Source organism: Mus musculus, chromosome 2 (assembly GCF_000001635.26).
Source record: "Mus musculus strain C57BL/6J chromosome 2, GRCm38.p6 C57BL/6J".
NCBI lineage: Eukaryota > Metazoa > Chordata > Mammalia > Rodentia > Muridae > Mus > Mus musculus.
Genome location: NC_000068.7, coordinates 27,661,820 through 27,805,681, shown reverse-complemented (window position 1 = coordinate 27,805,681; position 143,862 = coordinate 27,661,820). Strand labels below are relative to the sequence as shown.

At 52.9% G+C, this 143,862-nt stretch overlaps 1 protein-coding gene across 5 annotated transcripts; it reads right to left on the bottom strand.

Moving 5' to 3' along the window:
- Positions 1 to 42,362: 42,362 nt before the first annotated feature.
- Positions 42,363 to 129,237, bottom strand: Rxra (retinoid X receptor alpha). 5 transcript variants are annotated; one of them, NM_011305.3, is made up of 10 exons: positions 128,222 to 128,481; positions 68,118 to 68,383; positions 64,479 to 64,629; positions 63,739 to 63,918; positions 56,901 to 57,070; positions 53,241 to 53,370; positions 51,327 to 51,459; positions 49,392 to 49,483; positions 47,816 to 47,921; positions 42,363 to 46,141 (listed from the first exon to the last, which is right to left on the bottom strand). In NM_011305.3, the coding sequence occupies exons 1-10, from the start codon at positions 128,247 to 128,249 to the stop codon at positions 45,994 to 45,996; spliced, it is 1,404 nt and encodes a 467-aa protein (NP_035435.1). In that variant the 5' UTR covers positions 128,250 to 128,481; the 3' UTR covers positions 42,363 to 45,993. The 5 variants fall into 5 exon arrangements, with proteins under 5 accessions (NP_035435.1, NP_001277410.1, NP_001277411.1 ...); NM_001290481.1 differs by lacking the exon at positions 128,222 to 128,481 and adding an exon at positions 96,310 to 96,390; NM_001290482.1 differs by lacking the exon at positions 128,222 to 128,481 and adding an exon at positions 94,982 to 95,099.
- Between the last annotated feature and the right edge of the window lie 14,625 nt (positions 129,238 to 143,862).

The following is a 143,862-nucleotide window of genomic DNA, read 5'->3' as shown; positions in this document are numbered from 1 at the left end:
TTGCACCTAGAGAAGGGCTGCAAAGCAAACCACTGCACAGGAGGGTTCCTATGGAATGAAAGAGGGTTTTGAGCCATGATACAGTTGAAAGACTACAAGTAAAGCCATCATGAGTTAGAAGTCATCTGAGCTTTAAATTTCATATACTTATACAATCTAGCTTAAGTGTGACATGCATTGGAATAAGAATGTGGTGGACACTGTTCAATTTCTTTTCTAATAGATGGTCACTGGGTCTGGGATGATGGCTTGGTGGGTATAATGCTACCTGTACAAGCATGATAGATAACCTGAGTCTGGATCCCCAGAACCACGGGGAAAGCCAGACATGGTGGCACTTATCTGTAACTGAGCTCTGGGGTTGGGGAGAGATGAGCAGGTCCTTAGAGCTACTGGTCTTGTAAAGTAAAGTACCCAGGTTCGGTTCCCACCCCCCTCATCAGGCAGCTTGCAACAGCCTGCAACTTTAATCCCAGGGGATCTTATGGGCCCATAACACACACGTGATACACAGACTCACACAAGGACACATGCATAAATGATCATAAAAAAATCTAAAGAAGCAAAGATGAAGAGCAATAGAGAAACACCCAAGCATCAGCCTGCACCCTCTACATACTGGCTCACACATGGGCAAGCAACTACAGACACAGATGTACACACACATGAACATGTATAACCCATACACACACACACACACACACACACACACACACACACACAGGCCCTCCATGGTACAAAGAGAAAATATCCAAGGTTCCAGATTATTCTATGCTAGACCAGGCATGGTAGCACACACCTTTATTCCAGCACTCGGAAGGCAGAGGCAGAGGCAGGAGGATCTCTGTGAATTTGAGGCCAGTCTGGTCTACACAGCAAGCTCCTGGACAGCCAAGACTACATGGGAAGACCCTCCCACCCCCCCCACCCCCCGCCACACACACACACATTCTACTGTCCTATAAGCCATTCAAGATGGCACAGAATATAGAGTCCATCTCTACATCCCTGGCTCTCAGCTTGCCTGGCCTTCAGGATGGTGGCTCCCCACTGATGCAGGAAATGAGTAAGAAATCAAGTAACATCTAGTCGCCCACAAGCCTAGGAAGGGTAAAAAGTGACTCAGACCTTTGGCTGCTAATTAGCTGCTTGGTAACTTCGGCCATTGAGAATGGGGCAAACACAGAGTTTGGGAGGGACTTGCTCTTGGGGGCCTGTTGGACCCCCACATGGAGAGATCACCCTGAGTTCACAGTCAGGGAGGTTTAAATTTAGACGTAGCTAAGTCAGGGTCTGGCAGGAAAACATATTGTCCCCCAAGGTTCAAATCCCAGACTTTCACTACCAGACTGTGCTTAATGGAGAAGAGTAATACTAGTTAAGGAACTAGAGAAATGAGTTGGAATTCTGGAGACCACAATGGTCGCCACTGTCTCCATCCTACGGTTAGCAAACCCTCCCCTCCGGAAGCTGACCCAAAGCAGATGTGGGGTAGAAACTGGGTCTCCAGGCCCAGAACATGACTTCCCACATAACAGAGGCTACTGAGGACTTCCCAGAGACAGCCCCACAGCGCGTTCTGAGACTCTGTGAGGAGCCTAGTGGGGAATACGTATGTGCCCGTAGGTTACTTCTAGAAAGAAATGTTTGCCCTGAGATCCATTGGCTGGGGAGGTCGGTCATTCTCCTCCCTTTTCTGGTCCTCAGTTTCCTGGCTTGGAAATGCCAAGCCTAATAATTTGCTTCCGCAGGGCTCTCTGAAAGTGATTCAGTAAAGACAAGACATGCCTGGTGTATCACGGGACATTGAATAGAGCAGCAGGGACCACCAACATCCTTGCTATTTGATGTGGAATTGACAGGGCAAGAATTTAGACCTGAGACAGTCTGTTTTTACAGTCCTTGCTCCTGATAGGAGGAACTGAAGAGCAGTCCAAAGGAAAAACAGAGACAGTGTTGGCTGCCTGGGACAGAGGGTGAGGCCTGTCCAGGTTAGACCATGGCTGACTGGGACAGAGGGTAAGGCCTGTCAAGGTTAGACCATGGCTGCCTGGGACAGAGGGTGAGGCCTGTCAAGGTTAGACCATGCCTGCCTGGGACAGAGGGTGAGGCCTGTCAAGGTTAGACCATGGCTGCCTGGGACAGAGGGTGAGGCCTGTCAAGGTTAGACATGGCTGAAAGTCCATGATGGAGTGGGTGTAGGAGGGAACTCACCTACCACCAAGCTCTGAGGCAAGCGGGCAAACATAGTCACAGTATCGGGGTGTCTGCTATCTCTTTACTACTCACAGGGATTCGGAAATCAAGGCAGGGAAGACCATGGAAGGCGCCTTATGAACTGGCCAGATGACTGCCTGTCTGAAGGAGGAGAGCGATCTGGGGGAAGAGACTTGGGTAGGTGGATTGGTCTTAGAAACAGACTTCCAGAATGTGAAGCTGAGGGTGCCCTTCCAATGAAACAGTGGGGTCTTGAACCCCTGAAGTAGAAGTACGCTGTATGCTCTCAACACTGTCAGATCACAACGTCCTCCACTCCCTGCCACATAGAAATGACTGCCAGGACCTGACCAGAGCATTCCAGAAGTTGTCCAATCCTGCTGATGTGAAGAACTTAATGGGTGCCCCCAGTGTTCCTGTGAGCCTCAGTTTCCCCCCTCCAGGCTGCTGCAAGCAGTAAGTTAGTGACTGCCCCCCACTGGGGGACAGCTGTCACAGCTTGCCCAGGACTCTTCTATTTGTATTCAAAAGCCCCTGTCTTGGGAAGCCCCTCAGTCCCCGGCTAGGGAGGTCACCCTAGCACAAACAGTGCAACTGGACAGACACTGCCAGTCTGGGGGCTGCTATGAGCTGTGGCCCTTTCTCCTCCCCACCCCCCACTGCAGTAAAACAGCAGCTCCCTGCAGCTCCGCAGACAGCTGCGCCCTTCTGCTCTGAGCCCTGCTGGTGATGAGTCAGCCGGCTGGGCCTCCCACAGGCGAGGCTGGCCAGTGAGAATACACATGCCACGTCCTCATCTCCAGCCTGAGGCTGCCTGAGGACCACCCCACCATCCACAGATGGCCTCCTCGATGGGGCCCAGATCAATCCAGGGCCTGAGAGCAGGAAAGAGGCAGGCTGAGTCCCAGAGGCGTGCAGCCACGTCTGTCCATGACACTTGGTTCATCCCCTCTAAGGGCTTGGCCACAGACGTGCCCACATGGAACAGTCGACAGTTGCCTACAGAGGCGAGCCAGTCTTACTCTGAGGCAGCCCTGGGCTGCAGCTAGCCTACTCAAATCCACCAGAGAAAAATCTGCCCTAGAGGGAATGGACACATGGTGGGACACACAGCTTGCCCAAAGGGACTCACCAACCCTTTGTCTACCCCAACCCAAGGGTCAGCCCTCCACAGTTTCTGGGTACAGAGAAGGACCATGGTTTCTCCTACCAAGATGAAGGAGCATGCAGAGTACAAACTGGATCATACCAGACAGAAGAAGAGGCCCAGGTGGTGCCCTGTGTAGGGAGGACGGAGCCCACACTGCTAAGGGCCCTTCTGTGTGTACTGGCTCCACGGTGGCTTTTATTCATTTATTTTTAAACCAGAGATAGACTATTTTACATTTTATTTACTTTATTTAGTTGGAGGAAGAGGGTGCATGCCACAGCACACATGTGGAAGCCAGACAGCAACTAGCTAGAGTCTGTTCTCCTTCCACTATGTGCATCCTGGGGATCAAACTCAAGTTGCCAGGCTTGGCAGGGAGAGCCTGTGCCTACTGAATCACCTCATCAGCACCCACAACAACTTAAGAACCTTGCTTAGCCTGAGGCCTTGGCAGAACCATGAGTTCCCAAGGTCTTCCTGGGTAATGCTTCCAGGACAATAGGATGTGTTCTTCTCACTCAGGGTGTGGGACAGTCTTAACCTACACACTGCTCCATCCCAGAGCACCAACCAGAGAGATGAGAAGCAGGTATCCAAGGAACCCTGAGGCTCTTTCTCTGGAGCCCTTCTTGTACACTTGGGGAAAACATGGGCAGAGGTGGGGGTACAGAGACAACCTTCCTTCATCCATCCTAGCACCAAATTCTTGCCCTACCCTGTCAGCCTTTGGTGGGTAAATGAAAATGAGGACACAATCACACAAAGGTTTTTATTGTGGATGTGAGGGAGAGCACAGCCAGAGGCGACTATAAGAGTCCAGACTGAACACAGCCAGCAGAGTAGACTGGGCGGTGGGGCGTGGGGGGCAACAAGGGAAGAGAAAAGAGGGGAAGATAAAATGGCTGAGTTATATGGGAGTGAAAAGCTGGGGGAAAGAAAGGTTTAGTGGTAGGAGTGAGAAGTGCTGAGAGGAGCCAGGACTCTATCTGTGTGGCACCTGAGATGCTGGAAGAGACTGGCAGTGAGTCTGCTTTGATATGTTAATAGGTACTTCAGCTAGCCACTTGCCTTAGCTTTCTCTGGGCCAACCCTAGGGAATGAGGGAACAAGGATGGAAGACAGGAGACAGAGTGTTTGATTTCTATTACATCAGTCCCTTAGATGCCGTCAGCAAGCTTTGTCTAATGCCCCAGAAGAAATCCCAGAATCCACAGGTCAAGTTGCCCCTCCGGAGCAGGTGACAGAGTGGAGCTGGGTACATGAGCTGTCTCCACATACTCATTTGAATAGTGGTCTCAATTCTGTTCCAGTCAGTTGTGTGTGGTGCTTCCACACCACACACAAACATTCACAGAGGAACTGGAGCCATGGCTCAGACAGTGAAGTGCTTGCCACACCAGAGTCAGGGACTGAGTCAAGGTCTCCAGCACCACAATGAAGGAAAGGCACAGCACTGTGCTTCTGTAACCCCAGCACTGGGGAGGGAGACAGCTGGGTCCGGGATTCGATGCCCAGCCAACCTAGCCAGAACAGCAAACTCCACATTAGGTGAGGGACAGCCTGTCTCAAAGGAAATAAGGTGACAGGCTGAAGAGATGGCTCCGCAGTTAAGGGCACATGGGCAGTTAAGGACACATTGAAGAGGAGCAGGGTTCACATCTCAGAAGCCACATGAGGTGGCTCCCAATGGCTGTAACTCCAGATACAGGGGCTATGATGCCCTCTTCTGGCTTTCACGGGCATCAGCACGCATATAACATACAAGCACACAAACATACACATAAATAAAAATAAAATTTGACAAATAAAGCATAGAAGGATAAAGATTTGACTGCTGACTGACCTACACATACACACTTCATGCACAGGTAAACACACCTGTACACATAGAGTGTATACACATGCATACAACTCATACAGAGAAAAATAAGAACTCCATATCGCCATTAAGCATGGCATTTTTTTTTTTTTTTTTTTTTTTTTTTTTGCTGCTTGCTACTGGATGGGCTCATTGCAAAATTAAAGGCATGTTACTGAAGGAAAGTATACTTATGTGTGTAGAGCAGCCAATAAGTGAAAAGCCCACAGTAGAAACTGAGACTGCCCTACATACTCCCCACCTAAAATTCATATGCATTCTATGGCTTCCTGTTACATAAATCCACAGGCCCCACCCACCAGCTTCCCACTGATGACCTGTGCCCCAGAGGCCACAGCACCAACTGCATTTCAGCTGCAGTTCCCAGAGGTGGCCCTGGAACCAGAGAATCCGGAGGGACACTTGCCAACCACGAGCTCTGGGTGGAAGGAGAAGCAGTCATAGATATTGGGAGCTACAAGAACCTGGATACGGACAAGAGGTTGGAAAGAGGGTCGGGAGTCTGGGCAGGAAGACTGAAAGGTGGCCATGGAAGGTTTAGGGAGGGATGCTAATGACCTGAGAAGGTGAGTCCAGGGTGCTGGCCTTCGCCCCGGGATTTGGGTTGGGCATTGCTATTTATGATCACAACCAAGGGACAGGGTGCTCTGCAGGGAAGGGGCAGCTACTCCCTCCCTGAATCTGAACAGTAGGTGCTTCCCACAACAGAGAGGGGCTCCTGGGGCTCCTCCCTCCCAGTGTCTGTGCACTAGAGCCACCTACAGCCTCCTAGGGTGTCCCAGGTCCCCCTGGGTTCCAGGAGTCTCCCCTTTCAGTTGGGTTTTGTTTCATGGGGGGGTCCCACCTGTTTGCTTGTAGTTCACATTTGCCCAGATGGGAGTGAGAGTGGAACCCTAAAGGCCTGGGACACAAATGAAGGCAGAAATAGAATCCTCTGCTGGTCTAGTTATTCCAACAGCTTCCTACCCAAGTATGGTGAGCAACAAACATGGCTCTCTGCTCTGGCTCATGCCTCTGGAACACCACGTCGACACAGGAATTCTGCTCCAGATCCCAGGTGCTTTGCTTATCTGAAGAGACTGTACAGACCCCTGGGAAGTGCCTTCATCCTGACTCAGAGCCCTTGCACCCTAGGGATGCTGGACAGCTGTAGTTAACTCTGCTCCAATAGCAAATGCCTGGCAGGATGTCAGCCAACAGCAAGTTAAATTCTCCAGAGGCAGCTCTGGGCTCTGCTGCTCAGGCTTCAGCTTCTCCTTCAGCCTTCAGCCTTCTCCTCTCACTGAGCCAGGGGTCCCCATGGGGTCCCTCCCTCCTTATCTACCAGTTCTCTCAGCAGGGACAGCAGGAAGTGGCTCCGATGTGAGCCAGAACCTTCTGCGACACCCTTAGCCTTGGCCCTTTCTCCCAACTCAGAACTCACAGAAGTTTATACAAGCTGATCATGAGTTATTCTCAACTGGAACCTTCTACACGCTTCCTGTGCTTATTTTACCACAGTGGGAGAGACTGGAGGGCCAAGTTAGTGGAAGAAGTGACTTTATTGTCACAGAGGAGGTGTTCTGGGGTGTGTGTGTGTGTGTGTGTGTGCATGTGATCAAATGACCAACACACACAGAGACAGAGACAGGGACAGAGACAGAGACAGAGACAGAGACAGAGACAGAGACAGAGAGAGAAATTAAGGGAGGAAGGAAAGATTTATTTTGGCTCCTGGTTTCAAAGAGTTTGGTCCATGATTGCTTGGCCCCACAGACTTGAGCAGAGCATCATGGTGGTAGGATCATGAGGTCAAAGAAGATGTTAACTCCTTGGCAGACAGGAAGCAAGAGCACAGAAGAAGAGAAAAGGGTGAGACACAACCCAAGGTGGGTAAAGCACTTGGGGCACAAACACTTGTATTCAGAGCCCCAGAACCCATGAAAAAGCCACGCAGGAATGGCAGCCCACCTGTAATCTCAGGGCGCAGGAAGCAAAGACAAGGAGTCCCAGGGCAAGTGAGCTAGCTAGACTAGCCTAATTCGTGAGCTCCAAGTTCAATGAGAAAGCCCACCTAGATAAATAAACTAAAGCACAGTCAAGAGAGATACCTGATATCAGTCCAACACAGACAGATAGACAGAAAGACACACAGAGAAGCACAGGTGCATGCACACAGGCACACACACACACACACACACACACGCACACGCACACGCACACGTGCACACACACACACATTTAAGGTATAGCCCCAAGGTACACCCTTCAGTGACCCACAGTTACTATAATTCCTGCCCTAAAGAGATGTAAGCAACATGTACCCAGCCCTGTAATGTCGAAACAAAACAACCAACTGAGGTAGATTCCACTAAAGTTTACTCTGGTAAAGCAGTGAGCTTACTGAGCTCTGCTACAGACCATACTTACTGAGTGTGGGTGCCCCTCCCACAGAAAGCTGTACTGGACAGTCAGCTCCGCCCCAGTGATGAAGACTCCTTCCACTAGTCTCGCCAGCCTATATAACTCTAGCCCCTCCCCCAAGGCAATTAGGGCAGGACTGCATACAATGAATGGTATAGAGTGACCAGGCGCTAAGGTGAGGGTCCTGTGACTCTCCAGAGCAGGGAATATCAAGAGTCAGCAAGCCCAGTTGGGATGATCTTTTTCAGGAGGGCACAGCTGAACACTCAAAGACAGTGGTTGTCTGGCTGGGAGGATCGTCCTATACAGCATCTAAAGATGGGAGGTGAGATGTTCACTAACTTGCAGCATCAAGGCCAAGAAGACAGGTCAGCTCTCCAGAGTTTCCCATACCACTCTCAGCCTGCACTGGGATGAGAGGAAGGAGGTGGGCATCTCAGAATTCAAACCATCTGGCCACAAAGCCAACATAAGTGAGACAGGTAGCTCACACCTCCAAGAGGAAGTGCCCTCAGATTGAGATTCTAAGCGTTGAATTAGTGGTGGTGGTGGTACTTGGTCCATGGTGCAGACACTGTAGGGCACAGCTGCCTAACAGGGAGCCTTTCAAGCCAAAGGATAGAAGACAGAGGAAGTGCTGTAGGGCACTTCCAGGCCAAAGTGCGTCTGGGAGGCATGCGTGCCTTTTACCCTCTCTTCAAAAAAGGACTTGAGGAAGCCCTGGGTTCAGAGTTAGAGATAGAAGGTGAACTGTCTTCGAAGGGCATCTTCCCCGGGGTCTGTGTGGGGCTGGGGTCATTTTAGACGAAGGAACCTCAATTTGGGAAAATACCTCCACTGGGTTGTCATGTAGGCAAGTCTGTGGCATGTTCTTGGTTAATGGTTGTTTGGGAGGGCCCAGACCACTTTGGGTGATACGGTTACTGGGCAAGCAATCCAGGTGTATACAAAATCGAAAGTACCAATCCGTGAGAAACATCTTCCACGGCCTCGGCCTCCATTCCTACCTTGATGATCGACTGTGATGTGAAAGTAGAGGCAAAGAACCTCCTTACTAAGTTGTGGCCATGATATTTATCCCAGCAACAGAAAGCAAACTAATACATGGAAGAATAGATAGATCCACAACCGGTCCGTCTTCTCACCCACCTCACAGAGGAAGAGGTCCCCAGGAGCTTGTGAGGACCCATGTGCCGGGTTCTAGTCTGGCTTGGTTCTGAGGCAGATGAGACAGACCCACATCACCCTGGAGCACTGGGAGATGTTAAACACTATTTAATAGCACCGTTTGAGTCACTGTTTATTTTAATATTGTGTTTTTATATTTTTACTGTAATTCTTTTCCTGTGTATTATTTTTTCTGTAATAAGCAACAGTTTGGGGGTTCGGCCACTAGACTCCACAGTTGCAGTTCTTTGACAGCTTTGTTTCACTGGCTAACTTGAACAGAAATGCCCAGGTGTCTTGAGGAGGCACACGGTTGCAGCTCCCCGTTCCCATTCCTGAAGGTACAGCCTCAGTCAAGGCTTCCTCAAGCAGTTCTTCCAAGAGCTTTTTGCTAACGCAAATCTCAGCAAACCCTACATGACCTATATATCAGTTAATTTCCTGTTTCTATGGTAAAACACCTTGACCAAAGACAATTTAGGGAAGAGAGCATTTGCCGTAGCTCGTGGTTACAGAGGGATGAGGTCACCACGGTGCAAAGGCCTGGTCAAAAGCAGTATGCATGGTGGCAGGAGTTGCAAGCTGAGAACTCAGGTCCTCCACAAGTGCAAAGCTGAGAGAGCAAACTGGAAGCAGGGTGAGGCTGGGACCTCTCAAAGTCCACCCCTAGTGAGCCACACCATACCCTAAACAGCATCGCCAACTGGAACCAACTGTTCTAATAAGCTGAGCCTATAAGGGACATTCTCTTTCAAAGCCCCATGCATGGAATTCGTTTTCACCTTAGTCAGAGGGGGAAACTTACTGATGATGAACCTAGTAACTGCTATGATTGGTCCAAACACAAATTTGCATGCTGCAATTGATCCAAACTCCCCTTCTCTAGCTGTGTAAGCAAGCTGTTTAGACTCAGTTAATGAGTCTGGTATGTGAGAATTTTTTTTCTATCAAAGGTGGCTAACTTAACAAGGACCAAAATCTGTAAACACACATGCACACACACACACACCTTGTGATGTACCTGTTTACCCAACTCCTAGACATTAGACATTCCCAAGATCTAGTATACCCTTCCCTTGAACAATCATTAGCTAATTGTATCAGAGTGTAAGGACAAACTCCCACCAATGGGATGAGGCCCAGTTTCCCACCTGTACTAGGTACAAAAGACGGAGACCACTTTGGCTCTGTGTGCTGTTTGTGAGCCCAGTTTGGGTTCTAGCACACCCTTTCAGAAAAAACATACCTTGCCAGGTTACTCTGTCTGTGTGTGTGTGTGTGTGTGTGTGTGTGTGTGTGTGTGTGTGTGTGTGTTTCTTTGTAGGACGCTGAGCTCATTCTTCCAACAGGCGGAAGACATTGTGGTGCTAGCTCTCCTTTTGTTGCAACACTAGATGCCATAAAAGCTTCTCTCAAGTGGTCTTTTCTTGACCACCTTTGGTAGTTCGGGTTAAGCTGGTAATGTGAAGAAAGTAGCAGTGGCAACGAGGATGAGCAGTCAACAGGCCTAGCCACAAAAGCAGCAAGGCGGTCAGCGAGGTGACAGCCGAAGAAATAGCTGAACAGCTTAAGACATCGGGGCAGGAAGAAAGAAGCAAAAGTTGAGATGTTGGGTATAAGAGAGTGAGAGAAAGGTTGTGGTAACCCATAGGAAAGAAATTTCATACCCTGGTCACTGGAAAAAATGTCCACTCTTCCAAAGATCCTCCAGAGACCTGTCAAGTCTTTAGTGCCAAGTACCTCAAACACCCAGGCCAGGAACTATAGCACTGACTGGTGATGGGGCTGAGGAATCCCTACTTCCTAGACCTACGTTAATGCTTGCAAAGCTAAGATTTGGAAATCCAAGACCTGTATGAAAGCTGCCATACACCAGAAGGGGCGCCATCTGCATCTGCTCTCACCGGCCTCCTGCACCCTTCACTGCTGCCAAACAGAAGATGCAAAATCTCCCAAGGACCAACACTCAAGGAGTCCTCCTCACCTACCCACAGCATCTACGGGGCGGAGCAAGATGGCTAACTAGTGACAGTTCCACCCATCAATGGAAGAAGTAAGAGCATAGCAAAGGGAGCCACCATCTCAGGCTCCCAGCCTTGGAGATGGTCCAGCATCCAGAGGCTCCTGGCCTATGAAGCAGAGCCCTGATTGGCATGCTTGAGCACAAGGCACAGAGAACAGGGAGACAGCCAAGTCCAAAAGGGCCATCAGGTTCAGCTTCCAACTCTCCCTCTATAAAGTAGGAGAGGGCACCAGAGACTTCACTCTCACTCTCCCCCCAATGCCACTCTCTACAACTCCAATCAGTTGGAAAGAGGACCTAAGAATGGGGTGGAGATATCCCTACTGACATGGCCACTGAATTCCATGAACTCATGTACAGAAATAGGTCATGATTTGAGGCCACATTTCATCCTTTCAAAACCTGTTCCAGACATATGCATTGTCTATGATGAGCACACCTGTTTCTGTAGACAAGCTGACAGAGGTGACCATGGAAGGAGTCTTCTTCAAGATGTTAGAGGCAGTGTGGCATAGGTACCAGCAGCCTGGTCTTGCCCCAGAGGGGAACCTCCAAGATGACCTTTACGCTGAACACTCAGCATCTCCCTCCTTGCTCATTCCAGGTCACCCAAGCACTCGGATGCCACCAGCCCTTTCCTATCCATCCTGCCTCTCAGAGGCACCTGGCTGTGGTGAGTGAGTCTGAGTCCCACCTGAAAAGGACTGGAAGATGTGGGTGTCCGGTGTGCCATTCCCTCCCTGTGGCTCTCTCCCTATCTGTCCAATAAGAAGATAGAGAGCTCTCTGAGGTCTTGCCCAGCCCCAGAAACCTTATGATTTCATGAGTGATGGTCACTATCCCTGGATAAACTCTGCGGCTCCCAACACTGTGGACCAAGAAGTGAGTTCCAAAACCAAGAAACCCTGTAGAGACATGATGCACACACCCACAGCGCCAGCTAGCCAGGCCTGGCATGATGCTGTGACTGCCCGACCTTACATGGAAAATCCACGTCTGGAGGCCTCCTCTGATCATCTGGGATGCATTAGGCTCTGGCCCTGGGTCTGGGCAGAATATAATGAAGGCCAAGGCCAGGGAGTTTATTCCTAAAGTGATGATAAGTCTCTCAGCTTTGAGGAGCAAAGCCCTGGCCAGCCATAAAAGATCTCTATCACTGAAAGACCAGACACTCCCCTGACTGCCCCACCCTGGGACCAGCAAGACTTCAGCAAAGCAACAGAGTGGGAGGGCTGAGCACCATGAACCTGCAGCTGAACAGGGCTGGATTCAGTGTTTGTCTCTCCCCTCTGCAGTCCCGGCTCGCTCCCAACAGCCCGGAAGTTCAGTTCAAGACTGTCTTTTCCCTTATCGCTTGCTGTCCCCAAAGCCTAGGGTAGATTTCTTTTTTCTGGACTTGACTCAGGCCCTGCCACAGATCCAGGCCAGAGGAACCAGGCAGCCAGTTCTTTAGAAGCATCCTTGGTCCTTCAAGGGAAACTCATTGGAGGGTAAATAGCTCAGCTTCCTCTGCCCTTGGGTGGGACCCCAGGGAGAATTTGAATCACCATTCCAATGATGCCACCCACCACCCTCCTTCCATATCTCCTCAAACTATACATGCTTGTCTTCACTCCCTCAGAGCCTTCTGGGTGGCAACTTAGCCTAAATTAGTCACACCACTGCTGCCCGCTTCTTCCTACCCAGCCAGAGAAGCAAGGGGAACTGCACGCCCAGAGCTACCGGAGATTCATTCCTTGGAAGCCATGAAAGCCAGCTGTGTCTGGTGGCACAGACCTGTGACCTAGCTACTGGAGAGACTGAGACAGGGTGATCTCAAGTTCGAGACCTTGAATGCCCACTGCGGAGTGAGTTTCAGGCCAGTGACTTATGAGTCATTGTCTCAAGATTAAAAGTAAAAGAGGGGCTAGTGATGTTTCTTACTGGTGATGTGCTTGCCTGGCATGTGCAAGACCCTGGGTTTGGGCTGGAGGGATGGCTCAGCAGTTAAGAGTAATGGCTGCCAGCCGGGCGTGGTGGCGCATGCCTTTAATCCCAGTACTCGGGAGGCAGAGGCAGGTGGATTTCTGAGTTCAAGGTCAGCCTGGTCTACAAAGTGAGTTCCAGGACAGCCAGGGCTATACAGAAAAACCCTGTCTCAAAAAACCAAAAAAAAAAAAAAAAAAAAAAAAAAAAAAAAAAAAAAAAAAGCTGCTCTTCCAGAGGTCCTGAGTTCAATTCCTAGCAACCACATGGTGGCTCACAACCATCTTTAATGGGATCTGATGCCCTCTTCTGGTGTGTCTGAAGACAGCTACAGTACATTCAAATATATAAAAAAAAATAAATAAATCTTAAGTCTTGAAAGAAAAAAAGACCCTGGGTTTTAACAGAGAGACGGGGGAAGGGGTGGCAAAGAGAAAAGGCGAGAGAGAGAGAATATGAAATAGATGAGAATATGAAAGAGATTTGAGTTTACTTCACACAGCACACAGAAACTGACCAGATATGGTCCTCGTACAGTTTGCTGGTTCCTCCTGCCCTATTCAAACCTAAATTCTGGGTGGCTTAGGAAACCCACTTTGGGTCATGACAAAGCCAGGGAACCTGGAGGTGTGGTATGGGAGTCCAGGATAAGCTCAAGGCCTTGCTGTCACTCTAAGCATCCCCATCCATTCAGCATGCAGTTGGGGAGGATGGAGGGGAAGTATGGTAGTAGGCATTTAAGAGTGGGAGCACTGTATCATGCGCACTTCTGCCATGTTCCATGCAGCGGCTGTGTCTCCATTTAGCACAAAGAAGTTTAGGGAAGGTAGTTAGTACTAGTTCCTGGCAATGTCTTGAAGAGCAGGCACTCCTGTGCTCTATAAGTATTTTGCTGAGTTATTCTGGTAGCCGTATAATAAGCCAGACTCAGCCACTTATGCTTAATAAACCAATTAAAGCAATGAAAAGCAGAAAAGGGAGATCTATTCAATGTAGCCACATTGGGAAAGGGGACAAAGTAATTTAGTAAACATACTCTCACACATCAAGACCATCTTTAGAAACCTGGTGTGTAGTTTACATTTCAATAGGACTATGCATAGCCAGACAGTGCCAGTCAAGGTGTGGCCCAGCTCTTCACAGACCCATCACTGTTTCAGCTCCAGCCTCTCCAGCAAGGTAGCCCGACAAGATGCAACACTCTTTCTAGAAGAGTTACTCCTCCGACTGGCTCAAACTGCCACTGAGGACGTGTCAGGTTCTTATTTCCTGGTTGTCAGGTTGACTATATCTGGAATGAACTACAATCTATAAGAACAGGGCACACAGCCGGGCGTGGTGGCACACGCCTTTAATCCCAGGATTTGGGAAGCAGAGGCAGGCGGATTTCTGAGTTCGAGGCCAGCCTGGTCTACAAAGTGAGTTCCAGGACAGCCAGGGCTAAACAGAAAAACCCTGTCTTGAAAAAAACCAAAAAAAAAAAAAAAAAAAAAAAAAAAAAAAGAACAGGGCACACCTGTGATCCAGATCTTGAGGCTGGAAGACACAGGCTTCTGACCGGGATCTTGGCATGGAGATGTTGAGGCATAGTTGCCATGAAAAGCTTAGGCCTAGCAAGGCAGTGCATACCTTTAATCCCAGGAGACTGAAAAAAGTAGATCTCTGAGTTCAAGCCCAGCCTGGGACAAAGCAAGTTCCAGATCCAGGTATGATGGTACACACCTTTAATCTGGGTCACACCTTCTGCTGGAGGCCTACATAAGGACTTTGGAAGAAGGAAGGCTTACTCTTTTTCACCTGCTTGTACTTGCTTGCCAGCACATCTGTTGGAACCTGCTTCTTCAGGATTCCAGCTTACACAGAAGACCAACAGAAACATCCAGCCTCCTGGAACTGAGCAACTACTAGGTTCTTGGACTTCCCATTCACAGCTGCCCATTGTTGGATTACTTGGACTTCAGACTGCAAATCATTACAATAAATCCCCTTAATATATAGAGACACTCCATAAGTTCTGTGACTCTAGAGAACCCCGACTAATAAAACCATATATCAATAGTCTGATAGGCAAAGGGAGAGCCATGTGTCTCTTTGGAACACCCTCATTCTTGCCAGGATGGTTACAAGGGCAGGGCAGATTAGAGGTACTATCTTCTCACCAGAGATCAGACTCTGACCTATCCTATAATCTATCAGTGGTGTCCTATCAGCTTTTGAAAGATCCTGGCAGAATGTAAAAGGACACAGAAGCCCTGAAATTGGCAAGATAGACGTCAGTGTTAGCAGAACTAGCTTCACTGATTTAGAAAAACAGAGGTGCACAATGCTCTGGCCACTCCTTGAACCTGTGTGTCTGCCAATGTTCTGACCAGGTGTGTGCCCATTGCTGCACCTTCATTAGACTCTTTCCTTGTACCCCTCCCATACCCATTTCTTGAGAATAGACATTGTTTAGATCTGGAAATCCCCTACTCTCCTCCTTCTCTTTTCCCCCCTGAGGGCCTATAAAAACTGGGACCTCTTTCCCCTCGAGGTCGACTCCTCTACCCCTGCATGGGATATGAGTCGTCCCCAGAGCTCTGGCTTTCCCCGAATAAAGCCTCATGTGGTTTGCAACAAGCTCGGTCTGTCGTGAGTTCTTGGGTATCCGCTATTGTCCTGAGGCCTGAACGAGGGGCTCCTTTTGGAGTCTTTCATTTTCTCTAGCTTGCCTGGGAGTATTCTTCTCGAGAACCTAGGACTTAGAGTGGTCAACTTGAAGCTCATGTGACTAGCAGTGACCTTTCTGCATTCCTCTATGATTCTGCACATTAGTTAAATTCTCATGTGTCTGTCCATTTGTAAAGATATCTCCTCTTAATGCTGTTTGATCTCTATGAACACATCTGCCTTCCTGTGGGTGCACAGCTGGGTTCTAGGTGTGAGCTATCTAGAATATCATTGTGCAGACACATGCATGCACAGCCCATGGGCGCGAGTGGTTCTCCCTGGGAGAAAGTGCCAGGCAGCAGCAGGCAGCACATTCAGCCCCAACAGCCACCACTGAGTGATGTATCTCGGCTACCCTACATCTCTCAGAGTGAGCAACTTCCAGGGCTCCCCACATCCCCGATTGTAGCATCGTCCCACCTGATGTTCATCACCCCTGGATCCCACTTGCATTAGTTACTTTCCTAGGTGCTGGGATGAAATGCCTGTCCTTATTTGCTTTCTGTTGTAGTGAGCAAAACCAACTTGGGGAGAAAAGCCAAGGTAGAAACTAGAGCAAATGCTGCTTCCTGGCATGCTTAGCCTGCTTTCTTTCACCATCCAGCACCACTTGCCCAGGGATGGCACCAGCACGGGGTGCTGGGCTCTCCCACATTATTGACCCCCAATTATTAATCAAGAAAATGCCTCTTAGGCTTACCTACAGGCCAAACTAGTGGGGGAACTTTTCAAATGAGTTTTCCTCTTCCCAGATGACTCTAGCTTGTGTTGAGGTGGGAGGGGGATGGTGGGGCGGGGGGACAACAAGGCAGCACAATACCTACCAAAAGCAGCGTAAGGAAGGACCGGTTTGCTGGGCTCACTGCTGGAGGGCGCAGTCTATCATGACGTGGAAGACATGACAGTAGGAGCCTGAAGCAGTCAATCCCATCACATCATTGTTGACATAATTATAAATTAGTAAATTCTGATAGCGGGTTCACTATCCACCCAAATGAAACACACACACACACACACACACACACACACACACACACACTAATGGTGATTTTTCAAAAGTGCCTTGAAACCCAGCTACAAATGAACAGAAAACGCTGGCCCACTGCCGATGCCTGCCACACAACTCCAACCCCATCCAAACACTGCTGTCTAACTACCCACACACCCAAACTAAGAGTTCAAATATGAAATTACTACAGACCTACAAACCTGGCAAGCTTTAAAATGAAAAGGATGTAAAATGTAGATGTGGAGAAACCCATGAATGGTCTTAGGATTTGGTTTTTGGTCTGTTTGATGTTTTTATTTTATGTGATTTGCCTGAGTGTATGTCTGTGTGCCACCTGCATGCTCTGGTGTCCAAAAGGCCAGAAGAGAATGTTGGATTCCCTGGAGCTGAAGTTACAGATGCGTGTGAGCTGCCATGTGGGGTGTTGGGAATTGAACCTGGGTCCTCTGAAAGAGCAACCAAAGCTCTTAACTGCTGAGCCATCTCTCCAGCCCCTGCACACAGGTCTTTTTTAAGAAACAGAAAATATGAGCGACAGAGGGAAAGGTGAAGGCCAGGCGATATGTGAGATTGGGCTCTCCTGATTACTCAGCTGTAAGGGAGAGGAGGAAGGACCCCCATCCAGGTCAAAAAAACTGTTGTCTGTGCTTGGTCAGCATCTTCCATTCTGGGGCGACACTAGGCTTTGCAAAGTCAAAAAACAAAACAAAAACAAAAACAAAAACCTGCCTCACTCTCACCATCCAGTCTCCAAGGCCCCCATGGTACAAAGGGAGTCTTTGTTTCTCACAGGTAAGAAGCAGGATGGATACTGATGCTCAGCAAGAAGCAGGCAATGGATGCTGGTGCTCAGCTCACCTTATCCAAGTCCAGGACCCCAGCTCTGAATGGTGCCATCCACAGTTAGGATACGTCTTCCCATCTCCCCTCAGCCAGTCTAGATGATCCCTCACAGACATGCCCGGAGCTCCATCTCCTAGATGAGTCTAGAGCTAGTCAGGTTGACGGTCAATATTAACCCTCACACCACCAGGAAATGAAGAAGTAAGCAGCTCTGTCTGACCTGTTAGCAGTCTGTCCAAAGTGAAGTTGTGCCTGGATCAGACCAAGCTGAGCCAGCACAATCCTGTGCATCACTAGGGAATGTGGCAGGATCCTGTAAGATTTCCCTACACCTCCCAGCACCCAGAGTCTAACTTTCCACTCAACCTCCAACAAGGAACAGCACCCAGGGCAACTAGCAAGTTGTACTGGCTAGTTTTGTGTCAACTTGACACAGCTGGAGTTATCACAGAGAAAGGAGCTTCAGTTGAGGAAATGCCTCCATGAGATCCAACTGTAAGGCATTTTCTCAATTAGTGATCAAGGGGGAAAGGCCCCTTGTGGGTGGGACCATCTCTGGGCTGGTAGTCTTGGGTTCTATAAGAGAGCAGGCTGAGCAAGCCAGGGGAAGCAAGCCAGTAAAGAACATCCCTCCATGGCCTCTGCATCAGCTCCTGCTTCCTGACCTGCTTGAGTTCCAGTCCTGACTTCCTTGGTGATGAACAGCAGTATGGAAGTGTAAGCTGAATAAACTCTTTCCTCCCCAACTTGCTTCTTGGTCATGATGTTTGTGCAGGAATAGAAACCCTGACTACGACACAAGTGGAAGCCCCGGTTCAGACCATGGTCCTTGTCCCTTCCCTTCTGGATCAACCACAGGCTCTTCACACCTCTCTGCCAGTGACATGTACCTTGAGGGTACAAGTGACCTTTGCTGCCCCATCCCTCTCTCTGGGCCTCAGTATTTCCTCTGTGAGAGGGAAAAAAATGGGTCTCTGAAATGTCAAAATGTCTCGTTTGGTCCTTGGTGCATCTTTTTGAGGTGTGGACACCAGAGAACTCGCAGGTAGAACCAATCCCCACCCTTAGAGGTCACATTGGCTAGATCCAGGAACAGTCTAGGATGCAGAGCCAAATCTGGTCTGCAGCCCCTGGACCCTCAGAACAAGGGGGTTGTTCTTCAGGGCTCTCAGTGTGATGTGACTACCCATTCTTAACTCAGATATAGATCACTAGGTTCCAGGGCCCTGTTAAGAGACACTACTGACACCTCTTGCTAAGTCACACCACAGCTGGTCATAAAGAGGTGGCTGAACCCCAAACCAATGGAGTGACCTACACAGCAGGGATAGGGGGCACTCAGAGGCCACCTGGGTTGGTGCTGGGACCAGGGGGCTGGTCCTAACATTATTCAGGCTGAGCATGACTTAGGTCCACTTTCTTAGGCCACAGAATCTGTGCCTGTCCAGAGAAGTAGACCAGTCCCTTCGCAGAACCACCTAAGGGTTCCTGGCCTTGCAGGAATGCTACCTGCAGCAATGGTTGTACCGCTGTGCAAAGCAGCTCTGCAGACGAGGACCTGGCTCAGGGATGCCAGGCACCAGGGTTACCCACCCCTGCCACAAACCCTCATAGTATACAGTGGTACCCATAGCTCCTGCACGGAGATGGGGTGAGCGGGACACAGGACAAGGGAGCTGCATGAGCAGATGTCACCCCATCTGCAGAAAGTGTCAATCAAAAACCCTTAGAGAGGGAGGATCTGGGTTCCCTCTGCTCCCCAGCTTCTTTCAGCGAGGCACAGGGAAGAGCCCAGACCCTGTCTTGGGGCCCTCGCCTTCAACTTTCCTCAAGTTCTGTCTCCAAGGACCGGGTTTCGCCTCCCTGGAAAGGAGCGCCAGAATCGCATTCAAAGCATTTTTGAAATGCACGTAGCAAGCATCATAAAGCCTACACGCAGCTAATTTTGTCTGCCTGGTTTATGTATTTCCTAAATAAATCTTCACAGAGACCTAGAATTTTTTTTCCCATTCCTAAGTGAGCTACAGAGCACATTTACCAGGGCGGGGTGAGTTGAACAGTGCCAGAGGGTGGAGGGGACAAGGAAGACACAGAACAAGAACATGTGTCTGCCTCCAAGAGGAGGGACCAGCCTGAAGTTCAGGCTATTTCATCAGCTGCTCCTGCCCCAGATTCTGGGCTCCGGGACACCCAGAGAACGCCAGGAGAGGGTGCGGTGGTTCCTCAGGCCCCAGCAGAAAAAGCTGCCCAGCCACCTTCCCCCAGCTGAGTCAGAGACATCCAGGCCACAGCTAGCCCCTTGGTGGCCAGGCTGGCAAGCACAGCCTATCTCAGGGTGACACCCGAGAAGGGAACGCGGGTAGCAGTGGAATGTGGGGAGGCATCTCTAACCATCCCTCCCCCTTCCAGAAAGCCATGAGCATAGGTCCTCCGCCTCTGCCTGTGGGATGAGGTCTAGAGCTTTCTAAACAGGGTGAACAGGACAGTAGCCACCACAGTTAAACATGTAACATAAGAGAGTTGATGCATGCAGGGACACTGGGGCATCAAGAAAAGAGAGGCCATTTTCTCCAGGCTGGGAGCCGGGCCCTTATGTGTCATCCACCAAGGTCTGTGCCCTGCTTCACCCCAGTCAGTCATCCCAGGACCATCTTGCTCACCACAGACAGACATTCAGAACTTCAGAGCTTAGTACACCTACGCAGCCCCGCTCTTATACAGAGAATTCTAAGTACTCTGACTACAGACAATCCGCCAAAGTCACCCCAGTTCCAACCCAGAGCAGACCCACACACAGGCTGGTTTGGGGAACAGCAGAGTAGGCGAACTGCCTGTCAAGGTTGGAGTCCAGTGGAGGACCATGGGAAAAAATGTAACAGGTTGGACCCTCTGCCAACCGACTTCCGGCCGGTGTTGGGTATTCATGCAGTCACAGCCTCCCAGGAACTGTCCAGAAAGACGGAAAGCCACCCAGGAGAAGGGGAGAAGGCTCCTTGCAAACCTGTGGCAATTCCAGACAGCCCTTCGCCTCTGCTCGTTGGATGTCCTAAGAGGACGGGCAGGGTCCTCTGTGTCTGACCTACCACTTGGCTTTCCTTCCTGTCACTCTGGACACCTCCCTGTACTCCTGAAATAAAAGGAAGATGTGCATATGTGTCCCTGGTCCACAAAAACCTGTTCTCCTCCAACAGCAGAGTTTTTCTCTCCCTGTTAAAATGACAGATAGGGCTGGTTCTAACCTCCTCACCTGACAAGAAACAAGCCTGCCAGGCACAGGATATGGCCAGGAGGTGTCCTGAAACAAGCTGATCTGCCACAGGATGTGGGACTAGTCTTCGTTCATATCTTGTTTGAACCATGAAGAAAAACTGTCTAAATATAGCCAGACTCTGGTAGCATCTCTTCCACACTCAATAAATGCTTTCTCCTCTCTGTCAGTAGTGGCCTAACTCCCCTGATTCAGTGTCCCCTTTCCCTACCCACCCCACCCCCTTTTCCTAAAATAAAAGGACCTAAGGTTGGGCTTGCAGCTCATTCAAAAGGCTAAGGTAGGAGACTCATGAGCTGGAAGCCAGCCTGGAATACAGAGTTGGTTCCTTGCTTCTGCCCAAGAGATCACATTGGGGTTTTATCTCTACAACCAGGGTGCCATCCCATATAATGTTTCTGAGGGGGAATGTGGGGGCCATGGCATAAGAGTAGAGGGTATTGGTGGGGTACCATCAGAGAAGGGCCCACCCAAAGTGAACCTGAGGGCAAAGGTGGATGTATGGATCCCAGCGGAAGGTCTCCCTGAGGCCAGCTGAAGAGGCCAGGCCCAAGTACTCCAGTCTCCATCCAGGACCCTGACCCCTTGGATCTTCCTCCTGCCTCTTGTCCTGTGAGGACCAAGACAGCAGTCTAGAGCTCGTACATGACTGCCAAGCGTCAGGGTAGAATCTACTTCTGGTTGTGAGTTTTCTTAGTACACCAGTTGGAAGGCCTGATTCTTCAGCAGGCTCAAGGTTTCAGTGTGGACAACTGAACCTTCCAAAGCTAGGAGGATCCTAGAAGAGAGAGAGAGAGAGCAAAGATCCCTAGACTTACTTCAGAAAAACCTCAAGGGCAGACTCAGGGGCCCTCTGCCGTGGGGCCTCATTTCCAGCCTCCTAGCCTGCCAGGAATGTAAAATATCCTAAATGTAAAGTTTAACCTTCACCAACAGCTTCATTTGCTTTAGAGTCACCCTGGAAACGCATCTCCAGGTATGTCAAAGAGCTGTTCCCAGTTTAGCTGAAGAGATGGAGTCACACTGAATGTGGCCAGCATCATCCTTTAATTTTTATTCAAAATCTATGTTTAATAGTGGTTCTTAAATGCTTTAACCTCCCCTGTAGCCCACCACCCACCAGAGGTAGTAGAAAAGAAAGGATACAGGAGGTGGGGGAGAGTGGACCTGTTTAGGAAGGATGTTTGGAGCAACTCCCATCTGCGTTGTCAGGAAATCAGTATGTACTGGCTAGTTTTGTGTCAACTTGACACAGCTGGAGTTATCACAGAAAAAGGAGCTTCATTTGATGAAATGCCTCCATGAAATCCAACTGTAAGGCATTTTCTCAATTAGTGATCGAGGGGGAAAAGCCCCTTGTGGGTGGGACCATCTCTGGGCTGGCAGTCGGTTCTATAAGAGAGCAGGCTGAGCAAGCAAGGGGAAGCAAGCCAGTGAAGAACATCCCTCCATGGCCTCTGCATCAGCTCCTGCTCCCTGACCTGCTTGAGTTTCAGTCCTGACTTCCTTGGTGATGAACAGCAGTATGGAAGTGTAAGCTGAATAAACCCTTTCCTCCCCAACTTGCTTCTTGGTCATGATGTTTGTGCAGGAATAGAAACCCTAACTAAGACACAGTAGTTCAGTTCACAGGTCAGCAGCAGCAGCTCCATCCACTTACAAACACTTCACGGATACACCAGCAGTCCAAGTCAGTAGAGTCGGGATAGCAAACACGAATCAGCAGCGGCAGCACTACCTAGCAAAGACAACCAGGCCTCAGCCTCCGCTCAAGTCAGCAGGAGGGACCAGCAGGAACACCAGGAGAAGTTCTCAGCTGTGTCTCTCTCAAGGAAGCAAAGATCATCAAAGACCTGAGACCTGGGAGCGGTTCACAGCTAGCTCTATAAGCAAGCCAAGATCAGCCTCTGTCAGTGTCCATTGAGTTCCATTTATACCCTCCAAACATCAAGTATCCTCCACGGGTCTTGCCTCAGCATGTGTGTCTGTCTCAGTTGACATCACTCCACCAATCAGCCTGAGTCCGAGGAAGCGGCACATCACTAGAAGTGTTTTGGTGTGTTTCTTTCTATGGAGTCCAGACAAATGCAGCTCAACTACGCAATTTAAGGCAAACTAATGTATGCATGTTGTTAGCAAAGAATCCTCCATCACGTGTCCTTTTACATACTTGCTTTAGCATAACATCCTCTCTCCTGTGTCTGCTTCAGCCAAACATTCCTTCACAAGTCTGCCTTAGTCTTTCACCTGTGTCCACTTCAGGAAAACACTCCTTCACGTGTTTGCCCCAGCAAAACACCATCCAACACAACTGACTTTCCAAAGAACCCTTAAGTTTCTACTTCACCATCCCAGGGACTTAATACAAAGGAGAAAGTGAGCTGAGCACCAGCATCCACCTCCCTCTGCCTCCTCACTGCGGGTGCCATCTGACGAAGCCATTTCCTGCCATAAAGACATCTCTGCCATGACAGATCATGCACCTTCACATTGCTAGTTACAATAAGCCCTTCCTTCCTTGAATTGCTTTTGTTGGGTATCTTTTTTCTCATCAATGAGTTGATGATAAGATAAATAGCGCTGCATATCACAGAATGTGTCTCTGACCTGTTTGGCATCCCTGTGGCATCTGACACTCTTGCACCTTAGAGTAAGGTATGTTCTGGGAAGCCAAGTGACAGAGACCAGAAGACAGCCCTCAAGGGACACTGGAGCATCCTGCAAGACAGGTGGTTAGGTTCAGTTAGAGGCAGGGGGTGCAGAATGCTATAGCTGGAATGTGAATATTCCCTATGGTGTTTGAACACTTGGCCCTCAGCTGTGGGCTCTGTTTGGAAGGCTGTGGAACTTCTAGGAGGTGGAGCCTTCCTAGAGGAAGTAGGTCACTGGAGGTGGGCTTTTGGGATTCCTAAGCTGGTTGCACTTCCTGTTTGCTCTCTGACCTCACGTTCTCGCCACCATGTCTTCCTACCATGATGGGCTATAGCATCTCAAGTCAGGAGCACCCAAAACAGATCCTTCCTCCTGTAAAATGCTTTGGTCATCTATTTTGTTACAGTGGCAAGAAAAGTAACTAAGACATAGGGCCAATGGCAGTCCATGGAGTCAGTAGCTGCAAAGGTGTCCTCTGGAGTCCCAAGAACAGGGAGGACCTCCAGTGGCCTCTCAAAGCAGCAGGTCTTGCTTGGCCTCTGATTGTCCTCCCACAGGATCAATTGTCATCCTGGCCTGCTTGTTCATTGCTCCAAATAAATACAGAGAAAATGTCTGAATTCAAGGGAGTGGCTTAAGCACCCAGCATCCTCTGAGTGTGAACTCATATCTCCAGTATCCTGCCTGCCTCTCCCATCCATGTGCAAGCATGACTGACCCTCACACCTCCATTATGCCCTGCACTAAGAGTGAGCCTCATGGGTTCCTGTAGCTCTGAGAGGAAGACCACAGTGGGCCTATCCTGGTGCTCCACTCCACAGCCACCAGCTCCATATCCCCTAGCTCCACAGGGCAGAATGTACAAGCAGAGGCCAGGACACCAGTGCGGCCACTGTCCCAGTAGGCTTGTTGGAACAGGTGCACATGCATCTCGGGTTGAGAATGGAAAAAGGATATAATAAGGAGGGACATCAAATGCCCTGCGTCTGTGCATGATGCCCAGCCTACTCGGCCTCCCAACTGGCCCTGCCAGCTTACATGTGCTATCCACCCAGTGGTTTCTCTGGCAAGGACAATGGAGAGGGCAGTCTAGAGACCCACAAACCCCACCAAGCAGCACCAAGATGAGACGATTGTGAAACCAGAGCCCTCGGGACTTGGGGCACATAACAGCAGGTAAACATATCATTCAATTCTAGATCAAACTGACATGAAGCCGGACCTCTGAACCAGGGAGACTGATCAGCAGCAGCAGCCATGAGACTGCTTCAGCCAATAGGAGCTCACGTGACTGGGAAGACCAGGGCATGGGGGAAGCCACAACCCCGAGGCCATGAGGGTCCCATCTATGTCCATTTAGAACCTCCATGACCTGTTTCCTGCCTGGCTGGGATGGTTTGCTTGTCCCCCACCCCCACCCCCGATCTCTCAAGAGGAAATGAAAGCCAAAGTCTATACCCAAGTATATGACTCTAGGGGTAGGCCCTGACTTGAGAGAGGTCAGCAGATCTTAGTCAAGGGAAATAAAGAGCACAGGGTAAACATGAGATTCGGGGCCTATGTGTAGACGGTGGTCATCAGTCACTGTTGAAAAATCCCAGCCATGCCCCCAACACAGTACACACACTTAACTAGGGAAGTCCGGTCCTCAGGACACTCGTGTTATGGGAAAGGCCAAAAAAGAAGAAGGACCAGGTCCCCACAACTAAGACTCGGGCTGCAGATGTTGCAGATGTGGGTGTGTTGAGTCCCTGAGCTATGGGTTCATGACATCTGTAGGCTGTAGATGACTGTTTGGTAGCAGTGGTTAGTTAGTGAGTGGAGGGTCCATGGGAACAAGGGAAGCCATGTAGAATAAGCTTGCCCCAGATACCTCACTCCAAACAAGTTCCAGGCTGAACTCCACAGCACTTGAGGGACTCACCATGGCTCAGATGTAGCCTTGCCCACTCCCCAGGAACAGCCAGGCAGTAGAGAACTCAGGATAACACACGCACTCATGCGCACGCACACGCACATGCACACACACACACACTGAGAGCTGGGCATGAGTACAGGCTTGGGCTCACTGCCAGCCCCACAGCATCCGAGGCCATGCACAGGAGAGTGGGCACAGAGCAGCACATAAGTACAGGGGCAGATGAAATGTCACCCTGTGAGCTTCACTGCCCCCAGGTGCTGCTTAGAAAGTCTGTGGCAAGAGACCCAAGCGTAGGAGGCCCTGTCCGGTCCCCATGCTCAGAACTGCCTTCTTGGTGTTCTTGGTGATGTTGCCTTGGATTCGGGTTCTGCATCTTAACATATTGCTGGGTTTCCCAAACTCCTCAGTGGGTCCAGACCCAGCCACTCCCTGCCTCTATCCTTAGCTGCCTATCAGGGGAGTAGAGTAGGGCCCTGTTCCCAGGATGCTGGTGGGGGAGGATCAGGAAGAGACAAAACTAGGGCTCCCAAGTCCTGGGAAGGTGGTAGGACCCCAGTAAAAAGGTTCACAATGGACCTGGGGCCTCTTCATTTTCCTCCCACTCCCCATTCTCCTAAAACTTCACCTCCCCCTCCTCCCCAGTACTGGACCTGAATCCCATGGAAAACAGTCCCACACATATTTTTCTGAGATGTTTTAAACCTTGTTTTGGCAACGCTGCCTCTGTTCCATGGCCCAAGCTGTCCTGACATAAGACAAGTCTGACCCAGAGTCTTGGTCCCAGTCTGAGGGCTGGCCAGTAGCCAGGGCCACACCCCACCTACTAGCCAGCCAGTTCCCTCAACTGTCGCCTACCCATTACCTCCCAGATTCACTCTCGCCCAGATGCAGGACACGGGAGCAGACAGGAGAGACCAGTTGATCCTGGCAGGGGCTTTAGGAGTTTTCAAGGCTGCTTGGCATAGCGGATCATCCTGAATGTAACAAGATGCCCAGGTTGATGACGTCATTCTCCGCTGCTGTCGTGAGTCAGGAGAGGACCCAGTCCAGTTGGTAGAGAGTATTCATGGTGCTGGTGAGAATTAAGTCCAGAGGGAACACTCCAGAGTCAAGAATATCCAGCTGGAGGTGGTCTGACCATGCTTCAGCAGGGAAGTCGGAATTGGTTGGGGCAGCACCAGCCTGACACCCAGTACTCACATCACCTTTGCTCCCATGTCTTTGCGTTAACCCCATGCTGAGAAGGCAATGTCGCCCCATTTCACAGATTAGAAGCTGAGGCTTGGGGAGTGGTCCTAGGTAGAGCTGAGATTCCATGGCCTTGGTGTCAGGGCCAATCAGGCTGGACCTTGCAGACAATCTAATAGATGAGCAGGCAGATTGCAGGTGGCCACAGCCTCAGCCTTCGGGGTTTGGAGCCCATGGTAAGGATGGGCAGCCTGGCCTCAAATCCTGATGGAAACTTGCTTTATTCCCTGGAGCCTTACCTACCCCATCTGAGCAGAAAATGACAGCCAGATGGCAGGCTATGGCCACTCTTGTCTTCAAGAGCTCTAAGCAGTGGCCTGTCCCTGCAGCCTGGCCTGGGGAGGAGAGTATCATGGTCAGAAGGGAAACAGGGGCACTCCCGCCACCAGTGCTACTCACAGCTTCCTAGGGACTTCCAGGAAGATGATCAGACAGACAGGAATAAGAGGTCTCAGGCAGTCCTACACATGCCACCTCCTCGCTAATAGAGGAAGCTCCTGTCAGAGACCACAGGGTTTCTGTCTTGAAATGCAAGCTGAGCCTTCTTGCCTGTCTTTAGGGTTTTTGTGTTTTGTTTTGTTTTGCCCTTCACCTTAATGAAGAGAAGCCTTGAGTGGCAGGGCATGTGAGTCCCCGCTATGGAGAGGTAGGGAGCAGGGGCTTGTAGCCTGCACCGACACAGACCCTTCTGGAGGGTGTGGTCTGCTACCAGGTGTCCCTGGGTGACCAGAGCCTGCCTTATCTCACTGTGCCATCTCTATGACCTCCTGCCAGTGCTCGTCCTGTTGGCTTGCATACTCGTGGTTAAGTTACTATAGAGGTTTATTTTTATCTTGCTCCAACAAAACTGATGGCCCAGCTCTATCAAGCCATCATCTCCCTTCAGGTCTAGAGTCGTCGTGACTGTATGAGGGGGCAGGAGTAATTAGACAGAAGCATCGGTGCGGCCCACCAGCTCCTCACAGCCCATAGGCTCTGTTGGTAGACCACCAGGGAGGAGCCCTGCTCTGCTCCCACCCCCATGGCACTCTCCAGTACAAAGACACAGCTCCCCTAAGGCAAAGGCCAGAGCACAGGTGTGCCACAGCCTAGCTACTGGAATTGTAAGGCTCACACTGTGTGTGTACTTGGCCAGGTGTCCATCTTTCTGGCATCCATGGCAACTTCTGTCACTGCTCAGCTTACACACGAGGAGTCTGAGGACACTCAAGCCACACATCCCTCTTGGTGAGTATCCCCCCCCAAACTTGTCATGCAAAGGCCCTTCAGGCCCTGCCTAGCTACTGCCCTGGATGGAGGGCTTGTGGGGAAGCCTGGGCTTCAAGCCAATTCAAATACACCTGGCTCTTCCTGCCAAAGAGGAGATCTAGGCACTCACAGCATGGGCTGTGGGCGCAAAGGCCACCTTGAAGAATGTCACTACTGGGACCTGGCTAAGCTTAAGACAATCCAAGGGGTCAGGTGACTAGAAGAACCCTTTGGGGTGACATGTGAGGCTGACTCGTCAATGTCAGGCAGATCTGCTTTTGCCAGATGGGGGTCTTGAGCCAGGAAGGATAGTACCATATTGTGGGCACACACAAACTGCTCTCTGCAGCTGTGTGGGGAGGCCCAGTCACATGGCGATCACTTGGAAGTATCCTGATCTACCTTCAGCTGATGCAGGCCTGGTGGCATCCGGCTGCAGCCAACCACACTGCTACTGTATAAAGGACACAGTGAAGCAGCAGGACGCTTTGGCACACTGAATGAGTAGCTATCATGTATCTGATGAATGCTGGAAGATTCTGGAAGGATTGAACACAAAGTTACAGAAAGGCTGCCTTTTAAGGACTCAGCTCCAGAAGGCCTCTACACACACACACACACACACACACACACACACACACACATACACACACACACACAAACATACACACTTACACACACGCGCACACAGTCAACATTCACTCTTAAACACACATACACTCACACATGCACACTCACATATGCACACTCATACACTCACACACACTCACACTCAAATACACACTCACACATATGCACACTCACACACTAACACTCAAACACACACACATACACACTCCAACATGGTTTGTGCTAATTCCACCAGGCTAAGAAGCCAGATGAAAGTCTGTCTGAGTTTGTGTCAAGACACTGCCACTACCATTAGCCAGCTATGCGACCCTCAGTGGGTACCTTTCCTCCATGGGCCTCTCAGCATCTCATCTGTCATTCAGCAGATCTCTCAGATGGGGACCTGGGAAGTTCAGAACTTAAGACCTTCATGAAGGGTCAATAGGATCACCGAAGTCTATGAGCAAATTTCTGACGTCCTTGCTCCTAAGGGCCAAAGTTAGGACCTAGCTCTGGGTTCAGACTTGATTCTGATCCATGCCCTACTTTCTGAAGGATATTCTCAAAAGTGGGGTGAGCGGTGAGCCCCAAATCACTGCAGGAGACCCAAAGTCATTGTCACAACTGTACGCAGAGTGTAGAGCTAACTACACCCAGTGTGTGGTGCCTGTGTTAGCAGGACACCCATCAGTCCCTGTGGTCTACAGGGACTGCTGAATTGGGCAGAATCCTGCAAAGGAGGAAGTTGGGCCTGACAGGGTCAGCCTTGGTGGACTTCTTGGAGCAGGGTTCGCCTTGGTGGTAGCTGCAGAGACCAACTCCCTTTTAAGTTTTCCTCTCCTGTGGTCACGGCTTCCATGGGTACCTGAAGCCTGGAGCAGCCTCTTGTGGGATGGGAGTGAGTCTCAGCCCTCCTGCAGATTCCTGATCTTCGCAAGCCCCTATTACAACCTCAGCATCACCCTACGTACATGTGCAGTTAACCCTGGGAGACACAGAGGTCTTCCAGCACACCAGAGAAATCTTACTGACCACTCAGGAACCCCCGCAGAGACCTAATGGGGACACAAGGCAGATAGGTGCCTCCCACAAAAATGGGCAACCAGGGGAAGGACTTCATTGGGGAATTTTTCAGAGCAGTTGCTCCCCGTGTCCAGCAGTCGCATCAGGCAGCAGACATCACTTCCCAGCCTCAGGAGAACAAACACAACTGCCTAAGGCCTACCAGCCCTTCCCTTTCCTTGAGCAGGTCACAAGAGACAACTTCAGCCAGGTTAATCTTCTTGTATGCCTGTCTAAGATGGCCACCATGTCGCCTGCCCAGGAGGCTCTATCAGACAGGGACCAGAACAGAGGCTCCAAGGAGAAGCCCTCGCTGAGACACGACTAGGCCCAAGTCCAGCTGTCTGCCACAGAGTGATGCTCTGGCTTCAGCTCAGGCCGACTGAAAGTCCCACAAAGGTGGTCAGCCCCACTAGTGGTGAACAACAGTATTGCTCAACCCCAGGGCCCCCAAAGGCAGCGGGAGGGGTCAGTTCAGGAGCCCACAGCTATTTCCACAGGGGGAAAAAAATGTCTTCAGGCCTCCCAGGGGCTCACATCCCAGCTGTGACTCAGGGATCCCTGCTGCCAGATGGCTTCTTGTCAGATTGCTTGGGCCCTGGCTCCTGTCAAAGCGAGGGCTTCTCTAAGCAGGGCCCTAAGGTCAGCTACATAGCCTTTAGGACCTAGGCCTCTCTTCCTGGCAGAGGCCCAGCCAACCTAAGTCCAGTGACAAATGATATGACCTGAGCTCCCCACCTATAAAGTGTACCTTCAAGCTGTGGGATGGCTCACAGGACCCTAAGAAGCCACAGGTTTGTTCAACCCGGTAGAGCTGTAGGGCCTGAGCCCTGCAGGGCTGGGTCCCCAAGCACAGCCTTCCACAGACACTCACACTGTTTCCCTGTGCAGCGGGCAGCAGGCAGCTCCATCAGATTTAATTTTATGCCACATTTTCAAAACCAATATGAGGCTGTTTTGTCAGACCTATGTCTGTACCATGTACAAAGACGGCAACACGTATGTCCCGCACGTCCTCACGAGCGGCAAGCCTTTCCAACCTAGAGGAGCCTGACTGCAATGGCAGAAAGTGCACAGGCCTAGCAGGGAGGCTGTGGACCCCTCCTGGAGGGCTGGACCTATTGCATGTACCAGTGTCCCTGGAGACCCTGAAATCTTTGCAATACCTCCTCGTACAACAAAGACCACAGGGGCAAGGCACCTACCTAGCTCAGGATTGTTCTGGCTCAGGAGGGACAGAAGGATGGTCCGAGCTGCATTCCTCCCCATAGTACACAGCGAGTGGCCAAGATCGAGGACACCATGAGAGGCACTGACAGCCAGCCCTATAAAACCACAGGAAGCATCGAAAAGTTGCCGGAGCTGGAGGACACCGAAAGAAGGACACCCTGATGGCCATGTCCCTTGTCAGGCCCTGGGGGGTGATGGAGGGATGACAGAGCTTGCTGGAGAAAAGGCCAGGGTGCCTCTCTCCATGGAGCTAGCAATGTAAGCATGGGATGAAGCTCTGTGCTCAGCCTCCTGTCACATGGAAGGCCTGGATGGGAGAGCCCGGTTATTCCCTAGAGAGACCCTGGACTATGCACTTCCGGGGAAACCCATCCGCCATCCCACTCCAAGCAGGGCTAGGAGGGAGCTTGGGATGTATCTCATGTTCTGTGTCACCAAACCATGGCGAGCTTCATAGTTTCCCACTGACGTCAGCGGCGTGGTCTGAAGCGGCTGCAAAAGCCTCGGCAGCATAATTGCAGCTGTCTCCGCAAAGCGAAGTCAGATGGTTTTTCCGACCTCCAGCCCCCGCTCCTCCCCAGGCCTCTCTCCTTTTTATTATGTTCCTTGGGCCCCATCCAGATGTTCCCTGCAACAACAACCCTCCAAAAATTTACAAAGAGGGAGCGAGAGTGAGCAGCTTCCTGCCGGCTGGGGTGGAAGTAGCGACGTGGCAGTGTGGGGGCAGCCACGTCTACAGGCCTGGCGGGCGGGGGAGTGGCCATACTCAAAGAATCAGGCACATCAGACACCCTTCAAAGTCCATGTCTTCTTCACCCCATGCCTAGGATCCTGAGGACATGGCTGAGGGGCTGAGGGGTTCACACTGCCTCTGGCTCAGATGGGGAGGCCTCAGCCAGACTGTGGCTGAGTAGAGACCAAGGCACTGTGGTCGAGATCAGGCCCACGTTCAGACTGACCTGGCATCGGGCCAACTACACATGTAGCTAGGGTCTCCATGCTATGAAGGCGGTGGCTAGAGCTTTCATTGAGATCAGTCTTCGTCTGAGCTGGCAGCTGGGTTCACCTCACCTGGATGAGACCACCTGGAGACAGACACAGTCCCTGGTCAGGTAGACACTGGAGCAGAGGAAAGAGGGGATGGACTCTACAGCTTTGCAGGACAATCATCAGAGGCTCCAAAGCAAGCAAGGGCCACACAGGGCCACACAGGAGCACACAGGGACAGGCATCCCTTACTGAAGAGCTATGCCCAAGGCTCAGGGCTGGACCTGGAACTACTAGGCCACAGGCACTATGGGAGAGCTGTCCACAGGGGCACATGCTATGTTCCACCATTCCTGGATGTCAAGGAAGCCTTTCTGGGAGCAGTGGCCAGCTTCTACTGCCCCACAAAACACTAAGCCTCAATGCTATCTTAAGAGATGCTGGCCCTACCCAGTATATTCCTGCCCTGGAGTGCTGACCCAAGTAGTCAGAGAGAGAGGGAGTTGAGGCCATCAAGGGGTCAGCAAGCTAGGAAAGGAATCAATAAACTGTAAGGCAAGACCTATGAGCCCCAGGCTATTACAGAATGACCCACGACACCTCCCTGTCTCCTGCCCTCCCAACCACTCAACTGAAATGCTAGTCCTGAAGCTTTGGGTCTCCAAGGCCACCTCAGATCCAGGGATGTGTTGAGAGCCTTGGAGCTCCCGGCAGCTCTCCTAACGCTTGGGGCTTGCTTAGGGACAGGATGCATGCAGACACCAGCAGAGAGGACAGAGCCCAGGAGAAGCCAGGCCTATACTGTCACAGGTTCCCATCCAGAGAAGGCGTGTTGTCTGCACGGTCTCCTGAATGTGTGTGAGTGAGCCAGGTGAGCCTATGGGGCCTCCACACTGGGGAGGGGGTTGTTACTGGAAGTGGGCTGCCTGAGCACCATGTAAGAAAATTGCGGTCTCAGCTCTGCTGAGATCAAGTGACCTAGCATGGCTCAAGGCCCCACCATAAATCACACTGTCAGCAAGGACCACTGAGGTGACCCGAGACGGTCAGGCAAACACAGACACTGTCAGGCCAGACTCTCCAAGTGGGCTGAGGTCAGAGGTCACCTACCAGGAGTTGGGTCAGAGCCATGCCTTTGGAAACTGTGCAGGGTGTGGCCAAACCAAGCCTGCCAGGTTAACCCTTGACTAGATAGTCTCCCCAGGGCAAGGTGGGCAGGGAGGCCATCACCTTATCTCCTGTGAGCCCTGTGGGGGCAGCAGGAGAGACAGATGGTAAAACCTGGAGAAAATTTGACCTTCTGTAGGAGGAAGGTAGGGTTGTCATGACAGAGGCCATCACATGCCCAGGGCCCAAGACCACCTAGGACAAAACCTAGATCCAACTGGTCTCCCACTGCACACTCCTCCCACCCCCAGGAAGCTTCCAGGATCCAAGGCTGGCATGGCTGCAATAGGTGTGGCCCCTCCTGAGAAGGACCACAATTTCTTTCCTTCCCTTAAGAAGGTCTTAGACTTGTGTTACCATATCTGTGGGGTCTCACTTGTTCCCTCCTGGGACCCCCAGGCAGGTGGGGATGGGCCACCTCAGCCCCGGAAGGAGGCAAGCAGTGCTCCTCCCAACTGAGGGAGCGCTATTATGGAGGAGGGCTCCATTAGGTACCAACACTTGCCTGGTTCCTGCTGGGGAGCCAGCCCCACAAGAAGAGGGCATTGAACCAACAGCAAGAGGGATTTCAGTTAGACTTGAGGAAGATTGTCAGAGCAGAAACCTCCTTACAGACGGGTTCCAGGAATTCCCTCTGTGTCTGAGCCACATGGGAAAAGTTTCTGGAAGCTTCCCAAGCATAACACAGTGGTTGAGCGCAGCCTTGGTGATCTCAGAAACGCTTAGGAAACAGTAGTTGGACCCAGTTAGAAGAGCCACAGCCCCCTCCAAAGTGCAGAAAGGAAGGACTGGACCTTCTCCAATCACAGTGGACAACTGGCTCTGCAGGGTCTCTAGGGCGCCACCTGCAGGAGGAAGAGTGAGTTTCTGCTCTGCCCAGATGGCCCAGGCAGGGCAGAGGCAGCCAAAGGCAGGCCATCGGGTCTCCCAGATGCAGCCAGGAGAGGTGCAGAACAGGGTCTCCTGGCTCCACGTGCACAGTAGGGGCGCGGAGCTTGGCTGTGACAGAAGACTTCACTTCATGGTTTCTTCGCAGCGCCTGGTGTGAGGGCCACTGAACACACCTGATTCCTTCTGGCTGTTGGTGATCTTCTGGAGACATAGCCAGAAATGACATTGAAGGTGTTCTTTGCCCTGTTTTGTCTTTGAAGCTCAATTGCCACATCACCTGGGAAGACTTACCAGTCCCCTTGCCCACTGGTACGGTCACTTCACTATAGTGGCCCACTCAGCCTGTACCTGCCGCCAGGATGCGGCCTGGGAGAACACTCCAGACCCTAATCGGACAATAGAGTGGGTCTAAGCACATGACCTGTGGCAGGGCCCAAGGGAGATGTGCTGGCACGGGAAGGTATACACCAGGTCTTGAGGACCAGGATCAACATTCAAGTAAAAGTCCCTTATTTATGGCTCATATTGAATTCATGTGGAAATGGAAACTTTCACATACTGGGTTAAATAAAATATGAAATTCACTTCACCTGATTTTAATGTGGCTAGCAGGAAGTTTTCAATTTTCAGATGCATATTTGGTTCATGTGAGTTTTCTGTTGAACAAAAACTCTGCGTTTGCCTGGAATCACGCACATGGCCTAACCACACATCTCCAAAGGTATTTTCTGAGTGATAAATGGATGGATGGATGGGCAGATGGGGGATGGACCATTGGACAGGTGGACAGATGGGTAGACGGGTGGAGGATAGGTGGATAGATGGACAGATGGGGAACTGGGATAAATGGAGGGACAGATAAATGGGTGGTAGATGGGTAGATGCATATAGATGATGGATGGATGGATGGATGGATGGATGGATGGATGGATGGATGGACAGACGGGTGGTAGAGCAGATGAGTGGATGGGCAGATGGATGGATGGATGGATGGATGGATGGATGGATGGATAGATGGTTGAGTAGATGAGATGGGCAGATGAGTAGTGAATGCATGAGTGGGTGGGTGGGTAGATGGAGGTATGCATGGCTACATGGCTGGGTAAACAGATGAATATATGGAGAAGCAGTGCCTGGAGACAAACGTCTCCCATTGCCTGAGGCCCTGGCTAACTGCCACACAGTTCTGCTCTGGCCCAGCACAGACAGCTAGTTAAGCCCACAAAACCATAAGCTCCCTTCTCTGGATGTGCACTTAACCTAGTCATCTGATTGTCCCCACTGGGGCTCTGGGGGCCAGAGACAGCAAGGGGCTGTCAATGTTTTCAAGCACACTTCCAACCATGCTGAAGGACTGGTACTCTAGGACACAAGGATAGAAGGTCTGCTGAAGTTATTCTGTTCAGCACCCGCCTCTCCCACTCTTCAGCCCTGCACACCATCAAGGAGCAAGCAGGGGCTCTGCTGTCCTCTAAGGTCATTCCCAGGCAGGACCTTGGCCTCCTGAGTCTGGGGCAGCATAGGTGAACTCATCTGGGCCTTGAGGGTCTAGGAAATGGTTGCTAGGAGACCTGGTAGGTGTGTGTGTGTGTGTGTGTGTGTGTGTGTGTGTGTGTGTGTGTGTGTGTGTGATTGATCTGCACTTAGTGAGGTGATGCTGCCCTCTCGTGGTGGATATGGGTACATGGGAGCCTCGTGTACCCTGCCTGGTTCACAGGTGTATGACAAATACCCAATTCACAAGAGACTCTCTGGGACAGAAACGGAATAAAAAAAAAAATCAAGGTTGTAGCGAGTCTAGGGAGAATTCTACCCCTAGTGACATCAAAGGTGAAAATCTGGTTGCAGGATATAGTTTGTGAATTCCCTCTTCCATTCAAAACTATTTTGATGTAATAATCCACGGAAGTCTCCCTTTTAAAGCAGTCTTTAGTCGAGCTTGAAGTGAAAGACAGCATAGCCTGCTGACAGCTCCAAGATTTGCACCCCAGCTATTAAACTTCTGCAGACAGAAGAGCCTGTCTCTGCCAGGGAAAGGGCAGACAGGGAGTAGAGGAGTTTCCAAAGCTCTCTCTCCAGCAGGGCTGATACCTGATCCCACCAACAGGAAGTGGCCACCAGAGCCAGCGTGGCGGCAGAGTCAGACCTGAAGCCTGGAATGCCTAGGCACTACTGACAGCTACGCTCCTGTCTGCACTCAGCCCTTCCCAGGCAGCTGGTGGTTGTTCTATTGGCTTCTACAGTTGCCCTCCACAGTCCTGATGCTGCCACAGAACGAGTCATCAGGTGTTCATCTCTTGTGCCCAGGCAGGGTCTCTGATCTTCCTTCTCAACATGGTAGCCACGGCTGAAGCAGCCCCTGCCTCACAGTGCATTTTCCCTTTGCTTGCTTATTGCACGACATCGTCCTTTGCTGTTTAGAATGTCATATGAGAGGAATTCAAAACTCACCTGGTTTGCATTTACTGTCAGATTCCTGGACTTTCCCACTGACTTGTCCCCACCCAGGGCCCTGGCAAGTCACAGTCCTCCGTGACAGCTTGACCCTCAAGCCTCCACCTGCTCACCCCAGGACCCTTTAGCTCCAGAGAACCAGCTTACCCTCTACCCCATCCTGTGCTGTTCTGCTCTGAAGTCCAGTGTGTCTCACACTGTGGGCACCTCTAGTCCCTTGCCACAGTGCTTTGATTCTCAACACCCTTAGGCTTGTAATCGCTTCTGTGTGTGCTAATCACGCACACAGAAAGCATTGAGTTGTCTGGTGATGGGATAGTCCCCATGGTCACCTGCAAGCCAGCAGTCACTTTATAAAGCAGCGTTTGTCCCAGCACAACTGAGCAAGGGAGTCGTTTAGAGGTGGGGAGCGGAGAAGCAGTGCATGGGGAGGAGGTATGAGCTAGCCCATGAAACGCTTTCTGGCCTCATCTCACCATGGGTTGCTTGCTCTATTCTCTTCCTCCCTGTCTTCTTCTTGGATAGGGACAAAGCCACAGGTGTTTTTAGAAATGCCATGTCCTTATTTATTATTGCTAGGGTATCTCACAGGCCTTCTGTTGACAGACTGTTCCTAAGGAAACACATTGGCAGCAATTTCTCTAAAATTACCATGTAGACAGGCTGGCTTTAGACCCACAGAGATCTGCCTGCTTCTGCCTCCCGACTACTAGGATTAAAAGTGTGTGCCACCACACTTGGCTGTAACCTAGTATTTATTATGTAGAATTAATATATGCTAGTAAACACTAAACAAAAACCGCCTGGCCTAGTTCCTGGTGGCTCCAACAGGACCTGAAGTAGGTATTGTATAATGACCACACCCCATAATACATTTTTAAACCTAAGAATGGTTTTAGGTTTGCTGAAGACTTGCTGTCAACAGAGATTCTGCACGTTCCTAGTGTCTCCCTCCCTCCAGGCCCCTTCCTTCCTCCCTCTCTCCTCCCTTCATCCTCCCATCCCTCCTCCTCCTGCCTCAGGCTCTCCCCTCTGTCTCATCTTTAACACATCCCTTAACTGAGGTAGTACTGACAGTTTGTGATCATGTCACATTTACTCACCATATCTCTTTGGGTTTCTCAGAACATCTCTTTTAAAGACCTTAAGCTGCCTAGAGGGCCCCATGTGGGGTTCATCTGATGCATTCCTCCTGGTCAGTTTCTGCTCTGCCTCCGTCTGTCAGAAGTATAGTGCTGCCTATCTGGTTCTACTGGGGCCTAGGCAGAGAGAGCCTTGGGCTGATTTGTTGTTGTTGTTGTTGTTATTGTTATTGTTGTTTTGTTTTGTTTTTTTAAAGAAAGGCTCTTGGTATGTATAGCTCAGCCAGGCCTCAAAACTGGGATGTGGTGCTCCTGCCTTGGCCTCCTGAGTGAAGGAATTACAGGAGTCTTCCACCATGCCCAGCTTGTACTGGGACTGCTGCTTCAGACTTCTGGGACTCTTAGTGAGAGCCTCACACGAGCCTCCGGGGAAGTCACCGTGCAGGCCCCACGCTCAGGCACAAACGGAAGCTTCCACTCAATATCTGCTGAGGGCGGCAAAGTTTGTTTGGAATTTCCCTTCCTCTTTCCTTCTCTTTGTTTATTTATTCAATCATTTATTTACATGAGCACAGCCTTGTGGATTTCAAACTTCTAGCTACAATCCAATTACTGCATTATTCTGGCATGACCCTCTTGACCTCCGCTGGTTCACCCTCCCCTCTGCCAAGCCACCAGGCAGCTGTCTTGCCCTTCAGAAGGCTCACTCCTATGACACAGGCTAACCATGTCCTCCCTCCACCTCCACCCTGGAAGACCCTCACCTCCTGTGTGCAGTGGGTTGCCTCATGATGCCAAAAGCCTCTGAGGTGCTGACAAGAGCCCACTGACCCTGGATAGCCCAGAATAACTTTACTGCTCTACAAAAGAACCCTGGCTTTCACCAACTCTGCCTTCCTCTCAGCGGAGCCCCCAAGAACACTCAAAGAAGGGCTCTCCTTGATCTTCCCATCGTGTGAAGCATTTAGGATGTTTCCATGTATGTTTAGGGTGCCCCTAACCCCGCCCATTTATTGCTGAGCAGCATGGCATGGTACGGGGGGGGGGGGGAGTGTCATCAAAGGACATCTTTGTCACTTCTAGCTTAGAGTTATTAGGGAAAGGTGTTATCAGTGTTCCCTGGCAAGGTTTGTGGTAGATATAAGTTTTCAAGCCTGCAGGGTGCATGGCATGGATGGTGACTGCTGGACCATCTTCAGCCCTCAAAACCTGTTTGCCTCAGGCCTACATCATCCAGTGGGACTACTGGAAGCCTCTGGTGGCAACAGCCTCTCTTCTTTCTGAATCCTCAAGTGCATCTTGGGAATTTAGAGTGTGTAACACACACACCTACACACACACACACACACACACACACACACACACACACACACACACACCAAGGCCTGCAGCATCAGGACAGTGGCTACTGCAGCTGTGCGTCTTGCCTATCCTGAAGCCTCCTGCACTCCTTCCGTCCATCTCCATGTTTGACTCTGAACAGACCCAGCCTTGGGCTGTGGGCTCTGAGTGTGTAGCTCCATCCCCAGAGCTGTGAGGTCCACCAAGGCTGGCCTACGCCTGATTTCATCCAGAGCACCGGCCTGGGAGCAGAGGCCTGCCAGCTGCCAGCTGCCAGCTGACCCATAGTGATCCTTTCTCTTGGACAATTTCTAGTCTGAGCTCTTGGATAACTATCCTTGTGATTGTGTCCCATAGGATACAGTAACTGTGCCAGGTCTGACAGCACCCACAGGTGGGAGTCTGAAGCCAGGGAAACAATATTGTCTGCTTTCATGAGCTGGGCTTGAGTCCCAGACCTGGCTTCCTGACTCTCACACCAGGGCATGGGGTACTACTGCCCCCTACACAAGCTGGACCACACACTGACAGCTGCTGACAATAGGAAGACAGATAGAAAGTGATGCTCCAGCCATCTGCTCCAGAGGACAGGGCTCCCTCATCTTTCAGCACCTAGGACATTGGAGCTGGTTTCTTATTGTGGGTCTGACAGCATCAGTCACACCACTTAATGGTGACAAGGCCAGGAGGAAAGCAACCTAGAGTCTTAGGGATTCCGGTCGATGATGCCTTCCTGTCCAGGAGGGACAGATAAAGCCCCCTCAGGATGGGACCCGAGCCTAGGAAATGTCCAGACAGAGAGCCAATAGATGGAAAGATGGATGGACAGATGTATGGATGGTTGAGTGAACATATGGAAGAGTAGAAGAACAGCTGGGTAGACAGTGGGCGAGCATTTGGATAAACAGAAAGATAGATGAGCAGAAGGTGGCAAGAACATTGCATAAATGGATGAAAGAAGGGAGAGAGGAAAAAAGAGGGGGAAGGACAGGGGTGAGAGATAAAAGGAGGGCCAGAAGGGAGGGAGAAAGAAGAAGAGGGGAAGGAGGGGGAAGAGAGGGAGAGAAAAGAGACACAAGGGACAGAGGGAGGGAGATAGAGGGAAGGAAGGAGAGAGGGAGGAAAGCAAAGGGGAGTGAGAGATAAAGGGAAAATAGAAGGGAGGGACAGGGGAAGAGAGGGAAATGGAGGAAAAGAAAGGGAAGAAGGGATGGAGGGAGTGAGAGAGGGAAAGGAGAGGGGGAAAGGGAAGGAAGGGGAAGAGGGGGAGAGGGAGGAAAAGAGGGAAGAAGGGAGTGAGGGAGAGAGAGGGAGAAAAAGGGAGGGAGAGATAACAAGGATATAGAGAGGGAGAGGGGAGGGGGGAAGGGGAGGGAGGGGAAGACAGGAAGAGAAAAGAGAGGGAAGAAGGGATGGATGGAGGCAGGGGGAGAGAAGGAGAGAAGCTATAGTTTCCTCACAGCTCCAAGCTTTCCTCTTACTTGACCTCCTCAGGCAGCTCTGACACTCACTGTTCACCTTTGAGGGTGCATTGGTGCCAGTAGAGTTGCCTTCTTCCAGTAAGCAAGGGATGGTGCCTTTTCCTGGGACCTGGGCCCTCAGCCCCAGTCTTCAAGGTGGGTCTCAAGGCTGGTATCTGAATCCAAACTGCCCTACCTCAGTGCCAGCATTAGAGCCTCTTTACAGCAGTGGTACCTGAAGATCTTCTCCCACGTGACCAGGACTCTTGATATCAGGGCCCTGGGCATGGGGATCCTGTCCTTAGCAGAGATGGGGAAATAGACCCAAGGTTTGCCTCTGCTGCCAATCAAGCACTGGTGATAGGAGCCTAACCTTGCGCATTCCCCAGGTCCTGGTGAATGTTCCAGATGCTACAACCCTGCCGAGCCCTGCTCTTGTCAGCATGGTGAATTGTCTGCCTTGGGACTAGGAGTATTCTAATCATGGGGGGATAGAGTATATTGCAGAGCACAAGGCCTTAGGAGGAACCAGAAGGTCCTGGAAGGAATCAGCCTTGTGCAAATATCTCCAGCAGGGGGCAGTGCTACCCTACATTTGAGAACTGCTGCTGCTGCGGTCAATCTTGGGCCACCCAGGACAGCCTCCACAGCCTCAGACTTTTCATCCATATTAGCACAGCACTCCAGGTAGCTTCTTTGCCCCCAGGGTTCTTCAAGTACTGGCAAGCTGGGCCTTCATCTTCAAGCCCTCAGAGCTTCTCCTGGCATTTCTGAGGGCCTCTGCATCAGCTGACCGTCTGCTTCACTCTCTGGAGTCAGCCAGGATGCACTCCCCTCTGAGCTGCCACCTCTCTTGACTCCCTCAATGCTCTGACCCCCTACCTGCCCGACTTTCCTGACACACATTAGCACTTGCATGGCACTGCTGTCCTCAGGCCCTGAGACAAGGCTAGCCCCATTTGCTCCAAGATGTGCCCACTATACTACCACCACTACACACACTCACGTTAGCACTATTGCTTGCTGATGGGTAGGTCTGTTCTTTCCTTCCCCTTGGCTCCTGGTACTGGGCATAAGACCAGAGAAAGAAAACGGGGGCTTGGTGATATTCCATGCAAACATCATGTGTCCCCAGACCTGAGGCCCTACCCCCACCCTGGCCTCTCAGGTTACACAGGCCTAGAGGCTGGCTCAGCCTGCCGCTGCCTGATTCTACTGCTGATAAACTTATCAAGCCCAGCATCTCTGGTCCAGAGGGACTGCCCTGAGCAGGCATTGCCATGGCAACCAGAGGCAGCAAGGAGGCCTTAGACCAGGTTGCCAAGTGATGCCGGCAAGCAGCCTGGGTCTACTCAGCTGGTGGAGCACTCTGCAGTCCTATGTCCCTGGAGGTGATCAGACCCATGTGCCACCCCAGGGAGACCCCACCCAGACTGGCCTCCCTCAGTGCCTTCTCATCCCGTTAACCGTGGGTCACTAAAACCCAGCACCAAGGGCCCTGAGAACTGTCCTTTCTACAGTTGTTGTCCCCTTGCTCTCTGCCCTAACCTGAAGCCTCTCACAGGGTCCCTTGTCCTTTCTGACTTCTGTAGAAGGGTTAGGACCAACAGAGGACCGACCTAGCTTGTAACGCACGGTGAGTCAGCACCAAGTACAGAAGCCAAGTGGCCACTCCTCAGAGATGACCCTCTTTCCAGACCAAGGAGCGGGCCAGCTTGAGCCTTGGGCACAAAAATTAAATCACAAAAGGGCTGAAGTGGGCTGGCAGAGGGCTGGACTCACGCAGAGGCATCAGGTAGACAGCTCAGCAATTCAGAGACCCTCCAGGTCCCCTACCTTTGGACTGCCAAAAGTCCACATTGAACCTGGGGCTGACACTGGCTCTAGCCAGGGGAAGGCCTGGCTCAGGACAAAGACCCTCTGAGTAAAGAAGAGAAACTGTACCTTGCAAAGTCTCACTAACTGGGGACCTGTGGAAGGAAGGCTATTTCAGGGAACCGAAGTTTTTTGTTTTGGGGTTTTGTTTTTTTCCTCTGTGCCTGAGGAAGTGGGAACAGCAGTATGAAGTCTGGGCTCAGCTTCCCGTTGCCCTCTGCAGCCAAGGGGGAAATACACAGGGTATTTCAGTGAAACGTATGAAGTGTACTGTGACAGAACGCTCCTAGCCTGGGAAATCAGCAGACTGGCTCTGCAGGCTGCTGGCCACAGCTAGAAACAGTTGTCCAACATCACAAGGCCCCTCGGGTCCCATTGCTCCCAGCCTCAGACTAGTACCCAGTTTCTCCCAGGAGTGAACCCATCAGCAGAGAGGGGCGTGAGATGACAGGGCAGTGTCACCAAACTTGGGGTCAGATGAAGCCCGACCTGCAGACAGCACGGAGACAAAGGGCATTTATCACAAGATGGCACAGATGGGGCATTGTTAACCTGTAATTAATCGGGCAGTTAGATGACATCACGTATCTGAGTCCCTCCGTGTGAACCTCCTGCCCACTCTAGCTAGCACAGAAGTAGAAGCTGGGTGCAGGAAAGCCAGGGCTGGGCAGGTAGCAACACAGATTGGGGATGGCTCTGTGCAGGCCTCAAAGGGGCCCCAGGGGAGAGCTTCACAGCACAGCAGACATGGAAGAGAAGACCCTCCCAAGGAAGCTGGGGACTGGAGCTGACCACAGGACCTCCCACTCCCACTGCCCCAGAAGTCTGCAACCCCCCAGATCGGACTCCCCAACACAGGACAGATGAGAACCGAATGGAGATATATTTTGAAACGCTCATATTTGTCTCTCCTCTCATGTTGTTGTTTCTTTTCTATAATCCTGAGACTGCTGTTCATCAACCCCCCGGCGTCTGCACCACAATGTCCCAGTGAGTAGTTCCGTGGGGAGTCAGTTCACAGTCAGAGGCCGGCAGGCAGGCAGGCAGGCAGGCACCGAGGACAGAGCAGGGCTGTTCAAATCACCAAGAAGGGGAAGGAAACCCTGCCCGTGCGGCCCCCCTCCCACCGAAGGAAGTGTCTGTCTGTGCTGTTCTCACGCCTTCAGCCGCCTGGTAAGCGCCTCCTCTGCTGTCTCAGCGTCAGGGTGTCCCAACAGTTTTTGACACTCAAAGCAGAAACAAAATAGGTCCCCCACCATGCCATCCAGTTTACATGAGGGATAAAATTACATTTGTACAAAAATAGATTCATTTACCCTTCCCGGTGCGTTAAACATTCCTCTATCTTTACTCCCTGCGGACGCGGCCTCCTCCCCATGGTGGCCGCACATCCCAGCTAAGGCATGGCTAGAGTTCAGGGCACTCCAGCCCTGAAGCATCTGAAAATAGATGCATCCCCTGCCTCCAGAGAGTCCCCAGAGCCCGACTTCCCCACAGAAGGGGACCTCAGGTCCTTGCTCACGAGAAGCAAATGTACAGGAAAATGGGAAAGTCTTGATTAAAAAGAACACAAAACACCAGTAACTGTGCCGCATCTCCCGTCGTCAGTGGGCAGTCTCTGTATAGCACATGTGTTCACACCATACACGTGTGCATGGAGACCCGGTCACAAGCCCCAGTTCTACAACGGGGACAGCAGATGACTAGCCATTGGTTGCCTGCTTTCGCCAGGTATCCTGGGATGCCAGGGGAGGGGGGCTGGGTGTCTCTTGGCACTGTCACCAAGTTGCCCAGGATCCTGGGGATGCTGTAATTTGGAAAATTGAGGGCGTGGGGGCCAAATTCCCCCAGTGACTGTTTCAGGGTGACACAGGCCAGCAGCTGCCACAGGCCCTGTGGTCATCTTCGTTTCTCGGCCACAGGAGCCCCAGATGAATCTCCAAGCAGGGTGGTGACACACATGAGGAATATGGCCCAGAAGCTGCAATGTGGAAGTCACATGACCATTGGTGGCAACAATCCAATCAGGTTGAGGTGGGGATGGGCGCAGGGTGGCTAATGAGCTGATGTTAGAGCTATCTTTAGAAAATTAAAGATTGTTCCACCAAAATAATAACAATAATAATTACAATCACCTTAATTGAGCCAAATTGGTAACACGACTGAAGGTCTGGTTAAATGAAGCTCCAATTTTCTCCTTAGTGACACCACGCCCACACCACCATTGCAAACAAGCAACACTGCCCCCATGACAGTGACAATGAGGCCAAAGGAGCAGGAAGCTCACCAGGGAATCTATAGTGACAAGCAGTGGCAGGTAAGGCTATGTGGGCCAGTGGGGCTTTCGGCCAAGGCCCCAGTGCCTGACAGCCAGCCAAGCCCAGACATGGCTCAGCCCCAGGACTTCCTCTGCTGGAGCCACTGTGCATTCTCTGTGGCTCAGAGGGACAGGGTACAGTGTGGAATGGGGCTGGCATGAACAATGGAAGAGGGGGGTCTGCAGAAGGCACGGTGCTGGGTATGGACTAGGGAATCCGCTCCTCCGCCTGATGCTACTAGCCCCAAAGGCTGTACGGATTTTCTAGCAAAGCCTAGGAAAGGGGCAGCCAGCGGGTCCTGGGAACCGTGCTGTCTCCACGGTCAGCTCCCATGCCACTACATGGAGAGAAGGGATACAGGGAAGATGTTTCTGGAATCTTTTATGGGTGCCTCTGCCGGTTATGGTTTAGGATTTTGAAAAGATGGAAAAGCAATGTGTCCTTCCCCGCAGAGCCCAGGAAACTGGACCCTCCCACCCACCACCTCTAGGTCCAATCCCCTAGGTGGTCTGTTTTGTGAGGACCTTCTCCCTCCTACCTCATGGGAGACCAGCTACAGGGGAGGCAGTATGGCCACACCCACTAAGGCACCTGCTCCTGACAAGCCTGGGCCCTGGAGTCTGAGACTAGATCATGAAGACTGACACCCAAGGAGGCTCCACAGTGCAAACAAGGCTGGTCAACTGGAGAGGCACACTCAAGAGCCACATGGGACAGGGCTGAAGCCTGAGTCTGCAGCCAGCCACCTGAGCAGGCATGACAGAACCATTGGGTCAGATTCTGAGCAAACACTGTCCACAGACACCACCATTCCAAAAGAAGTCCCAGAAAGTCCCTGTCTGTCAGGATTCTAACAGAAGTGGCCAGTCCGAGAAAGGGCCCATGCTAGAGTCCCACACAGAGCCTGTTGACTCAGTCACACCAGGACAGCCACCTGCCATGCCTTCATGGTTCAGCTCCAAGTCCCTCAGGCCACCTTCCCCAAAACCAGACAACAGCCCTCCTCTCCTCCCTGAGCCTCAGGATGCCCAGTGTCCCACAGGACCACTGAAGTGGAAACCCCACTCTACGTGAGCCAGGGCAGCCCTCCAGGATGATTGGTGGTGCCATCTTGAAGACCAGAAAGGAAGATCTGTGATAGGGAAAAGCCAGGCTACTATAGTTGGCTAACCCTGGATTGGTGAGACATGAAGAGGGACGATGACATAAAAAGGAACTGGTCAACTGGGGGACATGACAGAGGACCTCCAGCCCACGCAGCCTCAAGGTGGTCCCAGAATCCTGCTTGGAGTGATATCTCAGGGCATCTTTGGAAAGAGGCTTTATAGGTTAGCTATGACCCAGGAGGATACGGCCTGCCCCACCTGCTCCTTCTTGATCCCAGGTGGATTCCCACCCTAACTGGGTACCAGGACTCTGAACAGGCCAAGATGGGGCACTCCAAACAGAGGTGCCATGTGGGATGTCGAGAACCAGCGACAGCAACCAGCAACCAGAACAAGCCCTTTTCCCAGCTCTTGCAGCTCCAGGTGCTGAAGGCCCCATGACGAACCCCACGACCCTCGGGGTGACAGCAGCATAGCCTTAGAGCCTGATGTAGGGCAGGAGCTGGCCAGGTGTCACACCAGCTCTGCTATGGCCCTGGGCCAAAGGCAAGCATGAGTAAAGATGGCGAGGATGGTGATGCATCTTTTGGGCCCATAAGGACACTGCACCCCAAAGATCCACACGGGCCATCAGAAAGGGCAGGGGCAGGGCTGGAGCTGAGCAGCTGTGTCCAGGCAGGGCACGGGACCGGCACACGGCGGCGGGGGCCTAGGTGGCTTGATGTGGTGCCTCCAGCATCTCCATGAGGAAGGTGTCGATGGGCGTGTCCCCGATGAGCTTGAAGAAGAACAGGTGCTCCAGGCACTTGAGCCCGATGGAACGCAGTGCAGGCAGGCGGAGCAGCAGCTTGGCAAACCTGCAGGACAGGAGAGAGTAAGGACAGGCCAGGAGGCAGGGAATGCTCCCCTCGGAGTGCTCCCTGCTCTACCTGGTGACTTGTAACTTCCCCGGAGACCAGCCAAGCCCAGTGCCTGGGACCAGAACCTGGTCTGCAGAGGAAACTGCCTAAACTGATGCTCCAGGAAGAAGTGGGGACTAGAGAAAGGAGGCTCCTTGGAGACAAAAGAGCACAAGGGGCAGAGGAGTGGCAGGGGTGGAGTGGGGGTGCGGCAGGGGTGCAGCAGGCTGAGTTGCATCAAGATCCTAAAATGAAAGGAAGAGCCAATGCTTGACTACTGTCGGCCAGGACAGGCCTGGCAGGGGTTGGGAGAGCAGTTACGAGTGTGGGCTTGCTCCACGGGCAACGGGGAGCCTTGATAGAAATTTCGGCAGGTAAGAGCATGAACATGTTTTGTGCATCGGAGAGGCCTCTGCAAGAGCGGCTGTCTCGCTAGAGGCAGTGGGGCATGTCCTAGGAAGAGGCACCAGGAAGCTCTGTGGGCAGCCTGACTGGTAGTCAGTCACACGCATGGTACTCGGGGTGACTGACAGTGGAGCCAGCAGTGAGCTGGGAGATCCCCTGCTTCAGCAGGAGCACCTCCCTGGAGAGGACCGCAGAGGCCTTTGGGTTCCTTTACCCCTGGAATGTTTCCTGGGCAAAAGACCGATAGGCATGGGAAAGGAATCTGAGAACTCATGGAAGGTGGACAGACAAGAGAGGACAGTGTGGTGTGGGGACAGGACCTGGGGTCCCACGTGTGACCTCTGTGTCTGCTCAGGGCCTCCCTATATACTGGAGGGGGCTCTGGGCCTCATTAATTATTAACAATGTCTTTCATTTCCAGGGAGGAAGCCTTGTGGCTGGCTGCCCCGCAGTCCTCAGTTTAAAGGCACAAGCGTAGCTTGGAGGCTGGAGAGGTGCCAGAGAACAGGCTGTTTTCTGCTGAGCTGGCGAGATGGGCTAAGGCAGGAAGCCAGGAAAAACAAGCCGCTGCCACCCTCCTGTCCTCCTCCGGGAAGTTTCACTTTAAACCAAACCAGATGAGGGCTAAACAGCAGTGTGGACAGTTAACCATGTGTGTGCCAGGCAACGAGATTGGTTAGTGTGCCCATCTCCCCGGTCTTCCACTATTCCACTCACACCTAGCCTGCACACTGGGAGACTGCAAGAAGAAGCAGAACTGAATCCTTGGAAAACACCATTTCTCCTGGACACCTACTGTGTGCCTAACACTAGACTGTGCACCCAGCACTGAACATGACTAGATGCCAGTCTTCCTTAGGCCAGCAGAAAGAATGTGTTCTCCAGTCTCAGCCACGTATTATGCACAACTGTACAGCACCTACGCTGTGCTGGCATTTCCAGGTCACGTAACAGGTGAAGAACATAAGGCTTCATACTCGTAAATAGCAAGGACCTACTGTGCACTAAGAAATGGATCAATTATCTCAACTGGGTATAGGGGGAAGTGGGTAGTCCTCAGAGCTCATGAGTCCAAGGGCTGCCTAGCTCCTGCTCAAAGCCTGAAAAGCACCCCAGGCTGGTTTAAGGAGGACACCATTGTTTTGTGGCATACAGAGGGCTTTGGAGATGTGTGGCTGAGCCCAAGGGTAGAGGCAGGGGGCTGTCCAAGATGGAGGCGGGGCTCACCTGCCCGGCTGCTCAGGGTACTTGTGTTTGCAGTACGCTTCTAGTGACGCATACACCTTCTCCCTCAACGCCTCCACCTCAGCAGGGTTTGAGAGCCCCTTAGAGTCTGTAGAGAAAAATAGCCTCAGGTCAGAGCCCCCAGACTATCTCCTATCCACATGCAAGCATAGCAGAGAGTGTGCATGCTACACAACTAGATATGGCTGCCCTGCAGACCCATAGCTCCCAGACCAGGAGGATGGGTGTTCTAGAGTCATATTATGTCTCCATTCGGCCACTTGAAAGTCAAGTGACCTTAAACCAGTACCTTGTCATTCAGGGACTTAGTTTCCCCATCTTTCTCCAGGTGGTCATGAGAGATAACCAATCCTCTCACTGCCCTTGGGCCTGGTCCCAATGACAGGAAGAAAGCTGTAAGCCCTTCCCTGAGGATCTCCCCATACCATGAGCCAGGAGACCCCTCCTCAGCGCCTAAACACTGGCCACAATACAGGCTAGAGAAAAACCACAGCCATAGTCATTAACACCATCAGGGCACAGTGTACCAGTAAGAATGCTGAGGGCACTTTGGGGTCTGGGAGCTCTTTAGAATACACAAGACACCTTCAACTGATCTAGTCCCTGACAGTCCCTCCCTATCCCTCGGAGCCCCAGCTGAGGCCTCCCTGGTTCACCATGCCTCCAGCCAGACCACTCAGACCTAACCTGAGAAACTATCAGGTTGGCTCAGGAATGAGCTATCTGGGGTAGAAGCCTATATCCCTGTCCCCCCATATTTTCTACTCACCATGTGCAGGGCTGGTGAGCCCCGTCAGCCAAGCTTCCAACCCATATTCAACCCCTCCCCTGGCAGACAAGGATGGACTTTCAAATACAGAAGCCCATGCATACCCTGCGGCAGCGAGTGCTCCAGCCTCCGCGGCTTCCTGGAGCCTAGTCAGAGCCACCCACAAGCCCACAGCCATCTCTTGAATCCCTGAATTTCTCCCCAGGAAGAATTCCACGCTCTCAGTTGTGTGCTCCCATCACCATGTGGACTGGCCACCAGTGGCATCTGCCACCAACCCAGTGCTGTGAGCACAGGCCTGGGCCACTCTTCACACCACAGCCTCCCACACAGAAGACAGTCTCGGCCTCTGTGACAGCAACAGCTTGGAGGCCCTGAACACTGCAGCTCCAGAGCTACCAAAAAGATTTGCTGTCCTCAAGAGGCTGCTCTGCCCTGTCCCCAAATATCCTTGAAGCCAAGGCCTGAGACAAGTTAGCTACCCTCAGGACACCTAACAAGATGGACTGACCAACTGACCACCAACCCCATCCTGGGAGCTCACTCTAACACTAGACCACTGTGGACAGCAGAGCCCACGAGGCTCAGCTGGAGAGCACTAATGTCAAGTGCCTACTCTGGCCGCATAGAGTGCCACTTGAGCCTCTCCATTACATCTCCAGACAAGTGGAGGCAGGAGATTGGTGTCTGTTGTAATGTGGACACTGGGCCCTGAAGGTCAAAGCATGGCGCAGAGCAGCTGGGAAGACTCGCATGCTCTTGGCCAGGTGGGAGGCAGGAGGACCGTACCAGGGTTGAACAGGACAATGGCTCGCAGGCAGCCCAGCTCCGTCTTGTCCATCTGCATGTCACGCATCTTAGACACCAGCTCTGTTAGCACCCTGCAGGAAAAGGCAGGTGCCAAAGTCCACATTAGACACATCCTCACCAGAGCCCCACCGAGGAGGATCCACTGGACGCGTGAAGCCCAGGACGGACCGAGAATGACTGAAAGCTCTGGGCCTGGCCAAGTCCACAGGAAGTGAGCATCAATGTGACCTCACAGTCCTGTGGAAGATGGGGTCCTCCACTCCCCCAGTGCATTCTGGGAATCTGAGACCAGAGGAGGAACCCCAAGATTGATAAGCCAAGGAGAGCTGAGACGAGACCTCCCACTTCGTGGCTAGTCAAGGTCGCCCTGCACTCAGAGCTGTTTCTTTTAGCTCCAGGTTAGACTTTTCCCTGGGACAAAGCCTCTTGGTGGGAGTCATTTTTCATCAGCAGATATCACATAGCTTCCTCAGCAAGATAGGGACCCCTCCAAAGGACCTTCAAGTGTCCTTAGCCCATTCAACATGTACGGAGTCTGGAAGAATCCTAGGCTCCACTCTGCCGTCAGCCACCTGAACCAGAGTCTCTCTGACCTCAGCGGCAAGGAGGAGCCCTGCCACCAAGAATCAGACTTCACAGTCCACTCGCTTTGACAGCAAGGATAAGCGAGGGCCTCTCCAACTAGCACTTCGCGTCCCCAGAAGATAAAAGCATCAAGCCCCCAGAACTGTCACTTCACATTTCCCAAAATCAGACCCCATAGGCTAAGCTCCAATACCTTCCCCTGCGGAGTGGCCCTGTAAGTTAGCTTGTCAAGGGCTTGCCGCACAGAGCCTGGTACTGAGCTGAGGTTAGCATTTACCTGCCTGTGTGCTCCAGCTGGCCTTTCCCTGGGAAGAACTCAGCCTGTGTACTGTCCTTGCTATCCCGGAGCACTGGTGGGTGGCTCTGCTCACCTCCAATTTCAGGAGCTCAGGGACTCGCCTGCTTCGCCCCTACCCCACTTCTTCTTATGGGCCTGCTCATTCCCACTCACTGCCTTATGCACCAGCCCCAGCGCCCCCAACTTCAGCTGGCAGAGACTGGCATCCAGGGCCCCAGAACACTGAGGTCTGGCACAGGCCCTTAGCCTATATACGAAGGCTGGGCATCCAGACATAAAACAGGCAGTCACAGTCCCTCACCTGGTAGGCATATAAGACAGGCATTGCAGGAGCGTAACTGGCTGGGGCCAGGTGGCCTCTGCATGTGGCTGCACTCCAGGCAGCCTGCTCCTTTGAGCATGTTTCTAAAAAGCAGCTAAGGCACATGCAGAGGTGCCTTAGACTCAGGTCTGCTGGGGCTGTAAGGAGCAGCAGATCAGAAACACCAGTTATTCAGTGATAGGTCAGGGCACAGTTCACCCCAGGATCACAACAGTGCTCATGGCTGAGATGTGCCAGATGTTGACACTTATAAAACCGTACCAGTGGCATAATCTGTTTTTGTTATACTTGGGGATACTCAGCTCACAAAGGAAGAGGGCTGCCTGTGGCCTCAACTCCCCTGATATTCCACTCCACAGACAGTAGTCTCCATATGTCTGGCCTGCATTTTTTTACATTAATGTCTTTTCTACGCAGAGGCTATGTCCAACAGAGCAGAAAGAGATTAAGGGGCCTGTCCCCACCTGTCAAAGGTAGCCCCCTTCCACTACATACCTATTCAGGATGGCCCACCTATGGAAAAGGACACCCACCCCACCTACCTGTTGAATACAATCCATACTTAGCCTACCAATCAAAGACAGTCCCCAACCCATATACCATCAAAGATGATGCTACACCACTCATGCGTTGAAGATGGCATCTATCCCACCTATCTGAGATGGTACCTACCCTGCCTACTTATCAAAGACAGTGCCACCCAGCCCACCTGTCAAAGATGGCGCCCACCCCAGCACTGTGAGCGCTGTTCCGGTGTACGTGCAGGCCGGTGGCCAGGAGAATCCCATCTTTCACAGCTATGGAGCGGTGGGAGAAGGAGGCGATCAGCAGCTCGTTCCAGCCTGGGGAAGGGGTGAGGCATATGGTCACTCTGCTGTTTCTATGACCCCATCACTGTCCCTTCCCTCACCCACAGCCAGATCACAGAAGCAGCATGCTCCAGACTCATCTCCTGCCATACTCAAGTCAGGGTCCTCAAAGTGGGACCCCAGTAAGTGTACCTGGAGGAAGATTCCTGAGCACCTGAGCATGAGCAGTGCCTCTTCCTTCTAGCAAGCACACATTCTACCAATGTACCAGCCTGGGAAATTCTGCCCGAGGACTCCCTCTAACAAACACAGGGCATGGAACCTTCTTTCTTACATGAAGAGGGCATGCATGTGTCCCAGAGGAGCTGGGAGATCTCCTGAGGACTTTCCCCGTGACAGCTATGAGGTGACTGCTGCCAGTCTGGAGCATGCAGAATGCCAGGAGAGTTGAGTACCGAGAGGACGACCACCTTAGAACCACAGGCCTAGTGCCATGCATCCCAGCACCGACCAACCAGAGCTACTATGAAAGCACTAAAAAGGGGCCTTCAAGAGGGAGAGAAGACAGAACTCTGCACAAACAGCCAGGGGCTCCTTGACAAGGTGGCAGGAGCCTTTCAGCAGGTCCAGAAACTTCCCAAGCCTTGTGGTTCCCATATCCCGGCTCCAAGCCTACCGACCCCTTTTACAATGGGAAATGGAAGCAGTCAGCATTTGAGAAGTGGGGCCTGCTGATAAGCTTCTTGCCACAGGGGAGATCACGCCCAGAAATGTGACCTCAGGGTCCCCATAAGGATATGTGGGGCCAATTCTGCCTCATCTCATTTCTAGGCACCTGAGCCCCACACTGAGCAGGTCACCCGAGGCTCCACCCTAGAGCTGTCCCTTCTACATGGGTTGACATGCCTCAGTGGCAAGTGCTCACTGGGACACCTGTGTTAAGCGAGAAGGCCAGATGGCTCTGCAGTTCCTACAGCCGTGGCAGTTCCCCCTGAACAGTGCTTCCCAGCCTCAGAGAAGTCCTGTGTTCACATGCCCCATCCCACAAGCCCACCTAGGCAGAGGCAAACATGGCAGGATCCATCTTGTTCATCTCAGCAACCCATACCTACCAAGAGGTCTTTTCAAAGGGAAGTTAGGAAGATCAGTGCCCATGCGAGCCTCACCCCAACTAAATAGGTTCCAAAACAACAGGGAACCATCTCTGCTCATGGTATCTACTGGGGTGGGCTGAGGCTGAGAGCCCTTGGTGCAAGCAGAAAACCAAAGCAAGTCAGGGCACTCAGTCCCCTCGAGACAGCATGGTCTCCAGGGCTCTTCACCGGAGTGGGGTAGTGTCAACTGTCACCACAGTTCTGTGGCGAGCAAGAGTTGCAGGTGACATTCTCAATATATCCCCATCTCTCCACAGGTTGGCGATCTAAGTCTCTCGATCCTAACACCCCTACTGGTGACCTGGTGGACTCTGAGCAACAGTCAGCATGCCCCAATGCCCAGTTAATCAATAAGGACCAGGGCAGCCTACAGACCTAGCCTCAGCCCAAGTTCCAAGGCTACACTCCTTCCCGACAGTCCCCTTGGCTATGAGAGACACACACTCTTATGCTCCAGACACTTGCATCAAGACCTCTGCTCAGAAAAAAGCCTGAAGCTTCCAAGGTGACACGGCTGCAGAGGTCACATAGACCTGGCGGGCAGCCGAGGAGACCCTTTACTGACTTTCTAAGCTGGAAGGGGAAGGTAGCGCTATACCGCATGCAGGAGTGGGCAGGAGCCCACTGATCCACTAGCAGCCACTTGCCCAGGCTACTCACCTGCCCGTAGCAGGATGACCTGGTCGTCTAGGGGCAGCTCAGAAAAGTGTGGGATCCTCTTGGCCCACTCCACAAGAGTGAAGAGCTGCTTGTCTGCTGCTTGACAGATGTTGGTAACAGGGTCATTTGGCTAGAACGGAGAAAGGACATTGATCAAACCTCACACCTGATAGCCGACAGAGCCACCTCACCCCACACAAAACACCCATGGAGTGGGGTCCCAGGATCTGCATCCCAAACCATCGGAGGCCTGGCACAGTGAAAGGACTCTGAGAAGAGATCCACCATAGTAACAGGCTGGAGGAAGCCCTGGCTTATTGGAGCGGGACTAGTACCAAGGCAGTGGTCATCAGAAGAAGCAGGAGGCTGTAAGTCAGAAGGGATGTTATCAGGAAAAGCAGATTAGAGGACATGGCTGACCTGAAGCTGGCAGGAGTCCCAAGTCAGGGGGCCTGGGGAACCTCCAAATCAGGAAAGGCAGGAAGATAAGAGTCAGCGCTGCCCAAAACCTGACTGGGGCCCATCAAGACAGACTAGGGTCACACAGCTCAATGGCTGAAGGAAACGTAATCTGTACCATGGAAGCCTATCAGGTCTTCCCCACCCCTGAGAGCAGGTGCTGGGGGAAGAGGAAAAGGAGCCATTTAACAGGAAGGTGAGGGAGCTGAGATAGGGCCAGACCCCATCTCTAAAGGTAGCAGTAGCCACCCAGGTGAGAAGTCCTATCAAACATGCAAGTACAAGCTTGGGGCTGGACTGGTCTTTGCTTGGTCCGGATTCCAAGTTGCAGGTAGAGGTGATATCACCAGAAGCCTTCTAGAAAGTTCTGCCCAGAAGAGGAACACCCAGGCCTTGTTATAGGTGAGGAACTCAGGTGGGCCTTACAGTAGGCTGGGAAGCCTACCCTGTCGGGTGGGCCAGGGTCACAGCCTCTGACCTCAGGGTGTGGTGGGCAAGAGTACCCAAGAACAGGATACAAGACTCCTGATTTTGAAAAAAGAAGTAGCCAAGCATCCGATAAGGAGAGAACTGTCGGCTTTAAAGGGCTTCCTTCAGCTGACAGAAACCATCTGCTCAGCAGTGACGTTCAGTCTAAACACCCAGCCCCGTGTGAAGGGCCCGTGAAGCGCTCAGTGAAAGGCACTGACAAATCAGCTTCCCATCACTGGCCTGGCAGGCCTGGCTGCAGGGAAGCCCAGGGCTGCAAGGACAGGGGACGGCAGCCCATGGTCCCCAGGACAGAGTCCAAAGGAATGGGTGACATCTCCCAGCCACACAACCCTCAGCAAACCTGAGAGGCCAGTGGAGCCCCGGCACCACAGGTACTAGGGACTGTCTGTCTGCAGCCTGGCTCTGCCTCTCAGCCACAAGGGGCTGCTCCGTGGATGTATTCCTTCCCTGCCATCTCCTGGGGAGGCAGCCCCAAGACAGGAGACAGTGAGGGCCCTAAGCCAGCTGGGAGAATGCATAGACCGGACTGTAAGACAACAAGCCTCACACCCAAGCTCTGTGATCTCAGCTTTCTCCCTGGCCGCCACCCTCTTGAATCCAGTGTCACAATACTACTATGATTGGGAAAAAGAGCTCAAAGTTATTCCGGGGCTGACTGTGGCCTCTGCGGCCATGTACACACATGCTGTCTGCCAGGACTGGACACAAGGCTTGAGCAGAGGAGCCGGGAAAGAAGGAGGCAGGGGCCACGTAGGTGTGAGGGCCCACACCCAGCAGGCACCCACAGGAGGGCTGTCTGGAAGGGAGGGCTGAGAGTACTCTGGTCCTGCCCTGTTCCGTTCCACTGTAGCTTCACTCCTCTCAGCAGACTCCACAGCAGACATTTAATGAGCTACCACTTGCCAGCTAGGCGTGGTCACAAGACCACCCAGGCAGGACCCGGAGGAGCCAGCAGCCCATCTGTGAGGCTAGGTGCAGCCTATCCTCCTCAGCTTGCCTGAGAGGTCCATGTATGTAGATCAAGGCCAGTCACAAGACACTGGAGCACACAGGCTTTCCACAGTGTCGCTCTAAAGACCTGAACCCTCATGGAAGAACAGCTAAGGCCACGTCTGAGGCCATTCCCAACAATGGCCTTACTTGATAAAGGAAAACCCTAGTCACCCTTCAGACCCCAGCCAACCACCCTCAGGCCCTAGTCCACAAAGCCGAGTCCTGCTGCTCTCCTCTCCCTTCCAGGACTGGGAAGAGGGCTTAGGGAACAGATGCCAACCAGAGCACTGGGCAGGTTCCAGAGGGCAAGGGTTTCTGTGGTCTCCCTCCATTGGGAGCTATCTTCACACGGCCAGGATTGGGTCCCCCAAGGAAGACCACCTGCAAGGCCCTAGGCATTGTCTGCAGTAAGGCAGCTCTGGGATTAGACAGATGAATGCTGGGTAACAGGGTGGGGGTGGGGGAATAGGAACTGGGTCACGGGTCCTCACAAATATGCAAGGGGGGATCTCCGCTCACAGACTACAGAGAGGAAGAGACATGCCCGAGCCCCTGGGACAGGGCAAGGCTCCTGACAACACAGAGCTCAGTCACCCCACTGACTCCTGGGATAGCTCACTATACCGCTGCCCTGTGCCTGGAGTTGGAGGAAAAGAATGGGTACTCTGTGTCCACCACAGTCACAGGCTGAGACGAGGGTACTAAGATGCAAGAGAAGACTAGCTAAGTCTGCTTCAGAGGGGGAAGCCGAAAGGGACTTCCTTAAGGTCTACCTGGACTGGGTGTCCAGTGGTTAATGGCAGGACTCTGGTCCCAGATCTGAAGCCTACATGAGGGTCCAGATGAGGTCAGGATGTCAATAAAAAGCTCATATGAGGCAGACATAGTTGGGCTATGAGCTTGAGACAACATGAGGCCTGTGGGTTTGTGCAAGGCCCTGTTCCAATCCGGGACATGGCTGTAGCCTCGTCACTGGGGCCTTGGGCAAATGGAGTACCCCACCCAAACACATCCACACCGGCCAATGGCCCCTAAGTGACAGCAGGAGCAGGGCAGGGGACAGTGGGGGAAGAGCTCAGGTGAAAGTCCAGGAACAGGCATGGAAGCCAGAAAGATCTGAAACTAAGATCCTGCGAGCAGCCAGGAGGTGAACCAGCAGTGGGAACTATGGCCCTCCGGTCTTGTCTGGAGGCTACGACAGCTATAGATGGCAGGTGGCACAGGGAAACGAGGGAAGATGATTGTCTAGGCCATTCCTACAGGTGGCCAGCTCGAGGGTGACAGCTGAAGGCCAAGAGACACTTCTGCTTCAACAGTCGTCACAACAGCTGCCACCCACGAGCGATGAGCACCTCCCTGTTGGCCTCTGCACCTTCTTGTAGCAGTGTGTGGGAAAGGGAGCTTAGAGGGCTCTGCCCAAGCTCAGCTCCACATAGCTTCTCTGAAGGACTCCCCTGCACTGAGCTCAAGCCTCACCGTGATGTATGCCGAGATCCCACAGTGACCCTGCTGCGTATTTGGATGGGCCAGACAAGCAAGGCCAGCAGGAAGGCTGGCGTATCCCCACACTCACAGGGCCACCCAGCTGGACAGAGGTCTCACTGCTGGGGACAAAGGCCAGGCAGCCAAAGGGCTGGGGGTTCATTGGTTGTTGAAGCAGGAGGGTAAGAGAGTGAGTACAGGGGAAACCGAGGCAGGTGAGCATCTGACACTCACTGAGCTGGGGTTCAGCCCCATGTTTGCCTCCACGTATGTCTCAGTCTTGGGCTCGACAGCAAGCTCGGCTTCCAGAATCTTCTCTACAGGCATGTCCTCGTTGGCACTGCTGGTGGACTCCACCTCGTTCTCATTCCGGTCCTTGCCCCGCTGCCGCTCCTCCTGCACAGCTGTAAACAGGAGACAGTCACCTGGGCTGGCCGGCCCCACAGTTCCTAGGACATCCCCCACATGCTTAGGGCCAGCCTAATACCTGCCTGGCCCTTGCCAGGATGGCTGTATACCCTGAACACACTCAGCTAATTATATAAATACACCAGACCCCATCTGAGCTAAGGGCAGATGGCCTTTCCTGGAGCTGATGGGTCACAGGAATACTAACAGGGGATTTCAAGACGATGGTGGTCTAAGATGTGGGAAAACCCAAGAAGGCTTCCTGGAAGAAGTAGGAATGGGCCTGAAGGAGGAGTAAAATGAAGAAACCAATTCACTGGAACAACGTATAAAAGTACGCAGGAGAGTACAGGACGTTCTCTTGATCAGGGGCAGGATGGGTGACTGTGACAAACAGGTGACCACTGAGGTGATGACAGTGGTCATCCACAGCAATAGACAGTCACACTCAGAGACACACTGGGCAAAGGTGAAGGCACCCAATGTCCCATGCTCTCCATCCTTGCCTCTGCCAAGAAGCACTCCGACCTCACACAGCCCATAGCTTGGTCCCCTTCCTCCATGATGCCACAGGCCTTGGGACTGCCCACCCTGCTTCACACCCCAGACAAGAGCCCCCATATAGCTGTGAGCAGCCTGGCTCTCATGGAAGGAAAAGAACTAGTGGGGTGGGCAGGCTGACCTCTGGGAAGCAGGTCCAGTGCAGAGCCTCAGGTGGGAGCAACAGAGTGAGCGTGCCTTCTCCTCCCACCCACCTCTAACAGCTCCTGTGAACCTACTCTATTCTGTTCCTGCCTGGACAGCCAACATGCCCCTCTCTCCATTCTGGGTTCCTGCAGCAGGCGAGGTGGAGACCTGGATGACCTCCTCTCCAGACCAGTGCCCCAGGAGGGCGCCTTTCAGAGAGCCCAAGGGTGTGTGTGGCCCAAGGGATCTTCCTGGTGCTGCTATCTCAGGACCTTGGTCAGAGCTCTCCTAACCCTTGAGTTCCCAGATGGTAGAGCACACAGCTCAGCAGCATCAGGAGCTCACGAGCAGGGCAGCACCAGCCTCCTGCTCTACAATCAGACCTACCTCCTGGCCTACAACCTCCTTGAATGGCTTACAGAGTAAATCACAGGGCCAACAGGAGGGCTGAAGTGGGGAGGGCTGAAGGGGGGAGGGCTTCATAGCTCCCAGCAGCCACCTCCCAGGGAGGAGACTTCTCTCCCTGCCCATCTCCCCTCAGTCCTCCCAGGATCCCACTGGGCTCCCTTTCTTGCCACAGCTCTGCATCGATTCTGAGTGACATTTTTAATCCCCTGGCTACCGCTCCTTGCTGGGCCCACCAATACCATTGCGCTGGGGTTCTCCCACGTTGGGGGCCAAGCTCCCCAAACCCAATGACCTGGTTGTAGCAGAGACTTTCTACCTGTGAACAAGCCAAGGATGGGAGGCTGATCTGACGCCTGCAGAACACCAGCTGGGCTGAGGAACTGGGCAGAGGCTGGTGTTTTGCAAGCTTGGCTCTTTTGGAAAATCTGACAGCAGGTTGGGGCTGGTGTAGAGTTGAATGCCATGGGCAGATGGTGCCCAGTCTATGGGGGCTGCAAAAGGCTGCCAGACTCCATCCCTTCCCAGCTGGGCTTCTACAGGCCCTCCATGTGGCTGCCAGTGCATCTGTGTTAGGGTCACTCCACAAGTCACTGAGGGCTCTGGCCACTCAGCCCACCAATATTAAGCAGCCCCACTGAGAGACACCTGAACAGACCAATTGTAGCCAGGGTCAGGCAGCCACCCTATCCCAAAGCCAGATGACAAAACTCTTCTTCCACCTCAGGCTAGGACAATGTCAACTCAACAGCCTCACCTTCCCAGATGGGAAAAACAGACTCTGAGGGCCAAGTGCCACAGCAAACGGCAGGCTCTGGAATGAGCGGTATACCTTGAGCAGATGTGGTACTTTGGGCAATTCCTCTAGCATCTCTGTGTCCCACTTCCTGTAAAATGTCAATGCAGAGTCTGCCCTTCAGGGGACCCTGAAAGAAGTACCTGAGCAGGCTGGGCCCCACCCTGCTGGCCCAGTTTCATTCCCCAGTAAGGGACTTCCTTGCTCACAGAGACAGCCTTGGGATATGGGAAGCCCAGAAGGAGGCAACCCAGAAGGCAGGCCCTCACCGCAGCCAGTTATCCCTGAGAGCTTGGCCATGGGCGGGTGAGGGGCTCCTCACACCTGCCTCCCATGCGGGGGCAGCTGAGAATTAATTAGCAAATGTTTTGTGAAGCACTTTGAAGCCTCCAAAGGCCCCAGCAGCTCAGGGCGGCATCGTTATAAATATTATCGTTTTATTTATAGACAGCGGAGGGGGCAGAGGGAGTAGGGGATTTATGTTTTGCCAGCTCAATCACCTTTTAGACACACTCATGTTTGACTTATGCTCCACTGGCGCCCGGAAGCCTCGGGCGGGAGGCGTCTGTAAATACAGAGCCTCGTTATCCTTCCAAGCCCGCGCAGGCCTTGCGGGGGAGGTGGCTGCCGCAGACTGAGATTCCCTCAGCCTGCTGGTGGTGCCTGAAGCCTGTGGTTCAGCCCTCCCAAGATCCAGATGCAGGCTGAGCAGGAGATGACCCTCCTCCAGCACACCTGGCTCCCACTTAGGACACACAGTCAAAAGTGGAGTGTTTGGGGTACTGCTCAGCCACTGGGCACAAGCAGAACTGAGGGACCTGAACAGGATATAGAGGCAAATGGCTATCCCAGATCCTAATGCTTCCCAAGTTTGGGGCTCTGCCAGAAACTGTGGCCTTCCTCTGTCCCCTTAAAAGCCCAGAGCTGGGCCTTGGAATAGGCAGGACCAGGTTCTATCAACACTGGCCTTATTGCCCCTTCTGAATACCCAGGCAGTGTTGGACGGCTTCTTCCCAAGGTCCCAAGCTCAGGGTATGATATTCCCTCCCTCAAGGACAAGTCTGGGGCAAGTCCCAAGAAGAGTGAAGACACAGACAGGCATGCATCATGCACAAACAACACAAAAATACACAGTGGTCACCATGCTCCAACCTCACTACCAGCTGAGCTTGAGCTGTCTTCTGCTCTGTCCCACAAACTGTTTACTGAAGCCCCATGTTCAGATGGAGACACCAGGCCCAGAGAGGTAAAGACCTAAGCCCAGAGAAACAACTAAGGTAGGGCCATTTCCCTATAGCAGAAATGGTGGGTACACCCCTGTCTCTGTCTGTCTGTCTCTGTCTCTGTCTCTCTCTCTCTCTCTCACACACACACACACACACACACACACACACACACACACACACACACACGAAACTGCCATTTCCGCACCCAAGTGCTCCAGAGCCAGAGAACAGGGTGCAGGAAGCTAAGAGAGTCAGGAAGGAAATGCAAAGAGGCCTCAGGGGAAGGGAGCTGAGGATGGGGTGTGTAGTGTGCAGCCTCTCCAGCCTGCAGATCATCACACTTGCAGGGCCCCCAGCCCTACCACCACCTGCCCCAGCCAACAGGTCCAGGCCCAGCCTGAGAAGGGCACTGCCTACCCCCAGCTGGGGAATGCTGCCAAACAAGTCCCCGTGGCTGCTTGCACACGCAGGCCCCTGCTATTGCCCAACATAGATGCTATCAGCCTGCAGTATCCTTCATCAGCCTGAAGACAGGGTGCCTTTCCCAGGGCAGGGCCACCCCACAGGGAGACACAGCCTTCTTGTGGTCAGTTCCCTCCTCACAGCACCTCTACACCCGTCTCGGTTCCCTGGGTTATGTGTGACCAAGCCTGGAAGACAGAGATCATTAGATTCCAGCTCCAAGGCTTAATGACTGCTGCTCACCGGGGCTGGGTACCTGGGGGCTGAGCTAGCACGGGAGCCGACGGTGCACGTCCTGCGTTCTCTGGGCCAAAGGCCCTGTGTTGGCAACCGGCCTCACAACTTCTCCAAAGGCTGTCAGACTATTCAACTCTTACAGCCAACAGCCCCACCCACTACTCATAGAACTCTCCTAGTGGTTAGCCCAGGAGAACAGAAGGAATCAAATATTAATTCAGTCTGGGACTGGTCCAGATCCCAGGGTGGGGTGGGGGCAGTGTCCAATACCTAAAAGCAAGTAGAAGTAGGGACCAGCTCTTGGGAATCCTCAAAGACCCCTGCACAGTGGGCTCCCAGGATACTCTAGGGCCAACCATCTCAAGAGCAGGGCTGTGGACTACGGCCACAGGCATTGGGAAATAGGATAGGTCTCAGGTAGGCAAGAAAAAGTCCCTTCCCCCAGCCAAGGACCAGACATGGAATGGCAGTGCCCACCGGGCCTAAGGACCTCCAGACATCTTAGAGCTGCCACACAGATATACGTGCAGCCCAAGGGGCCAAGTTGCATGGCTTCTTTGTTTAGGGCAAGACAGAGCTTCACAGGGCTTATACTGAATACTCAAAAATCCAGCTGGAACAAAGAGGCACGGGGGTGCATCTCTCCAGTGGAATGGGTAAAGCATTTCTCAGGTGTCACACAGTGTAGCCCAAGGAACAGAGCGGGCTGCAGTGGAGTTCTCTTTTCTGCACCCCACTTCTACTTCTGTGCAAGACAGGTAGCGTTAGGCAAAGGCATGGGGGGACAAGGACTGGAGAGGGGGTGCTCAGTGCCCCACCCACAGGAAGTACATAGTAAGACCTAGACGACTCCAGACTCCCTACCTCAAGATTTACTGTTCCATTGGGATTAGGGGACATCATGTACAATGCCCACACCTCTGGAAGCTCAGGCAGCTGTAATCTGAATGCCAGCACCCAAGGTTAACCACTGGAGCAATGGTAGAAGGGTCATGTTAGAGCTAGAGAGTCCCTCTCTGGGGTCAGAACTCTAGTGCCCGCCACATGCCAGGTGTGCTAGTAGCCTTGGCTTTCACAGACACTACTCCCTTCTGCTGGCACACAGTACCTAATCTGTCCATGCTCAGGCGTCAGTCTGAACATATCTCTACATGGAGCCATGCTCACCACCCAACACTGGGTCAGGTACCAGCTCCCAAGCTCATGCTGACCAAAGCCAGGGACTACCTGTTTATCTGGTGGTCCATTTCAGGAGATGGGAGCTCATACCCAGAGATCATTAACAGTGCCCATCACCAGGAATAGCACTGAGAAAGAGTGCACTCAGGGCTGAGCTCAGCTCCTGAGAGGCTCATACAGCCTCAGGTCCACCTTCTGGCCGAGGCCCACCCCAGATCTACCACTCAAGGACCTGTCCTCCAGAGGGTATGCTGTATCAGCTACTCCCAGCAAGTGCTCCCTTGAGGGCATGTCCCCAAGGACAGACAATGTACCCCCTCCATTGGCAGAGCACTTCCTCCCTTTGCTTTCTCACTATAGAAAAAAAAGGGAGAGCCAGAAGCTGGGATCTAGCTCAGCTAGACAACTGTGTTATGACTTGGCCCCTAAAGGCCATGGAAACCTCTTATAGAGGTATTGTACCAAAAGAAGGGGTCACTGTGAAGAGAAAAGAAAACTCTAGCACTGACCCTACTCAGGAGTCCCTGAACAAAGGCGACTGAAGAGCTGATGGGAAGGTAGAAGGACACACAGTAGGCATTGGTTCCTATGCACAACCCAGACAGAGGAAGCTGGAGGGGCAGTGCTGGGGACAGCGTGGTATAGAGCCTGCCTCAGAGAGTGCCCAGCCCTGTGAGGCCCAGGCCTAAGACTGATGAAGGAATCTCACCCAGGCACCCATATAGACAGATATACAAACATACAGACAGATACATACACCCAGACAGACAGACAGACAGATACACACACACACACCAAACCAGAGAACTACTGTCCCACATGGAGGACCAGGAGGACACAGAGTAGCTCAGGAGGTCTAGCTATACAGCTTGACATCTGGGACCTCTGGGGAGTCACCTGGACTTGTCACCTAGCCTCCCGACCTCATACATATACATCTTGCTGATAAAACAGGCTCAGAATCCTGCTCCTCAGAGGACCTGTAGGCTAACAGGTAACCCTGCCAGGGATGAAACTGCAAGTGGCCTTGAGAAGAAGGGAAGCCCAAGATGACCCTCACCTGAATTCAGCAGGCTCTGGGAGATACTTGGTGGTCTCTAGGGGCCCCTTCCCCCACTCCAACCCAAATGTACCTTATCTCATGAGCCTCCCTTGCCATCTCCTCCCTAGGCAGGCAGAGATCATGTAGGTACCAAGCCTCTCTTCCCACCTTCCTCGCCCCCACTTCTGCTTCCAGCCTCCTCTGCTGTGCTTCTGGCCCGGTGCTTGCTCTCCAAGCCTCATCTGTCTCCAACACTGCTGGCTCACCCCAGCCATACCTCAAGAGTCTTGTCCTAGGAGCCATGCTGCCAGTGGGACAGACCTGGTCTATCTTGTCTGTTCTAAAATCCTAAAACCTAGCCACACAGCAGAACAGGGAGAGTCTGGTTGGGGAAGGGCTGGCGTGAAGGCAAGCTATCCAGACAGCTGTCTTAACAGCATAGGCCAGGGGCTCTGCTGAGCAGGAGGCACACAGAGAAACCTGCCAGGCTCTACCAGAGTCTGGCAAACTGCAAACTGCAGGCCTGGACTCTGTATGCAAATGCCCCCCACATAAAGAATGCTGAGGAAGGGACAATGGAGGCCCCCTGATGAGAAGAGCATGCCAGGCAGGAGGGTGTTCAAAGCCTACCTTCCCGCTTCATGCCCATGGCCAGGCACTTCTGGTAGCGGCAGTACTGACACCGGTTCCGCTGTCTCTTGTCGATCAGGCAGTCCTTGTTGTCTCGGCAGGTGTAGGTCAGGTCTTTGCGTACTGTCCTCTTGAAGAAGCCCTTGCAGCCCTCACAACTGTATACCCCATAGTGTTTGCCTGCAGGGTGGGGGTAGAGGATGGGTGAACTTAATGACAAGGCCCTCTCTCACCCACGTGTCATGCTGCAGACCAGGGCTCTGTATCCAGGTTTTAGAGTCCTTGTCTGGGCTCAGGCTGGACTCTGATCCTCCCTGTTCATCAGAGAACAGGTCCACCGCTACTACAGATTGGCGCTATGGGTCAGCAGCCCTGAGCACAGCATCCCCAACAATGGTGGTCTTGTGCTCTCTGTGCCTGAGCTATTGTGCCCTGGAAGAGGATGGGCACTATTCTCGGCTCAGGCTTGGCCCAGAGTGGAGGCCAGCAGACACTGCACCTCAGCCATCCATGCCTACATCTTCTCTTGGCATACCTCTAGACCACCCTTCCCATCCTAATGTCCACCTCACTTGAGGACAAAATGAGACCCCTGGAGCTCCCAACCCACCCCTTATTCTATCAGGCACAAGGGGCTACCCTGGGCTCTTGCTTCTCTGTACCCAACCCAATGGAAAAAGCTAGGGAGACTCAGTGAGCTGTGCCCAGGTATTGTGCCCCTGCCCACCAGGCATTCCTACCTGAGGAGCGGTCCCCACAGATAGCACAGATGTGCTTGGTGAAGGAGGCCATATTTCCTGAGGGATGGGCAGGAACCTTGAGGACGCCATTGAGGCCTAGTGGCGGCTTGATATCCTCAGTGCTGCTCACAGGGTTCATGGGTGAATTGAGCTGCAAGAGGAGGAGTGGGGTAGGTTAGCCCTGGCAGGCTGGGGATGGGCACTAATGAGAGCGGGGTCTCCTACAAGGAAAAACTCCCCTCTACAGAGCCTCACTCAGGCCAGAACAGCTACAAGCTAACAGGACCATCCTCAGAGTACCCCCTCATGAGAGCCAGGCCACTGCAGGGTACCAAAGTCCTTACATCTCAGTGATCCCAGCACTCTCGGCACCATACAAGAGGCTCACTTACTCCCCACCACCCACCAAGGAGCTACAGCTGCCATTTAACAATGTGCCATGGGCCCTGGACACATGAGAGCCCGGGCACTCGGCACTCCCCCACCACCCGGGTGAGGACAAGAGGCCCAGGTTCAGGGCTGCAATCAGGCTGGACTCCTCCAGAGTCACACATATCCCCACCACCCTGCATGACAGTGGTATCTGGGGGCAGAACAGGAGAGGAAAGCAAGTGGACACCCCAGACATCAAGCCATAGGGCCCATGTGGCTATCTTGGCCTCAGCACACCCCTCGCCTCTCCCTGCCCGCTGGCCGCCAGGGGCAAGCGTGGGAAACTCACCCTGTCACCCAGGCAACAGCTGCAGCGTCGCAATGACACAGCAGTTTTGGTTCCGCAGCCTCCAGCCTAGCTCTGCAGTAAGCACAGGGCCCAGAGGCGCTTCCCTCAGCCTGCCTATCTGCCAGGGCGTCAGAGCCCGGCTGGGTAGTCCCCCCACTTCTGAAAACCCCTGACAACGGCAGAAAGCCAGCTGTACAGTCCGCACTGGCCTTGTATAGCCCCTGCTGCCCCCCTGCAAGGGGAACCTCCCCGCCTTCCTCAGGGCCTCCTGCCCCATCCCCCACCCCTTTCTCACGGGGCAGGAAAAGAGCAGATTCTGCAGCCCTAGCTGGCCGGCACTGTGACACAGACTGTGAGGTTCAGCAAGGATACCTCATCCCGGTTAGCTTTAGGGGGGCTGCTGGGGAGCCTGGAGATCCACACAGAGAACCAACTCTGAGTGTGTCAGAGGGGGTTGTCAGGACGTGGAAGGTCTTAGCGGCAGGCAGGCCATCTCACTGCAGAAGAGAGCAGCAGTCCCTGTGGTGTTCACTGGCTGAAGGCCCTATGTAGGAATCCTGGGGCGGCAGGGAGACGGGCGGCAGGGAGACAGCCGGCTTTTGCTGGCAAGACTGTACATCCCTCCACTCCACTCACTGTATGGGAAGCCTAACCCTGCAGGTTTCTGGAGGTCTTGGCTCTGGGCAGAATAAACAGCTTGGGGCCCGTGAAACCTGATGTCAGGGCAGAGCAGAGGTTGATCTGTAGCACCGAGCCGGCCCCCACCCCCACCCTGGCCCCGAGAGCTCCACAGTAGGCAACGTGGGAACCCGTGACTTGGAAGACGATTTCTTTGCCCTTCCCAGATTTGAGCTGACGGACCAGGACAGTTTCTATTCTTTCCTTCCTCAGCATCCCCCACGAACCACAGCCCCATCGTCCTGGGTACTTCTGACCCATCTTTCAGGAGACCCAGGACTGGGCAGCCCTCGCTGGAGCCCGAAGACTCCCTGGGTGGGGGCCATCCCATTTCCCCTTTCATATCCTTAGCATTTATTTCAGTTCCACCCCATCACTACTGCACCTGGGTCCCCACCTATCTCTCAGGCACCCTGTCTTCCACTCCTACCTCACCCTGTCCTCCCAAGCCCACTCAGATGAGCTATCCAGAGCAGACCTGCTCTCATGCACTGCACGCTCCCCACAGCCCCGTTCCCCATCTGCCTGGCTATAGCCATCATGAAACACACGCTTACAAAGTCACTGCAGTTCCCACAGTGCGAGATCCTCCCCGTAAATCAGGACAATCAGAGGCCTTGATGCCTTGCTCTCTACATCTGGGCAGTCAGAAATGCTTCCCAGTTGTAAATTACCCAGGGAAGCCAGCATGGACAGACAGACAGTGGGGTCTGGGAAGTAGTGGGGAGCATCCCACTGGGCCCTGTCTTAGTAGAGCCCCCAAAACACATGAGCCACATCAATGGCTTGGGCACCGGGTGGCTGTGGCCTGACATAGCAAGGAACCTCATGGAGCCGAGAGCCAAGAGGGGTCAACACTGAAGCCAGGGAACTATGGAGATCAGCTCTTCATTTACCCTCACTACTCATGGCTTCCAGAGCTAGCAAGGGTACAGAGAAGCTATGATAAAAAAGAGCATGGCCATGCCAGGGGAGGTGGCTGCATGATCAGGCCTGCTTCATGCCTGCACACAGGCAGTCATGCCAGCAGCACCTCAGGCCTTCTGTCTGCTTCTGAAAAGCAAGGTGGGGAGCAGGGGACAGTGTAACAGATTGCTCATAAATAACACCCTAGCCCTTCTATGTGTTCAGATGCTTGGGTTAGCTTGCAAACACACACACACATACACACACACACACACACACTAGGGCAAAGGGGCTTATATGGAATCGACCTAGAAAAAGCAGCCAGATTGTCTGGAGGAGAAGCTTAAGAGGCTCAGACCAGTCTCAAGAGGCTACCTGGTGAGGTGTAAGTGGTCTCTCTACACACCCCCGGCACCAGGAAGGGGGGCACGGATGTCATGGCTCAGGGCACAAGGCTTTGGAAATCAAGGGACACAAAGGTGCTGTTGGCCCTCTGGTTCTAGTGAGGATGGTTCCAGGTATGCCACAGGGAGGTGGCACAGCAAAGCTACTGGGGGTGGAAAACAGAACCCAACCCGAGAAGCTCAGAGCAGAAAGGGGATCCCTGACCTGTTTCAGAAAAGGTAAAAGGAACCCCAAGGAGCTGGTTTTCCAGATGCAGAGTTTCGTGTACGCCAAGGACAAAATCCTGTTAGAAACTCACCAAGACCCTCAAGAAAATAGAAGCAGGGTGAGGCTCTATAAGATATCCATCAAGCATTCAGGGCTTGGGAGGAAGAGGCTGAGCAAGACCCCTAGAGTGCCCACAGCAAGACGAGGGCTCTACCAAGCCCACAGAAAAGGAAGTCACGTCTTGCAGATAGCCACCATCCACAGGGCCACAGAGAGCCAGAGCCCATGCAGAGGCTGCCGCCAGGGGCCTCTGTAGAACCTAAGGGTGGGTTCCCAGGACCAGGATGTGCTTTCCCTGAAGGCCTGGGTATACTGAGGCCAGTGTCCCAGGAAGAGGAACCTATGAGCCCTCAGGGACCACTGGAAGATGGCCCCAAGCCTGGGGAAGCATATACCCCAGAGTTCCACAGTCCTGGGGACAGGCTCCAGGCTGAGCTGAAGACCAGCTGCAAGAAATTTCAACTGACAGAGCTTTCGAAGCCAGTGTGGGTCAGCCAGAGTGAGGCTCAGTCCTACCACTACTCTCGGAGACCAGCTTTTGCTCTGTAGCCCACTCTCATGAAGAAACAGTAGAAATCTCAGTTCTGAACCATTGGTTTACAGCCTACAGGGGAAGCTCCCATTTTCTGTCCCATGTCACTAAACCTCATCCTAGCACTTACCTGGGGGCTACCAGTCCCGAAGCCCAATGTGGGTGTGGTGGGTACCGACATGGAGTGCGGGCCCATGGGGGAGCTGATGACAGAGAAGGGCGGACCCATGCCATTGATGGGGGAGCTCAGGGTGCTGATAGGAGAGTGCAGCTGCCCAGGCGAGCCCAGTGGAGAGCCGATTCCCGGACCCAAGGAGGGGTGCAGCGAGGGGACAGCCATGGAGCCTCGACCCGTTGGAGAGTTGAGGGACGAAGAGTTCACCTGGGTAGAGAAGTCTGCAAGACAAGAATTGGCAGGAAGGAGAGTTAGAGCATCCTCTAGGACCTGGGAATCTCCCGAGGACCCCTTGCCATACTCTAAAAGCCAGACTATCTTTAAGGGCCCCAAGAGATGCCACTGGCATCCATCTTAGACTCTCTGGGTTCAGGACGAGCACAGCAAGCTAAAGGCTCTAATGTCTGTGACCCTTCCCTCTGGACCACATGACCTAGACTTCTGGGTACCACAGCAGGGCAGTTCCGACTACAGGCCCTTGGCCCCTCTCGCTCCACGCCACATGCCAACCTTTCAAGCAGGGTTTCAAACACATGAAAAATCTCAGTCAGGCCTCCCCAACTCCAGAGGCTGGGGAGGTCACCAGGTGTCAAATCTAGTGCCCACAGGCCTGACAGGCCACGGAGAAGACAGTGAGGAGCCTGCACAGGGCAGAGATACACACCATGTTGGGAGCTACAGACCCCTCTGAGGCTGGTGCTCTGAGAATCCCCCTTCCCTCCCCCCGCTTTCTTCCTTCCCTCTCATCTCTCAGTCTTGGCCTTTCCTGCTGCCTGGCATGACACTTGCTCCTGGTAAGTCGAGAACAACTTACAGGCACATGACATGAGTGACTAACCCACCCCAGGTGTGGGTACCCTGCGACTGACCTCACCACTCTGAGCCTAACTTATCCTGGAATGTGAGTAGAACAGGAAGAAGCCCTGAGCAGATGATGGAGGACACCACACAGGCCTTAAGACAACACAGGCACTGTGGCTGTGGCTCAGAGCAGACTTGATGCTGGACAAAGCTCGCAAGCCCATTCTGAACCTGGTGACAAGCACAGTACAGGGTGGTCTCAGTAGCTATACCTGTGCCAGTTCCAAGCCACTGATGGCACAGAGGCCCTGCCACCAGGACCAGCCCTTCAAGAGAAACGTCTAAGACTCCCAGAACTTCTCCCCTCTTCCCCTCAAGAGGAGGACGCAGTAAGGAGGTCCCACTGTGACCAGGTCTGCTATGGTGAGGCCAACCTGGCTACTATGACTGCCCTGACTGACAGAAGGGATCAATTCCATGAGCAAACGAATCTTACTTCACCTGCCAGAAACCCTTACCATTCACAAAACTGGGAACAAATCAGCTTGTTGAACTTAAAAAAAAATAATAAAATTTAAAAAAAAAAAAAAAGCCAATTTAAGAAGTCCAGAACTAGAGGCGGAGGCAGAACTCAACTCTCTGTGAGTTCAAAACCAGCCTTTACAAAGAGCAACCCTGTCTCAAAAAAAAAAAAAAAAAAGGGCAGGAAAGATGGCTCAGTGGTTAAGAGCACTGCCTGCCCTTCCACAGGATCGAGGTTGGGTTACCAGCACCCACATGCTGGCTCACAATTACCTGTAACTCCTGTTCCAGGGGGATCTAATACCTTCTTCTGGCATCCATAGGGACTCTGTGCACAGAGTATACTCACATACATGAAGGGAAAACACCCAATACATAAGAAAAATTTAATATCGGAACCAAGGCAGTGATGAGCACCTACTGGCCACAACATCAACTACAAACCAGCTCTATAGGCTATTTAAACTCCGTATGGATTTGAGAAGATCCACAGGGAACAGAGAGTGTGTCTAAAAGTAACAAATACAAAATCTGATTGCTTATACGAGCCAGGAATGTCTTTGTGCCTTTGACATAAAATGAATTACTGTGACCACGTCAGAAAAGTCTCCACCTCCTACCTATGACAGAGGAAGGATCTGGGAAGGTTCATGGATAAGAACTGCCTAAAGGCAAACTTACTACATCTGCAGCTGCCCCTAGACCAGGCAACCACAACCACTGGGATACCTGGAAGCCACTGGGCCGACCCATCATAGCCACACCTCCCCTGTGCCCTGCCCTTCCCATCCCATGCTGTGTTGCATTTGAGGTGTACCACTGTGATGCCCTACATAGCACCAGTCTAAGCCCTCACTGAAAGACACATTTTGCTGACCTTGAGCACCTTCTGCAGGAGTTCCAGAAGAAGGCAGGGGAATGCTGTGGTACCAGGAAGGAGCTGGGCTGGGCACTCTTCCTGGTCTTTGAGAACAAGATGAGACCAGAAGAGAAATCCCTCTGAGTCCTCAGGCTCTTTGCATCCCCTGTTCATGGGTGGGCTTGGACACTAGGAGTGGCACAGGGTCTAGGGCAGCTTGTCACACTAAGGGTGGCTCTCATTTGCTACTGTCCCCAAACACTAGGGAAAACTGGCCATGTTCACGATATAAGAGTGTTTCCGCCCAAGGAGCCATGGAGGAATCCTTGCAGCCACAGGGGACAGCTGGGGTAGGATGTTCAGGCCACAACTGGGTCTGTGTAAAAAGCCACAAGCCAGAGCTGCTCCTCTGGCTCTGGGCTTTGCTATGGGAGTAGCAGGAAAAAGCTTCAGCAGGAGAGAATGAAGGACTGAGGGAGGGAGGGAGGGAGGGAGAAAAGCAGACTGTAAGGCTGCCAGCTACCTATGGGCTGTACCCCAAAGCTCCTCTGGCCCTTCAAGGCACTGCCCATACATGGCTCAAGATGGAAACTGCTAAGGAGGGGAAAACCCAGTGGAGGAGAAAAGAGGCCAAGGTGGCACAGGCAGAGACTTCAGGAAGAAAGTGAGACAGCAGGAGCAAGAGCCAAGCCTCCAGTCTGGGAATGTGGCTGTCCCTGTGTGAAGGTTCCCCTAGGCACCCCTCCCCCAGCCCTCCCTCATGCCTGCAGCCTGGTGGTAGACAGCCAAGCCTCAGACAGTTGTTTCAAGCCGACTGTAAGTCCCCAGGGCTCCTGAGTGGAAGGGGCTGCCACCAGAGCAATGCCTACCTTGGCAGATCCCCACAGCCCCAGGCCTCCACCCCAGGCTTTCCTGTTTACAAAGAATGTCCACTGTAGACACCTTCCCAGAGCCTGGGTGACAATAGGCTGGGTGTGTTTTCTGGAACCTTCTGGAGGGAGAAACTTTCTAATCAGGAAGTGAATGAGCAAGAAATGCCTTTACATCCTTGCAAGGAAAGCCTCCTGGTTCATCTTGTATGTATGCAAGCCATGTGCACGTATGCCACGTATGCGTGTATATATACATGTGTGCTGTGTGCATGCTCTGCTCTGTCTGGCACTTAGCTGTCACCACTCTGATAAGCCATGGCCTCCATAAGGCACACTTTTGACAGCCTCACCTTGGACTTGCAGGGGTGTTAGCACCAGCTATCTCCACTGCTTAAGGAAAACCTGCACAACCCTCTGGGATCAGGGCTTGTAGGATGGGGCCTAGGGCTGCAAAGTGCCAGCTTCGGACCTAGGAATCACAGAACACACATACTCCCTGTCCAAGAAGTGGCAGGAAGGCCTCAGGAACATGAGTAGGGGGGCAACTGAATTGCATAACTCTAAAACCTCAGATTACGAGTCACAAGGACCACCACACACAACTACAATCCAAAATACCTCTGCAAAACCACCACTAACATAGCCAGGAGGAATTCAGCCAGGGGGCTTGCATGTGCCTCATGGATAGACAAAGGATAGAAAGTCCATCTTCACAAGGAAGCTGCCCATCATCCCACACACAGCATGGGCAGCTGGCACTGCCGTCCAGGAAGGGTGAGCGGAAGAGGGGCAAAACTGACCACACTGTGAATGCTTGGAGGTTTAAGTAACAAGCCAGCACAGAGCAGAGATAGACTGTCCCAGCCCAGCACCCAGGACCATTCCCTAGTCCTCAAAGGGTGGGTGACACTAATAAAACTGAAATACTGAATGCTGAAATATTGGTGACACCTCTGGTGACTTCAAGATGCCAGGCACTAGTGAGGAGCACCACCCCCACCAGTTCCTATGCCATACAGTGTCTGCAGAATGCCTGCCAGCAGCAAGACCCACAGAAGGAGGCCCAGGGAACCCCCACGAACTTCCTTCCAGCCTCTGCTTGACAGGAAGGGTACACAAAATCCCAGCCCACTGCAGCTGGTGGGGTGAGGAAAGCCTCACAACCAAGGTAGCCAGGGAACCCCAGCTCCTGGAAAGGGGAGCTCAGACATGCACAGCAGACTCTAAGCAGGCTGCGTGTCTGTGTGTCTGGGTGAACAGTAGTGAGTGGACCATGTGGCTGTTCTATTTAGAGCCTGGCAGGAAGGACAGATGGGTCCAATGGAGAGCACACAGGAGGTGGGGATAACCTGGGGCCACCCAGGAGGGGCCTGAGGAGGGTATCCAGCATGCAGCCAAAGCCCACATAATGAGCTGGCACCAGGATGCCTGTCATGTTCTAAGCAGTGCCCTGATCCTCGCCTGGGGATACCCCCCGGAACTGAAACTTTGCAGTGGGTCCTCAGAGCTTCCTGGGCTGCCCACCTCCAGCCTCCACCTTCCTTTAGGAAGTACTGCTTCCCCTGAAGCCCTGGGAGGGAGAAGCGGTGGTCCTGGAGAGCAGCAATGGGAATGTGGCAGGGACCATGGCACCAGGGCTTGAGGGAGGCCAAGGGTGGTCAGAGCAGGAGGGAGGAGGAAGGCAGGTCACAGGGACCTCTCAATATTGCTGGGTCTCAGTTTCCTTCTCTGTAAAATGGTCTGGGGCATCTGTGCCAGCCCAGAGAATAGTCTCCAGTAGCCCTGCGTGCCCAACCCTACTATGAGCCTGACTCCCTGAGGAGGGACTTCCCAGTGGCCACCTCCAGCTGTGAGCTGTCTCCTCTCCCAGGGTCAGCTTACTACTCTAGGGGCCTGTTCTGGGATCACCATGCCCTTTGCTCAAAAGCCCCAACCAATATCTCAGCCTCCTATCAGGAAGCCTCAGGCCAACGAGACCCTCCTGGGTGGTCAGAGAAAGTGAGACTGATTCCAACCCAGTTGGAACAGGCAGCCCACCACAGGGGCCCCTCAAGCAGAGAGAACTGAACTGGTCAGAAGTGAGCCAGTAAATAACCTCATAGACTCAGACCCAGAAAGTCTGTCGGCACATGGGGGCCAGAATGCAGCAGAGCCTCTTTCTGAGCCTGTGATGGCCCCATCCCACAGAACCCTAAGAGAAGCAGCAGGGAGAGGAAAAGACAAAGGCACAGTGGACAGAAGTGCGTTCCCTTCACCCCTCATCACCATGGTAACCACAGACAGCAGCAATCCCAGGCACCCATCTGGGCTCTATCCCTGCATGCCCCACAGGAAAGGGTTGACCAGTCCAAAGCTAACTTCCTGGCCCTGCCCCATCCAACCAACCTTTAGCATGGCAGAGATGCCCCAGAGGCCCAGTGGGAGGGTCAGCCATGATCATCCAAGAGGTCAACATTTGTCCCTGTAGCTAAACACCAGGCTACTAGGAAAGAGGTAAGGATGAAGTTGGGGGGGGGGAGCACACAGTAAGCTGAACTCAGAGGGAGATAGACGATTCCCTGACACACTGAAGTATGAAGGCCGTAAGATCTTGAGAGCTGGACCAGTCTGTAGTGTTGGCTATACTGCTCTTACGAGCTCCACTCCAACCCCGGAGTTCATCTGACCCAGGGGGCCTCAAAGACTCTGAATGTCAAACCCACCTTTATGGTTACTAGCCACAAAGGTACCCTGTCTTAGGAGCTGTCACACACTATGCTATATCCCTGGCCTCACCTCCACCACCACCTACCCTCCTAGGCCAGGAGGCCTTGATGGTGGAGACTGCATTCTCCCCAGTGAATCAGCTCAGAGTGGGAGACTGGGAAACACATGGTAATGAGGAGGTCTAAGGTAAAGGTGAGGGGCTCAGGGGTATATTATTCAAGGTCTCTGATCCCTGAGGAAGGATTATAGCAAGTGCAGAGGGCTGGCCGTGTAGCCGATCATCGGGGACAGAGGCAAAGGCAAAAGTCTGCAAGCCAGATCTGCAGGGGACTCAGCAAGAGCTGAAGGAAGGGTTGTACCATCCCTTGACCTTCACTGAGCCTCACTCAGGGGATAGCAACCCAAAGTTCCACTGTCCTGGCCAAACTCTTAACTCCTAGTGTACAGTGTACCTCTGCAATGGTGTCACAGAGATGAGAAGGGTGTAGACATGGGAAACAATATCCACTATAAATCTCAAGACAGGAGGATGGCTGTGAGGGCCTCAAGAAGCACCATTATCAAAATTACCATCCCACCATCCCTACCATTAACACAATCAACAGTATCACCATCAACGTCAATATTGCAATCATCATAATCCATGTTGGCATCATTACCATCATCTTCAACATCATCAATATGGTCACCACCATCATCACCACCATCATCACAATCAGCATCACCACCACTATCCCAATCAACATCCTCACCATCAACATCACAATCACCACCACCATCAACAACAGCAGCATCACCAACATCATAACTATCAATAACACCATCATCACCATCACCACCATCACCTGAAGAACACCCTGTTCTACTCCATTGTGCAGATGGAGGCTGGAGAAGTTCTGCAGGTGGCAAAGAGACTATGCTTTGGGTTCTCTTGACCATACTCAGTGAGTTTGGGGCTGTCCAGGGAGGGGCACCAGGAGGCACGGGAATCAGTGCTTTGTCTAGCAGCTACCTCCCATACAGCCATGAATGGTAGTATGGTTGGGCCTGCTGGTGACAGGTGTGGCTAGAATCAAACCACAGTCAGAGACACAGGAAGCAGAGCCAGGACAAAGGAGGTGAGGAGGAGGCCCCATGCCCAGGCTGCGTCGGTGCCAGGCAGCATTCACGTAAGAGTTGAGAAGTAAAGATACCAGTATATTCAGGGGTGAAGGCCATGGTGCTGACAGGCAGGTAGCCACCATGCCAACTCTTCCTGAAGCTCACAGTCCACAGGTGCTGCACAAGGCTTCACACCCCACCCCTGACACTTGCCAGTCAGTGTCATTACCGTCTGCACCTACGATGGTGGTCACTGTCTGGAATGTCTAATTGCTGCAGGCCATCTCCAATCCCAAACTCTTCATGCTTAGAGATGTGCCTGCATGCTAGCCATTGATATATCCGTATCTATATAGAGGGCACACTCTGTCCAGGAGCCAGGTGATTCCAGCTGGACCCCCTCCAGCTCCTGGCTGTATGGCACTTTTCCTTTGCCTGAATACAACTAGGGGGCAGCAGAGGGAAGTCTCGAAGCTGTTCACGCCTCAGGCTTATCAGGTACCAGCATGCCCGCTGCAGACACCCCCTGCCCGGCTCTAACCTGAGCATACTATACAGACATGTCTAATTTCTGGCTCTTTCGCTGTTACTGCCTCTTGTGTGTTCAAGGTGTCTCTGTCAAGAGCAACGCATTTTCTTTGGCAAAGATAAGGTGGACTCTAGTCCTTTAGGTGGGCTCCTCCTTGGAGGCCTGCAGTAAGGTGCTCTGGGGGAAGAGTATCATTCCAGACTCCTTTGTCTGGCACCAGGCTCCTGACCTGGGTACTGTCCTCTCACCTACCCAGGGGAGAAGGCGGCTTAATGGATGCTTGTGCCCAGTCTATAGGCCACATAGCCATCCCTGCAGTAGAGAAAGATGGGTGCTTTTCAGAATAGTTAGATGCTTCGGAGCTACCTGAGAGAACCCAAGTTCCGGTCTGGAACCCCAGACTGTACTGAAAAGCACCTTCTTTCTCTACTGCAGGGATGACTACAGGGCAACAGTCAGTGGCCTTACTGCCCCAGCTAAAGTCAGGAGAACAGGGGAACAGGTAACACTCAGCTCCAGGACCCGAGAAAGTCCTGTGAATTGGCTTCCAATCCCAAGCAAGAGACCCACTCATGGCCAGCCGTTCTCTGAGCACAACAGGCAGCCTGCTCCAGCCTGCTGCCCGACATTCACGCCAAGCCTCCTGCCCTGAAGCTGGACAGGTACTGCCGGGGGCAGGGGCAGGCAAAGGTGGGAGTCACACCCACTCATCCTCAGGCTGCCTGAATGGGAGAATAGCCACAGAGGGACGTGACCAAAGGGACAGGGCCACTGAGGAGCAGCTGTGTGATGCCCTCCCTGCCCAGTACCAGACAAGACACTGATAACAGCAATCACTTGACATTCACACAGGGCAGGTGACTGTCAACACCTCAAAAACAGACTGCAGAGTGATAGAGACACACTTGGCAACAGTCGCTGCAGCTCAAGTCCCCATCCTGCACCCTCTCTAGGCTGGCATGTACCATGTGGGCTAGCAGACACACCACAGGAAGAACCTGTTGCTGACCTGCAGTGAGCCTTCCTGAGCCCAGAGGAGCTGCCAGCTAGCCCGTGCTCAGTTTCTTGACAACCCTGTCTCTACCACAGCGCAGCCCTACAGAAACTACCCTAAGCCTGGGCCCTGAAAATTCCTGTCATGATGTCCTGGGCTTAGGGACAGGTACGACAGCATTCCCTTCTGGGAACCTGAAAGGATGCTTACCTCTCTAAGGCCAGCCAGGGCTTCTTTCTGGACATTTGAAGCCTCCCTTCCAGGCTGTCCCCTTGAACTGTCTGCCTGTCCCCAACACTCTATGGTGCCTGCCCAGACTCTGGAGGAGAGTAAGTAGGCGGGAGAGGAAGAGGGGGGACTTCAAGAAAAACCCCAATGTTGGTGAGGAGAGGGGGCCCTGAGGCTACAAACTCTCGAAGGCAGTTTCTATTTAACAGGAAGAGAAATGATTGTTTCAATTTGAGCATTGTCGCTCCTGGTGGCTCAGAGGTCCCACCGCCCACCTGCCCGCAGCTCTGTCGCGGAACCCACGGAACCCCGGCTGGGCTTCCTGTCCTCCCTCACAGTCCTCACCTTCATTTGCATTCCTGACTGGCTTCAAATCACACTTGGAGGGGATCTGGGCCATACCCACCCAGGTCTCACCCATCTACCATAAAATGAAGTGGCTTCATGGGACATGAACACTGGGGACTCTGGACAGTCAGGACAAAGGGATACTCCCAGGCAGAGAGTGCCCCTGTGGGGACATCCCCAAATCCTCCCACACCCGCTGATATTTTCCACACATAAGCACGATGTGGTGTAGCAGGTAGCGCCCAGACACACATGATAGACAGAAACAGAGCTTAGCCTGATCTGTTAGGCACCAGGGTCAGAAATCAAGCTCTCCCGACCCACACAGCCTCTGCAGAAACCCCAGACCCAGCATATGCAACCCTCCCTCAGCAGGGGCTCACCCATGCCTTGTGACTTCTCATTATACCACGCCAGCACATTTCTCTTCCCCTCCACAGGGGCTTGCCCAATGCCTTGTGACTGGCCAGAGCATACAATGCATGTACCCAACAAATATAGGGGCCTGGCTGCCAAGCCTCTTTCCAGTGGTACAGGATTTCATCTGTGAGAGTGGGAATGGGAGTTTCCAATCACCATCCACAGCCAGGTACCTCACTGTCCCTAACTCCACATGGACAGAGTCTGTACTGCTGATCATGGAAACCAACAGAGACTCCACTCACCATGTCCATCCATAGGATAACAGGGCTGTCTCCATGGTAGGTATGTGAACGAGTATATCCCACTCACAGTCTGGGGCCACAGGCTAAGCTCCAGAAATCTCCCTAGCCTCTGAGACCCCCATGTCTGGCTTAGCTGGGCCTATAATTCCCATAAGGCTGAACCCCCGTCAAGAATGTCACCCCAGTGGATCTCTGTGCACAGGCTGTATGGTCAAGCTCTCTATACTTCCCCCTCATCTACCAGCAAGTGGAAGTGAGTTCTGCCTAGGTGACAATAGCAAGTATGGATCTCCCACCTGGTCATCATCACTCACAGCCTCCCACTCCAACGCAGGGCTGCAGCAGCACAGGATGGGCAGGAGATAGGCAGCAATGTGCTCTGGGGCCCACACCCCAGAACCTGAGGAGTGCCACCAGCATACAGGGCCTCAGGGACAGGGGACAGAATAAATGACAAGCTGCAGGACAGCCTCTAAGCAGACTCTGGGGACCAAAACCTCCATCCAGATGGGATTTAGATTAGCTTTCTCTCCTTCTATACAGGTGAGAGGCAGCAAACACAGATAGATTCCCGTTTCCTCAAACCTGCATGGTCCGGAGCTCCACTCTTTCTGAGAAGATCACAGCCCACCCACCCTAGGAAGCCCTCAGTATCCCTGGTGATTGTGACAAAAGGCAATAAGGTATTCTCTTACTATGTCAGAGGTGAGAGGCTGGAGCCTCTCTCCTACCCAGAAGCATGGGAACACTGCAGATGAGTCAGAAATGCCAGACTGAGTGACAGCGCACACACTCTGAGTGACTGCGTACACTAGCCCTAATAAGACCCCTGGGCTCAGAGCCTACTGACTTCCCTGCACGCACGATGTTAATGTGCCACATTGGTCTCCTTCCTAGAAAACAAGCAACTGGGAAGAGGTAAGAACAAGCCAGAAAGACACAAGGGCTGAGATAGCTCAGCAGCTAACATGCTCACTGCTCTACAGAGGACCAGGGTTCGGTTCCCAGCATTCATATCAGGTGGCTCACACATGCCTATAACTTTGGCTTCAGGGGATCCCATGCCTTCTCCTGGCCTCTGTGGGTACCTGCATACACATAGTAACTAACTCAGGTTTGGTTCCCAGCACCCACATGGCAACATAACCATCTCCAAATGCAGCTCCAGAGGAACTGGCCTCTCTGCCCCTGCATGTGTACCATGTGTACCATGTGCCGGGCACGCACATGGTAGGTACAACTACATGCTTTCGGGCAAAAACACGCAGACACATAAAATGCAAAGAAGTCTTTAAAAAGGAAAAGCAGCCTGGCATGGTGGCACACACCTTTAATCCCAGCACTCGGGAGGCAGAGGCAAGTGAATTTCCGAGTTCAAGGCCAGCCTGATCTCGAGTGAGTTCCAGGACAGCCAGGGCTACACAAAGAAACCCTGTCTCGAAAAACCCCAAAAAAAAAAAAAAAAAAAAAAAAAGGAAAAGCAGCAGGAAGTGGGAAAAGGACTAAAACTCAAATATCCAGCAGGCCTGGACAGTCGACAGCCCTGGGCTCTGGGCTCATCTCTGCATGTTGCTGAGCTGTCTCAACTACAAACTACAAACCACAAAGGCCCAGAAAGAACACACGGTCCAGTGTGAAAGCTGGGACCCACATCTGAGCCTCCCAGTGGCTTTGGAAAGGTGACTTTCCCCTCGCTGAGCCTCAGTTTTCCCTCAAATATGGGCAGAAGAGTGAGTTCTCAGGCTATCTATAAAGATATGTGAACACAAAGTGTGTGCCAAGGCACACGATACAAAGGATGTCATTGCTGCTAGATAGAGGAAAGGGCCAAAGCCAGTCAACCCGCCACCAAGACAGCAGCTGTAGAGACTTAGGGAAAGGCTCCCATTTCTGCCACCTCAAGTGGCCGCAGGTAGCCAGGCTAGCCATGTCTCACAGCATCAGGCAGGCCAGAGCTCTAGTGCCCAAGGGTATATCAATGCCAGGTCCAGGAAGAGAGGCCCAGTCCTCCACATCCCACCAGCTAGGTTCACCTGTTCTGTTTCTGTACCTGTAAGAATGAGAATAAGCCAGACCCAGGAGAGACAGGTCCTGCCTAGAGCCCCAAGATTAAAGCAATCCCCCTGACTTAGTGACGGCCTAAAGCCTGGACCTTTTTCCTAAAACCTTCTGCCCCTGATACCCAGGTGAAGCCCAGATATGTGGGCTCTTGGGACAGGCCTCAGTGTATTCATTGCAGGCTGAGCTGTGCAGCCTAGATTGGCCCAGCCACGACAGGCTGCAGGTATAGGCCATAAAGAGGTCTATACCCAGACTCCTGAACCCAGACTCTCCTCCCCTGTGGTCCTCAGGCCCTCTCCTTCCCCAGACTCCTACACCCTGCAGGAAGATCCCCTGTACCACACCAAACTCTACCCTCACCTGCCAGCCACCTGTGGTCCCCTGCCCGCCAGGCCAGGCCCCCTCCTGAGAATGAGGCAAGAAGGCGCAGCCTCATGGTGAGGGCAGGTGAGAGGTCCCACCATGGTGGGGGCCCCATCAGTCCCCGGCCTGCCGGCTCAGGGTCCCACAGCCTCAGGCGATGCAGCTTGGTCAGTGAGTTGGAGCCTAGGAGGGAAAGGCAGCAAGCCGGGTGAGCCTCTGGAGGCAGCTAGGCTCTCAGGAACAAGTGTCGTTGGCACTGGCCCTATAGCCCAGTTCCCCTTTTCCAGGACCCGCCCGGCCCTCCACCCTTGGCCAGACACCTGTGACCACAGGCAGCTCCTGATGGCCGAAACCAAGGGCTTCTTGGAAGCAGACTGGGAACCAGCCTCATTTCCTCAAACTAAAACAGACAGTGCTTGGTACAAACAGATCCCCACCTGACCAGGGCTCAAATGCACTGACCGGAGTTCAAATCTCCCGCCACCTCCAGCCAGATACCTGACTAGAAGCAGATCAGGTTACCTGGCTGGGCCTGCTCCCCATCTGCACACTGGTGGGACAACAGAACCCAGTGCCAGCTGGCACTCAAGCATGCTTCATGATCTGACAATGAGCCTATCCTCATGCTGGCCTGGGTCCTAGGGAAACCTGCTCCTTGCCTATACCCTCACACGGCAAGCAGCACACTCAACAGCAAGCCAGGCAGTCAGTCAACTCCTAGGAAAGTCCTACAGAGCAGGTACAAGGCTAGGCCTGGAGGCCTGGTAATGCCAGTGCTGGAACTGGTGTGAGGAGCAGCGTGGCCAAAAGCTGGGAAGACCAGGCCTGAAGAGCAGTGTCTATACAAGTGTTGTGAGGGTGCTTCAAGAACATGGCAGGAAAGAAGCTTCTGTACCCTCAACTACCTTCTAGCTACATGAGGGTTCATTCTTCAGGGTACAGGGCTCCTTCTGTGCCCTTCCAGTCAAGGTCCAAACCCAGGCCCAGCGAAGGGGGCTGAACATGGGGACACAGCACGCAGTCTTCCACCGACCCCTCAAACAAGTCTAAGACTCAATAGGCTCTGTCACGCTGGGCTTGTCCTACTCAAGAGGTGGGGACCCACAGTGCAGTCCACTGACAGGGAAGCTCTAAGTAGCAAGCTCCTGCTGCTGTCACATACGCTGTCCCCACCACAGCAGCACTGGGAACAGGGAGACTACCAAGAGGTCATCAAGGCTGGAGGGGCACACTGAGGTACACATACCCAACTGAAATACTTCTGATGGGATCTGGGGCTGGAGGAGGGGCTGACCAGGGACAGAAGGTGAGAACTGGACAGGCCTGAGCATGTGAGAACCCCACGGGCCATAGCTACCTGGGATAGTGGGATGCAGGAGGGCTCTCTTCTTCCTGGTCTGATGGCCAGGAGCAGTCCTGTCTTCACCCATTCCCCAAAACCCCCAACTAATCACTAAGATATCCCTTTCCTCTGCTCCCAGACTCAGCTACCTATGCACACCAACTCAGGATGAGGTAGGAGACCATAAGAGACATCCCCAGGGTTTTCACTTTGCAGTAGAGGGTTCCTGGGATCCTGGCTCTACATCAAAGAAAACACAGCATATTTTTGTGCTTTTATTTGGCTTGGGTTTTGTGTTATTTTCATAATGACCCAACACCCAGACAGACAGATCCCAGGCTACTGCCCTTTTGTATGCTAGCCAGGACCACTTCTTCTATCTGCTTTGGAGGCTCCGGACCCTGTTCCATTTGGTTCAAACAGGATTATACCCAGATCAGCCTATAGCCAATAGCCAGGCAGTCCTGACTGGAGGGACTACCATAGCCAGTCTGTTTGATTCTTATCCTGCCTTGACCAAGACTTTATCACAAGAGGTGAGCATGCCACCATGGCAGTGCCTGGTGGACAGTTATGAGCCCTGAATCACCTGCCTTAGGTTTGTAAACAAAGCCTGTAGGGTAGGGATGAGGTAGTAGGCCCTTCACAGGATCATCTGGTGGCCATCTGTGCCCACCAAACCTCAGAAAGCTGATTCTTGCCATCTCAGCAGCCATGGATGGCAATGCTTAATGTTACCCTTTCCACCTGTCTAGGGCTCAACCTTGGCCTCATAGGAGGTGGAATCCAGAACTGCAGGGCCACCTCTCAAAGCAAGCAGACTTGCTTCCAACCTCAGTATGGTTTCTTGCTAAGCTCTGAACACATCTCAAGCATATTCCACACAACCCATCCATTGTCTTCTGCGTTGACAGAACTCGTAGAGAATGCAGAGACCATACAGAGCAAGGCCAGATGGCTAGTCACAGGCCGCTGTTCACTCACTGAGTGTCCTCCTGTGAGGCACAGGCCTTACCACAGCCCACCTGAATGTGTCAAGTGCTGGAGAACTCTCTAACAGGAATAGCTGCTAAGATATATGAGGAACACAGCCATATCTATGTAGATCATACATGGCCTAAGACCTAACCAGTGCCTACACCCATGACATAGCCAGGGAAGCCCATCCCTAGCAGGCCGCTCAGTTGGGCTCTTCTCTGTCAGGCACTACCTGGACCAAGCCCAGCCATAGGTCCTCTGACAATGAGCAGCGTAGTACTGGAGCAGACCGGTGAGCACTATGGCCACTCTGAGGAGGCAGAACAAACAGCAGGACCAGTTCTTCTGCAGTCAGTTCTTTAACAGGGTGACATGACATCACATAGGTGGCTTTGGGTCAGCCATGGTGGTGTTCACGCCATGAGAACTAAAAAGGCTGATGTGAACAGCCATGGCCACCATACACTGACTAGCATAACACATCCCTCACGGGTGGCGGAGGGGTAAACATGTGACCTAAAGACCCCACCTCTTACCCCTCAAGCAGACCCACTGTTCCAGGGAAGCATGGGGTCGACTTGCTTTCACCCTTGCCTCTCATCCTCCTCCTTTCAGTCCAACGAATCCAACCCCTCCCTCCCCAGGCTCAGGGCACACCCCCCACCCAGACCTCAACTTCCGTCCTACCACAGGCAGCCAGGCTAAGCACAGTGGACAGACCGAGCTCCTGTAGGCTAGACTTAGCCACAATGTTGCAGTGATTGTCCCTCTTCCTCCACCTGACATACTGATGGAGCCTCAGCACAAGGATCAAAGGCCTAGTCTGGGCCTCAGGGCAGAGGAGAGAGAAGGACCCTGAGAGCACCCACTAAGTACCACACCTGACATCAGACACTTTGCCTGGCTCCCCGGTAGACTTACCTCTCCCTGAACAGTGCCTACCTAAAGTCAATGTCCTTGTGGGCCCCACATACAGAAGGCCACATGACCATCAGCCATCAGGGCCCATCTGGTCCTGCCTGGTTGATCCCACATGGTCAATCTCTCTGGGTTTTCCCATCAAGGGTACCTTCTCCAAGAAGTCCTTCCTGATCCTCTTGGAAGACCCAGCTAGCCTCGAGATTGAAGACCATTTGGCAAACTGGGCCCATTTATCAGTAGCCACTAAGGTCTGGTCTCATGAACACTGCCCCAAAGGAGACTCCTTACTTCCTGTGACCACACAGCCCTGTCCAACCACATCTCAAGCAGGCTCCTACCTGGCTCCATCAAGTAGCTACAGGCAAGCCTTGGCCTGTCAGCCTGAGCCTCTCAGCTGCAGCCAACCCTGCCACCCCCACTTCAGGATCCAAGTGACTCACAGGGCCAGCACACCGCCTCTGGCCCACACCACAGGTATCCATGGAACACTCACCTGCCCGGGCTTGCTGCCGGTAGGCAGCAGCAGTGCCAAAGCCAAGCTTGGTCCACTGAGAGGCAAGACAGGAGATGGGAACCAGGATGCCCTGAACTCCACCCGGCCATCCAGTCACACAGACAGACAGAGGCTTCAGAAAAGGATTCCTGAAGGTCATTTTCAGGTAGGCTGGGGGCAAGGGGGAAAACACAACAGACAACTACGCACAGCACGACACTACATGCCCATGGACAGACCAAGAGAGCCGTAGTCCTGACTCTGAAGCTGAACAGCCTATGAGAACCACAGACCTTCCAGTGCCCAGAGGACATGGCCCTGAGGTGATGGAGTCTGCTCTGCATGCCTGTAGGCCTAGGGAACCTCCAACCTAGATCAAGGGAGATGCCGGCCCTCCCGCTGTGAGAGTCCAGCAAGTTTTGAGACTGAGGAAGCTCATATTGCTTCCCACAGTAGGGCAAGGCTGGCGTGCAGTCTAGCATAGGCCACAGGGAGGGAAGGCCCAGCAAGAGTTCCACTTTTGACCAGCCAGGGCCTGGTGTCCTTCCACTGAGACTGAGAAACCAAGATGTCCTGTATGTCTCCCAGGAATAAGGGAGGCTAGGGACACAGTGAACCCTAGCTGTACAAGTAGCATCTGTAACCCAGAACCAGACACTGGCTCAGACCGGTGGGGGCTGCTCCCATCCCAGGGCCCAGTCATAGACCCCACAGATGGCAGAGTGAAGCACACCCTCTCACAGTACCTCAAAGTACCTCAGCCCTGGCCTGAGAACCCACTGAGCAGCCTGCTTCCTCTCACACTGGTCACTGCTCACAGTCCCATTTATCTTCCAACATCATGCTAAGATGACTAGACTTTTGCCCAGAGTTATAGGTACAATTAAGGTGGGCTCAGGATTCTGCAACCCTGGGAATATCCAGGACATGGAACAGACTCCTGAGGTGTGGGGGCTACTCTCATCCAATCCTATGAAGGAGCATAGGGTGCAATCTGAAGGAGAAATCAAAGGGAAGAAGTGAGATGGGACACAACCAAGCAAAGACAAGCAGGCCCAACAGGGGACAACATGACATCAGTCCTGCTGTGCAGAGGTGTGGCCAAGGTGGAAGGGCCCTCAGGCTGGGCTGAGGGATCTGGATGGAAGTCACAGAACTAAGCCAGCAGGCAGGTGACCTGGCTGAGTTGCATCTGCTAGCCAGTGGACAGATGCAGAAAAGACACATGAGGACAAATGAGAGACTCTGTCCTCACCTGGACATAAAGCAGGGCCTCTCTCTGGCCAGGACGTGGGCAGAGAGCAGGATAATCTGACTTGAGGAAACAACAAAATCACAGCCAGGATCCCTCTAAGCAAAAGGCCACAGCCAGGCTGGGAGGACTCTGGAGGCAGGGTGTAAGATGGCATCTTGGAGCCTGTGGCTTGTGGACTCCTACTTATCAAATGTTGCATAGAGCCAACGCCCCCTCTCTGTGGCCAGGTCCACTGAGCTTGGTGACCTACCATCTGAAGACCAACTTAATGGTAAGGGCTATTGCCGTGGTTCTTGTGACCCACAGGAATTTGGAAATGGGGGCCAAGGCCTGTTTTCTGGGCACACTGGAGTTTAGCTCTTACTAAGGTGGCAAACATTCATGTCCCTAAAACCCACGGGGCCACAGGCCTAGGCCACTTCTCCCTGTTCCACTTCTGAACACAGGAAGTGTAAGTGGAGAATCCAGGAGTAGGGCCCTGCACATAACACACCACAGCTGTCTGGGCTTCCAGATGCTGGGTTCATTGGAAAGCATGCACCACTATCCCTGAGATGACAAGTCCTCAGTACTCCGTTGGATGGCCAGGCGCTCCTGAAAGGGCCTCACCAGCTCTCCTCCCCGGCCTGGCCCTGAACCAGGATTCCTGCTGGGTTTGCTTCTAATCCCATCAAAGTCATTGAAAGCCTGCTCCCCGCCCTCAGCCCCGCCCTGGCCCGTGCAGCCACCTCTCCCGAGGGTAGCAGCTTACATAGGCCTAGCCTGCACCAATGCCAAGCTGCACGCCAGGGCTTCCGCCAGCCTGGGTGGCCAGTGCCACCTCCAACTCAACTCAAATCAGCACCAGACCCTTCTCCCGTACAGGAAGGCTCTTCACTGGAGAATCTGACAAAGTTCAACACATCTGTGAAACACCCTGATACTTTACTGATAGCCTCTGCCTTGCTCCATCTGGGAGGGCAGGACAGTCCAACCAAGGGCAACATAGAGGGCAAAGGTGGAGAGTCAGACGTGGATGGAGTTCTGAAGTCCCCTCACTCTCTAAAATCCAACAGTGTGTTGCCCAGGTCACAAAGACTTGCTGTTCAGTTTCAGCAGCTGAGATCCTGATCCTAGTTCTAGATCTGGTGGCACCCACTGTAGAGGACTTCATCAGTGGACACAGGAATATCCTGCCCAAGGGTGTGACCTGTCACCTCCAGGGAACTCCAGCAAACACACTGCAGCAACCATAACCCAGAATCATGTATTCAGAGAGCAGTCATCATGGCATTGGTTCTGGCAGCCCACTGCCAACCGCGCTGCAAGGACCTATAACTGGACCCATTCATACAAGAAAGAAAACAAGAATGAAGTTACATCTTGAACTTCGGCAGCTTCCCTCCCAGTCTCAACGGGACTAAAAACCCACTGCAAAGAAGAATCCTAACGCCAGTGTGGGGAAGGGGCTGCTGTGAGGGCTGATGGAGGACTTGGAGGAGCCTCTGGCAGCCTTACTGTGAGAATGTCAAGCTGTGTGGGAGAGGTGTGTGCATCTCACAGGCACCAGGGCAGTTCCTCCCACCAGGCTCCTGAGCACCAATCAGCCCCAGGCTTACTCAACACCTAGAAGCCCATCCACACTCACTTCACCCAGGACACCCCTCTGGTTCCACCTCTAGCTACAACCGTGCACCAGACATATGCTACCCTAGTACCACCCACTCTGATAAGTACCACTTATCAGGAGGGATGACAGAACTAGTGTCACCCTCCACCTGGGGGACTGTGTGGTGAGATGTGGAGACAGCATCCAGCTTAGCCGGTTCAACATAGTCGCCCTCGAAACTGGCCAAAGTTCCCTGAAGCAGAAGGTAAGGTCCAATGAAGTCAAGGCTCACCCTGGTTACCTATCTCTGAAGCAAGGAAGCTGGAGTTCTGTCCCCCTAAAAGTCCTAACATCTGAGCCTCCTCCAGAGGCTTAGCAACTATCTAGAGTCTCTGCAGCCCTGTGGCAGCCTTGAGGCCAGCCTAGGTAAGAGTCAGTCATAGCAGCAGAGAGCATGCCTGCACAGAGGGCATGGGGCCAGGACAAAGGAAGGCTGGATGACAGGGCTGCCCAGCCCTCCTCCTGGCCTGCCCACTTGGCCAGCTGCCCAGCCAAGTAAATGATGCTTCCTTCCCAGCCCTGTGGCTCACCTGGGCCACACCACACTAGCTTTTCAGAGCCCAGACTCCTCACTAGACTCAGCTACAAGGAGTCAGGAAGAACCCCAACTCCTGGTATCCACAGGTGGGCATGCCCAACCCCCACCTTCTACCGGTAGATAGTAACCAAAAAAGACTATTGCCCACACTCCCTGATTATCCAGTAAGCACCACACACAGCAGCTGACAACTGGGACCTCCAGCTCTCTCAAACCTTCAGCAAGTCTGACTTCTTTTTGCAGGAAGGATGAAGAGACTCCGAAGTAAATTGCAACCTGCCCAGGTCATTCTGCTGGCTAGTCAGGAGCCCGAGGCCACCAGAGCACAAAAGGCAAGGGGATCAGAGGGGGTGAGAAGGAGGGAGGGAGGGAGGAAGGGGATGAGGGAGGGGTACAGATTTGTAGGAGGAGTGGGAGAGGGAGTAGAGGTATACAGGAAGAGGGAGAGGTACTATTGGGTGTGGAAGAAGGACAAAGGGAGGGACAGGCAGCTGTGGAAGGGGCCCAGGCAGAGGAAGTATAACCACCTCTGGACAGCAGAGACACAACAGGGCTAAGCCAGGGGCATTGGCAGGCCCTGCTCCCAGAGGATGAATGAAGGGGATACAAAACACATTAGCCTCCTAGAAGCCCACACAAGGCAGGGTCATTGGATGGGTAGCTATGTAGGTACAGGATCCCCCAAATCAGAGGGCACCCATTTGGGGCCTGGGACCCCTTCTTACTCTGCACTCAATACTGGTAAGGGCTACCTCCCATTGAAGCTCCCACCACGGACAGAAACCACACTGAGTTCCTCTAGTGTTCTACCCTGAACATACCAGGCAAGCCACTGTCCACAGGCAGAGCCAAAGTCACCAAGTAGCTCTGCCCTGGGGCTGGGGGACGAGGGCACATGGCAGGTCTGTTTTCCTCTGGCTTCTATGACAGTCTCAGGGTAGCTGGAGCTTGTTTTATTTTGCTGAACACAGACATCTGACACATACTCTTATACCACGGGGACCCTGACTGCCCTTAACCACTCTGAAGCTTGCTGGCCTCACAGACCCAGGATGGTGTCCCACCCCCAGGGCCCACCCTGGGCATCCAAGCATCACCTGCCCCCAGTCTGGCTCAACCCTAGTTCTAAGCTGGGCCCATCACTGAGATGACCCTGGGATGTACTAATAGTCCTCTGGGCCAAGATCTGCCCAGACCCAGCCTTTTTAGTCCACTGTGTGTGTGAGTGTGTATATGTGTGCGCACACGTGTACATGCACGTGTTGGGGGTGCCAACCAAGCTCCAAGAAAGAGCTCAGCACATAGTGCCCTCTCCAAGGTTCATGATTTCCCACTGTGGGTCTGGCACAAGGTTTCCCCAGGAGCCACTAAACAGTGACCACCACACAGGAGGACAAATTCACCTCTTTCTACACACACACACACACCCATAGCTCTGGTCATGTCATCAGGTCTGGCCCAGAGAAGCTGTCAAATAGACATTTGCTAAAGGATGGGATAACGGAGCCAGGCACCTTGGTCAATGCCAGCTGCAGACACATCAGAAGCTTAGGAACCAGGCAAGCATGCTCTAAAGCTCCAACTAAGGCCCAGACTGTAAGGCTGTGTGACCTGACAAAGGCTGACCAAACAAACCCTCTGGGACTTATTTCCTCTTCTGCAAAAAGCTGCAGGCTAAGGAAGTGGCCAGACTGTAATGTCTCTCTCCTATGCCCCCATTTGCAGAGCTTCAGAGGCAGCTGCTCCTCCGGCGCCATCCCCTCTGGGCCTGCTCTCAGGCTAAATGTGTGAGGCCAAAGGAAGCGAGGCATACTCCCTCACTGGACCACAAGACCTTCCTCAGGCTCAGGCCTGGGAGGAGAGAACCCCAGGGCCTGACCACCCACAAGAGGGTAGCCTGCCAGTCACTTGTTCTTTGGCCAGTTGGGGGCCAGAGTCACTCTCTTGCAGACAGCCTGGAGCCGCACGGGGGAAGTGGACTTATGGCCACCACAGAACCAGATCACACAAGCGCTGAGAACCAACTGGTAGGCCCCTACCATCAGCAAGTCTGGGCTCATGTTCTGACTGCAACACATACAGCTAGCTAGAGCTGTGTACATCTGAGTCAACTCATCCTCATGGACATTACCACCAGGACGCTGCGCCCCACACACAGATGGACACCAGTGAGGACTTGGGAATAGGACATCTTCATCCCCAACTGCTAATGCCAGGAAGAACTGAATGGGAGACTGGCCCTGTCAGTGACTCCCATCCAGCTAGAGACAACCTTGTCTAGAGCCCCAACCCATCTAGCAAGGTGGTGGCCGGTAGCAGACATCAGAGAGGGTTTCCTGAGAGAAGCATGGCTCATGTCCCTCCAGCTACAGTACAACAGGCTCCCTCCCACATTCCCAAGCACATCTGGCAGGGTGGGCAGGACAAACCTGCATGAATGTCACTATGAAAAACCACCCCCAGCACAGTCCTAGGGCCAGCAGACAGATGATGTTAGGGGTCCCAACAACAGGACACAGAAGGCGTCAGTCCAAGGCCAGAAAGTGATGTCACCTCTCTGGACTGTCATATTCTCACTGGAAGGGTGGCCAGAAGGGCCTGATATTTACGGCTACAGGACATGAGGGGGTGTGCAGAGCTGACATACCATAGCACCAGGCTCAGATCCCAATCAGTATATAATACATACAATAGATTGTAACTCTGTAACTGAGGAGGCCTCTGTGGTCATAGCTCTGCCCTGTCATGTCTGCCAACTGAATCACACGTATCCTCCTTCCCAGTCTGGAGCATTAAAAATTTCACTTTCCAGGAAGCAAGCTTCAGACTTCCCTCCTTATAGTCCTGGTGATACAGCTGCCACGCCCAGACCCTCTGCCCTCTCAGAGCGTCTGCTTCCTTATGGGCAGGGCTCTACTGATGAGCAAAGAGCAGGCACTACACCACAGCTTGGGAAGGTTCAACCATGAGATTCCTAGAACCAAAGTTACACACATACACAACCTGATGGCGTCACTGGGTCACTCTGCCAGCTAGGAGGATAGTCTCAAGCTTTCCTGTACCCCACTCCTTAGCTCACAGAGCCAGAGGACAGTCCTCAACACTGGCCAGATCAACAAAAGCCATAAGCCTGGGGCCATTGAGACCACCAGGGCAGAGCCAGCATCTGCCCCAAGGGTGTGTGAGCCATTCCCAAATTAATGACTAAATCTTCATGCCCCAGCCCCTAGCCATCTGGTCACAGGGCTCTATGTACACTAGGATGGCCATAGGGCCTCCCTGAGCTATTTTCTCTCTAAACATAGCACAGGAACCTCCTGCGAGGTGGGAAGACTTTCCAGGTCAAGGGCCTGCAATGAGTGGTGATCAATGAGTTTTTCAGCCTGCCTGGCCTTGGCCACAGGGACAGAGGGACAACACTGGGTACTGACACAGTTTCCTACATCCCACAACCTCCAGCATCCATTAACGCAGGTGACCCCCATGGCCAGTCCAGGCTTCCTTCCTTTGGGAGTGCACACACTGTGCTGAGTCTCCTGTCCTCTTGCCCTCTCCTCTCCAGCCAACACATACGAGCACCATGCTACCATGGCGCCCTGCCTCATTCTGCCATCCACTCACACAGGCTACTCTGTTCGGGCACAGGCTCAAAGGCCTGACATCAAATCCCGTCACTCTGCTATTCCTCAATTTTCCCCCCTCCATAAAACTGAGCTGTTGTTAGGATTTCTTGTCTGGAGTATTGTCACCCTCCCCTGATATCATGACCTTAACTGGTGTTCTCAGCAGCAGTGGAGAGAGTGTGTTCCCCCTCTCAGGAGGAAAATGAGGCCTGGGCACCCCATGGGGGAGACACAGGCCAGGCCTGGCACCAGGCACCTGACAACCAGTCCTGTGACGGGCTGGCAGGATATTGGGAAACTCACAAGAACTTATTTCAATATCTTGGCCACGTCAGAGATGGGTTTCAACATGCACAGCACCCAGGAAGGACGGTGGCCATCTCGGCCTGTTTGCCTGCCCAACACACAGGGAAGGCTGTGCTCCCCGTGACTGCCCCACAAAGGGACAGGCAGAGACATAAGAGGGCCATGCCCTAGGAGCAGAGCTGCCCTCCCCCCACCCCCATCCCCTGGTCCCCCACTCCCACCCCCACCCCCCACCAGCACTCAGCCCCAGGCCCCAGGCCCCAGGCTCTGTCCCTCAGATGCCCTGTCCAGGACTGGGAAGGAGATCCTGCAATCTGCCAAGGGTGAGGCTTCAGAAGATCACAATCTAGAAAGAACAACCCTTGTGGTCCCCAGCTTGAGCACCCAGTACCAAAGCCAGAGAGGCCTTGCTCTACACATGCAGTGACTCTGGGCAGCCTGGAAGCCTTAGATGAATTTTAAACAAAGTCACAGAACCCTGAAGACAGCAGGAGACACTCAAGGTCACCACTTGAGTCCACACTACTACCCCATCAGACAAGAAGGGAAACTGAGGCCCAGTGAGTTGGACGAACTCTTCCCAGGACACAAACCTTAGAGGAGCTGAGCCTGACACCCAGAAGGAAGGAAAACTTTTAATGGGGTGGGAGTTGCATGACTGGCATTGGACCCAAGTCTTTTGCTAGAGAATTCTACAGTCTTGAGGCCCCAACAATAGGGGCAGGGCCCCACCAACAACTGATACCATGTGGTAGCCAACCTCGCCCATGTTCCGTTTTCAACTCCAGAACAGATATCCCACCCTGATAATCTGACAGGTTTCCAGCCTAGCCATGTTCTGATAGCCTGAGTTAGAGGTGATGTCTCTCCTACTGTCAAACCCCCAACCCAGATGACAACAGAACTCTGTAATGGAGCACCCAGAGCCACCATGTCCACACTGCCACCCGCCCAGTCTCTGAGGCCCAAATGTGGCTATGCCTATGGCCCAGTGACAGCATGCCACAGTCCCTGGCCCAGGCCCTGCATCACAACAGGTTCTACATGCAAGCACTTCTGTCCAGGTGTCCCCCATCCCAGTATCCAACAAACACAAGGATAATTCTCCGGAGATAATGAGGTAATCAACTCCTCTCGGCTCCCTGAGGGCCTCTGCACAGCCAGGCTATAAATACCAAGAGATACAGACTCTCACACAAGGACATGACCAGCCCCCTATCACATGTGGATCTGGAGGCATGGCAGAGATCTGGGAAACCTCATATCTTGCCCTATGGAAGTGGAGTGCCACCAGGAGAGAAAGAGGGAGTGAGGGGCTAGCATGTAAGAAGAGAGCTGGGGACATGAGGATCAGAAAAGGAGGTTCGACCTTGACCCTGAGGCCAGAAAAGACCTGGCTGGGATGGAGAGAGTAGAGAACTGCCGATTTTCTCCTAGCTGCATCAAGTTCTCTGCAGGTGCAGAGTCTGTCCCACCCTCATGATGCTCCCCTCACCCGACATGGCCCCAAGTCACACAACCAGCTGGAGGCGGAGAAGGACTCATCTCAGGAAAACATCAAAGCATAAGCTACCCCAGAAGATTGTGGCTGCCACCCTACGTACCCCTCTGGGTTCCTCCAGAACCTCTTTCTGTGGAGACCACATCCTGCTGTGTCCCAGGAAATCATGCAATCAGATGCTCTCTCCATGCCTTGGGCCTTGCTCAGGCACCCTAGGGATCCCCACAATGGGGAAAACACAGCCTCATGTTTGCCTGGTATAGAGTTCTGAAAGCTCACTGCTCAGCACTGAGATCTGGACAAGGTCTCACAGATGAATACACATCACCACATCATGACAGGTAAAGGGCATCCCTAAAGTTTTAGGCTAAATCAGGCCTTGAACCAGCAGAGCCATGGCCCCACCCAGCTGTTCCTCTGATACCTCCAAAACATGGCACAGAGGTAGGAGAACCAGAAAGCTTTGGGGTAGATGTCCTGTCACCTGGTCACTTGGCTAGAGAAGAACCAGCTGGCACAGCACTGGCCTGGAACCTAGGAAGACCGTAAAATCCAGGTCCTTGATAATGGAGGAGACAAAAGGCTCACGGTCCTGGGGAACTGAACAGGACACTAGGCACAAGAGGTTCTCACAAGCAGAGAGACCAACATGCACACACAGTTACATGCTCACTTTCAACATATGCACATTGCATGTATACCTGCACACACACACACACACACACACACACACACATGCTTACACACAAGCACACACATAATCTTACACACACACACACACACAAAACCACATGCCTGGGCTTTCACAAAGAGCAAGGCAGTAAGCTCTCCAGGTCCTGGAAGGGGGCAGCAGGTCCAGATAGCTGGCACTCCTCAAGTGGACCTGGTGGTAGCCACCAAGGAACCATTCATAGAGGAGCAGGCAGACCTAACTTTTCTCACTACAAGACCACTTCACAGGGAGCAGGAGGAGGGCACAACAGAGAATGCATGGCTAATGGGTCTCCTCATCACCCACTGGGGAAACCTCATCCCATCAGAATCCATCCTAGGGGTAGCTAAGCAGAGCCCAGGGCCCCTTTGCAGGCAGCCCAAGCCATCAGGCTCGGCTGTGCAGGCAGATTCCTCCAGACAGGAGCCTGTGCTTCTCAGCTCTGTCTCCAGCAAGGCCATCACCACAGGCACACCCCTCGAGCTTTGGGAACTGGCTTGGTGGGCAGGATCTACAAGGTCAGCAAACAGTTAGCCAAGCCAGGTTTGACTACCAGAGGACCCCCTGAGGTACTGCCAACAGCTCCTCCCTCCAAGGAAAAGAAAAACCTAAAGGTCTTGGGCTCCTCTTGCTTGGCTGGTGGCCTCTCAATTACTATTCCCACAGCCTCCTATCTCCCAGTGTCTGCCATGAGGGACTCTGGAGGTTCCTTTCAACCACCTCAGCAGATGGAAAAGGAGAGGATTCTGTGGGCAGTCTGTGAACCCCTTTCTACCCCATACTGCCTTTACAGGACGAGTTCTGGAAGCAGGAGACCATCCAAGGGATGTCCCAGAGCTTCCTCTACCCCACTGCTCTGTACCCTGCCATGGTGGCCCTGCTAGCTGTTCACATGGGGCACAGCCCAGAGGGTGGCTTCTAGTGGTGCTGAGCAAGGATGGGGGTTGGGGGAGTCTGCTCATGCCATGACAGGACCACTCTACAGCTAACACCCTATGTAACTCATTCCAGATGGGTTGGGGCAGAAGCAACAACAAGCACCTTCTGAGGAAGCTAGGAAAGATCCAATCACATGTCATTCCTGAACCCATGCCAAGCCTGACAGACCTAAAAGTGGGGGTGGGGCAGCAAGCAGCAGCAACGGAAAAGGTAGCCCTCCCCCTCTTCTCCTCAGCAATACTATGTCCAGATGCTACCTTTAGGCCCACGGCAAACAAGTCTGGAGGGGCCCTGAAGCCTGTCTTCAGGAACTGTGACTCCCTAGGTCCATGCTGAGGCACTGGGCTAGCCTCAGAGATGCTGATTAAATGCTGACCCTGACCCCCAAGAAAAGAGGGATGAGAGTGGTTGGCAGATTCATACCTACCCTCCCTGCACAGTTCTGAAAGGCAAGCATCGAGGGTCATGCCCTCTGACCCATGACCCCTGATAGAATACCCAGTAGGTGCCTTGCCTCTTGGGTTCACACTTCAGCCTCCTCCTGTAGACCTGCTTCTTCTTCACCGGCTACCTTGGACAGTGTATAGTACTCATCTCCAGCTTCACTATCCTCATGTGGATTCCTCTTCCTGTACAGTGATCGCTGAGCCAAGGCCACGGCAGGGTAGCAGCCAGCCCCAGCCTGGCCAGCAGGACTCTCCACCACCAAGACTGGAGGCCTATTCAGCCTATAACTGTTACTGTATAGCGACCCTGCCCTAGGTGTGAGTGAGCGGGCTAGGTCTGTTCCAAACTTCCAACAGGAAGGGATCCAGAGACTGCAGGAAATAGGGCCAGGCAGCTAAAGCAGAGCCCAGTGAGCCTTAGCCTGGCCAGTCTGGGCCTCAGCTTCTGTGGCTGCACAGGCACTGATGCCAAGCTTCAAGGAATTGCTCTTATATGCAGTAAGGTCGTCATCGACCTAGAAGGGGCTACTGACATGACCTCACAAAAGACACTAGCCAGGCCCTACCTGGAGTCTCCCAGGGTTACCTGTCCCATCTAGCAACAGAGCTCCCTTAAGGCGCCAGCATCTACTTTCCACAAAGCCCACTGTGCATGTGCCTGCCAGTCATCAGTGTACACCAGCCATGCTGTTAGCCTTTTCCTGTATAGCCCATACTTAGAGTCAAAACTCGGAGGCCTTGACTACTTGGCTGAACAGTGAGCTAATTTAATTGTCCTAGATATGTACAAGAAAGATCAGCATCACTACCACTACAGAAAAATCTAGAAAAACGGACAGAACAGAAAACCCCAGATGGACGTGCAAGGTACGCTCCTAGCCCCCACGCCTTCAACAGCCTCCTTTTCTTTCTTTTTTCCCTTATGCCAGTTTGATGGCCACAGGTGAGGATCTAAAAACCCTAAAAATAAGAGTGGGAGCCCCAGGTTTTTATGAGTAGGCCCATTGGGCATTCACCAACCCAAGTGGTCTTCAGGGCTCCAAGCCTCGGGGTTGTACAGGGAGGGGGTCTTCTGATCAGTGCTACCTGAAGATGCTATCCCTGGATGCTTAGGGCAAAGGCTGGGGGTGGGAGCAGCTGCTGAAATTGGACCTGTCACAGCAAAATCTGCACTTGGTCCCTAGCACAGCCCAGGAACGAGGAGGGAACACGGTCATCCTTACCACCACTGTGACCCCAGACTTCCACCACAGATCCCAGGGAGGGACCCACTGAAGGACAGTACAGAATAGGCATCCCAGTCACTAGCTGGCCCGCAGGAGGAGATCAAGGTCCTATGAGGCCAAGGAGGGCTGATACTCAAGAGAAGAACCATGCAGGGGTGAAAGACGATTACCGAAATGGACACCTCTCCTGCACAGGGGAGTCAATGAGTGGGTTGCTCCTTAAGTAGGGAATACACCTCACAAGCCCCACACAGTCCTGTGGCCCACCAAGCTGGGAGGGGACAGAGAGTGACTGACCTTTCCTGCCACCCACTGGCCTATGACCATTACTCAGGTCACACCCATTTCTAGGGTCATAGTGGCTCCAGCAAGATGAAAACAGTGAAGGACAGAGTGCTCACCTCCCTACCACCAACCCCTCGTAGGCTGAGCCTACAGCTCTAGACTTGCCACTAACCTGGCCTGGGAGAGTAAGAAAGAAGACCCAGCTTTGCAGACCCTTTAGTCCTCTAATGGACAAAGACAAGGTCATGCATATGACAGAGTGCAGAGCACGGGATGGAACCAGGATGACTCCTCTGTGAGCATGCTTTGTAAGGAGGGAGGCTGCCACAGGCTCAGATGAGACCTCTGCCTAAATACCCACCCTGCATTCACAGCAGCTAGAAGCCAGCCAGGAGCCAGCCATGGCAAGTGGGAATGGCAGGTGGGTACACAGAAAGGTACTACACCGGCAGGCAGTCCAGACCAAGCCAAGGCTCTCAAGGGGACAAAGCACCCCTGTCCTTGTTCTATAGACAGGACACTGGGGATAGGTAGGTGGGAGGGGACCCTTACCAAGTAAGAAGAGAAAACCAAAGCGCTCCTTCTAGGGTACTATTCTGGAAACTTCTACCTGTGTCTGGTCACTTGGGCAGGCAGTAAGCAGCCTTAGAATCCACATCCTGCTCCCAAATAAGGAATCCCTCTGATTTTAATCAGAACCATTAGGCACTTGTTGGGTAATTAGGAGACACAAATTACAGTGTAAAAAAGCTCATTACCAACAAATGATGGGCGACAGCCACACAGAGGAGGATGTTACAGGCCCTGACAAATCCCAAGACTGGAAGCATCTGGTCTCCAGAACGTGGTCACCTGTATCTCCTGCCACTGCTCTTGCTGTCCTGTCCAGGACGCCGGCCAGGCCAATGGAGAGAGAGGGTTTGAACTCAGTGCGAGATGGGCAGGTCCTCAGCAGACCTCACAGGGGAGGGCCTTGGTGGATGCAGCATGCAGCAGACTACAGAGGAGATGGGGATGGGAGGCAGAAGGAGAATGACATCTCCAGGGTCCAGAGAGAGATGACTCAGCAGTTCAGAGCACTGGCTGCTCTTGCAGACAACCCAGGTTCAATTCCCAGCAGCCACAGGACAGCTCACAACCATCTGTAACTCCATTTCCAAGGAACCTGATGCCCCATTCAGGCCCCCATGTGTATCAAAAGATGGTCTAGTCGGCCATCACTGGAAAGAGAGGCCCATTGGACACACAAACTTTATATGCCCCAGTACAGGGGAACGCCAGGGCCAAAAAAATGGGAATGGGTGGGTAGGGAAGTGGGGGGGAGGGTATGGGGGACTTTTGGGGTAGCATTGAAAATGTAATTGAGGAAAATACGTAATTTTAAAAAAAGGAAAAAAATAAAATAAAATAAAAATTTGACACATAAAAGTTAATTTTTGCCGGCGGTGGTGACGCACGCCTTTAATCCCAGCACTTGGAAGGCAGAGGCAGGCGGATTTCTGAGTTCGAGGCCAGCCTGGTCTACAGAGTGAGTTCCAGGACAGCCAGGGCTACATAGAGAAACCCTGTCTCAAAAAACAAACACACAAACAAACAAACAAAAAAGTTAATTTTTTAATAAAGTTATCCAATCCAAGCATGGGTGTACACACTTGTAATCCCAGTATTCCAGAGGCTAAGGCAGGAAGATTACTTTGAGTTCAAGGCCAACATGGGCTAAAGTGAGACCCTGCTTCAGAAAACGAAACAAGAATAATAAAATATCTCCAAGGGCTTGGAGTATGGGCCCAGAGGTAGACCATTTGATTTGAATATGGCCTGGTCCTGTGTGTGTTCCATCCCCATAACCGGGGTGGGGGTGGGACCATAAATTTCTCTCTGGGTCTTAGACCCAGAATGGGGCCCAGAGAAAGTGCTAAAACCAATTAGTAATTAGCAATATAGCCACCAGTTTAACTGTGAGTAAAATGGCAGCTCAAAAAAGGTCCAGTCTGAGCCAGCCAATCACAGGGTGCTGCCCCCTGTGGGCTTCCTGATTACCCAGGGACTCCCAGACCCAAGCTACAGGGACTGGGGCTCACCAGGACTCCCATCTTCATTAGGCTTCCCAACCCCCTGGCAAGCCTCAAAGGGCTCTACCTGCTCCACAGCCCCAAACATGCAGGCCCAGCCTGACTACAGTCTTCAGCCACCCTCCAGTCCACTGGGAACTCCGGAGTCTTTGCTACTTGGGACAGCCCCACTAACAAGGAGCCCAGACTTGGAGTGAGCTGGAGGAATATCATCCTCGAGGTTCCATTCAGGACTCCTTCCTCTGTGGCCTCAGATCCTAGATTCACCTGTGAGCAATGTACCCCATGGCAGGCTCACATCATGGGCCTCAAAGTCTGCCTTCACAAAAACACACTGAACCGAGTACAGCCATGACCACAGCAGGAACAGCGATGGGACTGGCACCAGCACTGGCTGCCCACTATTCTCCTAACACCAGCTTCTCAGAAAAGGGAGCCTTGAAGAGACAGAATTTGAACCTAGGGCTCTACCGTCCTTGCGGCTCTGGCCACCTGAGCCAATGCTTGGGAAGGCTAGGGTACAGGAGTTGTTAGGGCTGACTGCTGGACAGGGTAGCCACATCCTACCTCTATGGCCCAGTCTCCCATCCTGTCACCTGCTCATGCCAATGCCCTAAGACCCGTACCCAGAGCACCAAGACAACAGACAGCTCTAATGCCCCTCCAAGGGACTCTGGGTCTCCCAAGGCAAGGCAATGTGAAAACAGAGGCTCAGATTAGGGTTCAGGGATTCCGGGGACAATATGCCATGCCAAAGCTACCACCCAGCTCTAGAACCTCCCAGCCACTCCTCTTGAAGTGGTAGTGGCCATGCCTTACCATGCCCACCATGGCTGCACAAGACAAGGGAGGTAAAGAGCAAAGGCCCGATCCACAGGAAGGTGGATGGGGGCATGAGCTTTCAGCAGCAGCCCAACCCTTCTGAGATGGGTATCCCAAGACCTGACACACCCACACTTGTCCTGGCCAGAGTGCTCACATGCCATTTCATTCTGATCTCCAGGATCACACATCCTTGAACTATCTCAACTGCAAGGCCTCTGTGACGCCAGGGCTTGTTTTATTTATTGAGTAGAGTGAAAGTACTCCAGACCCACTAATGGAGGTAGACAGCCATCTTCATGGGGTCTCTGTAGCCCAGCATCTGTAGCCAGCCTGGAGAGAAAATGCCACAGTCACTATCCCTTGAGAGGCCAGAAGCCTAGAGATCAGTTAAGTGGATAATTTGTGGGTTCTATTTTCCACTGGGGTTTAGTGACATAGGACTACGTGGACCTGCTGAGGGATAAAGACTGAAAAGCCAGGCCCAGTGGTGCTTCCCTCCAGTCCTACACTTGGGAGGCAGAAGGATCAGGAATTTAAAACCATTCTGTACTGTATACCGTCCAACAGCAGTTGGAGCTACATGAGGCCCTGTCAAAGAAAGACAAAAGGAAAGAGAAGAGGAGAGGGGAGGGGAGGGGAGGGGAGGGGAGGGGAGGGGAGGGAAGGGAAGGAAAGAGGAAAGGAGCAAGGGAATGAGAGGGAAGGAGGAAAGGAAGGAAGGAGAGAGGATGAGAGGGAAGGGAAGGGGAGAAAGGAGGGAGGGAGGGAAGGAAAGGAGGAAAAGGAAGAAGGGCAGGTCAATACAGGTAGGGGAGGAGACTCAGGCCCTCACACCTGCAACAATTAATTAGCTACTTACTTATTGTGTTTTATTAAAAACGAGCAAAAAATATGTTTGTAGATGGAGGTATGGTGAGGTGAGAGGGCTACTTCGGTGGGCCCATGCTGAGATACCCCTTCCCCCTAAGGTATCAGCCATATGACGGTATAGTATAGAATAGGGTTTATTTAGGGCATGGGGATGGGAGTTGAGAAGGGAGTGGAGGCAGAGAAAGAGGGATAAAGGGAGGGAGGAGGAGGTGGGGGGAAAGAGGGAGGAAAAAGGAGAGGAGAGGCAAGGCCAGACCTGCCAGGAACACATGTAGAGGTGGGAGAGGGAGGGAGAGAGAGGGAGAAAGGGGCCAGGGAGAGAAGAGAGTCCGAGAGAGCAAAAAGGGGAGCAAACAGCCCCCTTTATAGTAAGCCAGGCCTACCTGGCTATTGCCAGGTAACTGTGGGGCACAGCCTAGAAGGAATGCTAACATTTATTAACAATTAACAAAGAGGTGTCACATATGCATGCATATGTACACGTGTACATATATGCACAAACGTAACATACACATGCATATGCACACACACACACTCACCAAGCTCATGCCTGAAATCCCAGCAGGGCCCAAGACTACAAAAAATCCCTGCCTGTCTTGGGCAAAGTCCTGCCCAGGCTGCTGACATCTGAAGTGGAAGATTAAGAACTACCCTGTTTGAACAGCATCCAAATAGCAGCCTGGGAAGCAGGTCACCCAAATGTCCTGTTGCCCCTACATACAGCATACCCACAGCTCTGCAATATCACAAAGTCAAGGTCACACCCTACGTGAGACCCCTGGGAACTTCTCAGCCTCTGGGCTACACCTTTCCATTGCTTCTCTTAAACCCCTGGGCCTGAGCACAAACTGTTTCATCTGTTCCCTTGTCTGAACCTGCACGGTGCCATTTCCTCCAAGAAGCCTTCCTCCAGCTCGTTCCACCTCAGCTTAAGGGAGGCCCTGTGCCCGGAAAGCAGCTACCACAGCTAGATCATCAGGTCCCCGCCCACCTACTGTTTCAAGGACTGGTGACAGCTCAACCAGCCCAGTGCCCAGCTCACACACATCAGCCAGGACAGCCACTCTATGGTGACGATGCTGTGACCTGAGCAGGCAGTTGCTCCTGGCCATTCCCCAGCTGGTGACATACCCACTGGCAGCCCTCTCTCTCTGAAGGAACGAGTATCAAGTAGGAAAGCCATTAGGGCCTGACCTGGACTGACACACCCCAGAAGAACTGTCTCCACCCTGAACTCAATCCCTGCCACTTCCCTGTGTTCTTGGGGACACTAAGGCATACAGCTGTGTGTCCTCAGCCCTGCACCTCAGACCTCAGGCAGAACTCTGGACCTCCTTCCCTGTGACTTCGCCCTCTGCCAGGATTGGCCACAAACTGCACCCTTGCTCTACTCCAAGAACGGGACAGGTTAGGTTGCTATGGGCAAAGGGATAAAGAGGCCCTTGAGGAAGCCATGATGCACACAATTTTCTAAGAACACAGACTCTGCCCTAAGGGGCCCACTTCTGCTATACACTATTGTTCTAGAAGATTCTGGCTAACAGAATCTGACTTCTGGTTAGGAAGAATACACATTCCCCAGCTCGGAGCTGACATTCCTGGTCAGGAACAGCACTGGCAGTCTACAGCCTAGGAGTCCACCCTGACACAGCCCCACAGGTCACTTCTTTGGGGACACCACATTAAGGAGAATCCTTGTGAACACAAAGTTCAAAGTGTCATTAACGTAATGGACACTTCTGATGTCCATGTGGAACAGATGAGAAAACTGAGGTCCAGGAAGGGCCTGATGACCCAGCCTGATAGTCCCAGCCCTGGACCCCAAAGCTCCCTTTCCCAGGATCCAGGGCCTGGGCAACAGACAGAGGCTGTGGTTGCCTGAGGCTGCAGCCGCCTGCACATTGCGCAGTGAACTCTGGCCAGGTTTCTCCCTGGCTCTGGAATGGCTCTCACCACAGGCAGGTACCAAACCTGTCCAACCGCCCTGACACCCAGAGGCTATCTGCTCATCGCATTTCTCAACCACACAGAGCAGGCGATTGCCACAGGCCTGCAGACGGCAGATAAGGAGCTGCAGGGGCTGGTGTGGGCTGGGGGTTGGGGGTGTGCTCGGGCGTGGCTGCCTCAGCTTTGCTTTGTTTCTACTTTGGCTGTGCCTTCATACTTCTCTGCCCACTCGGGGCCTCAAGCTTCCTGGGGGTGCCAGGCTCAGGGCAGATGGGTAGGGTGAGAAGGCCCAGAGGAGATAGCCTATCAGAGCCATCAAGGGTGGTGGCTAAGTAGGACCCCAAGCAGGCTGAGCCTGGGCAGGGCTGCCCCTACCTGGGAAAACTACCCTTTCCCAACATCAAGGCCCATAAGGGCCATCAATGAGGCCAGATTCCCACCCTCCCCTGTATGACACAGCAAGCACACCATCAGAGCTCACTAAGCAAGACCATCACTGGGGAAGGCACAGCTCTGGCAAGTCATGGGTTCTCCCATCCTCCAGTGTCAGGATGCAATGATCGATGATGGCTCTAAATACATTGTCCCACAGGTCCACACAAATGTAGCCTCACTGCAGAACCTGGCTAGCAAGCTGAATGACTCCCACCAAAGCCAAAATCCAACTGGGTGGTAACTCCCCCCTTATTATCTCACTATTGAGAGATGGCTCAATATGGCAGTGAAGACATTTGCCAAGACCCCTGAGTCCCTCTACCACCTGAGAGTCTCCTCCCACACAAGTGTCGGGGCTAGGATACCAAGGAGGTGGAGCCAGAGGAAGCAGGGCTCAGGCTTCCTGCTTTTCCAGGTCACCAGGGCAAGGAGGCTGGACTGACCCATAAGGACAGCCCTACAGCACAGCCTTGGATGCTACAGAAAGGGTTGGGGCCCTGCCACCATCTAAGAGCAAGAGCTACCCCACCCCTGCCTGGGAGCAGCCCCCAGCCTCCTCTAAGCCTCTGCTCCACTGGAAGGTGGTGCCAGGATGGTTTCCAAAGAACGCAGACTCCAGGGCAGGGTGAGCCTAGGCTGGGAGGAGCTCCCCAGGCCAGCTGCGGGTTGCACAATGAGGAGGGCAGGCTACCTGACTCTCCAGCCCTGCTAGACTAGGGGAATACTTTGGGAGAGGACTTCCCCTCCCTTAGCAGGGTCCCACAGTTCCACAGTTCTAGGCCTCAGAAATCTTTGGGCAACCACAGTGTCATCCATTTGGTCCCGGCTGCCCCTGTATTCTGGACATAGGCAAGCCTTTCCCTTCCCACCTCAGTTTTACAAAGTGGAGCACAAAGGAGAAAAAAAAACTGAACAAAAGAGCAGCAGCAAGGCCAGGCTAGGCAGTCTCCGAGTGAGCAGCATATGGCTGTAAGTCATTCACCTCCCAGCTCTCAAGAGGGCACAGCAGGCCAGGAACATGGGGCTGGGAATGGCCAGGGATCTGCCCCATACCTCCCTGACCTGCTATGAGTGACTGACAGGGAGACAGCTAGAACTCAGTTCTACTATGGGAGGCCAGCCAGTGGGTGAGTTCTCACACAAAAAGGATGCTCCAACATAGCCATGGCCCACAGGGCAATACTGGCAGATGCAGGGTCCATAACAGACTCTATACACTTGGGCTTGCATCTCCCTAGGTGGCTAGGGACCTGTGGGAGAAAAATAGAGACAGAGGGAAATCTCTCACAACACAGGCCCTGTCCTCCTGCCTTCCAGCATACCCTGCTCTCTGTACCCAGATGGTGCCCACGAGATGCACAGGGATGTTGGGCTCCTGCCTGCAGGGTTACAGGGGCTAACCTCTGCTACAAATCTCAAAGTCTGTCTATTATCTCAGCCCTGGGAACTAGAGCAGAGCTCTTTGAATTGCAGAATTCCAAGGCAGGACCCTTAATGCCAACAGAAGTTGCTGGTAGCCTCTTAGCTCCTCTGTCCCCCACATCCACCTTGGGATGGAAGCCAAGGGGTTCTCTATCCAGGAAAAAGCTATGCACACCCCCCTGATGATAGCTGTGGTCTGACGATTGTGAGGGAAAGTCTGTCCCAGACTTGGGCCTATGAGCAGCAACAGAGAAGGTGAGCTCCCCGCTGAGCTCAGCACAGCAGGGGCACCCAAAAGAGAGAATGGCCTAGTGCCAGGCCCTGTCCCAATACTACTGTCCATATAGACTGGACAATGGCCTGGGTGCAAGAAACCCAAAGCACCTTAAATAATGCTGAAGACAGAGAAAGCAGAAAGAGCTACTTAGCCAGACAAGCTATGCCACGGCCCTTGGGGGCATGGTCACTCAACACCGCTGAACTGCTCAATAGCATAATGGCCTGTGACGTGGCATCAACAAGAACTACAAACATGATGGAGAAAGAGAGCTGCCATCCCTGAAGTGGAAGGCCCCAGGATATCTGCCAAAAGAGATTGCAGCCTGCATAGCTCTTCTACAGCAAATATCATCAATGTAGCCTTCCACAATCAGTGTTGAGCCCAGTGAACAGGCATCCTGGTCCATAGCTCTCCACAGCAGCACCCCTCACATGCCCCAGCCCCAATTCACAGCATCTCCAGGTCATTTTCCATAATTGTTCCCAGGGAGACTTATATAGGTGTTCTGAGCTGTCTTGAGTCTCCTGGATCCCACATAGGTGTAGCCTCAGACCCAACAATGAACCACATCTCAAAGGCACCACTGGGCCCCCAACTCCACCCCCATGCCAGATGCCTGGTAGCCCTATGCTGAAACATTTTAGTCCTCCTATCCTGGAGGAGAGTAAACGGTACAAACGAGTCTTAGTATCATCTTCCCTACCTCAAGAAAGGGAGCTATGCACAGACTACCACATTGAGAATGTTCTGAGTGGCCCACATGGACACAGGGGTACCAAGCACCTCTTAGAAGCAACTAAGGGTTGGAGTGAGGAGCACTTGTGACTGGGCCACACGAGGCAGTTTGCCATACACAGTGATGCAGCACACACATGCACACACAGCCCAAGCCACCAGAGTCTCCTCTCTCCACCTCACTTGCCCAGAGGACTCACACAATCAAAAACCATCAGAAATTCAAATTCTACTTTGGGAAGATTGCTGAGCAGGACCCAGCAGCCCTTCACATCTATTTAAGAAGATCAACACATATCCTCCCCAGCCACGCTGTTCAATGCTGTGTCTGTTCTCATAAAACTTAAATACTGTCTTTTTCTTCAGGCCAGAAACCCCAGCCACCTCTCCCAGTCACATGAGAACCCTGTGCCCCAACTCTCCAGACACATAGAAGATCTAAGCTGCTTGTCCTCCACCTGTACTCCAGGAGCCATTGGCCCGCCATTCAGAGCAGGCCTCAGGAGAAGGGCTGAGTGTCCCCAAGGGGAAAGTACGACTGAGGGACGGACCTCCTCCTGCCAAGCAAGGTGGAAGGAAGAGCCAAGGTCTGCAAAGCTGGCTGATCCAACCCAGAGAAGGGATGAGAGTCCTTCATGTCCCCGAAGGGAGGCAGGCTTCCGAGTTCCCAGCTGACCACACAGGAGTATGGGTACAAACAGGGCCAGCCGGCAGCCACAAAGCCAAAGCCACATTGTATGCTGTGGGGCCTAGCCCTCACACTCTCCCTCTCTGTCAGTCCTGGCAGCTGCTTACTGTATCACCAGGGAAGCTGACTCCAGAGTCAAGCCCACGTCCTGGGAGCTGCAGGATGCAGCCAGGGTGAGCTTGGCCCCGCCAAAGCAAAACAAGCATTGGCCAGCTCTGAGCACAGAGCAGCAGGAGGCCGGGAGGCCCAGACACTTCCCCTCACACGGCCTGCTGCCTTGGCAAGTGGCCACTCTGCCTGCTGCTGGACAGGGGCTAGGCAAGGAAGACAAGGCAATCCAGCCAGGTCCTGTGCCGCCATCTGGGGGCCTGGAGTGGAGCCCCTGCTCACGAGAGTTAAATTAAAACCTATGACCCTCCCATCACAGTGCCTTACAGGCACCCAGGGCCCCAATGCAGCCCTTTCCCAATCTTATCCTTCAGATTCTAAAAAGCTACCTAGAGACTAATCCCTCCCTGGCCTTCTCTGCCACCCCCTACACACCGTCCCCCAGGGTTTTCCACACACCTATCAAATTTAAGCTCCTAAGAGCCAGAGCCAGTTTGCCCTCCCCACTGGACTTATTAGTATCAGTCTCAACAACACTCTTCCTTACAGACAGGCAGACAGGCAGACACACACACACACACACACACACACACACACACACACACAACTAGTGCAGCCTGCACCAGGCCACAGCCTCCATCCATCACCCATGGCTTTGCACCCACTCTGTGACAAAACCCATTCCACGTCACCACCTCTCATTCTGATGTTTAAAATTTCATTCACGGCAACAGATTGGTTATTCCATCTTGGCCTTAATTAAAGAGGGCCCCAGAACGACATTTTAAACAGCAATGTCATTTTCTAATTGACACGGCTCCATTACCAAGAAAAATACGCAAACCCGCCTGAGACAGAGTGCAAGCCCCTCCCCCACCCTCCCAGAGGAGAGAGGGACTGCATAGCTTCAATTTTTAATCTGCTGATGAAATATTCAGGGGCCACAAAAGGATTGCGTTTCCCTGAGGCATGGATCACTGCCCTCTCCAGACTCCCCATGTTGGTAAGATACCGAGTTAGGATGATGGGGTCAGGTGGTCAGGAAGATGGAGAACCCACATGGGTAGCAGCTCAAAACTGGCCTGCTCAGCTACCACGACATATTTGTCCCATACCCCATGCTACCGTCCCACTCTTAGCTCAGGTCTTTCCGTGCTCCCCAACAATATCTGCTCTGTGCAAGTAGAAGACTTCAGCCCAGAGGGACTACATGCCCCAGTGACACCCACCAGGTCTCCCGGCCCATCTTGATACTTGTCTGTCTGAGTTTCATATGTTAAGTCCTACCTATAGCAATCAGGTTTCTAGCATGCTAATTTCCCAAGCAAAGTACTGAGAGCTCAGGGTCCACCGGTGCTAACACCTCTCCATAGCTGGTCCTTTACACCTCAAGGCTACACATGTCTGCACAAAGCCCAGCAAGGTGGGCTTAGAGGCAATGACCCTGAGATAGTGAAGAGAAAACTGTTTACACTGATAGGCTCAGGGGCCTGGTCACATACATGCAGATAACATGCAGGCCCTGGCAGTGCCAGCCAAGCCAAGTCCATCCAAAACCACTGTCAGCCCAGCTGGACGCTGGCTCCGATAGCCACCAGAACCAAAGTGCAGAGAGGACCACGACACTCACCAGAACAGGAACAGGGACAGGGCCCCAGCTCAACCCCTCAGCCTCTCGTTGAATCTCTTCATGCCAGGCGTGAAAGCAGAGCCTACCTCCCATCTGCTCCCATTTCTGCCTCTCAACCAAGAAAATGTCCTGTTGGATGGATGGCTCTAGACCACACAGCCAGACTGCTCCCAGAAAGGTTACCTGGCCAGGGGGCTCCACTCAGCAGGTACCTTCACCCCCATGCTGATTCACTAGTGAGCTCAGGTGGAGCACATAGGCTGCAACCCGTCCTCCATGTGGCACTGGCTGGACCACGAGGTCCACTCAGGGGAAAACACTACTAGAAACCACAGGAAGAACTCTGGCAGTCCCAACAGGACATAGACATCAAAACACCACCAGGGTTGATGTTGTCATATGTATCAGACTCTAAGCTATCACCTCCAAATAAAGAGTAATTCTGCCCTTACAGAAGGGGAAACTGAGGCTCAAGGTGGTCAAGGGGTTGCCAATAGACACCACTGAGGAGTTGGGGACGGGGGAGCAAAGTCAATGTTGCATGAGATGCATCATTGTGCAGCAGCAGCCCAAGGGCTCCCTGAGGCCGGATCTTCTATCCTCTGTGGTTTCCACACCCAGTATAGAGAGGGGGCTGATGTTGCCCAGCTGCCCAGCCTGTTCCAGACAGGCCAGTTAATCAAACACTCTCTAAATGATGCAGCCTAATGCTGCTGGCCCAATGTGCCTGCCCAGCCATCTGGTAGACCAGCTTTCCCTGACCCTGGAGCTGATCAAGCTCTGAGCAGAAGCAATGAGTAAGGGGTCCAGGGAAGGGAGAACAGGACAGGAATGGGGACAGGAGTCAGCAGGCCAAAAGCAGAGGGAAGTACTAAAGGCACAATGAGTAGCGCTCACCACTTCTACTCAAGAGTGGCCTGAATCCACTCTGCCTACCTCCCCAGCCAGCCAGGCTCTGTTCCTCCTCTGTTAAGCCTCCCTGAGGGACATCACACTGCAGACTCAGCACCAGAGAATTGAGATGTAGAGCTACACTTCTAAGGGAAGGGAGCATGCACACCTCGAGGCAAGTTGGCAGGCGCCCATAGGACCCAGCCCAAAGCTGGATGTCACCTGTACAGGGGACAACCCGTGGGAAGTCACAACACCATGGCAGCCCTGCTTCCAACCCCAAGATGATGGGCCCAAATCCACACGCAATTCTGTACTAGCACTAGCAAGCATCTGGAGCCATCAACCTTCCCTGGCACCACTAAGGTTTGCAACCAAAGGTATCTATCAAACACTCTATTCCACAGAAACAGGCTATCGGCCTTGCCAAAACAGCTAACCAGGATCACCAGCTGGGCTCTCTTCCTCCAGCCAGGCTTCCTTAACACCAGTATCTTCCTGTCTATTCCTCCAGCTCCCTTTGGATGTCAGTTTTTCTTCTACCAACCCCAGCCAAGCCTGCCACCCAGATCAAATTGTCCCTTCCCAAAGCTATCCAAGGCTAGACCACTGGCAACATGCAAGTGCCATGGTAAGGCAAGGGCAGCTAAGGTAATGGGAGGCACTGGGAAAGTGGTGTCTGCATGGCCAGCCAGATCTTCCCCAGGGAGAGGCTCCAGTGGGCTGAGTGAAACAAGGTAGCCCACTTCCTTCCCTAGGGAGTAAACATGCTCTACTGGCCAATATCCTCAGCAGGAACCAGCCTTTCCCACAACTAAGTGGCACCTGCTCCTTCCAGAGCTTCACTACAGCTTCTATTCACATAGCGTACAGTGAGGGTCCTGTGGGAGCCTACTGACTACAAGCTAGGAAAGAGTCCAGGGCTGGGGAGGCTGGAGGTTTGAGCTACGACTGAAAATCAGCTCTCCTTGGGACTACGACCTGGCCCAACAGGCCCAGTCTCAGTATCCAGCACATCAGGCACAGGGCACCCAGTGGCATCAACAGAAAAGATGGCAGACGTAGCCAGATAAACCAGGCAGGAGCTAGGGAGCCCCCTCAGTGGACAGTGAGGTGGTCACTTGGGTTCAGCTAAAACCTCATCTGTGTGTTGGCCACTCATCTTCTCAGAGATCAGACCAACCTAAGAATGATGGCTCTCAAATTGGCAGCTCACACAAGTGGCCAATGTCCGTCTCCAGGGACCTTTCTAGGCAATTGCCCTGTGTTTACTGAGAGTCAGCACCTAGCCACTTATCCAAGACTTATCATACTACAATGGCAGTGCCCACTTTAATCCCCCAGTTAGGTCATCAAAATGTCCCACCTGACCACAGACACCCAAGTTCCACCTCCTAGGAGGCCTCCAAGTCTCCCTAAAACCTGTCAAAATGCATTGCTCTCCTGCCCAGCCCATACCCTTGACAAATTCACCACCAGCAAGCCCCAATTATGTGGCCACACCAAGTCTACACTCGAAGCCTACGGCCCTACACATCACTGAAATCCACCAGACCACAAACACATAGCTGCCCCAGCCTCTGGACTCACTCCTGACATCGGGCTGTTTCTCAGCAGGACCCACCAGACTCTACAAACAGAACCCATTTGGCACCATGCAACACCGAACCTGGCCCTACTGCTTACAAGCCCCCGCACTGTCTGTGAACCCCACCTCAGGGCCTTTGCACACACTACTTCTCAAGCTGGAAGTCACTTTCTCTCTATGCCCACAAGTCTCCTTCTCATTCTACACCCTCTGCTCAAATGTCACCCTGAGCAAGGTCTTCCCTGGCTCCAGTGGCCAGTAAACCCTCGACATACCAGAACCTGACCATGCTCAGTGCAGGCTCCAAGCCATCCTAGCTTGCTCACCGAAACTCCAAAAGGTGAGGGATAGGTGACAAGAAGGGTGGTCTGTCCAGCCAGGCCACCCAGAGTTCCTCTGCAGCCCTCCTTGACAGATGCCCAGGTGTTCTGGCTGCCCATCCGGCCAGGGAGGTAGAAGGAGGAACGTGTCTATCCCTCAGTGTCCACCCTCCCGGAGAGCAGGAAGTACTGATCTGTCGGGAGCACGAAGACAAAGGCAGGCTGACCACCGAGCGCCCGCAATCCATCTCGGTCAACACTGTGGCGGTGAGGCCGTCCACCCAGCGATTTACATTTTTATTAAATCACACGGGGAAATTAGAGACATTATTACTTGCCTAGGCTCCTTAACCCTTCCTCTGCCCATTCCCCACACTGCTGCTGCGTGCTGGCGAGGATGCAGACTATGGATCCCTAAGCATCCATCGGGCAGCTCCACAGCGAGCAGCTGAGCGTGCCCTCACATGAGGCTTCCAATGCACAGCACAGGTCACACACCTCCTCCAGCTGCCTCTCTGCTGCCCTACACTGTCCTGACTCAACTTCCCCAGGCTCCTGAGGCCTCAGCAGAACCCTCCTCAGGCAGGTTCCACAAGCACCTAAGGATGGACACTGCCCACTACTGAGCCAATACCAAGGGGAGAGGCCAGGCAGCTGCTAGGTCAGTGGACCCAACCGACCAAACCCCATGGCCTTGTCCAGTTCCAGGCAGGGTCGGAGCTAGACCCAAAGTGCAGGCAGTCAGTCAGACATGCCACTGTCGGTCACCAGGACGACATAAGCCCTGTGCAGCTGAGGCTTTCAGTTACGGGCCTCATCCCAGCAATGCTCAGGACCACTAGGGAACTGCCCTCCTAAGCCACTGTGATATTTCCGGAGACCCATCTCCTGGAGATGTCAGTCTATGCCAGCACCTGCCAGCTGAGGACACTAAGGCCGCACTAAAGTCACAGCCACTGGGCACACCCACTCCACTGTCTTCTAAACCACCACTGGTCTAGAGCTCTCCAGGAAGCAGTTCCAGAACAAGCCATCCAGGCAAGGCCTCAGAGCTCCAACCCCACTCTCTAAGCACCTCTGTCCTGCTGAAATGTAGCCACAAAGCTGACTCCCAGGTGGCCATGACCACAGTGGGCATGTCATTTCCAACTCCATATCCACTGTCTCTTGCAGTCAGGGCCCATACTAGGCCTCGGTCTAGCACTGAGCCCCTAAAAACACAGGAGTCATGGGGAGGGTGGGAGGAACCTAACCCAGCAGGGCTGCTTGGTGGAGGCGGTGTACATAGGTAGTAATGCCTATGTCTTGTGTATTCCCACACAAGTAGACACCTGTCAGAAACAGAGAAGAGGGCACCAAAAAGAGGTGCAGAGTCTGGCAGGCATCCACAGGGACCCAGGAGGAGTCTAAAACCTAAGATTTAGCCCTACCCTGTTCTTCTAGGAACTGAGGCCTCCACACCCACCTTCATAAGAGGAATCTCAGCTGTGGGAGGGTGCCTGCGTAGGGGTTAGACAAGAAACCTCCGGTTTCCCCCACCCTGTGGCTGCTGAGTCAGGCACATGGGGCGGACCCCAATCACAGCCCCTTCCGGTGGGTGGCGAGTATTGAGGCAGGAAACTGAACCCCAAGAGAAAGCTTGAGGCCTAGCTGGTACCAGTCCTCACAGGCTATAGAAACTAGCCACCCTCCCATGATAAGCTCAGGATAAACACCCTCACACAGAAAGCGATAGGAAAACTAAGGCCTGGACAGGGGTGTGGAAGTGGGCTTGTCCATAGTTAAGCTGCAGACTCCAGACAGGCTAGGTCCCCACTAACCCATACCTGATGAATGCATGAGGCAGAGATGGGGCTTAGGCCACTCTATTCCCAAAGATATTGAGTCTAAATCCCAAGGGATGAAAACAAACAGCAGAAGGGTCAGGGAGGCCACCAGCCAGGAGGAGGACATGAGCCCAGAGGTAGGAATGCACAGGACACACACATTAGGTACCTTTGGCTCAGCAGCTAGACCCAGCACAAAGTCAGCCCTATATCGTGCATGTCGTACATTGGCAGGGCACGCAGGCCAGAGAGCTTGAGGGAGGCACCAGATCCATCTCATCTGCTGAGCACGCTCCTGACTGCTGTCTGGGGGAGGAAGTACTCTTTCCCACAGTTACAAAAAAATTGTGCAGGGGAGGAAGAAGCCCGGAATCGAACAGCTGGCTCAAGGCTATGCTCAGTGCAGTACTAGTGAGGATGGGTCCCAAGGCATGGGGGCCCTGCAGGATAAGTCTGTCTCCAATAAGGCTGGATCACTAGGAAAGACCAGTGGGGCTTGGACATGACTTTACTCTCGAGACCCTGTTGGGGCTACAGCCAGTGTGAGTCTTCCCTCCTAGCCCTGGAAACTCCTGCACTTCAGGATGGTTTTAGAAGCAGCCATCCCAAATGCCCCCTCCAGAGAAACACTTCTCCCCCATATGTACACAGCTCATTGTCCTCCCCAGTCCCATGGGGACTGCTCCTATCCCAGGCTACTGACCCATGGGCACCTCCTCTCCTGCCCCTGGGACTAGGACTCTACAGTTCTGATAGGCCCTCAGCCATCACTTCCTATTTTAGGCCCAGAACCAAGAGATAAGCCCTACTTCAACAACTCTCAAAACCACTCTAGAAGTGAGAGCCCTGGCCCCACACACAGAGATGAGAAATCAGAGAGGGAGATATGCTAGTCAGGTGCACGTGGTACCCAAGACACATATGCTGCCCAGGGTGTCCAGCCTGCTGATGGCTCCCACGGTCCCCAGGGTTGACATACACACTGCCTGGGGGGGGTGGGGTACATGTCGCCACGGCCCACTGATGGCTTACACAGCTCTGAGGCAGGAGCACCCTCATCTCCACAGGCCAAATGCCTGAGCCCAGGGCACCCATGGGCAGCCACATGGAAATCTGTAAGCTGATGGGCCTCTCCAAGAAAGACACACACACACACACACACACACACACACACACACACTGTGAGGTTCTGTTTCCTGGCCTTTAATCAAAGGATTACCTGAAAACCCCAGGACCTACACATGTAGGCTCTGCCAACACCACCACAGCCACATGCCCCATGTGGCTCACATTGAAGGGAAGCCACTACTACCACCTGTACCAGCACAGAGCCAACCAGAGCAAGAAGGACTAGGAGGGAAGCTAGAGAACTGTTCCTACTGGCCAAATGTCCCAAACCTGATGGGTGGTCTAGTACACAGACAGTAAGTCCAGCTATCACTACCCTGGCCATAAACTAAGCAGCTCCAGGGCTCAGTGACACCTCTGTGAGCCTCCCACTCCCTCCTTCCAAACCCACTGATATATGGAGCAACTCTCTCCCCAGAACTCTTAAGAGGTGGAAAGGCTTAGCAGGCTAAATCGAGAGAACTTAGTGAACCCAGGTGTCCATGAACAGCCTTCCCTGGGCCTGGGAGTCAGTGGCCTGGCTGTCCCTAGTGTGAGTGGAGTTCAGGATCCCTATCTGCCAGTCACCAGCATAAGTCCTGGTTATGCTGAAATGGCAGCTGACAGGTAGAAACCCTTACCCCAGGTTGAGCTTTGCAGGTCCCTAACACCGCATACACCACTGTGGGCTCTATCTGGGCCAGGGCCAGGGAAACAAAATGCATGTAAGCATTTTATAATAAGTCCAGCGGAATACCACCCTCACTGTACCCTACCTAGCCAGGCCTCAACTGGACACACTGCCGACACATTTCCCAAAGACCATGCCCCACCCTGCCACGAGCATACACCTCCAGCAAGAGCCGGAGAGGTGAGCAGAGAAACTGAGTCGGGCACTGAGGCTCATGCCTGCCACCACCCAGTGCCTGGAACATGAGAAGGGCAGGAGTCCCCGCCGCCCCCCCCCCCCCCATCCCAGCACCAGGTGTACTGTTCCCATGCCACACAAACATGCACATGAGCTCCTATCCAGTGTGTGAGGCTTGGGCCAGGAAGCCGGGTGGAGATTGGAGGGTGGAGCTCATCTAACCCAGAGTTTCTGAAAAGAGCCCACGAGGAAGTAAAAATAGGAAATAAAAATAAAATTGCTCTGGCCAGCCCCAGTTGTTTGTGAAGGAAACAGGGTATCTCCTTGCCTAGCAAGGCAAGCTGGCTCCAGTACCTCCCAGATACAAGACGTCCCCACCCCTGCTGACACCATAAGGCGAACCAGGCACCTGGGACCCAGCAGGAAGTGTTGAAAGGGGGAGTCCTGGGGTCCTGGATTCAAATTCTAGCGAAGCAGCGTCATGACTTCTCCGTACCACACGTGGCTTCAGACAAGGAAAGGCAGAGTTAGTAAACACTGTACCCCTCCAAGCTGGAGCCTCCTATAGCAGCCCTGCTCTCTTCCCCATCTGCAAACATGCCTGCTTTGCCTAAAGTGGACAGTTGAGAGAAAGGCACCAGAGAGCAGTCTTCCACGGGCAGCCTAGCTAGCCCTGGTCTCCCCCACCCGCACAGCCTGCCTGCAGCTCTCAGACCTAATTTCCTCATCACACAATGAGAGGAAGCCTTCCTTCCTACCCTTCCCTGCTGAGCCTTGCCAGCATTCACGCCAGGCTCCTTTATACTAAAGTGTGCGCAACAGACCCTGGCTTTAGGCCCTACTAACTTCTTTCCCTCAGGGCACAGACCTCCTTTGGAGTCAGAAAGCAGAGAAGGACCACTGGACCTTCGCTGGCACATTTTCCTCTCCCCTAGAGCATCAGGCACCTTCCGGGTCAATACTCAGAGACTGGTAGGGACTGCCGAGGTGCCTTCGAAAGGACATGTAGGTGCTGAGGATGACTAGGCCAAGGGACAGTAGAATCTAAAACACGACATGTCCCCATGCCTGGACACAGGTGTGCATACAGACACACAAGGACAAAACAGGAACCTCATGCATGAACACAGTTACACATAGCTACACACACTCATGGCCATGCACACTCACATGTGGACACTACACAGTCTCACACATGGTCATGGGTATGCACACAGACACACATACAGTCAAATACACAGGCAATACATGAACCTTATGCATGAACACAGGTGTGCACGACACACACAGCCATGTATGCTCACACATGGACAACAGACTGAACTTCATGTATGACACAGGTATACACATAGACACAAGCTTACATATGGCCATGTACTCTCCATATATAGGCAATATTCAGAACCTCCCACATGAACACGAGTGTGCATACTCATAGATATATAATACACAGAAGCTCAAAAACAGGCACATGTATAGAGACATGTATACACATGCCATGAACTCTCACAGGTAAATAATATACAGAATTTCATACATGGACACAGAGTGTACACAGTCAATACACTCTCACAGGTAACTTCATACATGGACACAGAGTATACACAGTCAATACACAGACCCACATGCGTAGACACACATATAAAGACATACACACATGTCACTATGCACGTTTATATATGGCTAATATAGAACTTTATAGATGAACACAAGAGTACATATAGACACACATACATAGCCATGCATACTCATGTATGGCTAATATATAGAACTTCACATACAGACACATCATGTTCAGTCACATATGGATGGTGCACAGAACCCATTAATATACACAAGTGCATACAGACACACATGCATGGCCACATATACTCAATGTAGCTAATACACAGAGCCTACACATGAGCACAAGCATACACACACATATAGCCATACACACTCATATGTGGATGGTACACAGAACCTCATATATGGACATGTGTATACACTCAGACACACACATGGCCATGCACACTCACATGTGGGTAATAGAGAACCTCACACACAGACACACCCTCAGACCAGGACTCAGACACACACACAGAGGGTTGGGCATCAACACAAGTGCCATCCACACACACAGAGTTCCGCATGCACACTCTGCCTAGCACCCAGTTGCACAAACAGCAGGAGGGCCCTGTGCTCATAGCAGTTTGGGCTCTAAAATCCCAGGGGAAAGTCTGAGGTAGCCAGCATGGCCTAGATACAGGCAGGAAGGCTAGAAGAGAAGACCACACACTACAGACCAGGTCCAGGCTTTCTGCCCAGTGGCTGCTGTCTGTAGACCCTACAAGCTAGCCAGGAGACTGGCAAGGCTCAGGTCCCCGAGAAGGAGATAACAAGCAGGGGCTGAGGACAAGGAACAAAAGGACCTTCGCCCTTCTAGTTCCCCACGTCTCAAGGGCCAACCCCACGATACCTCACAGCTGACAACCCAGGACCCTCAGTCCCCAGGTTCCCACACCAAGTGAGGAGGCCGCAGCAGGAGGATGGTGACAACAGTCACAGTGTTGTTCTCAGAAAGGCAGCCAGGGAAACCTGGGGTGGGGAGGGGACAGCCAGCAGGTCAGCAGCTAAAAGGAGCAGAGGGGTCTGGGCGAGGAGGTCATTTCAAGAGTCCTGGTGGAACCTGAGCTCTGGAACAGAGAGGGGCCCCCAAAGACCAGCTCCCACACCACTCCACCTCCCAGCAGGTGCAGAGTCCCCTAGGACCTCCACCATGGCAGGCTGGAATCACGGCTGCGGATAAGGACTGCACAGCCCCCTCTGATGATGACCTCATAGCTTATCAGGCATGTCCAGGGCCACGTGGGCCCAACAGCCATCCTCTCCTCTGCCCCATGAGTGACCATGTGTCCAGCTACCCAGCACAGGAGACACAATAACTATCCACAAGCAGATAAGTTTCCAAGCTATTGTGGGCAAGGAAGCCATGTCACCAACAGGTCAAAACCAGCTTACCAGCCACAGCTCCAAGAGCCAGGTGCCAAAAGGGTACACACTACCCACCAGTGAGTTATCCAAGGGTGGCACAGTGACCTGTCCCATGACTCTATGATCTGGGAGATGTCAGCCTGGGTCAGAGGAACCAAAGGTATCAGCTGGACTGGAGTCCGATCCATGAGCCAGAAGTGGCGCTCATGTCCTGCAGCCAGGTGGACAGAGATTAGATCTGACACAGGAAGGTCCTGAAACACTACAAAATTCTCCCTTATAAACCACAACACATCAGTCAAAGGGAATCAGAATGAGCTATAGCTAGATCCCCAAACAACTGTCCAAAGAAGTCTTACAAATAACAGTGGCCAGGCCAGCCAGGGAAGCTGCCCGTGCCTACAGTTGGGCCTCCCAGACCAGAGTGACATCACGGATACTCATAAGGCATGGAGCAGGCCAGCCCTCCCCACATGGGCCATCAGAGGAAGGAAGAACACACAGTTAAAGAGGACATCCTGAGTCACAAAGCTGTCTGTAGGCCATATCATCACGTGCATGCCCCATCCGGGTCAGTCAAACTTCTCCTGCTGTCCAAAAACCACAGGCAGTGTTGTCAGGGAGAAGAAGCCAGAACCACAGGGGTCCAGACACCCCTCAACACCAACACAAATCCAGAGCCACGTCTCCTCTTACTCACGTCAGACCTGGGGGTCCACCCTGCTGGAGATGGCTTAGCTTTGTGCTATACAGAGCCACCAAACAAGAGTCCATGATGCCCAAAAGGCAGTGTAAGTCTAGGATACAGACGGGATAGAGTCCACCCAAAATCTGACTCACAGGATCCTCTAGGATCCTCTAGACAGCTGGGAGGAACTTCAGCCCTCCTCAGCCCTACCCCAGGCCTCCCCTACCTCTTACCTAGTAACCATCTCTCATTTGCTACTACCTGCCTTGACAGTTGCCCTTGTACAGGAGCGGAGTCTTTATCACACGTCACCTCCACAGGCTCTACCTCCTAAGCGATTCAGAGCATTCAGATCCCAGTGTCCTCTGACCTAGCCTCCAGCCTTCTGTCCTCAGTCACTCAGACCTGAGCCCACACTCTCCCTGGCCAACACTCCTAGACATGTCTGTAACCACACAGCTTGCCGCTGCTCTCCCTAAAGCTCCTCCTGAGCACATGTTCTCCTACTCTGCATCACTATATCCTGCTGGAATCCCAGGTTGCCATGTGCCTACTCCAACATGTCTCCTTATACCCTGGCAGCTAGAGGGAGGCCTTGCCTGTGTACCCCAAAGAGGTCCTCTATGGCTGGATACTAATGGCCCTGCATCAGCTCCCTGGCCCCTTGCAAGACTGCCACTCAGCAGGCCTACAAGAAACCAGTCCATCTGACTTCTCTTTGGGATTGAAATTCTGGCACTGCACCCACTGGTGCTATGGTCAGGAACACAACTGCTGGAGGCCAGAGCCAAGGGACACCCAGAAGTCTTAAAGCTGATCACCACAGGGGAAAGCACGCTGCTGTCAGATTCAGGAATGGCAACATCAAAACAGCCTGCCCCAGAAGCCAGAGAAGGCACTAATCCTGGGGTAGGGGCTCTGCAGAGGGCATTACCTCATTCCATAAACATTCCATCAAGGCACAGAGCACTGCAGATCCTGCAGCAAACAGCCCAGGAGCCACCTGCCCTGAAGGACAGGACATGCAGAAACAGCCTACCCAAAAAGACTCAGGGCTGAGCCCAATTCTGCCATGAACTGCCAAGGACCCTGGAGGACACCACAAGCACATACTCCCCACCTCTGCCAAAACTGGGTGTCCATCCTTCCTGCCTACCACCAAAGAAACCAACTAAGGAAGAGAGTTATACACCCTGTTTCAGAAAATACATGCAGCAGAGAGCAAGGGATAGCAGCCCCTAAGAAGCCACAGGGCCTGGAGACCACCATCATCCAGCCTTTCTAGGCCAGGTCCCTGGGGTCCCAACCTCAAGTGGTGGCACGCCCAGAAATCATGCCCAGGGAGCCCAAGATGGAAGGAAGCTCTGCTCCTGGTACAATGACTAAGTCCCCACTTCTCAACCCTCCTCAACCTTGATCCTGGGCAGAAAGTCCAGAGCAGGATGGGTGGGGGTGGCTCTGCCACCTCCCCTGGACTCTGGTCCCAATCAGAGCTGTCCTCCAACCAGCAAGGAGAGACAGGGCAAATACTTCTTGCAGTCTCCCGGGCATATGACACCAAAAATGCCCATGGGAACAGAAATGGGGATGAACCAGAGATGTGGAGATTGGCTGGCTATAGTGGCAACCCTACTGTTCCTTCCAGAATGGTCCTGAACCCCAAAGTTAGCACCCTCCAGTGGGCAATGACCTCTAGTGGGCCAGCAGGGTCATATTCATACCCACAAAGTCTTCAGAACCAGGAGAGGGGATGGTCATCAGGGGAACAGCTCAGAGGGTCTTGTAGTCAACACATCCCCACCAGGCTCCGCCTCAGCTCCACATAGAGTTAATCATTCTTACATGAGCCAACCAACCACACACACACACATACACACACTCGTGCACTCACTCACGTGGTTTCCACAGCACACACCTGTGACTCAGGTAGCAAGAGGCAGGCCAGAGAAGTAGTGGGTAGGCAGATAGATCCTTCTGGAGCCCATGACGGGAAGACTTATTCTCATACCCACCTGGGCAACTCATCACTAGACCCTCAGCTGGAGGGGGGCATAACTCCCTGGAAAAGGTCTGCTTTAATTCCAGCTTTTCTAGCAAACTTGTGATTCAAAACCTAACTGCAAGACCTCCATCAAGTGTCCTGATTTCCTAGGCACCTTATACAGGTGAAGCAACTGAAGAAGGTCAAAGAGATGATTTTGCCAGTGGTGGCCCACACTGCACTAGACTAAGAGATAGCACCCACTCACCACGCAGGGTGGTCTAGTCACCTGTAAGTATTAAACATGGAGAACCTGGGTGGGAGCGAAGAGGAAGGCAGGTACCTGGTGGGTCAAGAGAGGATACAGAGCCACCTGACCCCAAGTGTAGGGCTTACTGGGGTGAACATGGAGCAATGGAGAGCCATGAAAAGGGCTAGGTAGGGGAGGTCAGAGCTCAAGGACAGAAAGCTGGTCCCAACTTAGACAGACAAGGGGTTGACCCACTCATCTCTAGGCCTCATGCCCCGGCCCTTCACCGCCCCTTTCTTAAGAGTCACAAATTCTGCAATGCATGCTCCTTGCCCTCAAAGTGCCTTCTCTAATGTCTCCAGTTCAAATCCAGAGCCATGTCCAGCCCTTTCACCAATGCCTAAGTGCCCATGGCTTCCCGGGTCTTGGGGACATTTCAATCTGATTCCTGTCCCCTCAGCTAGGAGAGGAAACACAGAAATTCCTGAGGAGCCGTGGTCTCCAGCCGTGGTACGTGACTGAATGGCCACCAATCCAGAAGAGCAAAGCCAAGGAACCAGGAGGGAAAAGCAGAGGCCTCTGGCTGCCAGGAGTCCTAGGGAGGCCCAGGCCCAGGAGCACGCGGGGGGGGGGGGGGGGGGGCGGGAGGCTGCTTAGGAACACAGACAGCTGGGCAGAGAGCGCCTTCGCAGGGCTCCCCGCCCCAACCAAGAGCACTTGCAACATCTCTAAAAGGCCATTCTGTATAGCTACATGACAAGAGGGTATGCAACAGACACAGGAGTCTGAAGGAAGGATGCTCCACCAAGACCCCTGAAGGAGGCCTTCAGTTCGAGCTCCACCTCGTTTCTCCCCTCATAGCCCACCCGCGGGGATACTGAGCTGAAGGAACGGCTTGTGTTTTTGCTGACACATGCTGCATGGTGCCCAGTGCTGTCTGGGGAGCACCTGTCTGGTGGAGCATCTGGACACCAGGCCTGACTTTCCAAAGAAGTTACATGGCCCTGCCAGCCCCTCTCCAGAGCATGGGGCATCTTCCAGTCCCAGCAAAACCAGAGGTCGATTCCACCGGCTCAAGCTTGTCCCTGCCCTCCAGAAGTTTCAGAAAGAGATACAGGATCGAAGCTGGCCACTCAGAAGCCTCACAGGCTGAGCATGCAGTCCAGCCAAAGGCCTGGAATCCCATCCCACGGCCTCTGTAGAGAAGCAGGACAGGAGGCAGAGACGCAACTGGTTTGAAGACAAAACTGGAAACCCAGACAGCCTGATGCGACCCTTTGCATGACAAAAACATAGAGGGCATTCAGTAGCCAGTGTGGGAAACCAGCTAGCCAGCAGACAATGTGAGGCGTGGCCACCAAGCCCCTGAGGTCCAGGTAAGCTGCCTAGAGCTTCACTTCAGAGGGCCTGCACAAAAGAAGCACCTCCTGAGCCTGTAAGCAGCTACTCCAGCCACCTGGACTGTCACCGCCTGACCTCTGCCCGGGGCCAGCACGGACACTTAAGCTAAATTGGTCAATTATGGGATACTTAGATCCCTCACGGGGCTTCCCAACCTCCCTGCACTCTGGGCTGCAGCACCAGGAAGCCAGTTGAATCAGTAACCTCATTACAGCCAGCGCACACCCAGTGGCTTTGAACTCCGCAGGGCTTATCCACAGGCACTGCAGGATTTACACACACACACACACACACACACACACACACACACACACAAAGAGAGAGACTCAGACAGACAGATAGACAGACAGAAACAGGGCCTAGCCTAGACCCAGCCTACCATGCTCCCCTCCCCTCCCATTCAGGATGCTATAGCCTTTGCTAACAGCCATCAGCACCAGCTCTGGGCTCCAGGATGCTGTCTGGGAAAGTTGAGTCTGGTCTCCATGGAAGATAAGACATTGAGCCTATAGCTCCTGAGTCCCTAGTCCATCTGAGAGAACCTGCTTCTGGAATAGGACATCATAAAGGACAGACTTGAACTTGAGCAAGGAAGACCCTTAGCTACACACTTCTAGAGCCTCAGTGTCCCAATGCCAAGCCCAGAAACCTTTTCTTCACCCTCAGGGTCTCGATGATCCTACAGTGGAGGCTCCCCCAAGGCCAATCTGGTCACTAGCACCATCCAATACACTGGGCCTGTCTGTTCTCCCAGACCAGGGCATAAATTTATGACCACTCAACTGTTCCCTCACCTATCTGGGAGACCCTGACATCACAAGCCCCAGGCTTGGGATGTATCAGCCAGAGCATTAAGGGACTTCCCCAAGAATAGGCCAAAGACATAAATGGAAAAGAGAGTAAACTGCGAGAAATAGAAGAAAGCCATCCTCTCCTCCAAAGCAGTGCCACTAACCAGGGAAGGAATAGACTCTACAGACCAGGCCAGGTCAGCCTAGGCCTCCAGTGTCTGTGGGAGCCCCCATCCCCAGCCTAAATTCTGCGAGGATGGGCCCAACCTAGGGCTCCATAGCCAGCAGGAGACACCTCCCCCTTAGCCCTGTGCACTGCCTCTAACCCACCTCTGCATACTCAGGAGGCCTGAGACAGCTCCACCTAACACTCTCATCCAGACCTGCCTTATGGCCTCTCGTCTGGCTGTGCTTATAATGCAGCCCCTCCTCTGCCAACCTCACCATGGGTGGAAGGACAAGGAGGCTGTGCCAAGCAGGTGCACCCTAATTACATGGGGATGGAGGCCACTAGCAGGCCTGGAGTCCCCTTAGAAAGAACTCAGCACAATGCTGCTAGATTCCCAAAGGCCAGGCCACAGTGCACTTGTGTGCATGCATACACATGTAACACGTTCTGGACAGGGACTGCAGATATAGCCATGTCTGTGCCGTGCCCTATGGACTATGTGAGGCTGCCTTCCTCTGGTCCCCTGCCACAGGCCCCTATGGATCATACCACCAGACAACGTGGCCCTGGCAGGGTGAGGCAGAGTAGCCAAGCCACTGGATCTTCGGGTAGAAAGTACCACTTGCTGCCCTCCCCCTCCCCCCGAAACCTTCCACAGCCCAATGGAGACCTGTAAATTTCCCAGCATCCCAAAAAGCTCTCAGCTTGACAATCAAGGAGTCTCCACTTTCCAGTGACTCTTGAGGAAGGAGGGCGAGCCTCCTAGGGGCAAGGGTCCAGAGCCTCACAGTGAGACCTCAGATCTGCCCGTCAAAAGGCAAAAGAGCTACTCAGCCCAGGGGTGGAAGCAGTTCAGGGCTCCTGGGGAACTGGACTGGGCATGGACCCCACTCGTGTAGGCAGCTTCTTGACGTGCTGACAGAACAGGACCTAAGCAAGTTCGAGAACAAGTTTTGGCCCAGCTGAAGATTAGGGCTGGGCCTGTCTGGGAAATCAATTTGCAGAGCAGAGAGAACCACACAGAGACATGATACTGAAGTGCCAAGGCAAACAGACCCTACCACAGGGTTTCCCATCACTAATCAAGGCTGCCCCTGGGTCAGCCATGAGGTCCTGAATCAAGTGCCAGTTACACAGCAGGCACCCAATGGATACATATCAGCACCCTCTCCAGGCAGGCAGGTCCTGAACCGGTCAGGACAGATTGAAAAGAACAGCAGCCAGACTCACAGAGCCACGTGAAGTTTAGGAGACCCTGAGAGGCCTGCAACACTGGCCTGCTGCCTCATGGTAGCGTGGAAAGCAGCACCAGGTAAGTGGTGGGGGTTGGGGGTGCGTGTCTGTGCACACCCAGGCCGCTCCCCACACATCCCGGGCCAATTTTATTTCCCTGCTTTCTGCTCCGTTTCACGCTCATTCAGCTGCTGAGCTAGACAATTGCTTTGTAACTCTAGGGTGCAATTTCCCTGTCTGTGAGGCGCTGGGGCACGACTGCTCAGAACATCTCGCACCAGGCTCTGGTGGGTGTGCTCACGCGAAGTCCTTCGCTCCACCAGACTCACTGAGCCTTGGGGAGACTCATGCAGCAGCTGGGGTCTATCCAGGGAGCCTAGCAAGGGAGAGGAAACCTAGGCAGGGACACCCGGCCAATGGGTTGCAGCTGTGTTGTCTTGATGCCCAATTTTCACCTCTGCTCCCATACCCAGTGGCATCGGGGAATCTCAGGATGGTTTTGGCTCAACCCTGGTGACCCGCCCTTATCCTGAGGCAGAGGCCCAGAGAGGCCCTGGATACAGGCCTCACCTTGGGAAAGAGGGAGTCACACCCCACAAAAAGCTCTATGAACTCCCAACCAGCCTAGGACAAAACAGGCTCCATGCCCAACAGCCTTTAAAAACAAGGAATGCGTCCATTTTACAGATGCAGATGGCTGATATCAATTGTCCAGCTGCATCTGTCCTTCAGGATCTTCTGTGGCTATGAGGGAGAATATAGCCATGGAAGAGAGTCTGAATAAAAAGGAGGCACAGGGAAGGAACAATTATACCTTATAACCAGGACACGCTGCATGCCCACAGGCAGGCAGACAGCCCATCTCCCCCAACCCTTCCCCAGCACTGAAACAGCCTGTTTTAAAAGCACTGGGGGCTGATGTGGTGGCTTAGTGGGTAAGGTACTTGCTATCAAGGACTGAGTTCATCCATCCCTGAAATGTCCATGGTAGTGAAAATGAAGAAGCAACTCCCAGAAGTTGTCCTCTAACCTCCATACAAATGCTGTGGCACATGTGCCTGCATGTATAGACACACACACATACACACACACACACACACACACGCAATTTGTTTTTAAATAGCATTGGGACAAAGGTTTGGAAGGTGATCCCCAAATGGACACACTCCCAGCCACAATCCAGATACCTATACTCTTGAGAACCAGGGCTCCTGTCTTCGTCCCTGGCCTGGCTGATAGTAGTTCCCATGAAAATCCAGCAGCCAATCTGATACCTTAAGGCCCAGCCCAGCCCACAAGCTTTAGGCCTAAGGAGAAAGGGGAGAAGACAGGTCTTGGCTCGTCCTGGCCCTAAGCCATCTGTAAGGTTCCAGGCCTACATCTTAAGACAGCTGAGCAAGGTCTACCACTCTCTGCAGACCCTGGCCTGTACATGCGCATAGCAAGACCCCATTCCCCTAGAAACAGGAAGTTCCAGGCTGCCTCGCTGACTGCTGGTCCCAAGGCTATCTCATACCACCTTCTATGCAGTTTGATTCTGTCCACACATGCAGATCCCAGAGTTCCTTTGGTATGTGCAGCCAGCCCTTGGGTGGAGAGGAGCAGGCCTGAGCACCCCTCCATTGTCCACAGAGTGACAACCCCTCTATAACACTCCCTTTCCTAGAGGAAGGCATGAGGATGGGATAGGGGTCCCCACTCTTACACTCAACCTCAGAACCAGTTACGGGAGGAGGCACTAGCAAGGAAGTCAGAGGGGCCTCCCTGAGGAGCTGCACCTAGCCCCAGCGCTGAAGGACATGCACAGCTGGAAGAGCCGCCCAGGCCCTAGACCTGGGAGCCAGCCCACAGCAGCTGCCCCATGTGATCAGCTGCAGGCTCGACTCTGCACCCCACACACCCCACAGACTCTGAGCAGTGCAGACCTGGGCTGTGTGTAGAGCTCCCCACCCTCAGTGACTCCTTCCGGTGGGCCTAGCTCTCTGAGCCCACATCTGAGACAAATGCTTGTGCCCAGCACAATAGTCACGGCCAGCCCAAAGAAGAATACTGCCAGACAAGTCCACCACCACAGTCAGACCACCATCAGGGAGTCACTTTTTCTCTCCCTAATACTTCCTCAGTCAACAACGAAGTCTCCTCCAGCGTTTCCCAAAAGAAATGCCCAAATCAGTAGACAGCCAGGGGCCTAAACATGAACTGCCTAGTCAGGCCCAAGCTGGACTCCAAGCCCAGCCTCCTGAGAGTCATGTGACTCTGTTATTTCGGGACTCCCGGAATGTGCTCTATTTTGGGTCACAAGGGCTCTGATGTTACTAAAAGCCCCCTCAGGCAGGCCCCAAGCTCACCAGGTCCCCAAGTACCACACAAGAGGGTGGCTGGAGGTCTAGAGCCTGGCTTCTGGAAACCTGTTACTCTCACAAGCAAATGGGCCACTAACAGCTGAGAGGGGCAGTGCAGGCTTGAGACCTTTGGACTCTGCAGGCTCAGCCTTCCAGTCCCACCATCTAGGCTGAGGCCAGCCCTTACCCCAACTCCCCAACTGGCATGGAGGAAGACCAGCCCTGGACAGCAGAGCCAGGAAACAGGGGCTGCCTGGGGCAAATTCCCCAACCTCCCTTCTTTCTTCCTAGATCTGTCCTGTGCAGATCAGCTCAGTTGGCAGAAGCTTGGAGGCTGCCTGGACCACCAAACACACACAGTGCACACTGGAAAGAGCCCTGGGTCCCGGACCCCAAAAGGGGCAAGGGAGTGAAAAAGGGATGGCCAAACTTTCCTAGACACTTCAAGTCAGACCCAAGCTGTCAGTGGGGACCCTGGACGAGCCAGATCCTCTGACACTCAGCCCCCAGGAGGGATTAGGCTGTGTTGACAAAAGGGCTTAGGCAAGTAGCCGCTTAAATGGATCTTCAACTGCACTGGACTTCAGAGCTGGTCACAAGCTTAGTAAAAAATAAAACGTAATCAGAGCCCAGGACTCAGCCCTCAGCCCTGGGGCACAGGCTGCCTGGGAGGCCAAAGCTGGTCCTGAGAGCCACCACTCTGTGAAGCCAACACAGCAGCTCTGAGACATAACTCCTCTTCATGGAGACTCCAGTCCAGCCGCCTGCAATGTCATTGCCAGTTCTGTATGTGTCAACTTTGAGAACGGGCTCTGTCTCTCCTGGGGTGGTGTTCCCATCTCAAGACCTAGCCAAAGTAGTGCCAGGCCCTGGCCGTGTCCCAGGCCAGAGACTGAGCAAAGCATTCCTGTCTGAAGGACCCAACTCTGTGTGCACATCAAGGCTTGAATGAAGGAGAAAGAGATGTCTCAGGAGCCTCCCACCCCCACCCCACCCCAGGCCCCACAGCAACAAGCCACAGTAACAAAGCTTTCTTGTCGGCTGACTTTGGCAGGGGGTTACAATGCCAAATCCACCATTTGTAGCCTCGAAGTGAAGCCTTCCCCAGTCAGTTTCTCAACTGCAACAGGGACAGGAGTTTATAGCCGGGGAGCTAGACCCCCAAGCTCAGGTGTGCTCCCACTGTCTCTATCACTACTCATAAGGATGGAGAGTCTGAAGCTGTGACACACTTGTAACACAACCCCAGTCACTTTGCAGCAGACCTGTTTGTGAGAAGGCTGGAGGTTAAGGAGGTACCACCTCCCCAAATCACCAAAAGTCCTGGCAACCATGCTGGGTTCTGATCACCCCTCAGGGTAGCCAAAATGCATCCCAAACCTCATAGGGGGTGGGAGGCAAAGAGGCAATGATCATCGTGGAGCTTCGTCCATAATCTGCTGTCCTGATTTCCAATCAGCACAAATTCTTCACCAGCCTGACAGCCTGGCTGCTGTCCTCACCACCAAATTAATATCTTTCCCGGAGCTCATTTATAAGTCTCCCTACCCTGCTTCCCTCTGGCTCCCAAACCCCAGGGAGAGTAATGAGTGGGGGGCTCTGACCCTGCTTGGTTCTACTCCGGGAGTTGGCAGGCTGTTTGGGGCTGGGTGCTGCTGGCGGGAGGGTTGCAGGACAAGAAAATGATCCTTCTGCCGATGGGTTGTCTCCCCTAAATACTGAAAACTAGGGGTGCCAGAGTGTGGGGCCCCAGTCCTGGGTTTAATCAGAGACCCAGAGTGACCGTGCCCACCTAGGTTTGGTCTGCTGTCGGGGAACGGCAAGATCGCAGACTCTATCCTGGGCAAAGAGACAGCCAGGGGCCAGCGGCCTTCTCCAAGCCACAGCCCGACGAGCCGGGAAGAGCAGTGGCCTCCCGGAGCCCAGCGCGTCGTCCCCATCCCAATGCCAGGGAGGCCCGGAGCCCTCCAGCGAGCTCAGAAGTTGCTCCTCCGGCGTGGCTCGGTTCCCGGATAGCTAGAGCTGGGCGCCCCGGGGGTCCGCGGAAGCGCGAGGCGCAGCGTGAGGGTCCCTCTCCACGTCCCGAGCGAACCTGCGCTCGCGCCAGCCCGCCGCCCACTCCCGCTCCTCGGCAAGTCAGAGGCCCGGCGTCCTCGCCCTCTCCCGCCGCGCGCCTGGGCCCGGGAAAAGTTGCCCTGTGCCCACTCGCCTCCCCGGGCCCGGCGCGCTAACTCTCGGTACCGCCACGGCTCGGGGCCAATGGGCCCGGCCGGACCCCCAGCGCGCGCTGCGCACGCGCCCCCGCCCCGCCAGCCCCGGCCCCCTCCCTCGCCCGCGCCGCCGCGGCCAGCACTCACCGAGCGGCAGGAAATGTTTGGTGTCCATGTCTGCGACTAACTCATGCCCAGCCGGCGGCGGAGCAGCAGGGCGGCAGCGCGGCGGCCCCCGGCGCGGCCCGCCCGGGGCCCGGGCGGCGGGGAGCCGGCGGCGGCAGCGGCGGCGGCGGCGCGCGGAGGCCGCGGCGCGGCGAGTTGTTGCAAAAGTCGCCCAACAATGTAAACTACTTGTGCCTGCGCGCGCCCCGCGCGCGCACCCGCCGCCCGCGCCTCCGCCGCGCGCCCGCGACCCGCTCCGGCCCGGCCTGCAGCGGGGCGGGGGGGTGGGGGGGGAGCGGCGGGGGGCCCGCGACGGGCGCGGACTCGGCGCAGCGCCGTCGCCGCCACTCGCCCCGCCCGCAACCGGTGCGCGCCCCGCCCGCCGCTGCCGCCGCCGCCGCCACCACCACGGCCACCCCGCGCTCGCAGCCCGGCCCCGAGTTGTGAGCGCCCTGCAAACTTGCAAGTTTGCATCTGCCAAGGGTTCCCAGGAGCCGTGGGGCGGCGGCGTGGGAGGAGGGCGGGGCGGTGGGGTAAAGCAGCCTTCCCTTCCCGGCTGCCCAAAAACCCGGCGGCCCGCGGTGGTGGTGGAGGAGGAGGAGGAGAGCCGGGCCGGGAGGAGAGCCCCGCGGCCGGGCCATTGTCTGCGCGGACACACAAAGAGGCCGGCCGTGGCCGCGCGAGGACCCTGGTCCTGCAAGGCTCCCTGCAGAAGAGCCGAGGCCCTGCGCATCCCGGTGGACACATGGGGAAACTGAGGCCGGTGAAGGGCCGTGAGCCAGAGGCAAGCAGCTGGGCAGGGAGATGCTGCCCTTTGGACGTCCCAGTCCCCTTCACCTAACACGCGAGAGGCCCAAAAAGGACCCTGGTGTCTGACCGCAGGCCAGACAGGCAGAGGGGGGCTGGGGTGCTGCTCGGGGTACCCACGTTAACACGACGGCTCTCACCCTCCTCAGAGGCGCGGGGCTTGAAGGGCGCTACTGCCGGCTTCGGACATCACCCGTGGCCCCAGGCTATTTTTATACCTTGGTTAGCTCTCTGCCCTGACTTAAATTCATGATTTGTTTGTTTAAAAACGAAAGGAAGCACTCCTACCCAGGGAGAGCCTGGGCCTCCTCCGCAACCCGCCCGCCGACTTGGGCAGCTGGAATTCGGATTTGGGTGTGAGCTACCTGAGCGGAGCCAAGCCAGCCTCCCTAAGCGCAGAGTTCCCCCTGCGCCAAGCCAGGCAACCGGCAGTCCCGCCTCCCTCCACTCCCAGCTGGTGCCTGCCAGACCAAAATCCAGCGTGGAGGCCCTGGCAGAGGGGTTTACCAAAGTCCACAGGCTGCACAGAGTAGGTGCTGCCCAAAGAGAACACCTCCCCTCAAGACAAAAAAGAAAGCTCTGCGTGGGCCCACTACCACCGTCCTCCAGGACTGCACTTTTTCTCTGTAAAAAGCAATAGTTGGCCGAACTTGGTGGCACACGCCTTTAATATCAGCACTCGGGAGGCAGAGGCAGGCGGATTTCTGAGTTTGAGGTCAGCTGGTCTACAAAGTGAGTTCCAGGACAGCCAGGGCTATACAGAGAAACCCTGTCTCAGAAAAAAAACAAAAAACAAAAACAACAAAAAAAGCAATAGTTGTGGGACTCTATCTTAAAGATGTCTTTTAGCAGCCTACCAGAAAAGCTATAGACCTGTCTTAGAGAAAGGCCATGTCTGGTCCTCCTATGTGGGCTGGGAAACAAAATGGGGTTGCTAATGCCTTGGGTTGCACTACAAACCAGGCCTCCTTTCCCAGGTCATCACCTGGGAGTTCCCTTAGTGTGGCACACAACTTGGGGTGCTTCTGGTAGTGCCTGCATCAGGTAGCACAGCTCCATTGGACCCACTGGCCAGGGAGAAAACCCCCAGATTCCTTCCTTGACAGGGCCATTTTGAGACTCTTATGGCAGGCTGTGAGGGGGTAGAACTAACTCCCTGTGTCAACAGCAAGGCCAGAGAGCAGAAAGAGACTATAAGCTTTACCTTAGGGACGTGTTATCACAGTAGAGAGCTAAGACCTGTTCTTCAAACTCCTGGGCCATCCTCGCCAGGGCAACACGTGGTGACCAACAATAAAGTACCAACTTTCTACCCTGGCCAGTGAAATCTGGGCTGCAGACAGCCTGCTCACGCTAAGTTTCAGAACAGAAAGGATCAGGAAAGGTCTGTGGGGGTGGATAGAGAAACTTCAATGATCTCTGTCCCCCAGTATTGTGGGCCATTCGTTCTACCAACAAATATCAGCAGGCTCTATTGAAGACTTGACCCTGGGTTCTCACAGAAGGTGTGGTTAAGATGGGCAGGGCAAGGGCACACCCCAGCTCTGCCTTGCAACTCTTTGGTGGCCAAGCCAGGCCACTCTGCTCTTGCCCTCAGTTCCCTGACCTGGAAAGTGCAGACAATCCCATCCTCCATACTGGGTCTTTGAAATGACTAACCAGGCAATATAGAGACTGTTCAGCCAGGATGAGGCTTGCCAGAAAGTAGATATTTTGTCACAAGATAGGGAAGACTCATAGGCAAGAGTGGCTAATTATGACTGCAGAAGCCTTGGATCAGGATAAAGCAGTGCAGGCCGAGCTAAAGCACCATCAACAGGGACAGGGAGGCAAGGCCCAGGCAGCCATGGACTCTGGTGACTTCCTCATGGCTGGTCCTTGAGCTGTGCCATGAAGAAAGGACATGTTTGTCCCTTTGAGTCAGGATGACACACCCAGGTAGAAGGACTGGCATGAAGTGACCTGGGGGTGGGAAGAAGCATTAAGCCGCCTGGCCATCCCCAAAGCTGGCAATGGCATTTGAGGTCACCTCAGATGGTGGACAGCCTGATTTGCTGGTATGAACACCCTCCCCATCCGAGCCCCACCCCCACCCTCACCTCACCCCTTGCTGTGGGAAGCTGTAAGTGCTGGGAGACAGAGAGGCCTAGGCAGGCAGGTTTCCATGTGGGGACTTTAGCTGGGGACAAAGACAGTGGCAGTTTCCAGAGGTAGTACCTGCTTCTAAGAAGCCCGGCCTCTGCAGGATATAAGTGGACAGTGGCAAACACAGCGGTCCAGACCCTGCTGATCCAGATCAGTCTCATATCTAGCCTCAGCATCCACAGTCCTGAGCACCTCTGAGCCTTGTCCCTAATACAGGACAGGGACACAGGTGCCCAGGAAAGGGCAGGTAGGGTGCTGGAGGGAGGGCCCTACTTCAAACCCCCCAGTTCTGGAGTGGGAACATGACCAGGCTTCTTGTTATTTCTGCACCCACTATATTCCATCTTCCCCTCATCTTGGGCTCTTTGGTGCAACTGAACCCACACAAAACTGCCCAAGGCAGGGGCTGTCCCAGCGAGGTCGTGGCCTTTGCGCCATGTGCTCAAGCAGCCTAAATGTCTGTGCTGACACCTCTCTGCTCCTGCCTGCCATCTGAGAGCTATTTGTTTAGTTTGGGTTTACTTTTTGTTTGTTTTTAACTCCCTGAAGGATGCTTTTTAAGGTACCTTGGCTCTTTTCTCATACTGCCTCTGCTCAGCCTTGTAAACAGCCTAAGGATCACCTAGTGAGTGGGGTTTTTAAAGGCCAGTGTTGCTAGGCACCCTGGGGCTACATCAGATGGATAGCCGGGACCCAGCTCATCCTGGGACTCAAGGGGGAGTGGGCTGTCTCCATTCCATTCTCAGTGGAATATTCTTGATCAGGAAGTTGAGATCCTGAAGTAGTGGTAGGTACCAGGGAGTGCTCCACAAGGGAAACTGGAGTTAAGCATTCTGCCAGGCCTACTTCTGAACTCTAGTACCCTAACCCTTGTTCACCTCCCCTGTGGCTCAGCTTGGAGTGACAGTGAGCCAAGCTAGATGATGGTAGACAAAGGTCAGAAAGGTGAGGTTACATGGAGCTGTGACTAGCCCAAGGGTCCAGACTCATCCCCTTGTCCATGCCTGAATCTAGAGGATAAGGGAGAAAGAATACTATTTGGCCCCTGTTGGGCTCCTATCTATCCTGATTGGTGGCCACAAAGGACAGAGGTACCTCTGGGTCAGGACCCTGGGAAGTGGGGGTGTTTTTAGTCCTAGAGGAATCTTTATGTCTATCATCAGTGGTAGAGAAGCACGGGGAGAGACAGATAAGGAATGCTTACAATCAGGACCTCTGTGGAGAGGGACCAGGATTATCGAGGAAGGGACAACTTTGAGCAAAGCCCTGTGAGCTGCAGGAGCCTCCAGAGAATCCAAACCCAAGGCCAAATGAAGTAGTTCCAGGGGTGCTGAGGAAGAGTGGAGGGACAAGGGACAATCAGAGCCCTGAGAAGAGGATGCTTGTGTTTCCAGATGCCAGGTCTCCTCTAGTGCCTTCTCAGCAGAGTAAGACCCTCCTCCCTAGTCTATTGGTAGAGCCTTGATTAAGGCAGAGGCAGCTGGGGCCCAGCATCATGGGTACCAGCCAGAGGTCAGATTTCCCACAAAGCCCCCCAGAAGACTGCCAGCCTCACACACCCACACCCAAGCATCCACAGGGTATGGGTCAGACAGACAGGGCAGGAGATGGCTGGTAAAACTGAAGACCAGAGAGAAAGGACAGCTGACAGAGTTAGAAAACAGAGTGCTGTGGGAAGTACCAGGAGCAGGAGGAGGCCCAAGCCACTAACTCTACTGTAGCCCTTTGACAAAGGGCCTCTGTGAACTTCGTCTCTTCCTCTGGAAGACAGGAGGACAGGATCAGTGGATCACAGAGGACATTTTGGCTGAAAATGAGATGATGACCATAGGCAGGAGGTGAACACATCCCAGGAGCTCAGGACACCAAGGGAGACTCTCAGCCTGGGATAAGATCCCAACCTCACCTGCATATAGGCTGCACACTCTCCGCACTGCCCGCACCCTGCCCCTCTCCACGCGTAGCCCATCAAGCGAGGAGATAATGTGTTTTATCGGGGCATTTATTATCGACAATTGCTCCATAAATTTCCTGTTCACATACATATACATACGAACTGGATAAATATTCAGAGGAGGCCTCCCTCCCTTCCCAATCCCCTGATGTCACCAACTTGCCCCCATAAAGATAACGGGAAATGATTCATAATATTTATTTGACAGACATGATATGAACTGTAATAGTCTGTTGGGATTAAAAATATCCGTCTGTCTCTGTCATCCACCAATGTGGTTTAAATATTACGTATGTGGCCACTGCGGCAGCAGGAGAGGCAAGCGGTTATTGATAGCGCCATAAAGAGGCGTCACTTTTGCATTGAAGAATGGGTAAAGTAACCCTGGAGTTTGCTGGGTGCTTCTCCTCCGGGCTTGCAGCAGGAGAAACTGTACTTAAAGTGCTGCTCTCCCTTGCCCGGCCCTCCAGCCAACAAATGAGGCAAAGACACACCCCAGCACACATCATCCAGCCAGCGCTGGCTCACAGGGCTCAGGAGAGGAGTCCTGGCCAGGCTCCAGGCTGCAGCTCAGCCTGAGGAGGCTGCCATCCCCTCTGCAGGTCTGGGACCAGCTGCAGGCCTTGGGAATAAAGACCCCCAAAGGCCCACACTCTACCTCCTACTGGTCAGGATGTCAAACCTCAGCCCAGCACAGAGTAAGCAGTACTCCTACCCCCACCCAGCTTCCCCAGCTTTATCCCCCTTCCCAGTTCCCTTTGCCCTGGGGATGAAGTCCAGTCTCCTAGCAAAACTCACCAGGCTTGCCCTCTCCCTCCCTTCCTGAGTCAGCTTCCTCCTGCACGCCAGCCCTACCCACAGCCACCCCTCCTCTGGCTCTCTGAGGAAGGATGGCTGCCACACACCTCAGCTACACTGGCCACTCCACATTTTACCTGAAGGCCCAACTTCCATGTGACACCGCAACAGTCTGCGGGCCCCACCCATTTGCCAATATACCCACACCTGTGTGCACAACACACACACACACACACACACACACACACATGTCCATCTTTTTTAACTCACTGGGGGCAGGCTTCTATCCATAGTCCGCCATGTCGGTACCGGACAACATCCCAGCACTCAGAAGGTTCATGGAGGGACACAGGGGCATTGTTTTGAAGGGGTCTGAGGCAGGCATTCCCAATTCCTATTTATATCACAGTCCTCCTCCACTTAGACCCCACCCCCAAAAGACTTTCCACCCTAGAACCTCAGTTTATCAGTACAGTAGTGTGCCCCCACCCCACCCCCTACCCCCTACCCCTACACACACACACAAAACCCCTGCCTCAAGATCTAGGTCCCTCTGAGACAAAGGCTCATTTATTCAAGAAAACTTTAGGGGCTTGCTTTGGAGAGCAGCCAATGGTTTGCAACTGAGACAGTTTCTGAGAGGAGGTGCCTTTACCCCCATCCTACCTCACCCTGGGCCCCCAGTCCAGCCCCGCATCTTGAGTCCCAGAGACAAGACAGCCACAATCCGTGGAGGAGCCCAGTTCCTAAGCTGATGAATTACTAGCTCATGGTGACAATTGGCCTTTGTTTGTCCCTCTAACAAGGGTCCACTTCCCCCAAAAGAGCCTCTTCTGAACTGAGACACAAGGAGGGGCTGTCCTGGAAATGAGGTCACCCGGAGGAGCCTAGACAGAAGCCTGCAGCCAATCGGCCTGAGGGCTTAGCCTCAAGCCTCAGAGCCACCCGGAAATAAAGGAAACCATCACACCTCCATACCCTAAGACAGACCTGTACCACCCACAGCATCACCAGGAAGCTGAGGGTCGGCATTGGTCTTGAGCCAAACATGCTGCCCTTTGTTACACCCTAACTGGTTGGGTAGGGCACTCATACTTTGAAGCGCTCACATGAAGAGGGGGGCCTCCCATGAGGTCCCTGATACTCAATAAATACTCAAGACTGGAAGGTTCCTACTGTCCTAAACTGGGGCTTCCCTTAGACAGGACATGTGTAGGCTTCAGGAGCTCGTCTGCTTCCTCCACAGTCTCTTAGAACCCTGTCACCCAGGGTGATGGAGGCCCAGAAAAGGAAAAGAAAGATATAAGAGGGAAACCGCCTTGGGTCTGTGGGCTGTGCAGGGGCTCAGCAACCAACCCTTTTTATGAATGTCCTTACCATGGAAAGCAGGAATTAGGTAGAAAGGTCACACTCTGGTTGAAGCTGCCTGGGGAGCTCAGACCTTGGCTAGTATGCACTTGTCTCTGAGCCACCTGACGGACACCCTGGTAGTAATGGATCTAGACAGAATCCTAACATCCCAGCTTCTTATCCTATGGCTTTAATGACCGGAAGGTTTTAAGACATTCAAGAAGGGAAGCCACAACTCCACTGCATCTTCCGCAACAGCAGAAGGGAAAGAACCCAGATCTGCCTGCTCTGCGCATCCTGACACTCAGCGCTCCTCACCCGGCCGCGCGCTATTGTTTGGAAGTTTGTAATTATTTGAGGGCCTTTGAGCTGTTGAGACAGTATGGATGCTGAGGTTTGTTGTTGTTGTTGTTGTTGTTGTTGTTGTTGTTCTCCAAGTGTCTATGTCACTGTTCTATTGCTATGAAGAGACACCAGGACCAAAGAAAGCATTCAACTGGGGAATTGCATATAGTTACAGATGGTTAGTTTATTATACTCATGTAGGAGGCATGGCAGGAGCGTGGTGGCCCTCATGTCACTGGATCAGTAGCTGAGAGTTCCATCCTGATCTGAAGGCAGAGAGAAAGAGGGAGAGAGGGAGAGGGAGAGAGAGAGGGAGAGGGAGAGGGAGAGGGAGAGAGAGAGGGAGAGGGAGAGGGAGAGGGAGAGGGAGAGGGAGAGGGAGAGGGAGAGGGAGAGGGAGAGGGAGAGAAACTGAGACTGGTCTGGCATTAACTTTTTTTTTTTTTTTTTTTTTTTTTGGTTTTTTTTTTTGGTTTTTCAAGACAGGGTTTCTCTGTGTAGCCCTGGCTGTCCTGGAACTCACTCTGTAGATCAGGCTGGCCTTGAACTCAGAAATCCGCCTGCCTCTGCCTCCCTAGTGCTGGGATTAAAGGCGTGTGCCACCACCGCCCGGCCTGGCATTAACTTTTGCAACCTTAAAGCCCATCCCCAGTGACACACTTCCTCCAACAAGGCCATACCTACTCCAACAAGGCCACACCTCCTAATCCTTCTCAAACTGTGCACTCCCTAGTGACTAAGCATTTAAATATTTGAGCCTATAAGGACCACTCTTATTCAAACCACCACACCAAGTAAATCACATGCTAAATCCAGACACAGTGGGAAAATGTTGGGCACCCAGCTCAATGAGGCTCAGGGTGAGACCTACCTGAGCATGTCTAACTTCTCCTGGCCAGTCAGGTTTCAGGCATCAATGCCCACCTCGATAGGACTGACCATGTAGTGCTCTTTCCATCAAATGATATAATATCTCTGAACCTGGCCTGAGTAATATGTTCCACACATGGTATGGGCAGCAGGATCCTGATCAGGATGCTGGAAGTTTTCTATGGTGTAAGGGCTGGCAGTTTCATGAAAGAAAAACTTCACTGGAGCTGGGCCACATCTAAATCATGTGTCTGGAAGCTTCAAGATCACTCTAGTGATGATACTCTTGCTCCAAACTTCAAGGTACCATGGCAGGTAGGCAATGCAGGTCCATGTGAGCTGAGTCTATCCAAGGATGTGCCTTTCAGGGCTGTGAAAGGGGACCTCCCCATAGCTTGTTTGGCCTCTGGTCTCAACATTTAAGAAGTTCTGTACTTAGAAAGCCAAGAGGGACCCAAGTGCCTTCTTGCAGGTCGGGAAAACCACTGAGAGATATTGAGTGGCTAGGAAAAGCACAGGCTCCTCCCGTCAGGTAGCCACAAGGAGAACCACGGAAAGGGAAACTCTGCTTTGCCACACAGATCACAGCTCAGCTGAGAAATGGATGGGAGTGCCCAAGACAACTGCCCCTGTGGTGAGGGGCACAGAGGATCTGGCCAGCCACAGGGTGCTTGGTTTCTTCATACAAGCCTCTGCTAGAATTGCTGTACTGTAGTGCAAGGGGGAGTGATAGGCATATTAGATGCATGGATGGTGGGATCCCCAATCCCCAGTGCACATGGCGAGGTCTGGAAAGAAATGCACCCACCACTCATGGACGATGGTGAGGCTCTATAGAGAGCCTGAGCTTGCACGGCCTCCTCTGCGCTTTTTCTCATCCTCCTTCCCCAGTGGATTTTATTACTTTCGTAATCAGATATAGTCTTGACCACCGCCACCCCCAAGTCCAGTATGAGATCTGGCAGGACAGCCCCTTACCCCACTTCAGCTGTGTTGTCCTTACCCCATGTCACCCGTGTAACATCCAGAAGCAGTGTTACACACACACACACACACAAACACACACACACACACACACAACATGTTCCTCTCTTGAAAAGCACCCCCAGCACCTCAGGCCTTCCTCAGGCCTGGCCAGTCCTCCCCACGGTCAGTTCCCCTCCACCAGGAACCTGTGGAAACCAGTGTCTTCCTCATCCGATAAGAACGTGTTCCTCCTTCCCTCTCTGCACCTCGAGGAGATTTATCTGATCTGCCTACCCTGTCACTGGGCCAGGCAAGATTAATAATGCACTTAATTTCACAAGCACAGAAGGTTGCATCTAAATGGCCAAAATATTTGGACCACAGCATGACAAGTGAGCTCATTCCAGTGGTTTTAAAAGCTGATGCAGACATGGCTTGGCTTGGTTCATAGTTGTCTCATGCCAGCACAAGTGAATAGCTGGCACCTCCAAGAAGAGGGGGCCCTGGCTCCAGCACTCCAGGCTCCAGCAGTGCAAACCAACACCCTCAATCAGTACCAGCATACCGGACCCAAGGACGCCATACTCTAACACTTCAAATCTGAGTAACCTAGACTTTAGTACCCCCAAGCTAGCACTTTAACCACAACATGTTGGACTCAAGAACTCCAGATACCAGCACCTCTTCCCACAGAACCCCAGACCTTAAAACTCCCAAGCCCACAATCCTAGACTCAGGCAGTATAAACCCCAGCACTTCAGATGTCAGCACCCTAAACTCAGTAACCCCAAGGCCATCATCACTCACAAACACTTCCCAGGAGAGCGTGGAGGGTAAGGGTGCATGCATCGAGGAATGGCCACTCTATATCATTCCCCGGCTGACACACTGGCATTGGACACATGTTCTGTGGGCCAGGTTCTGTCCAGAAGGAACCCAATGCACAAGGAGATGAGGGGAAAGTAACACCCAAAGGGGACTCCCGGACCTCCTAGCCAAGACTTAGGACACCCCACAAGCTCGAAGGCCCTTGGAGGTCTGTTCTTTCTTAACCTCCAACTTTAAACATAGAGACTGAGACCCCAAAAATAAGACTCCCCCTAGGCTGTCCAGGGAGTAGGGCCCCCAGCCCTGCCCAGCCCCAGCAACCCCAGCTGTCACGCCTCCCCTGGGCTGCCCTGTCTTGTTGCTGCTCCCAGGAAGGGAAGCCTTGGAGCTGCTTTGTCTGGAGCCACTGGATGTGTGCCCTCTAGAGACAAAGCACTAACAGGATTTGTGGCTTTGCCATTTCTGTGATTATCCTTCTGAGTCTGAAGAGGAATTAGCACTGACCCCAGCCCCCGCTCCACTCAGAGGCATTTTTCTGTCTTGGTGAGCCTTCCTCCAGACTGAACTGTAGACCCAGCATAAGCAAAGGCTCTGGCTGTTTGTCAGCTCTCTGTCCCATTACCGCGGAATCCATTTCTGGCAAGGGCAGAGAGAGCTGGGCTTTACTGATGCTCTACGGTTAAATCCCAACTCCTGTGGCTGCAAGGCCAAGGCCAGCATCTTGGGGCTCAGACCCTTTGGTCCATCAAAAGGCGGATTACAGAGCCTTTTGTGAATGCTGTCATCCCTTTGGAGAGTCAGTTTCAGACAGGGTCATAGGTTCTGGAGAGTATGGAGAGCCCTTTTGGCACACTTCCAGATAGGGGGTACTTCACGAGAGTAACAGTCTAACATCTCATAAATCGACTTCTCATGGACAACACTGGCTTTTCTTGGTCTCCTTATAAAAGGTACCCACAGTGCTGTAACTGTCTCCAGGGCTCATTTGGGGATACTGAAAAGTCCTAGGCAGGTAGGTGTCTAGGTTGTCACTATTTCAGGGGCTTTCTGATTTTCCCCAATTTGTCCCTATGTCTGGATCCCTACCCCAGAATAGATCAGCACTCATACAAGTGAGGGGTTTATGGCTGCGCCTCTTAGGACTGATGCGTCAGGATTCTACCACCTCTTGCCTGAATGTCCTAGAGCATGGCCTCAGTTTCCTCTCTGGTGCAGTGGACTTAATAATAGACAAGATACACAGCACAGTGTCTGTTATGAGCAAATAATACACAGTTTAGGTCATAGTTCATTTTGTTTCTGCAGTGCCTGGCAATGAACCTAGTGCTTCATGCTTGCTAGGCAAGCCTCTACTATTCCCCAAACACAAACATTTTTACAATATAGAGTCTGACTGAGAGAAGGAAAGGAAAACTCCAAAACTCAGGCAACTCCTTTTGCATGATCAAGGAAGGCAGCAACGCACCTCATCCTAATGAGGGGCTTCTCTGGCCCCCACCTTTAGGGTCTCATGAGTGGGTGATGCCCCTTTGACAGGAGAGAGAACAGATGTGTCTCCTCCCCAGCTGGTACCTCCAACTGGAGCAAGAGAAAGTCAGGCTATCTCTACATCCATATCAGTCAGAAATTGATGATGCAGATAACCAGCAAGAGCCACCCAGGGTATTGAGAAAGGCCACAACTTTCACAGCAGTAAGGCCCATGTTGTGTTGGCCTCTGAGCTCCAAGCCTGGGCAAGATTCATAGTGCTTCTCCATTGCATTTCCTCTATCCAGTTGGGGCAATAAAGCCTATATAGAGGTTGGAGTGGGAAGAGAACAGCAGCATGAGTGGTTCCTGTTGTATTACGGTTATCAGGTCTCAGCCCAGAGCAGAGGCAAGATAAAGGTTCCGCTATGCACAGAAGAACAAGATAGTGGCACCCGAGCAGCAGTTTACATCCGAGGAAGCCAACATCTCTAAAGAACACAGGCTGGCATGTGATGGGTTGGATCAGAGGCCTAGGGCGATGGCATAAGAGTTCAGCAGGACAGGGTTAGTGGCACAGAGAGTGGCTAGACGTGGTTTCTAGCTATAGTTCAGGGACATGGCTTTCTAAGAGAAGAAAGATGTGGGGTCTGAGTTGGAAGGGGTATGTTACACCACTGTGGGGATCCACATAATTCCTGTCCCTCCTACAGCCACCAGCACTGCAAGAATCCATCCAACCAGGAGCCCACTTCTGACCTAGTGCTTTGAAATAAAAATCTCACACATGATCCAGAAATCCAGACTGCCCTCTCCAGCTATAGGGATAAAGCTGTGATACCAAGCTACAATGTGGAAGATTCGGCCAAAGCTGTGCTTAGAGGAAAACATAAAAATTTCAAAGCTCCATAACAGAGAAGTCCTAAAATCAACAATCTAAGGTTTATTTATTGTAGTAAAAGTTTATTTTTAATTCTTGCGTGTGCATGTGTGGGTGTGGGAGTGGGGGTTGGGGGGGGAGCGCACGTGTATGCGCACAATGCACAAGTGTGTGAGTGGTGGTGCCCTTGGAGATCTGAAGAGGGCATCAGATGCCTCTAAGGTGGAGTGACAGGCACTTGTGAGCCACACAGCAGTTACAGGATCTGAACTCTGGCCGGCCAGCAGAGCAGCGAATGCTCTTAGCAGCTCTCTCTGGCCCCACTAAGGCTTATCTTGAGATAATTTTTTAAAAGGAAAAAATATAAAATAAATCCAAAGTAAAAAGAAGGAAGCTTTGAAATAGTCAACATCTGAGCAAAAGTCAAGGCAACAGGGGCAGGTCAAGAGAAAGGGGAAAGGCAGAACGTTTTTTGAAAACGTCGCCAGAACTGACAACCCTCAATCTACCCAACAGAAAAGAACTGAGCCCAGAAGCATACAGAACCAAGGATGAGAACACCACTGCAGACTGGAAACTTGGGGTGAAGATCCCAGGGAGGATTAAACTCTCAGCCCCAGTCCTGGCAAGATGGCACAGTGGTTAAGAGCACGTGTTGGGCTTGCAGAGGACCTGCATTCTGATCCCAGTACCGGTGTCAGGTGGCTCACGGTCACTGAAACCCCAGCATTTGGAGATCCAGTGCTCTCTTCTGGATTCTGGGCACCTACACTCACATGCACACAGACACACATAATTTTTTTAAAAATCTAAGAAAAAAAACCCCCTTTAACCTTGACATATGGCAATCAGGCCATCAAGATTTCTCAGTGAGAGAGGATGCTTGCTGCTCAGGTCTAGTGACTTAACTTAGATCCCTGGAGCTCACTCACACACACACACACACACACACACACACACACACACACACAAACACACACATGCACACAATGTAAAGACAGAAGGGAAAACTAACACCACGACCTTCCCATATTCGTTAACACTTGCCTCCATGAACATACATTATACATACACATGGAAACACTAAAATAATTTTTCATATGTAACAATGCAGGGAAAGGGACATGCTTCTTGGACAGTACAACATGCTAAAATGAACATGTCAAGGAGCCAAAATCCGATCAGCTCTATAACTATTGGAGACCAAATTGATCAAGAAACTTCCCAAAGGACAATCCAAACCTCAGTGGCTTCCCCAGTAAAAATGATCAGTCATTCAATTTTCTTCCCAAAGCTTTAAGAAAAATATTTTCAAAAAGTTTCACAAAATCTTTACTGGAACATCAAATCAAACCGTGTGGAACAAGAGGAATGCCACACAACCAAGGGAGATCGTCACAGGGAGGCAATGACATTTGGGAAACAATCAGTAGACCTCAGTGTATCAACAAATGGAGGCAGAGAAGCCACATGAACGTATGATTGTTTCTTGGGGCAGGAGTTTGCTGCTCTTCCTGAGCCTGGAAATTCCATTTCCAACACCCATCTCAACCAGCTCACAGACACCTGTAACTCCAGTCCTGGAGGATCCCACATCTACTTCAGATTCCTTGGGTACCTGCACACATGTGGCATACACACATGAAAACACATAATTAAAAATAATAAAATAAGCCAGATGGGGGTGATGCACACCTTTAATCGCAGCACTTGGGAGACAGATGCAGGCATATCTCTGAGTTCAGGGTCAGTCTGGTCTACAGAACAAATTCTAGGACAGCCAAGACTACATAGAGAAACCCTGTCTTGAAATTAATAATAATAATAATAACAACTAACAACAATAACAATTTATTAGATGTGGTGGCACCAGCCTATAATCCCAACACTCAGGGGACAGAAGCGGGTGGATCTCTATGAGTTCAAGACCAGCCTGGTCTACATAATAAGACCTTGTTTCAAAAAAAGATAAATTAGCTGGGCGTGGTGGCACACGCCTTTAATCCCAGCACTCGAGAGGCAGAGGCAGGTGGATTTCTGAGTTCGAGGCCAGCCTGGTCTACAAAGTGAGTTTCAGGACAGCCAGGGCTACACAGAGAAACCCTGTCTCGAAAAACAAAAACAAAAACAAAACAAAACGTTACTAAGGAAGAGCTTTGTGGTGTTCTGAGTATGCCTAGCCCAGGGAGTGGCACTATTTGGAGATGTAGGTGTGTCAGTGTAGTTGTGGGCTTTAAGACCCTCATCCTAGCTACCTAGAAGTGAGTCTCCTCATAGCAGCCTTCAGATGAAGATGTAGAACTCTCAACTGCACCTATGCCTGCCTATATGCTGCCATGTTTCCACCTTACTGATGATGAACTGAACCTCTGAATCTGTAAACCAGCCCCAATTAAATGTTGTCCTTTATAAGACTTGACTTGGTCATGGTGTCTGTTCATAGCAGTAAATCCCTAACTAAGACAGAAGTTGGCACCAGGGACTGGGGTATTGCTGTGACCATATTTTGTTTGGAAGAATATGGATTTTGGGACTTTGGATTTGGAAAGCAGTGGAATGCTTTAAGTGGGACTTAATGGGCCATCCTAGTAGGAATAAGGAAGACTTTGTTTCTGGGAGTGATTTGAATTGTGGAACCCTGATTCTAGAGGTTTCGAGGAGAAGAATTTTATTATGTGGCCAAGAGACTGTTCTTGTGGTAGTTTGGTGAAGAATGTAGCTGCTTTTTGTCATTGTCCAAAGAATCTGCCTGAGGCTAAGGTGAAGAGACTCAGATTAATTGCATTGACAAAGGAAGTCTCAGAAACAGCCATCATGGACTTTGTTATCTAGTTAAGTCTCATGAAGAACATTTTAAACAAGCATAGCAAGCTGAGAAAAGGGAAATATAAAGTATATGGTTTGAGTATTAAAGGGGCACCAGGAAGTGAAATGGAGCTGAATCCTGTGTTTGAGGAGATTAAAATTGAATTAAGGGAGTAGTGACCTTGGGGCAAGATCCCACCCAGCTAAATTTAGGGCAAGGAAGGTAGTATAAGCTTTTAATCCCAGGAGGCAAAGACAAGCAGATCTCTGAGTTCAAGGCCAGCCTAGAACAGAGCAAATTCTAGCTGAAGAAAAACTTAAATCCAGGCTTGGTTGACCACACCTTTAATTTAGTGTTTAGGAGGCAGGCCTGTAGTTCTCTGAGTTCAAAGTCAATCTACAGAGCAA

Excerpts from the sequence above, each read along its gene's own strand:
- Rxra (NM_011305.3), bottom strand. The coding sequence starts at position 128,249 with ATGGACACCAAACATTTCCTGCCGCTCG. Across the intron at positions 63,919-64,478 it reads CTGTGGGGACCGCTCCTCAG|GCAAACACTATGGGGTATAC; the intron begins GTAGGAATGCCT and ends CCCACCCTGCAG. Across the intron at positions 53,371-56,900 it reads TGGGGCTGAACCCCAGCTCA|CCAAATGACCCTGTTACCAA; the intron begins GTGAGTGTCAGA and ends TCTCCGTTCTAG.